Consider the following 127,008-nt stretch of genomic DNA (forward strand, 5'->3'; position numbering starts at 1 on the left):
AAGCTCATTTGGCGCAAAGCTATATGGGATTGTTTACAGTATAAAAATTAAAATAATAATAAACTTACCACTGCAAACAAAAGATAATAAAACAAAACACAACAACAAAGAAATATTTTTATAAATTATATATTTAATATATATATTTGAATTTTAGCAAACCAAACTAAAAAGGAAAAATTACATTGAAAATCTAATTACAACACTAATACCAAATGTAAATGAAATACTTTGATTTGGAACATAAAAAACAAACAAAACAAAAATTTGGATTGTTTTTTTACTTTTAAAAATAACAAACAGCAATTTTGCAATTTTGTAACAAAGCCAAAATAAGTCAGTACATCAAATAACCTAATTTTGGAGTTGTTTAGGTGTGGTATATAAAGTACGTTATTAAATAATATAATTAAATTATATTTAATACATAAAGCATACATATGTATTGTAATTCGTGTGTATGTGTATATTTCATTAAAATTAAAAAAAAAATAGTTTATAAAAATAAATATTGGCAATTGAATATATTTGTATGTATGTATAATTCTGGCTGGTGATAGAGAGAAGAAAAACTAAAGAAAGGATTTCAAAGCGTAGCTACTACAGTTCTTTTTTTTCATTTGTATGAATTTTTCTTCAAGAATATCCCTAATACGATTTTTTTTAGTTTTTTAATATTAAGACCCCTTTGCAGTTGCAGGCCAGATTTGAGCAAAATTTTGTCTTTTTTTTCGATTCCAGATTGTTAATTTTTTTTTATTTACTTTTTTTATATCTACAACTAAAAAAAATATAACAACAATAGTCTGAGGGAGGTTGCCGGAATGAGAGTTATTTCTATTTATGGGCTTTCTTGCGCCTGGCATCCGTTATAGCACCCCAGAGTTCAATGATGAAATCGTCGGTAAAACCAAAAGATTCCAAATCGGAGTTATCAATGGCCTCGGCAAAGTCCATGGAATTTGTTTTGTCCACACCCAAATCCCAGATTTGTGTGGCCAATTCGGCATCGTTGATGCCCATAAAGGACTCGAGTAAATTATTTATGGCCTCTATACCCGCTTGGGTGGAATCGTCGAATTTATCCTCAATCTCAACATTGCCGTTCGCCTTGAAGCGCAACGTCTCCTTGCCGCTGCCATAGCCTCCACCACCTCGGCCAGAGGGCAAGCGCGATTGGGAACGTGGTCCTATGCCTTGGAAACCACTGCGCATGGGCTCCACCAAACGCAAAGTGAATGTTCCACCTGTGGGTATTTCCTTGAGCAGGCGGGCCACTTCGTAATGGCGTTTACCCACCATGCTCTCACCATTCAGTTTCTCAATGTGATCGCCCACCAGTATGTGCTCTATGCAATCTATAATGGAGCCCTCCTTGATGCGCTTGATAAAAGCAAACCCAGCCCCATTGTCGGTTATGGTAAGTCCCAGGGCATCTTCGGTTTTCTGAATCTCAATTTCTTTGGGCTGGCCCTTGCGATGGGCAAATATGAAGTCATCCAAACCGATTTGACCACCCAACAGCTTGGACATATCAACTTTGTGGGAATTCAGGGTGCAGAAAAGAATCTCCTCGGCTGGTATATCATAGCATTCGGCAATTTTCTTGTATAGCTCTCGCACACTGGCAAAACCGGTAATCAATCCCGTCGGACTGCCATGGGCCAGTTGACAATGGAATATCAACTGTGGCTTGGTGACATTCGATTCCATTGCTGGCTTTTGTAGGGTGCTGTTGCCATTCTGTTGTGTTGCTGTTTTGCCATTGGGTATGGTGCCATTGTTGTTATCATACAAGGCGGGATCTGTGGTCAATGCGGATTTGGGAACTTTCTTAGCAAAGAGGGGCATTTTGTTAAGCTGCTAATCCAAAGGGTCAGTTTTGTAGCTATCCAGAGGGTCACAATTTTCACTTACAATTTTGTTTGTTTGTTATCTATCAAAAGATGGGAAAAATGGTTTTGTTGTTGTTTTAAACAAGTTTTGTATTTGATTGGTAAAGCAAAGGCATGTTGACATTTTGGTTAATATGTTTTATCTTGCGATGTGAGTTAGTTCATGGGGTGTGTGGTGTTAGGTGAACTGATAAGAATATATTGGACATGAAGCCTACATCAGTGAAATTAATTGGGTGCAAAAACATTTATGATATATACATCCTATGGCGTTCCATGTGTACTGTAAGTAAGTTAATAATAAAACAAGCAAAAGTGTGTTAAGTGCGGACAGGTTGAATATTTTTTTTAGCCTCCACCATGGATCGCATATGACAAGTTCTATAAATTAATTTTTCAACTAAGGTGATTGGTAAATGTCTGTATAGACATGAGCTTTAGGTTAGGTTAGGTTTAAGTGGCAGTCTGCCATCAGTCTCACTTAGACGTTTTCTTCCATTGTGATACCACAGGAACATTAGAAGGAAGATGCCTTCTAGTTCCTACCACTGAACTATCCAGATCACTTTAAAAAGCCCAATTAGACAGTGACCTGTCATGACGTCTGTTCTAGTCAATGATAGCAAAGCAGTAGACCTCTTCAACTCTAGCTTAGGCCACATTATTTTGGAATGCTCACAGCCCCCTCTTTGTGACCATCTATCATTCTATATCGTAGTTCCAATCGGTTCAATATCGTAGTTCCAATCATCAAGAATAGTGGTACAGTACTTTTTATCAAAAAGCAGCTCAGGTTGGGTATAATTCACACTGCCTGGAGCATTGGATATTTTATCAAGGACAACCCAATGTCCGTAGCCGCCACATGACCAGCTAGAAAGCTCCCTTAACCTCACGGCAGTGGTCGCTACAATTTGGGTAGCCACAATGTCCAGATGCACTAGGTGTAGCATTAAATTCAGTGCATCAGATGGTGTCGTTCTCAGTGCGGCTGAGATGAACAAACAAGCCATCTTTTGGATCCGGTTAAGTATCGAGCAATAGGTGGACTTTTGAAACGCCGTCCACCAAACCACAACACCATATATACCATTATAGGTCTGACAACTGCAGTATATACCTAATGCATGACAGGCGGTATAAACCCCAAACTTTTGCCAATGGGTAAGAGTTGCCTTTCTTGCCCTTTCCTAAATGTTGGATTTGAAGTTCAATTTCCTGTCCAGCAAAACACCCAGGTATTTTGCGCTTTCTGTAAATTGAAGATTCTCTCCTCCCAAGGAGACAGGTGCCACTGTAGACATCTGCAGTATATACCCAAAACATGACACGCGGTCTTAATACCCAAATTTTGCCAATGGCTCTCTTGCAGGTGTATAGGGCAAGAGTTGCCTTTCTTGCCCTTTCCAAAATGATGGATTTGAAGTTCAATTTACTGTCCAGCAAAACACCCAGGTATTTTGCGCTTTCTGTAAATGAAACATTCTCTCCACCCAAGGAGACAGGTTCCACTGTAGGCAACTTGTATCTCCTGCTGAAAAGAACTACTTCTGTCTTCCACGGATTTATACCTAGACCACTTTCGGTAGCCCACTTTGCTGTTGCACGTAGAGCTTCCTGAAGTATATCTCTTTGAGTACTGGAAAACTTTCCCCTATCCGCAATTGCCACGCCATCAGCATACGCAACCACTTTTACACCTTTTTCTTCCAGAGATAATAATATATTATCATGGCAATATTCCAAAGTAGAGGAAACAGTTCACATCCTTGAGGTGTTCCTCTGCTGATCCATCCTTTTAGATCCACAGATCCCAAGTCAGCCGTAATGCATCTCTTAGTAGATAAGTTATTAATAAACTTTCGTACGGTAGAGTTGATGCCTAGAAACTCCAACTCCTTCCTGATTGAAGTCGGTTTTACATTATTGAAAGCACATTCAATGTCAAGAAATGCTACCATTGTACATTCCTTGACAGCGAGAGAAACCTTTATATAGCCGACTAGGCCGTGAAGGGCTGTTTCTGTGGATTTGCCTGTTTCAGGCCAGGGATCTTTGCCTTAAGATATGTTTCTATCAACCTCTCCAGAGTCTTCAGCATAAAGGATAACACATTAGAATGACCAAAATCTTTCGCCTTCGTGTGGAAGGGTTTTCCCGCTTTCGGAATGAAAATTACCTTTGTATCCCTTCTTCCCACAGGTATATATGACATTCTGATACAAGCAGAGTATATCTCCCTAAGCCAGGGAACCAGTCTATCAGACACAGCTTGTAATTCAACCGGTGATACATCATCAGGGCCTGGCAATTTAAAAGAGTCGAAACTTCTTATCGCGGATTTTCGGCTCAGACACAATTTCCCTAATGGTCTCCGACGAATGCATATCAGTGACAACCTTCTCTGGCGCCACGTTGTCCATTGGAGAAATTCCTGGGAAATGTGTATCAACGAGTAGTTCTAGTGCTTCCTCACTAGACATTGTCCATATATTCTCTGACTTCTGAATATACCCCATCGTAATAGGTCTCGAGGACAGAATCTTCCTTAGCCTAGAGGCCTCAGATGTATGCTCCACGTAGCTGCAGCATTCTACCCAGGATTTAGTCTGAGTCTCTCTCAGATCACCCTTATATTTTCTTAACTCAGCCTTATATATGTCCCGATCGTGTGGTGCTCTTGTGGCTTTTGCTCTGTTAAAGAGTATTCTGCAGTCCTTTTTTAGACAAACTAGCTCTGAGGTCCGCCATGGTGGTCGCTGTTTACCCCTTGGCGTGGCACTAGGGCATGCTGACACAAGCAAGTCATTCAAGGCCTTCGTGATCCGCTTTACCACTATGTCTATATCCTCCGTAGTTTCCACTTCCTTTTCTAGCTAGAGGGTATAGACGTGCAGAATTTGTGCCGACATTTATCCCAATCCGCCTTTCTTCTGTTTAGCCGAAGGACCACTTCTGCAGTATTTTCTCCAAGGCTAAAACTAATATAACGATGATCAGAGAAGCTGTGGTCATCCAATACATCTCAGTCGCATGTTTTTCCACTTACATCTTCCGAAACAAAGGTAATATCTAGTATCTCCTGTCTGTTCCTGGTAATAAAGGTCGGTTTATACCCTTTATTACAAATTGCCAGATTGCAACTTATAATATTTGCGATAAGCAGCTTACCCCCTTTTGTTGACATCCGAACTTCCCCATATCTGGTGACGTGCATTAGCATCACTTCGTACAATGAGACTCTTCTTCCCTACAGAAGCGGCCTCAACCAGCGACTTAAGGTTTGAAGGCGGCATCTCTGAATCGTGTGCCATATATAGAGAAGCCAGCCAGTAATGAGACTTGTTTATTTCAAGGCGAGCTACTTCTTAATATTCAGTGCTTAGCGACAGAAGAAGAAAAACATTTAGACTCTTTGCAAGAATACTGGCTCTGTGTTTCCCATTCTCCGTACCCTTGAGAAGTTTTAATCCGGGAATTCTTAGTCCACGGGGACAAATTCGGCTCAAATGTGGATATCGATTTCGTGCTCTACTCCCAAATACCTTTGTTTTGAGTTCTATATTGTCAATGTCGGTAAATATGTCCGAAGGTGTTTTGGCGGGGGGTTAGGTGGGCAGTCCATGGCACATGGTTCATCAATTGGATATCAAATTCATTTTATATTCTCAAAAAACTTTAATTTGAGTCCCATATTGTCATGATGGGTCATATATTAATTGAAGTATTTTTAGGAGGTAAAAACCCAGCAAGCGAAATCTGTACGAACTTCGGATGATGCTTCCGACTTCGGATCCGAAATTGTAACGAAATCTTTACGAAAGATATATGGAGTGGTCGACATGATTTCGGAACGAAACGTCGAAGTTTCGGAGATAAATCGGAAAGAATTCGTTCCGGTTATGGTTTTTGAAATCTGAAAATATAACCTTGGGAAATACAGAAAGGGAAATTTCTGAACGATTTCGGCAGTAATTTCGTATAGAAATCGGATGTTCCTTTCGAAACTTTGTAAAGAATTCTGAACGATTTCGGAAATAATTTCGTATAGAATTCCGGATGTTCCTTCCGAAACTTTGTGAAGAATTCTGAACGATTTCGGAAGTAATTTCGTATAGAAATTGGATGTTCCTTCCGAAACTTCGTAAAGAATCCTGAACGATTTTGGAAGTAATTTCATATTGAAATCGGATGTACCTTCCGAAACGTTGTTAAGATTTCTGAACGATTTCTGAAGTAATGTCGTATTGAAATCGGATATACCTTCCGAAACTTCGTACAGAGATCAATCAACAAACTGATTTGATTATGGTAAATAAAAAAAGATATGTAATCATTGAGCAGTACTACCTATTAAGTAAAAATTTTCAAGTCTTTCAGAAATAGTCTCAAAATGGACTTCAATGATCCAACAGCTGCGGTGATGATATCGGAAAAATTAAAAAACATTCTACAAGATGTTCAGAATGCATTCAGAACCGTCGGAACAAAAATTCCTTTAGACAAACAATCCAAAAATCCTTCCGAGCTGTCGAAAGAAAAATCCAAAAAAACCCCATACGAAAAGTCGGTCAGAAATCGTTCAGAATTCTTTCAGTACTGTCGGAACAAAAATTCCTGCCGACAAACAGTGCAGAATTCGTTTAGAATTCCTTCCGAACTGTCGGAAGAATAATTTAAAAAACCCGAAAAGGCGGTCAGAATTCTTTCAGAACTGTCGGAACAAAAATTCCCTCAGAATGACGAACAGAATTCGGTAAGATCTTGGGGAAGTCTTTAGAATTTGTTCAGATTTGTCTGACAGCAGACATTGGTTTGTTGGGAAGCCTTCGCAATCTTCTCCCTTCGTTTGATACCTATGTTTTTTCTAATCGCTCCACTATTTTTAGGAGGTAAAAACCCAGCAAGCGAAATCTGTACGAACTTCGGATGATGCTTCCGACTTCGGATCCGAAATTGTAACGAAATCTTTACGAAAGATATATGGAGTGGTCGACATGATTTCGGAACGAAACGTCGAAGTTTCGGAGATAAATCGGAAAGAATTCGTTCCGGTTATGGTTTTTGAAATCTGAAAATATAACCTTGGGAAATACAGAAAGGGAAATTTCTGAACGATTTCGGCAGTAATTTCGTATAGAAATCGGATGTTCCTTTCGAAACTTTGTAAAGAATTCTGAACGATTTCGGAAATAATTTCGTATAGAATTCCGGATGTTCCTTCCGAAACTTTGTGAAGAATTCTGAACGATTTCGGAAGTAATTTCGTATAGAAATTGGATGTTCCTTCCGAAACTTCGTAAAGAATCCTGAACGATTTTGGAAGTAATTTCATATTGAAATCGGATGTACCTTCCGAAACGTTGTTAAGATTTCTGAACGATTTCTGAAGTAATGTCGTATTGAAATCGGATATACCTTCCGAAACTTCGTACAGAGATCAATCAACAAACTGATTTGATTATGGTAAATAAAAAAAGATATGTAATCATTGAGCAGTACTACCTATTAAGTAAAAATTTTCAAGTCTTTCAGAAATAGTCTCAAAATGGACTTCAATGATCCAACAGCTGCGGTGATGATATCGGAAAAATTAAAAAACATTCTACAAGATGTTCAGAATGCATTCAGAACCGTCGGAACAAAAATTCCTTTAGACAAACAATCCAAAAATCCTTCCGAGCTGTCGAAAGAAAAATCCAAAAAAACCCCATACGAAAAGTCGGTCAGAAATCGTTCAGAATTCTTTCAGTACTGTCGGAACAAAAATTCCTGCCGACAAACAGTGCAGAATTCGTTTAGAATTCCTTCCGAACTGTCGGAAGAATAATTTAAAAAACCCGAAAAGGCGGTCAGAATTCTTTCAGAACTGTCGGAACAAAAATTCCCTCAGAATGACGAACAGAATTCGGTAAGATCTTGGGGAAGTCTTTAGAATTTGTTCAGATTTGTCTGACAGCAGACATTGGTTTGTTGGGAAGCCTTCGCAATCTTCTCCCTTCGTTTGATACCTATGTTTTTTCTAATCGCTCCACTTTTGATTTTCGGTGGTTATTTTGGGGTAAGTTTGGTCTAAAAGACCAACCTACCTAAATTGTGAAAATTTAAAGAAATGGGGTATATCAGTTTTTGAATCTATACGAAACAAACACAAATTAAATTTCATATATAAGAAGATGTGGTGTGGTTTGGTGGACGGCGCGGTCTGATCGTAAAACATGATGATAGACTGAAGGTTGCAAGTAACGTCTTCTGCAAAAGCTGTGAGGATGTAAAAGAAGAGGGGACTATAGAACATCTGCTGTGTGTGCCCTGCACTGTCCAGCAGAAGAAGTTCCACTTTAGGATCTTCTTTTTTTGAGGACTAGTCGAAATTTTCGGATGTGAACTTTCGTTAGTTGTTGGGCTTTTTAAATTTCAACGATAGGAACTATTGGTTGCCCAAAAAGTAATTGCGAATTTTTTAAAAGAAAGTAAATGCATTTTTAATAAAACTTAGAATGAACTTTAATCAAATATACTTTTTTACACTTTTTTTCTAAAGCAAGCTAAAAGTAACAGCTGATAACTGACAGAAGAAAGAATGCAATTACAGAGTCACAAGCTGTGAAAAAATTTGTCAACGCCGACTATATGAAAAATTCGCAATTACTTTTTGGGCAACCCAAGAGAAGGCATCTTCCTATTCCAATGGGATCACAATGGACGAAAAGTCTAAGTGAGTCTGAGTGCAGATTGCCACTGAAACCAAACCTTGCCTATTCTCGGTGTCGGGCCACAGAGACATTCCGGCAAATTGTATAGCAGGAACAGCCTCATATATATCAGGGAAACTGGAATCTGAGGGTATACCTCTAGCACATACTATCTTAATCTTCAAGATACAATAATACCCGAAAGGTATTGGTTAACAGGTGATTACAAGTGTGGGGTTTGTGAACGCTTCAAAATTATATAGTCCAATTTATTTTACAATGTTTTTAAGTTATTTTTTATAATATTTTTCTTAAAAGGCCACATTCTGCTGCGGTTTTCTTTATAATAATCAAATTTACTATTTAGTTACTTCGTTAACAACCTTTTCAACTTGTAAGTTGTGTTGTTGTTTGTTTATTTACAATTGGTAGAGTCTAGATAGCACTTAGTACCAAGAATAAATTTCAAATGTTTGGGTTAATTTTTATGATTTTATCGGCAAACGAAGAATACGAAAGGGCTGTGTTAGCGGTAACAGCAACAACACGACAGCGACTACGATAATGAGTGAGCTGTCGTAACAACACCACACAAAATTTGTTTTCAAAACAATTGCTGATAAGATTTCCACAAAAAAAAAAGAAATCAAAATATATACCAAAGTAAAAGAAAACACTTCAAGTGTTCCCAGCAAATAGGGAAAGGCTGAAGAGGGGCGAAGGCGACCACACAACATCGTACACAAATAGATGGACTTGTACAAAATGGAATAGAATAGAAATGCATGTTAGATATAAGATACATACACTTGACAGAAAAACTATTCGTGCACATGGATATTTATTTTTGTGACCTGAGAATGTTTTTTTATTGGGTTGCTCAAAAAGTAATTGCGGATTTAAAAAAAAAAAATTAAATGAATTTTTAATAAAACTTAGAATGAACTTTAATCAAATATATAATTGCCATTTTGTTCGATAACCTTTTGCCATCTTCCTGGCAAATTTAGTATTCCACGCTCATAGAACTTCTGGCCTTTATCTGCAAAAAACTGAACCAAGTGCGATTTTATAGCCTCATCATTGCCGAAAGTTTTACCATTTAAGGAGTTAAGGAGCTCAAAATATACACCCTTCCAATCCCACCAAACAGACAGCATAACCTTCTATTGGTGGATGTCAGCCTTTGAAGTGGTTTGAGCTGGTTCACCATGCTTGGACCATGATCGTTTTCGACGAACGTTGTTGTAAACAATCCATTTTTCATCTCCAGTTATGATTCGTTTTAAAAACGGATCGAATTCATTGCGTTTAAGGTGCATATCACAAGCGTTGATTCGGTTTGTTAAATGAATTTCTTTCAATACATGTGGTACCCATATTAAAATTGACGCCAAACAAACAAATGTAAACAAAATTTCGAGCACTTTTTTTCTAAAGAAAGGTTAAAGTAACAGCTGATAACTGACAGAAGAAAGAATGCAATTACAGAGTCACAAGCCGTTGAAAAAATTTGTCAACACCGACTATATTACTACTATATTACCGACAATTACTTTTTGGGCAACCCAATATTTACCCATTAAGTACGTTCCACTGATTTGTCATACAATTTACATAATTTTCAACATGCATCCCGAACTTTGTATCTATAATACTTTTATTACAACGCTGACATTGTAACTACTGTTAAATCGAATTCATTTACTGAACTTAACTCTAATTAGTTATAAGTCATATAGAATTAAATATAGATTTTAACGAAATATTTCATTCAGGTAGTGAGTTGAGAATTGAATTAAATATATATCGTTAAAAACTAGATTTTATTCTATATGCGTTATAAGGAATTAATCAATGCCAAGTTTTTCTTCAAAATATTCAAATTTTTGTGGTGTAACTGACTTAGTGAAAACATCAGCAACCATTTCTTTAAGGAAATTTCGCGATAGTCAATTTTCTCTTTGATAAATTTAATATTTAATATTTATTGTTTGAAGCCACTTGTATAGTTCCTTTATTATCGCAGTACAAAATCATGTTGACATTACAATTTCGATTAAGTTCTCGTTCGAGACGTTTAAGCCAAACTGACTCTTGAATAGCATGTGTGATAGCCATAAACTGTGCTTCAGTAGGAGATAGTGCCAGTTTTTGCCTTTTTGTGGTCCAAGAAATTGCTGCAGATTGAAAGATAAAAACCTAGCCCGTTGTAGAATGGCGATCATTCAGATTTCCTACCCAATCCGCATCGCAGTATCCGCTTATATCTTCATCTTCGTGTTTATTGTATATCAGCCCTTTTCCATGATTCCTTTCAGATATCTCTTTACTTTACTTTAATTGGCTATGACAGAATATTTGTTCCACTAGCCGAACGTAGAATAGCGTTCCAAGCGCCTCGATCTTCTGGACTCATTCTAAAATCTCTGACACCAAGTTTCGAGGTGTCTCCTGCCACTCGATCTTTCCATCGGGCTTTTGGTCTTCCCGGTTTGTGTGTATCACCGTGTTTGTCTTCAAAAGACTTCTTTGCTGGAGCTTCTTCATCCATTCTAACAACATGACCTAGCCAACGCAGCCGTTGTATTTTGATGCGTGTAACTATGCTATCGTCGTCATACAGCTCATATAGCTCATGGTTCATACGTCGCCTATATTCTCCGTTAACGCAAACTGGTCCATATATTTTACTAAGAATCTTTCTCTCAAATACTCCAAGCACTGCCTCATCTGCTTTCACAAGTACCCATGCTTCAGAACCACATAACAGCACGGGTACTATCAGTGTCTTGTATAATGTAATCTTCGTCTGTCGAGAGGTGACCTTGTTTCTAAACTGCTTAATTAGTTCAAAGTAGCATCTGTTTGCCAGTATTATTCTTCGCTTAATCTCAAAACTGATGTCATTGGTTTAGGTTACGGCGGAGGCGAGTTACTGACTGTCTCAAAGTTGTGATTCCCAACTTTCTCCATTTCTTTATCTGCTCGGTTGTGCAAGGCTTCTTGGGAGTTGAAACCATCCATTTCGTTTTATCTCCATTTACTGCCAGACCCATTTTTACTGACTCTCTTTCGATTCTTTCAAAGGCTGCAGTTACTAGTTCTGGTGACCGACCTATGATATCGATGTCGTCGGCATAGGTGAGTACGATGTGTTCTCTTGTGAGTACTGTGCCATATCTATTCACATTTGCATCTCGTATCATCTTCTCCAACATATATTAAAGAGATCACACGATGCTGTCACCTTGTCTAAAACCTCGTTTGGTATTAAATGGTTCGGAGAGATTCTTTCCTATTCTTACTGAGGAACGCGTATCAGCAAGTGTCATCCTGCAGAGTCTTATTAATTTTGCAGAGATACCAAACTCAGACATGGCTTGAAATACCTTTGAACGTAAAGGATTATCGAAGGCGGCTTTGTATTCAACAAAGATATGGTAGGTGTTAATTTGTCCTTCTCGGGTCTTTTCCAGGATTTGGTGCAGTGTGAATATCTGGTCTTGGGTGGATTTTCCAGGTCTAAAGCCGCATTGATAGGGCCCAATTATCTCATTGACTTTAGGTTTTAATCTTTCACACAGTACGCTCGAGAGTATCTTGTATGCGATGAGGGGTGAGACTTATTCCTCTGTAGTTGGCACATTCCATCTTGTCTCCTTTCTTGTGTACGGGACATAGTATGCTGGGGTTCCAATCATAGGGTATGCGTTCTTCTAGCCTGATTGCGCAGATAAGCTGATGCATACGCTTTATCAGCGTTTCGCCTCCGGTCTTAAATAGTTTAGCGAGCAACCCGTCGGCTCCTACTGCTTTGTTGTTCTTTAGTCGGGTCACTGCTACTTGGATCTCATTCTGACTAGGAGGTAAACATTCTATACCATCATCAGGGATTGTTCTGCGGTATGCTCTTCGCCGCCAACAGATATCTCATTATCTGCTTTACTGCTTCCCAGTGTGCTCTACCTGGATTTGTACTGTAGCGGCTCTGAACATTCACAGAGTAGTATATGTCGGGACGTGATACCTGCGCGGCAAACAATAAGCAACCAATTGCTTCAATGTATGGAATTTTCAACATCTTCTGGAGCAGTGATACTGTCGACGGAAGTGATGTTTTTTGGAAATCTAGGCAATTTCAAATAAATCAAGTGCTAACATCTGAAAATATTCGACGGTCAGAAAGAATTGCAAATAGAAATATTTCATCAACTGCATTTTCTGTTCATATCAGTTCTAACTGATATGGGTTTTGTACGAGGGGATGTTGATCAATGCGTTTACTCGAAGGTATTAGAAGACAAGAAAATTTATATTGCGATATTCGTAGATGATGTTCTCATATTTTCCAATGACGTAAACGAGATTAAGTCAGTCAAAAACGTTCTTTCAAATAATTTTAAAATGAAAGATGTGGGAGAAGTTTCAAATGTGCTTGGCATAAGAATATCTTGGAGCGAATTGATTGTTATCTTGGAATGAATGATTGTAATCCTTCATTAACTCCCATGGACTACAATAAGAAATTAAGTGACGTAAAAAGAGCAAATACAGGTACAAAGTTCAAAAAACGAAATCAATTTAACAACTATCTCCATATTGCTAGCAGAAAAAGTATTCGTGCAAGCTTATTTCGGGGAATGCCCCATGAACTGCAGCTCATAAAAGTGTGTAAAAACCAAAATATAATTGAAATAAGAAAAATGTGTTTATAAAAATAGTTTTTTTAAAGGGTTATGTCCTATAAAGACAAAATTAGCGATAAGTCCGAATGTAAAGGAAATCGGCCTTGATGAAAGAGAAATTATATTAAAATTGCATAAAGAGAGGAAAACTCAGCGTGAAATTGCAAATATCACTGGTAGATGTCGTTCATAGGTCCAGTATGTGATCAAAAACTTAAAATCTACCGGATCTATACTGTCACAGCCTCGTAGCGGACGATCCTCAATATTAACAGAGTGAGAAAAACGAAATATTTTGGCGTCTGTTAAACAAAATCCCAGAATACTTGCTTTCAAAATTAAAGAAAAGGAATCGTATGACAAAGATAATCATGAAGAGACAATTCGAAATTTTTTGAAAAAGACCTATTATTATGGTCGTGTGGCTCGAAGGAAGCCTTACATATCGGAAGCCAATCGAAAGAAACGAATGAAATTCGCAAAAAAGTTTATATACTTTATAGTGGCTACAGTATTTTGGGAACGAGTCTTCTTTCCAGGCGAAAGTAAGTTTTGTGCATTTGGAATAACGGAAAACAATTAGTCTGGTGGAAAGATGGAACAGCATTAAATAAAGAAAACCTTGTTCCCACAATTAAACACGGAGGAGATGGCGTCATGGTATTGAAGGTGCATGTCTGCTAAAGGTGTTGGAAACCTAACTTTTATAGAGTCAACTATAGTTCAAAACTGCTGTAAAAATATTTTAAAGCCAGTGCTGAGCAACTTGAAATTGGAGATAACTTTTGGTTCCAGCTAGACAACGACCCAAAGCGCATGACACTATATGAAAAGTTGTGGTTGTTATATAATACAAAATATCCACTATCCCTGGAATATGTAGGGTAGTTCATTGTCTCACAAGCTCGTCCGCTTTACAATTCCCTGGAATATCTCTGTGGCCCTGCACCCAGAACAGGTGAATTTTGAACTGTTCAACCATCTTGTTGAGAGATCTGCGACAGTCGAGGGTGGTTTTTGTGTTCAGAAATACCTTCTCTAGGGATTTAATGGCTGCCTGGCTGTCTGAGAAGATTTTGATGCCAATCGTCGTAATGACATTATATTTTAGCCATTCCATCACTTCCGTAATTGCTACGATCTCCGCTTGATAAAGACTGCAATGGTCGGGTAACCTTTTCGATATGACCAGTTCTAAATCTTTAGAGTACAACCCAAAGCCCACCTGGTCGTTAAGTTTGGAACCTTCCGTATAGAAGTCTATGTAACTTCTGTTATCAGGGATATCGTAGTTTCCATCAATTCTATCAGGAATAGTGGTACAGTAATTTTTATCAAAAAGCAGCTCAGGTAGGATGTAATCCACACTGCCTGGGATATCAGGCATTGTATCAAGGATAACACAGTGTCCGTAGCCACCACATGATCAAAGAGAAAGCTCCCTTAACCTCACGGCAGCGGTCGCAGCAATTTGTCTAGCCACAATGTCCTGAGGTATAGGATGTAGCTTTAAATTCAGTGCATCAGATGGTGTCGTCCTCAGTGCGGCTGTGATGCACAAGCAAGCCATCCTTTGGATCCGGTTAAGTATTGAGCAGTAGGTGGATTTTTGAAGCGCCGTCCACTAGACCACAACACCATATAGCATTATAGGTCTGACAATGCATGACACGCGGTCTTAACCCCCAAATTTTGCCAATGGCTTTCTTGCAGGTGTATAAATTTCAAATTTGTTTTTCTTGCCCTTTCCAAAATGTTGGATTTGCAATTCCATTTCCTGTCCAGCGAAACACCCAGGTATTTTGCTCTCTCTGTAAATGGAAAATTCTCTCCACCGAAGGAGACAGGTTCCACTGTAGGCAACTTTTATCTCCTGCTGAAAAGAACTACTTCTGTCTTCCACGGATTTATACCCAGACCACTTTCGGTAGCCCACTTTGATGTTGAACGAAGAGCTTTCTGAAGTATATCTCTTAGAGTGCTGGGAAACTTTCCCCTAACCGCAATAGCCACGTCATCAGCATACGCGACCACTTTCATGCCCTTTTTTCTTCCAGAGGCAATAATATATTGTTAATGGCTATCTTCCAAAGTAGAGGAGACAGTACACCACCTTGAGAAGTTCCTCTGCTGACCCATTTTTTTAAATCCACAGATCCCAAGCCTGCCGTAATGCATCTCTTAGTAGGTAAGTTATTAATAAACTTTCTTACGGCAGAGTTGATGCCTAGAAACTCCAACTTCTTCATGATTGACGTCGGTTTTACATTCTTATATATCTAAATCTTAACCTATTCTATCTATGTAAGATCAATAGCTGTCGTACTTCGACAAAAAATAGAGGAATACTAAAAGTTTCTAAAAATCGAGCAGATTTGCCCACAGATAGAGGGAGAAACGAACAGAAGGACAGACAGAGACGAACATGGCCTAATTGATTCAGAAAATAATTCTAAGCCTATCGGTATGCTTAACAATGCCTCTGTCAGTTCCGCTTTTTGACATTACAATGCACTACATAATAATATCATGTACCACAGTAGTGGTGTAGGGTATAATATTGTTAGAAAACAGGGCAAAGAATTCCCATTGCGTATATGACGCGAGGCCAGGGTTCACAAAGGTGATAAGCGATTCTCTTTCATTTTGTTATGTATTCATGTGATAACGAAAGCACAAACCACCAACCAAGAGCCAGGTAGTTTGAGTGTTAATTTTGTCAAGTTATAAATAAACCAAAAGGTTTGTATTATATTTTGCACGTCTTCCTTCACTCACTAATTTCGCGCCCGTTGAAGGAAGATATCTGAGACACGTTCACGTTCTTCTTCATTCACCGCTAATATAAGACTAAAGTGTAAAAAATTGGAAGGTACAATAGCCAACAATCGCTCCTTCTTCTCCTCCTTCTCCCACACCTCAAGTGCTTTCTCTGTTGCAGAGCTCATATGGCCAAAATAAAAAAACATCCATGGCAGCAGCCAACTAACCAGCCAGCCAGCCAGTCATCCAGCCAGCTAGGCATATTGCAACATGGAAATTCCATCTTTTGCTCTATTTTTATTCCAAACAGATTTGAATGGATATTAAAAATAGACAGATGCCGTTGCCCCACATTCTTTTCAAGAGGGTCGTTATTCTAATTCAATTATAGAAAAAAAAAAAAACACCAAAACAAATATTCGGAATTATGATTAGATGTCGAATTAAATCTACGCAAGCAGATTGATGGCATTCGGAATGTCCGAAAATTTGGGAACGGAAATGCATTCAAGGAATTTGTTTTGATCTTTCGTTGGTTTAAGCATTTCCAAAAAAAACGGAAAAGACAAAAAACTGAAGTCCTACTGAAGTTCAAGAGAAGTCCTTTTAGCCTAATAGAAGTCTTTATAGCTTAAGAGAAGTCCTTATAGCTCCAGAGAAATTTGGACACTTTCATCGGAGATTCAATATCCTTCCTTGATGAAGGCTTCTGGCACTCAAGTTTTATGCCATCTTTCAAACCTTCCCAATCGGTTTGAACGCAACAAGAAGCGGAAGGCAAAGCATTTTGAATAGAGATGGGCGATGGGTAAATATCTAAAAGGGAAATTTGGTACATACCCGGGTATTTACCCAGTTATACCCAAAAGCTGGGTATTTATAATTTTGCAATTATCTTGGGTATAAAAACATTTTGCAAACAATTTTTGATGATTTCGTATTCTTTGTATATAAACCTGATCTTCTGATCTCATAAATCGGATTTTAGTTATATATAGCCGCTATATAGACCAATCTCTAGACTTAAAGTCTTGAGGCAATCAATTGGTCATATTTCATCCGATTTCCATGAAATTTGGCACAGTGAGTTCTGGTAGACCCCTACCTACTTCTGTGAAGTGTGGTTCAGATTGGACTATATTTGGGTGTAGCTGCCCTATAGACCGACCGCCCGATCTCCCGATATAGGGTATTGAGGCCATAAAAGATCCATTAATTACCCGATTTAGTTGAAATTTGAAATTTGACACAGTGTGTTCTGGTAGACCCCTACCCATTGCTGTAAAATTTGGTCTAGATCGGACTATATTCGGATATATATATATACCGATCTTCCGATTTAGGTTTAGGGGCCATAAATAGCCCAATTTTTACCCAATGTCGCTGAAATTCGGCACAATGCGTTGCGTGAGGCCTCTCGACACTCGTACCAAATATGGTAAAGATCGGACTAAATTTGTGTATAGCCATAAAAAGCACATTTGTTATCCGACTTCGCTCAGATTGGCACAACGTGTTGCGTTAGGTTCCTCGACATTCGTACCGATTAAGACTAAGGTAGGGCTATAATTAGATATAGCTGCCATATATACCGATCTCCCGGTATAAGGTTTGGGTCACAAATGGCACATTTATTTTCCGATTTCACTGAAATTTGGTTATAGCTGCCTAATGGGCCGATCTCCCGATTGAAGGACTTGGGTCCATAAAATGAGCATTTATTATCCGATTTCTATGAAATTTGACAAAGTCAGCTTTGTTAAGCTTTTCGACATAGCAGTGCTATATGGTTGCCATATGTACCTATCTCCTGGTTTTAGTCCTTGGGCCCATAAAATCAGCGTTTTTTATACAATTTCGTTGAAATTTGGCACAGAAAGCTGTGTTAGGCCCTTCGACATTCGCGTTCAATATGACCCTCATTGGTCTATACTTGGATATATCTGCCATATATACTTATCTCCCGGTTTAAGGTCTTGGGTCCACAACAGGCGCATTTACTATCCGATTTCGCTGGAATTTGGCACAATCATTTGTATTAGGCTACTCGATGGTCGCCCCGAGTATGGCCAAGATTGCGCTATATTTGGATATAGCTTTCATATATACCGATCTCCAGATTGAAGTTGTTGGACACATAAAAGGCGGATTTATTACCCGATTTCGAACAGTGAGCTATGTTAAGTTCTTCGATATCTGCGTTTTATATGGCCCCGATCTTTCCCTATTCGGACATAGCTGTCATATAGACCGATCTCCCGACTTAAGGCATTGAGACCATAAAAGGCGCATTTATTATCCGATTTCGCTGAAATTTGGCATAATGACCTATATTAGGTCGACACCCGTGCCGTATATGGTTCCAATCGGTTTATTTTTGGATATAACTGCTATATATACCGATCTCCCGATTTAATCCTTGGACTCCTTAAAGCAGCGTTAATTACCCGATTTGATACAACTTAACACAGTGAGTTGTGTTCGACATCAACGTTCAACATGTTCCCCTTCGGCTGATCTCCCGATTTTAATCCTTGGGCCTCTAAAAGCAGAGTTTAATACACGATTTTGCTCAAATTTGGCACAGTGAATTGTGCTAGGCCCTCCGACATCCACGTTCAATATGTCCTCCATCAGTCCATATTTGGATATTGCTGCCATAGAGACCGAGATCCCGATTTAAGGCCTTGGGACCACAAAAGGCGATTTCGCTGAAATTTGGCATAGTGACCTATGTTAGGCTTTTCCACATCTGTGCCACATATGCTTCGGATCAATTTATATTTGGATAAAGCTGCCATAAAGGCCAATATTCTGTTTTACAATCTTGGACAGTGAATTGTATTTATTCAGAACGTATTTCGATTAGTTCATAAAATTGATGGCACTTTTCACCTGAACATGACGAAAGGTGGTTAACACAAATACCCGAGATGGTGGGTATCCAAAGTTCGGTCCTGTCGACCTTAATGAGTTTTTGGTTGCTTTTTATACCCACCACCATATGGAGGGGGTATACTAATCTAGTCATTACGTTTGTAACACCTCGAAATATTGATCTAGGACCCCATAAAGTATACATATTCTTGATAGTCGCGACATTCTAAGTTGAACTATCTATGTACGTCCGTCCGTCTGTCGAAATCACGATAGTGGTCGAACGCGTTAAGCTAGCTGCTTAAAATTTTGCAGAGATACTTTATATTGATGTAGGTCATTGGGGATTGCAAATGGGCCATATCTGTTTAGATTTGGATATAGCTCCCATATAAATCGATTTCCCGATTGACTTCTTGAGCCCCAGAAAGCCACAATTTTAACCGATTTGGCTGAGACTTTGCATAAAGTGTTCCCTTATGACTTCCAATTATTGTGCCAAGTACGGTTCAAATCGGTCTATAACCTGATATAGCCCCCACATAAACCGATCTCCCGATTTGACTTCTTGAGCCACTGGAAGCCACAATTTTTCTCCGATTAGACTGAAATTTTGCATATGGTGTTCCGTTATGACTGTGATAAGTACGGTCCAAATCGGTAACGAACCTGATATAGCTCTCATATAAACCGATCTCTTCTTGAGCGCCTGGATTTGACTTCTTGAGCGCCTGGAAGCCCCAATTTTTTCCGATTTGGCTGAAATTTTGCACATACTTTTCCGCTATGACTTCCAAGAACTGTGACAAGTTCGGTCCAAATCGGTCCATAACCTGATATAGCTCCGAAATAAACCGATCTCCCGATTTGACTTCTTGAGCCCCTGAAAGGCGCAATTTTTTTGCGATTTGACTGAAATTTTGCATGTAATATTCTGTTTTGACTTCCAACAACTGTGCCGAGTACGGTCTAAATCGGTAAAGAATCTGATATAGCTCCCATATAAACCGATTTCCCGATTTGACTTCTTGAGCCCCTGGGAGCCTCAATTTTCATTTGATTTGGCTGACATTTTGTGCATGGTGTTTTGTTATGACTTTCAACAACCGTTTAAAGTAGGGTTCAAATCGGTCAAGAACATGATATAGCTCCCATATAAACCGATCTCCCGATTGGGACTTTTTAAGCCCTTACAAGCCTCAATTTTTATCCGATTTTGCTGAAATTTTGCGTTTAGTGTTCTGTTATGACTCTCAACAACTGCGCATAGTACTGTCCAATACAGTCTATAACCAGATATAGCTCCCATATTTTAGGAGTATCCATGGTGGTGGGTTTCCATGATTCGGTCCGGCCGAACTTACAACGCTTTTACTTGTTTTGTTAAATTTAAAAAAATATAAACGCTTCTTTATTAACAGATCTCCAATTTAAAAGCCTATTTAGAGATTGTTTGCCTCAATTCATCTATAAGTTCATATTTAAGAACTTTTTCAATGGTACAAAATCCTCCAAACTACTGAACTTGACTATTTGCAAACAAAACAAAAGAAGAGAAAAAAATAACTGACCCTCACAGATATTTAACTGCAAAAAAGTTTGTTGCTCTCCCCTACAAATTGGAAAAGCAAATAAATTTAAAAATGTGTTGGGTACGGACGGACGGATGGACGGACGGACGGACGAACTGGTATGTGGTACCCGTGCACGCACGCGGCAATAAAACTATGAATACACATTTGAGCAGTTAATGAAAGTCCACTTCAACTTTGTTAATTTATGATAATAACATAAAGACACAATAAATAAATAAACGAAGCAAAACAAAAATAAAAGATCACAAACCGGTAAAGAAACCGGCAGAACAAATATCGTGCAAAAACAGCAATCAGTTAGACTTGATATGAAAGTGCACAAAATTGGCTGAACAGACATTGTACATAGGCTGAACAGTACAACTATTTTGAATAGAGAAATTATATGGTTGATTTTGAAAGTAATTTAGTAATTTGATAATTTAGAAAAGACAATTTGTCAGAGAAGTTCAGGAATAACCAGTAAGGAGAGGCAAAAGTCGGGTGGGGCCGACTATATAATACCCTACACCTCCCCTCCAATAATAAATTCGGCCAATATATAAATATATATGTATATGAGAGCTATATCTAAATCTGAAACGACTATTAAACAGATCGTTTGAAAATTTTTGTTACTACAGCCATATAAGTGCAAATCTGGCGATAAATGGGTGTATGGGTGCTACATCCAAATCTGAACCGATTTTGATGAAATCTTGCTCATATGTGGAGATGAGTAACAAAACAATCCGTGCCAAATTTTGTGCAGATCGGTTACGAATTGTGTTTTTTACAGCCTTATACGTGTAAATCGGACGATATATATATATTGGAGCTATATCCAAATCTGAAGCGATTTTGATGAAATCTAGCAGATATGTTAAGATCAGTTGCAAAACAATCTGTGCCCAATTTTGTGTAGATCGGTTGAAAATTGTATCTATTAGGACCATTTAAGTGAAAATCGGGCGATACATATATATGGGAGCTATATCTAAAACTGAACCGATTCTGATGAAATTTTGCAGATATATTAAAATCAGTAATAAAACAGTCCACGCCAAATTTTGTGCAGATCGGTTGAAAATTGTATCTATTAGGGCCATTTAAGTGCAAATCGGGCGATACATATATATGGGAGCTATATCTAAATCTGATGCGATTTCGATGAAATCTAGCAGATATGTTAAGATCAGTAACAAAACAATCCGTGCCCAATTTTGTGTAGAACGGTTAAAAATTTTAGCTACTACGGCCATTTAAGTGCAAATCGGGCGATACATATATATGGGAGCTATATGTAAATCTGAACCGATTCCGATGAAATTTTGCAAATATGTTAAAATCATTAATAAAACAGTCCATGCCATATTTTGTGCAGATCGGTTGAAAATTGTATCTATTAGGGCCATTTAAGTGCAAATCGGACAATACATATATATGGGAGCTATATCTAAATCTGAAGCGATTTCGATGAAATCTAGCAGATATGTTAAGATCAGTAGCAAAATAATCTGTGCCCAATTTTGTGCAGATAGAATGAATAGATAGAAAATTGTAATTATTAGGGCCATTTAAGTGCAAATCGGGCAATACATATATATGGGAGCTATATCTAAATCTGTACCGATTTTGATGAAACTTTGCAAATATGTTAAAATCTACAAATTCTATGCCAAATTTTGTATAGATCGGTTGAAAATTTTAGCTACTACGGCCATTTATGTGCAAATCGGGCGATACATATATATGGGAGCTATATCTAAATCTGAACCGATTTGGATGGAAATTTGCAGATATGTTAAAATTTACAAATTCTATGCCAAATCTATGCCAAATTTTGTGCAGATCGGTTGAAAATTTTAGCTACTACGGCCATTTATGTGCAAATCGGGCGATACATATATATGGGAGCTATATGTAAATCTGAACCGATTTTTTTCAAAATCAATAGCGTTCGTCCTTGGGCCAAAAAAAGTGATACGTGCAAAATTTTGTGATGATTGGACAACAAACACGACCTGCACTTTGATTACAATAATACATGGACTCACAGACGGACATGGCTAAATCGAATCAGAAAGTGATTCTGAGTCGATCGGTATACTTATTAATCTAAAATCTTATTAGTCTAACTTATCTCCGCCTTAGCGTTGCAAACAAATGAACAAATCTATAATACCCTGTACCACAGTGGTGGTGTAGGGTACAAAAACATCATGCAAAATTGTATAAAGATCGGACCAAAATCTGTATGGAAGATATATATGGAAGCTATATCTAATTCTGATCCGATTTTGATGAAATATTGCACATATATTGGGACGTCAAAAAAAGCAATTCATGGCAAATTTGGTAAAGATCAGACCAAAATTGTGGTTTCTACAGCCTTAATATTTCAAATCGGATGAAAGATATATATGGCAGCTATATCTAAATCTGATCCGAATCTGATGAAATATTGCACATATATTGGGATGTCAAAAACAGCAATTCGTGTCGAATTTGTTGAAGATCAGACAAAAATTGTGGCTTCTACAGCCTTAATAGGTCAAATCGAATGAAAGATATATATGGCAGCTATATCTAAATCTCATCCGAATCTGATGAAATTTTGCACATATATTGGGACGTCACAAAAACAACTGGAATGCCACAAAAACCAGTTCATGCCAAAATTGGTAAAGATCAGACCAAAATTGTGGCTTCTACAGTCTTAATAGGTCAAATCGGATGAGAGATATATAAGGCAGCTATATCTAAATCTGAACCGATTTTAATGAAATTTTACACACATATTGAGGCGTCAAAAAAAACACTTTTTGGCAAATTTTATAATGATCAGACCAAAATTGTGGCTTCTACAGCCTTAATAGGTCAAATCGGATGAAAAATATATATGGCAGCTATATCTAAATCTGAACCAATTATTTTCAAAATAGCGTTCTTGGACCAAAGAAGAGACATGGCAAATTTTGTGAAAATCGGACAACAAATGCGACCTGTAAGATGTACCTTGGACAGACGGATATAGCTTAATCGAATCAGGAAATGATTCTAAGCAGATCGGTATACTTATCGATGGGTCTAGCTCTTCTCCTTCTTAGCGTTGCAAATAAATGCTTAAAGTTATAATACCCTGTGCCACAGTGGTGGTGTAGGGTATAAAAATTAAGGTATAAGGTATAAAAATTTTATAGCCCCAAGCAATTCATATCCAATCACACGACCCCAGCACTGGTTACTCAAGCTCGCTACAAAACCAGTTACCGGGGTGCTCACACAGTAAACGAACATCAATTTTTTGCTGGAGCTTTTTCTTCGAATATCAAATACTGGACTTTTTTAATGAAATTTTGGAAATGATCGGACAGAAATATTTTTCATTAAGAACTGATTTTTGAAAATTTATTTGGCAAATCTATTCTTTCACTAGGTTTATTATATTTATTTCACTATATATTTTTTAGAAATGTGTGTTTGTACCACTTTTTCCTATACAGGTACACCTTGCAATGGCCAAAGCATTCTCTCTGTCGAAATTCTGAAAATTATATAGAAACCCCTAAAAAATAATAATAATAAAAAAATACTATCCATGGCATATAAACACATAAATTAAGTTTTCCGTCCATCACAACGCGTTTTTGTCTTGTCGCTATAAAATTTAATTAAAAAAAAAATAAAGAAAAGACAACAAAAACGGCCACTACTCAGTGCACACAAACTTAAATGTTCAGCTCAGCTGTAGCCGGTCGTTGGCAAAAAAAGAAACACACACACACACAAAAATAAAAGAAGCAAAGGCAGCATGCTAATAAAATATTTGCAAAATAACAACTAAAATATGCAAAATAAATTGCGTTCTAATGATCACAATGAGAACATTTCCGTGCCTCTCTCACACACATAGTGAATAGTGGAATTTACCCATGTGTATAAATACGCGTATTTACCCTACACACATTTATTTACCCCACAAACATTTTTATGCCCTACACCAATACTGGGTGTTTGTAACACCCAAAAGGAAGAAAGATAGACCCATTGATAAGTATACCGATCGACTCAGAATCACTTTCTGTTTCGATTAAGCTATGTCCGTCTGTCCATGTTAATTTGTGTACAAAGTACAAGTCGCAGTTTTCATCCGATCGTATTAAAATTAAAAAAAAAATAAAATTTGGTACAGGCATGTTTTTCAGCCAAGAGACAAAGCCTATTAAAATTGGAACAAGTAAGAGTGTGCTAAGTTCGACCGGGCCGAATCTTATAAAAAACACCACGTGCAAAATTACAGCCAAATCGGATAGGAATTGCGCCTTCTAAAAGCTCAAGAAGTCAAGACCCAAGATCGGTTTATGTAGCAGCTATATCAGATTATGTACCGATGTGAACCATACTTCGTACAGCTGTTGGAAGTGATATCAAAACACTATGTGCAAAATTTCAGTCAGATTGGATGAGAATTGCGCCCTCTACAGGATCAAGAAGTCGAGACCCAAGATCGGTTTATATGACAGCTATATCAGGTTATGGACCGATTTGGACCAAAACTTCGCACAGTTGTTGAATGTGCAAAATTTCAGTCAAATCGGATTAGAATTTCGCCTTCTAAAAGCTCAAGAAGTCAAGACCCATCCTATGGTTGAGGGTATAAAAAAATCGGTTGAGATTTGGATATAGCTCCCATATATATGTTCGCCCGATTTTCAGTAATAATGCAATAAAATGGTCATTTGTGAACCGATTCCCTCGAAATTTGGCAGGAAGGATTTTTTATGACACTCGACATTACTGGTGAATTCCAAGGAAATCGGTTCAGATTTAGATATAGCTCCCATATGTATATATATATATATATATATATATATATATCGCGCGATTTTCACTAATAGAGCAAACGCATTTTTTGACACACCTTCCCAAAATTCTGTACAAAGCTTTCCTCGACGACTGCCACAGTATCTGAAAAGTTTGCTCGAAATCGGTTCAGATTTAGGTAAAGCTCCATATATATGTTCGTCCGATTTTGAGAAATATTGCAAGAAAGTGCTCAGTTTTAAATGGATTCTTTCGAAATTTTGCAGGAAGGATTTTCTTATAATTCTCGATATAACTGGTGAATTTTATGGAAATCGGCTCAGTTTCAGATATCCTGTCATAAATGTACAATATATCGATAGATTTTCACCCCAAGAGCTACTGCAAGCGCATTGTTTGACCAATCTTGCCAAAATTTTGCACAACGCTTTCCCCGACTACCACATTATCTGATGATTTTGCTCGAAATCGGTTTAGAATTAGATATAGCTACTATATACATATATTTGTTTGCCAGATTTTGGGCAATTTGCAATTAATTTTGTCATTTGTCAACCGTAGTTATTACAGTTTGAACTTATTTGCTCGCCGAGATCCATCAAAATTGGTTCAGAATTGGATATAGCTCCCACATTGTACTTGTAGGGTATTATACAGTCGGCACCGCCCGACTTTTGTCCTTCCCTACTGGTTTCCCTACAAACATAATTTTGGAAGAGTATTCGTCCCCGCGATGAAAAAAACAATCTTCTTTCGTATGAGTCGCGAAACACTCTTCTACGATATCGTTAGACAATTCATTGCGTGTGTGAAAGTTTTAACACCTCTCCGCAACGATTCTCTTACAACCCATTGCGTTATAATCTTCCGGATAACTCGTGAAACACTCTTCTGGATTACCATTAGGCAATCCTTTGGATGTGCGGAAGTTTTAGCAACCCGTTATAATCATCCATATGACTTGTGAAACACTCTTCTACGATATCAATGGACGATTTCCATTGCGTGTGCGGAAGTTTTAGCAACTCTTCGCGACGATTATTACGCAACCCATTGCGTTATACTCGTCCAGAATATTTGTTTATTAATCACCTGAGTTACCTTTTAGCGATTGTTTTTATTTTCAAGCCTGGTGCGTTTAGCACTTGTATTGAGTTATGTTATTCGATGTTTTGTTTTGATTGGCTTATATGATGATTGATACTTATATGATGAGTAATACAAACCATTTTTTCGTGAGTTTTTTCGCAGTTGTTACTTTTTTGATGAACAACTAATCTCCATATGCGTTTTTGGATCTTCTTAGCGAATAACGCGAAACCCTTTTAGACCAACCTTTAATCAATCCCATGGCAGCCGTTTGTACGTACCGGATTGATCCGATGGAATTCTTCTTCGGCTGTCGCCTCGGTGTACATCACACTGCTGCAACAACAACAACCAATATTTAATAAAGATTCCAAAACTCTTACTTGTTGCTCGTCCACGCGAATAATGCGCAACTTTTCTAGAAGAGTTGCAACAATCTTCCAAAACACTCATTTGTTACTCGTCCACACGATTCTTGCGCTATTCTAAAATCTTCTAAGACTCTTCTAACTCACTCTTTAGCAACTCATATGGAAGATTCGCGGAACACTCTTTCAGTTCGTCTTGATGACCCAACCCCTCACGACGAAGGAAACGTCTACGACTTTTAGACGAGCTGGTCCGCGATCGTAACCTTCTTCTAGAAGATTCGCGGAAGATTTTATGGCGATCAAAAACGTTTGCAGGGTATGTTTGTCTCAGAACATATACATACCTATATAACAATAAATATTTGCATATATTGAATAAACCAAGTCATAACTGTAGTATCCCCAGGGATAATGGTTCTATATACCATAAAAATTTTTAATGATGATCACATTTCTAGGGCATAAACTCTGGATATTATGAGATCGGATTGTAGAATTTAGGGTCATTGCTAGATATATAATATAGATAGAATTGGGGCTAAAGGAAATTGTACGATGTTTAGCACAGCTTAGTTGGTGTGATTACCACATAAAATAATACATGGTCGCAGAGTCACTGATGATGCACCATATAAAGAATGTTCAAATCAGCCGGAAAAGAAACAAAAAACACTCAAGTTTAGTTTAGGAAGTCAGCTCGGAAGACTTTTTGTATAGGGTTTTATTAAATTTCGTTCGCAATTGCAAATATGCTCATGAAAATTCATTTCGGGAACAAGGGAAAACTTCTCACTTATCAATGGGTAATGTCCGATTCAAGTCTAAGATCGATGATAAGGGCCATCCTTTTTATACTAAACGAGTCGGAACGACGGGCCGCAGTGCGAAACCTCTTTGGGAAGAAGTTTTCACAAATTTCGCCAGCATTAAGAGGGGATGGCCACCGCTGAAAAAATTGTATGATGTTCTCGCCAGGCGGACATGGTAATCTCTGCGTTACGGTGGCCTTCATTTGAATTGGATTATTGAAAAAACTGTCTCCATTCCTTGTTTGAAACCGTATTTTATCAATTGGAGATAATTTTATTCAGATTATTATTTTTATACCCATCACCATGGGATAGGGGGTATATTCATATAGACATTCCGTTTGCAATACATCGAAGTATGCATTTCCGACCCAACAAAGTATATATACTTCGGATCGTCGTAAAATTCTAAGGCGATTTAACGATGTCCGATGTCTGTCCGTTTGTCGGTTGTAATCACTCTACAGCCTTCAAAAATTGTGATATTGAGCTGAAATTTGGTACAGATTCGTCTCTTTGCTGCTCGCAGGTGAAGTTTTTGAAAGGGCCAAATTATGACCTTATATAATGGGAATTTTTTTACTAGTTTCATTCGTCCACTTTATGTCAATCCAAATTTCATTAGCCTCTTCCCTAACTCGGGGTAAAATTTTTCTACGACAGTTCTATTCTTGGGTATTCTTTTGTCCATTCGCCATTAATGGGTTAAATCAGTTTACCCATATTCGCCCATCCGTTCAACAGATAGCCAACATCACGATAGCGTTCGAACGAATGAGGCTTGCCGCAGAAAATTTTTTTTAATTCAAAAAAAATTTTGAATAAAATTTTTTTTGTTTGTTTATCTTTCGAGACGAGCCCAATGATCGGAGATTTTCCCTGCAAATGGAAAAGGAAAGCCAGAGATAGCAACACACCAACCACTATGGGACGCATTTCGTCTTTGGTTAGAAGACTTTTCAACCATATTAGGTATGACGGCACCAAAGGTGAAAACGCCTCTATGATTCAATTACCATATTAACCACACTCGACAACCCTGTCTATTAGCTGTACCTTTTCCCGATGCATATGTTTTCGTGTAATGACAGACAATTACCATACTCCCGTGGTGTACATGATTCTGTGCATCCATTGGAATGTATTGATGGCTTTGAACGCTAAGCAACGGCAACGGCTCTCGTTGTTGCTCCGTGTGTCCAGGTTCAAATCCCGGCCGGGTTCCGCCGAGTTTTTTAATTTCCAAGCCATTTGCCTGTTTGGGCAAAGATCATTAAATTTCACAATTTTTGTTTGTTTTTTTTTTTGAGACGAGCTCAATGATCGGAATCATTTTTTTTTTTTTTGAAACATTTTTTAATACCTTGTCCGGAGTCAAGATAATTTTCTCGACTCCGACTCCGGGCAATATCGATCATCTCCGCAGCCCTGGTTCATACATTATTGTATTAAATGCCTACCGTTTTCGCGCAACTCGATTATGGTTGTGTAATATGATCTACTGTACTCGTTATGCTATAAATAAAACAAACAATGGTTGTTGTTGTTTTCGCACATACAAATGCCTACTTTATGATAGTTGTTTCTTTATCGCGTAAATGTTACCAAACAATGTATGTGCTTTAGAAATGCATGTACCTGACAGCCATTGGTGTGATGCTCCAATGATCTTTAAAATTTTTCACTTTCCGAGTTTACCACACGCATTCATCCGGGCTGCTCAATATACTGACTGCTCTTTGCTCAGCCAAAACAATAAAGGAAACAATGTTGTGTGTGTGTGAATGTGTCTATACCGATGACGAGCACACAATTGCAATGATTTGCAAGCCTATGGGTCTGCTTGGGAATATTTACAAAGTAATGAGCAATAGAGTGAGTATTTTCGCAAACCACTGGTCTATACGCTCAATACTTACCATTTCTCTCTAGTAGGAGATACACAAGGAGGCCACCGTAGCGCAGAGGTTAGCATGTCCGCCTATGACGCTAAACGCCTGGGTTCGAATTCTGGCGAAACCATCAGAAAATTTTTTTTTACGTGCAGATATAGCTGTCATACCGGATTGACCCGATGGAGTCTTTCACCGACAAGGGCTGTATTTTTGTACCCACCAACGAAGGATGGATTGTCATTCCGAAATATCCATTTCCGACATAATAAAGTGTGTATATTCTTGATCGTTGTAAAAATCTAAGACGATCTTGCCAAGTCAGTCCATCCGTCTGTCAATTGAAATCGTGCTTCAAGCTTTAAAAATGGAGATACTTGGCTGAAAATTTGCACAGATCTTTTTTATCATAGCCAGGTTAAGTTCGAAGATGGACTATATCTTAATAAAGCCCCCATATAAACCGATTTGCTGATTTAGGGACTTAGGCCCATTAAAGCCACGTTTATTATCCTATTTCGCTAAAATTGGTAACAATGAAGCAACACATAGGCTCCTCGACATTCGTACCGAGTATGGTCAAGGTCGGTCTTAACTTGGCTATAGTTGCCATACATACCGATCTCCCGATTTAAGGTCATTAACCCATAAAAGGCGCATTTATTATCCATTTTCACTGAAATTGGACACAGTGACCTATGCCAGCCTTTTCGGCATCCGCGCACTATATGGTTCAGTATGTATTTGGATATAGCAGCCATATAGAACGATCTCACGATTTTAGCCCTTGGGCCCATTAAAGAAGTGTTTATTACGTGATTTCGCATAATTTAGCACGAGAGCTGCGTTAAGCCCTTCGACATCCGCGTTCAACATGACGCTCATTGGTCTATGCTTGGATACAGCTGCCATATAGACCGATCTCCCGATTTATTTATCGGATTTCGCTGAAATTTGACACAGTGACCTATGTTAGACTTTTCCACATCCGTGCTCTATATGATTCAGATGGGTCTATGTTTGGATATAGGTGCCATATAAACCGATCACCCCATTTAAGGTCTTGGGCCCATAAAAGGCGCATTAATTATCTGATTTCGATGAAATTTGATCTATGTTAGGCTGCTCGACATCAGTGCTCTATATGGTTTCGATCGGTTTATATTTAGATTTAGCTGCCATATATACCGATCTCCCGATTTTAGTCCTTAGGCCCACAACAGCAGCTTTTATTACCCGATTTCCCTGAAATTTGACACAGTGAGCTGTGTTAGGCACTTCGAAATCCGTGCTCAATATGAGCCTCATTGGTCTATATTTGGGTATAGCTGCCATGTAGACCGATCTCCCTATTTAAGGTCTTGGGCGCATTTTTATCTAATTTTGCTGAAATTTGGCATAATTACTTATGTTGGGCTTTTCGACATTCGTGCTATATATACTTCAGATCGGTCTATATTTGGATATGGCTGCCATATAGACCCGTATTCTGTTTTACCAACTTGCCGAGTCCGTTCCGAGTTTAGTACAAATAGGAACATATTTCGATATAGCTATTATAGGTTCATAAATAATGCATTTTTCACCGGAATGTGGCGGAATGTGGTGAACATATATACCCAAGATGGTGGGTACCCAAAGTTTGCTCCGACCGAACTTAATGTCCTTTTACTTGTTTTCTTCCTTATACTATTTGTAAAGGTGGTGTGACCATTTCTATTAAAATTTCCTTTCCAATTTATTAATAGCCCTTCGTAAACCTTATCGCTTTGAAATTGTCAAAAAATTTTGCGATAGTTTTTTGCATTGGTCACACGTTTGCGAGGCGATAACATTTTTGTTTTTTCTTTTTATTGTACAGAGCGCGAAAGAGGCAGCAAACTATTCTCACTCACTCTAGTTTTAATAATTGTGCAAATATATGTAGGTATGTATGTACGTGTATGGCGTTAGTGATGTCGTTAAATTTATGAATACTTTTAGCGACCTTGAAAATTGTTTGAATTCTTCAAGCGATCGTAGGATTATTTTTTTTTTCTTCATTTACTTTTTTATTATTGTTATTGTCAGTGTCTTTTTTTATTTTTACTGATATTATAGACAAAAATAAATATAAGTTTGTAAAAAGTAGGCGCCGAATCGTATATACCCTACACCATGGTACTTAGAATTTGACTGAATATAGGGGAAAACCCCAACATTATGTAACACTGTAGTGAGAGTTTTTGAAACAGAATCAGTTGAAAACATAGATACTACAATAAAAGTTTTGTAGAGACAGACGGACAGGGATCCGGTGGTAATCGATCCAACCACCTCTGCACTTGTAATCTGAGTGTGTTACCAAATTAGGTATTACAAAGGGCTAAAACCCAACTAAGAAACATCGATTAAGGATAACGACATAAAGAATTCGAGAAAACAAGTTGAAATGGAATTGCTTCCCACATACATGCTATTAAGGAAAAGCTGGGGAGACTTTTTCATAGCATTCAACGCTACTTTGAGCTCAATGATACGGGACGTACCTTCTAGGGACGAGTCTGAATTGCGTGCTTAGATCTGAGGCAACTCTTCGTAAAGAAGTTTTTTATAGCTGATGAACACATAGATCAGATTAGTCAATGAATGAAACTGGGCCATCACATTCAACAGCAGAATGGTTGTCTTCAAGATTAGTTGGAATTGGAGCTAAACATATATATAATGATTGAACCGATTGATTAATGTATCGAGATGAGGAAAACGCTGTTTTGGAGCAGGACACATACAGTGGAAATGCAAGGCATCTGATCGGAATGAGAGCGAGAGTGCACATAAGCTAAAATAGTGCAGTAAAGTCCCTAAGCATTGCACGTGCTCAAATGGAAATGATCCAACAGATCACCCATCGAGCTCAAGAAGTTGTATCCTTCCAACAAATTGTAAAGAAACCACACAGCAGACATATTAACAATATAACAGACCCACAGGCACATGAACTCCTATTACAAATGGTTGTAGAACAGCTTACGGACATTATAAGCTTAAGGAATAAATCAACGGGTTTGATTTGAGGATCCCTCGAAAACTCCGCGCAAGCCACAATGGCATGTCACCGATAAACAATTCAATGGCAGCCGGTTTTACGTACCGGATTGACACGATGGAGTAATTCATCGGCAAGGGTTGCCGCCTTAGTGTACAACACACTGCTACAACAACAACAATCGATAAACAGCTCTAAGTTTAATGGAGACACCTGAATGCAATGAATTAACTTTAGGTTATTCAGCTGCTATCCAGTGACAGTGCCATTGAAAAAAAAACTCGTCGATATTGAAGATGCAGTATGAGAATTAGCCGCCACTATATGGTGCCTGGAAATTACACACACGAGCGACTGAATGGAATATAGAAAGACCAATCCAAAAGTTAGAAGAGTTCTAGATGTGGCCGTGAGTACTGGATGGTTGTAAATAGTGGAAATGAATCCAGCATTTCACAACGGTATATCTAACATACAAAATGATGATATATTGGGTTTATAGCCACCATGTGAACCCAGCTTCAAGTGCCCTAGATGCAATAGCTCTATATTAGATATCACCATCGGAATACATCATCGCAAAGGTCATATAGCGGGAAGTTCACGTTGGAAGAAATCCAGGCAATGATAGAACGAGTGCAAGTACACGTATGTGGATTGTTAACGTTCTTTTCCGTGTAATGTATTGTACTCCTTCTCCTACTGATACAAGACACCGTCAATCTTCTTTCAAAAATTTATAGTCAAATTCTGTCAGCAGTGGAACGATTGATAGGCGTGATGGTGGAGTGATGATGAGGGCGTGGTATGATTATGAAAATGGTGGCAATGAATCTATGCCAAGAATCATTTGGCATCAGATTAAGAAATTCATGAGAATCCTCAGCCCGCAAGAGAGTTTCAGAGAAAAACACACTTTAATACAAGGAGCCAAAATAGATAGTTGCTGCTGCAATAGAAAGAAGCAAGAAATAAAAGTGGAATGAATTAAGATACGATTTTAACCAAAACTTTTATGGCGTCGGATACAAGATTGTAATTGAAGAACCCGGTAAAGAATCTCAAGGACGAAGCCCATTTCCAAGCAAAATTTTTTACCAAAAATGAAGTAAGAAATTGGGTTCGTAGCGCTCTCAATTTGTTTGGCATAAATATCTTCTCAGACAGCCAGGCAGCCATTAAATCCCTGGAGAATGTATTTCTGAACACAAAAACCGCTCCCGACTGTCGCAGATCTCTTAACGAGATGGCTGAACAGTTCAAAATTCAACTGTTCTGGATGCCGCGCCACAGATATATCCCAGGTAATTGTAAAGCGGAAGAGCTTGCGAGACTAGGAACAACCCTACACATTCCAGGGATACTGGATCTGAGGGTAAACTTCTAGCGACATATAAGCTAAGTTTTCAGGACAAGCTTCGAAGGACAACGAAAAAAAAAATAATTTTGGGGAAAAGCGGTAGATCCCAAACTTTTATATAAGTTTTGTATTCTACTCTCAAGTATCTTTCGTTTGAATCCCATACTATCCCGATCGGCCTAAATGTCCGTTTGGGATCTTCCCCTTGGGAATTGTCCCCAATGTTTATGTAAGATTCGTATTCTACTTCCATTTACCTTTCATTCGATACCTATATTGCCCAATCGGTTAACATGTAATTTTTGGGCGATTTTCAATGGATGGGGGCTCCCCTAACAGTGAGATTGAACTATTATATCAATTTCGTACACAATTCTTAAACACCTTTCGTTTGATACCCATATTGTTCCAATCGGAAAACTTATCCGTTTGGGTGGATTTTGGATTAGGGCGCCTCCCACGGTTGTTTGACCCCAAAGTTTTGTGGCAATTTCGTGTTTTAAGATTACTATATAGGTGGCACACACATTTTCGCTTAAATCGATGCATCCATCCTGAGATCTGGCGTTTTTGAAAAATTGTATTTGAAGGGAGGTTCCACCCCCCTTCGCGGATATCACAAAATGGAGTACCCTATTTTCACCAGTGGGTTAAACTATACCATCCGTGAAAATTTCATGAAAATCGGCTAAGCCGTGTTTGTGTCTATTCGGAACAAACAAAGAGCAACACTTTCATTTTATAAAATAAAAAAAATTATTCGAACAGTGACAAGTTAAAAATCAAAATAATTATACTCGAATTCTATAGTGGAGACATAAAAAATGAAACTGAAGGGGTTTGATAATCTTTCATAATTATTATTGAATCAATTTTTCACAAATATGTGATTTAAAAATAAATATTATCTCTAAGAGGAATCACAAGTTCTGAAGAAATATATTAGTTATACTTTTTAGTGAATATAATGATGATAATAATTATAATTAAAATAGAAAATATACACTTGAAAAAAAAAATGAATAGGTCGAAAAAAATCGATGAAATCACGAAGATATGCCAATTGTCTTAGATTTGTCAAACGATATGATATTTGTAATGAATATCAAGCGATGATCTTTATATTTAAGAAAGCACTGAGTGCTTCGAGAAATTATACTAGGAACAATTATATACTATATATATTAACCTATCATCCGATTTTACAATTAATTAATATAAATGGCTGAACTCTCCCAAGAAACTTGTTCCTATACTTGTTTGCTGCAATTGCAAAATATTATAAAAAATCCAAATACTCAAAATCGACTTTAAAGGGTGATTTTGTTTCTCTGACTGTATTTCGGAGAACGTTTACAACTATAGAGGCAAAATGATTAAATTAGCGATTTACATTAAAAACTGATAAAGCGATCATCTGATCATGTGCTACCTGGCACGGCTAAGAAGCACGTGTTCTTGGTTCTTTTTTTGTAGAAACAAGTTGTCAATCGAGCAAAAGTGTAAATCAGCAACTCGAAAGAAATTGACCTAGCCCTGACTTTATTTACAAAATATTCCTAAGGCAGCTCTTATCAATATTCAAACCTTTGCCATTACGCCTATAGACAAACTATGGATTTGAATTTTTATACCAAATGAATGATTTAGCAAATATTACCATTACAGAAAAGTAATTAATCGACTCAGTTGAATGAATCAACAAGTTGATAGCATGTAAATGCTATACAATTGATAATAGAGTTGTGCTGAAAGAAGGAAAGAGATACGAATCCAAATGTAAAGCAACACAAGAAACTAGCGGGGAAAAATTAAATCATAAAATCTAATCAGACTGCACTCAATGATATGAGAGAAATATCTCTCATGAGAGATATTTCTCTCATGTCACTCAATCTCCTGTTCCTCCCGGCACTTGATACCTGTGTGCAACACACAAGCATGAACTTTGAGGTCCGATCTTTGTGATGTTCTTTGCTGTCACGAGAAGCTTAGCTGCGAGCTCCCGGGGCGTCCACAGGTTGCGGATAGTGGAATGCTCCATACGGAGTAGCTGCAACGGCAGTCGCGGACAATCAGCGGTATCGAGCGGAGAGTCTCAATGAGAAGTAGGGTGGCACCGGCTCTTGCACAAATACTGAATACCTATGATGCTCGATATGACAAGGCGAGTTATTCGCACCTTTGAATAACCAATGGCCAATCTGTTCCCGCGGCGATCGGTGCTTTGAACCGGAACGAGCTTACTCACCTACAGCAGCTTGACGAGGATCGCCATCTTCACATGAAAATGTGGTTACAACATCTCCCGTTCCTTAATGGAATGTTCATGGGAAAATTTGTATTTAGTAGTTCATTTCAAGTATTTTAATGAGTTTAAAAGTTTTGAAAGGGTAAAGATGTGTTTGCGAAATTTCAAAAAATTGTAATTGAGGTGTTATTATATAATTGTTAGCGAGGTGCTACAAAATTTGAATTTGGGTGGGGAAATGCTCATTAGTGCATCGATATTCAAAATTGTGTGATAGCGATGGAAAAATCCTATCTTAGGCTGGATCTGAGAAGACTAAGATAAGCAAAGATCCTAAAACATCAGGCATTGCAGGGACAGGAGACTCAATACAACCTAACAAACATAACGGGACACATATCACTTATGCAAAGTCGGTGGGGCAGGTGGTAGGTTGTGTAGGACATGTGGGGAAGATGATGAGATGTTGGAGCATTTCCTATGTCATTGCCCGGCATTCGCGGCTAACAGACTCCGGCTGCAAGGTGGGAACGCAATACTAGACATGGTAATGAAAACAATTACGAATTTTGCTGCCATATATACCGATCTTGGGTCTTGACTTCTTGAGCCTCTAAAGGGCGCAATTCCTATCCGACTTAAATTCGGCACATGGTGTTTTGGTATTACTTCCAATAACTGTGCTAAGTATGGCGCAAATCTGTACATAACGTTATAATACTGCCATATAAACCGATCTTGGATATTGACATCTTGAACCGTTGGAGGACGCAAGTCCCGAATGAACTGAAATGTTACACAATGACTTCTAAAATGTTCAGCATTTAATTCATTTATGGTCCGAATGGGACTATAACTTGATATAGCTCCAATAGCAAAACAGTTCATATCCATTATTCTTTGTTTGCCTAAAAAGAGATACCGCAAAGAACTCGACAAATGCGATCCATGGTGGAGGGTAAATAAGATTCGGCCCGGCCCAACTTAGCACGCTCTTACTTGTTCTTTTTCACCTCAATAAAATACGAAATATTATGCCGATAGGTTAACGATAACGCGTTGTCGACACAACATCCAAAGTTGGATGTATTGCTTTCTAAGGAACCCAGTTGACTGTTTAAGGTTAGGTTAGGTTTAAGTGGCAGTCTGCCATCAGACTCACTTAGACGTTTTCGTCCATTGTGATACCACAGGAATAGAAGAAGGAAGATGCCTTCCAGTTCCTACCGTTGAACCATCCAGATCGCATTAAAAACCCAATAACTTGCGAATGATCACATCCGCTAAATCAGACAGGTTCTCAAAGAAAAGAGAACCTGAAGTGAAACTCCTTCTGACTGCTAGTGCGGGACACACACACAGAAGGTGTTCTGTAGTCTCTTTCTCCTCGATGTCCTCGCAGCTTCTGCAAAAGTCGTTGCCGGCAACCTTCTGTCTGTCCGCTTAGACAGTGCGGACACAATGACTGAAACATCTGTTCTAGCCAGTGACAGGAAAGCGGTAGGCCTCTTCAAGTCTAGATTAGGCCACATAGTTTTGGAATGCATGGTCTTTGTGACCATCTATCATTCGTTGTCCTTCGGGTCTGATCCTGATAACTTAGCTTACATGTTACTAGAGGCATACCCACAGATTCCAGTATCCCTGGAATGTGTAGAGTAGTTTCTAGTCCCGCAAGCTCGTCCGCTTTACAATTCCCTCAGATATCTCTGAGGCCTGGCACCCAGATCAGGTGAATTTTGAACTGTTCAGCCAACTCGTTGAGAGATCTGCGACATTTGAGGGCGGCTTTTGTGTTCAGAAATACGTTCCCCAGGGATTTAATGCCTGCCTGGCTGCATGAGAAGATTTTTATGCTAATCACTCGTACTGTAGCTGTGATAAAATGTATGGTTCGACTCAGAAATTCCCCCTGATTCGGTTTAGCCATTCATGTCTGTCTGCCCACATATCGTCTATGTGCTGTGGTCAGTCGTCGTTTTTTGTAATCAATGTGGAGATCGAATTTGTTACCCAATCATCACGAAATTTTCCGCACATCAGTTTTTTAGTTTAAAGACAAGCGCTTTAAATTTTTGTAAAAATCGGTTCTGATTTGACATAGCTCCCATTTATTTTGGGAGTGGATATTTGTCTAATTTTGGGGGACATAGTATTTGAAATCTGTGGACAAATCGCTGAAAAATACCGGCCGCATCGGCCTTGGGTGTATGTCCGAAAAAGTATGGGGCGTATTGATATCCACAACCTCTTTTCAACCTAACCTAACTTAGGCTGAGCTGCTATTTTGTAATTTGCTAATGCATATGTGAATCGTCTGAACCACCCATAAACTATTATAACTCGAAACTGGTTCCAACAAGTATAGAAGCTCAGTTTTTTTGAAAAAAGTATTTTCAATTAACATTTAACCCTGTTGCCTACACTGCAAACAAAAAATGCCAATCAGTTCAAGATGAGACAATTTAAATATTATACATAATTCAAAGTTTATGACAAAAGGATGTACCTACGCATAAATAAAAACCGTTATGCAATTGCGTCAATGTTCTTTGCATGATATGCTATGGTAGATTATTTTACTTTTCATTCGTTTTTAAAGGGTGATTTTTTTGAGGTTAGGATTTTCATGCATTAGTATTTGACAGATCACGTGGGATTTCAGACATGGTGTCAAAGAGAAAGATGCTCAGTATGCTTTGACATTTCATCATGAATAGACTTACTAACGAGCAACGCTTGCAAATCATTGAATTTTATTACCAAAATCAGTGTTCGGTTCGAAATGTGTTCATTCACCGTAACGTTGCGTCCAACAGCATCTTTGAAAAAATACGGTCCAATGATTCCACCAGCGTACAAACCACACCAAACAGTGCATTTTTCGGGATGCAGGGGCAGTTCTTGAACGGCTTCTGGTTGCTCTTCACTCCAAATGCGGCAATTTTGCTTATTTACGTAGCCATTCAACCAGAAATGAGCCTCATCGCTGAACGGTGAATGAACACATTTCGAACCGAACACTGATTTTGGTAATAAAATTCAATGATTTGCAAGCGTTGCTCGTTAGTAAGTCTATTCATGATGAAATGTCAAAGCATACTGAGCATCTTTCTCTTTGACACCATGTCTGAAATCCCACGTGATCTGTCAAATACTAATGCATGAAAATCCTAACCTCAAAAAAATCACCCTTTATATGATCTTATATGCGATGATCATGTGATTGAAATTGCTTGAGCTGATCGTATGATCATTGACGTTCATATGTATGCATAGCCAAGATGAGAATCTCCTAAAATATGCATGAAGGATTGTGACGCAATTTTAGCCTAGATTTGAATACCAACACAATGCCTTATCTATGATGGACGATCATTAGCATATACAGAACAGAATAAAGATGCCCAAACCGACACTTGAACGCGTTTACGAATGTTTAACGGTGCACGTTGAATGTCATTAGCATTTGGCAGCAAGTAGTACACATAGGCGTGGAATTTCTTCTAGCTGAGTCAGAGTAATTAGTTTCTCAATATAGCAAAAAATGTGTTAAAAAAGGAACACAGAGGAAGGGAAATAAACGCATAATTGTGTATAGCAAACATTTCCACTCTGTTGTACACCTCAAAGCCCACCTGGGTTTCTAGAACTGGTCATATCCAAGAGGTTACCCGACCACTGCAGTGTGTATCAAGCAGAGATGGTGGAATGGCTAAGATATAATGTAATTACGACGATTGGCATAATTATCTTCTCAGGCAGCCATCAAATCCCTGGAGAACGTATATCTGAACACAAAAACCGTCCTCGACTGTCGCAGATTTCCCAGCGAGATGTCTGAACAGTTCAAAATTCACCTGTTTTGGGTGCGGGGCCACAGAGATCCCCTAGCGAATTGTAAAGCGGATGAGCTTGAGAGGCTAGGAACTACCCTAAACATATTAGGGATACTGGAATATGAGTGTATACCTCTAGCGAAATTTAAGCTAATTTTTCAGGACCAGGCCCGAAGGACAACGAATGATAGATGGTCACAAAGAGGGGGCTATGAGCATTCCAAAACTATGTGGCCTTATCTAGACTTGAAGAGGTCTACTGCTTTGCTGTCATTGGCTAGAACAGACGTCTCAATCATTGCGTCCGTCATGACAGGTCACTGTCTAATCGGAAAACATGCTGACAGACTGAAGGTTGCCAGCAACTATTTTTGCAGAAGCTGTCGGGACATCGAGGAAGAAGAGACTATAGAACACCTTCTGTGTGTGTGTCCCGCACTAGCAGTTAGAAAGAGTTCCACTTTAGGTTCTCATTTCTTTGAGAACCTCTCTGATTTAGGGGATGTGAATATTCGCAAGTTATCGGGCTATTTAAAGCGATCTGGATGGTCCAACGGTAGGAACTAGAAGGCATCTTCCTTCTTCTGTTCCTGTGGATGGCAGACTACCACTTAAACCTAACCTAACCTTCTCATTTGAAAGTAAGTTACTCTGGCGCCCCCTGTATAACCGCCGCATTTACTTGTTTATCTTAGATCTACTCTATGATTAAAGGTTTCAAAGTATAAATTATTTGTTTTTCTTCGTAGTTACTTTTGTTTAGTCTGGAAATTGCTCAGAACAGTTATTAAATAATCGCTGCATATTTACAAAGTAAACAATACAGCAGAAAACACAAAAACCCCACATTACTTCATTACGTTTGGAGTATTTACGTGCCAGAGTGCGATAAACAAATATTTATCTACTACGTTACGGCGCAGTACTGATCGTACGTACGACATCTTATCCGGCGACGTAGCAAGTTGCTAATTTTTTTCTTTTTTGCCTTTCTTTAATATTTGCGATTACAAAACATTTCCGCGTACGAAACATAGCGCCATGATTGGCTGGCGCATAGTGGGCTCGTCGCTTTTTTCTGGTCTGTTGGTATGCGATCTTGTTTTGGCTTATGATCGTTGGCTTTTGCCGGCTAATGTGCGTTGTTGTTATTTTACAACAACACACCAATGAATATGGGTGTTTTTTTTTCTCAAAGTTCTCACCGCCAAAGTTGTTAGCATCTCTCCGCCATCTGTCGGAGATAGTGACTGTGGCGACAGACATCTGACGCGTTGGCGTCAGTTATGAATGCATGTGTAAGGTGTGACGTTTTATTGCAAAATTTTCATAATGTAAACAAATATATCAAATACCTACACTTAAATTTAATTTATTTTTGTAGTGCAATCAAGACCGCAGCACACAAACCGCATAAACACAATCAAAGACCATAACGCGCGTTCTATTATTTACGAATTGAGTTCAAGGTTATCCTACACGTTTTGAGTACAACTAACCTAAAATTGAATAAAATTATAATAAATAATTAGACAAATAAACCACAGAACTATTAAACGTCATCAATTTTAAATAGAAAATTTGCATATGATATGTATATACATAGAAATAAAATTGATGACATTCACTAAATCTATTAACTGAATAACAAATTGCTCTAAACGATACAAATAATTATTTAAATAGCCTAAAACACATTCAATAACGCAAGCTTACACAAACAAGCTCCTGCGGAAGTTGTCAATCTCCTACCGGGTGCGTGCCTAGGTGACAGATAGGAGACGGAGTGAGCGAGCCCCTGTGACTTATCCTAGGCTTGTCTTAACGGTGAAGTGGCGCGCTTAGCTATTTAGGGAATCTTGTACTCTTAGTGGATCAAAATTGAACATGGAAAGTAAGCAAGAAGAAGAAAAGCTTCTGGTGTAAGGAGTAATAATCCCAAGTCGTCTATAGGCAACAATCGCGAAACCACTCCTGCAGAGGTGGCTGAATTGGTAACTGCACTCGAGAGTAATGCTTCAAGCGCACAACAATTCGTCAGGCTAAGAAATGTCAAGGTCAACAGTACGATTGCAGAAGTTAGCGAGAAAGGGTAATAAAATCCGTCCTCAAGAGAAGGAAAATAAAATAACCCTTCTGCAAGAGTAATAAAATTATCCTTCTACGGGGGAAAGAGTGAAAAAAATATCCTTACCCGAGGGAAATAGGTGAAAAAATTACCCTTCCATGAGGGAAAGGTGGAAAAAATTACCCTCCCACGAGGGAAAGGTCGCTCTTCTTTTCGTGAGAGATAGTTAAATTACCGTTCTTCAATCGAAAGGGTAATGAAATCAATGGAAAGGGCTATAAAATTACCTTTCCCCAAGGGAAAGGGTAATAAAATCACCCTTCCCCAAAACATAGTAAGCTAAAGCTATATTTCCCCAAGGAAAACATAATTGAACTGTGCATTTACTCAGATGTAAGCCTAAAAAAATACGCTTCTCTTAAGGAAAAGGATAAAACTGCACATTCCTAAGGAAAAGGCAGATAAAATTACCCACTCCCGAGGAAAAAGGTGATAAAATTGCCCACTCCAAAGGAAAGGGTGATAACATTACCAATTCCCAAGGGAAAGGATGATAAAATTAACCATTCGCAAGGGAAATGCAAAATTTGCCCATGAACATTCCAATAAGGAACAGGGGCAAACTTCTCACATATCAATGAGTGCAGTCCGATTCAAGTTTAAACTCAGTGATAAGTGGCCTCCTTTTATAGCCGAGTCCGAACGACGTGCTACAGTGCGACACCTCGTTGGAGAGAAGTTTTATATGGCATAGAACCTCACAAATGTTGCCAGCATTAGGAGGGGAAAACCACCGCTGAAATTTTTTTCTGATGGTCTCGCCAGAATTCGAACACAGACGTTCAGCGTAATAGGCGGACATGCTAACCTCTGCGCTACGGTGGCCTCCAAGGCGCTACGGTGGCCTCCTTCCCAAGGAAAAGGGTGATAAAATTCCCAAAAGTATCTGTGATAAAAATACCCATTCCATCGGAAAAGGGTGATAAGAGTACCCATTCAAAATGAAAATCGTGATAAAAGTAGGCATTATCAAATGGTGGTAAAATTATAATAAAAATGGCGATGAAAGTAGCCATCCCAAGGGAAAGGGTGATAATAGTACCCATTTCCAAGGGAAATTGTGATAAAAGTAGCCATTCCCGAGGGAAAAATAGCATTACCCATTCCCAAGGACAAAGTTTTTAAAGGGTGAAAAAACTTCCCATTCCCAAGGGAAAGGGTGATCAAATTACCAATTCTCAAGAAAAAGAGTGATAAAATGACCCATTCCCAAGGGAAAGCATTATAAAATTATACTTTCCCAAAGGAAAATGTGATAAAACAAAGGATAAGGAATATAGAACTATCCTTTCCAAAGGAAAAGGGTTAAAAATTAACCTTCCCAAAGGAAAGGGGTAAAATTTAACCTCCAAACAAAAATAAAAAAATTACCCTTCCACAAAGAAATTGATAATAAAACTACTCTTCCCAAAGGGAAACGGTTAAAAATTACCCTTTCCAAAGGAAAGGGGTAAAAAATAATACTCTCCAAAGGAAAAGGGTAAAAAATTACCGTCTCCAAAGAGAAGTGTAAAAAAATTACCTTTTCCAAAGGAAAAGTATAGAAAATTACCCTTTCCAAAGGAAACGGGTAAAAAATTACTCTTTCCAAAGGAAAAGGATAAAAAATTATGCTTCACAAAGGGAAAGGAAAAAAAATTACTCTTTTTAAAGGAAAAGGGTAAAAAATTACCATTCCTAAAGTGAAAGGGTTTAAAAAAATTTCGCTTCCCAAAGGCAAAGGGTAAAACAATTACCCATCTAAAAGGAAGAGCGTAAAAAATACCCTTTCCAAAAGAAAAGGGAAAACAATTTACCCTTTTCAAAGGAAAGGGGTAAAACAATTTATCCTTTTCAAAGGAAAGGGGTAAAAAAACTACCCTTTCCACAGGAAAAACGTAACAAATGTTCCCTTTCCAAAGGAAAAATTTAAAAAATTGCCCTTTCCAGAGGAAAAGGGTAAAAAATAACCCTTTCTAAAGGAAAAGCGTAAAAAATTACACTTTCCAATGGAAAAGGGCAAAAAATCAACCTTTCCAAAAAGAAAGAGTGATAAAACTACATTTCCCGAAATGAAAAGAATTATAAAACTGCCCTTTCCTAAAAGAAAGGGTGATAATACTACCCTTTCCCAAAGGAAAGTGTGATAAAATTACCCTTTCCCAAAGTAAAGGGTGATAAAACTACCCTTCCTCAAAGGAAATGATAATAAAAATATGTTTCCCCGAAGAAAATGGTGGTAAACTATTATTTTCCATAGGAAAGGGTGATAAAACTACCCTTTCCCAAGGAAAGGGTGATAAAACTACGCTTCCCCAAAGTAAAGAGATGTAAAGCTAACCTTCCACAAAGGAAAGGGTAATAACACTACCCTTCCTCAAAAGAAAGGGTGATAAAACTACCCTTCCCCAAAAGGAAGGGTGATAAAATTACTCCTCCTCAAAGGAAAGGGTGATTAGACTACCCTTCCATAAAGGAAATTGTGATAAAACTACCCTTCTGCAACGAAAGGGCGATAAAAGTACCTTTTCCTGAATGAAGGGGTGATAAACCTACCCTTTTTCAAACGAAAGGGTGATAAAACTACCCTTTTCCAAACGAAATAGTGATATAACTACCCTTCCCCAAAGGATAAAACAACCCTTCCACATCTTCGAAAGAAAATGCGATAAAACTAACCTTCACCAAAGGAAAAGGTGATGAAACTACCCTTCCCTAAAGGAATTTGTGATACACCTACCCTTTCCTTTCCACAAGGGAAAGTGTTATAAAATTACCTTTCCCAAAGGAAAGGGTAATAATATTATCTTTCACCAAGGAAAGATGTAATAAAAGACAGCAGCACCCAACGGAGACGAGCTGATGTATACAGTAAACTACGTCACCAGTGCATCCGGTAAGATTCCACCAGACAATCAATTCAAAGTGTGGAAGCTTCCTAGGCGCAGAGGCTACCATATCCGCCTATGACGCCATGCCTGTGTTCAAATCCCGGCGTAAACATCAGGAAAAAGTTTACAGTGGTGGTTATTTCCTAAAAAAAACGTCGCCAGCCATGATAAAAGTTCTCTAAAAAGTGGAGTTCCTTTGGGGCACGCCGTTCAGAATCGGCATAAAAAGGAGGCCCCATATCATTGAGTAAAAACTTGAATAGAACTGTACTCATGTTAGAAGATTGCCCCTGTTTCTTAATGGAATGTTCATGAGCAAATTAGCAATTTGCAAATCAGTCTCAAGCATAGGATCTGGTTAATGAGTAGATTTTGGAACAGGTGTTGAAGTCTGGAGATGGTTTCCCCGTGCATATTATGAGCTGTGAGTGCAATTGGGACAACTCGCTCACTTGCCACAGTAAGTGGCATGATACTTTAAGTAGGACGTATCTCCTTTTCCCAGAAAAGGTATCTTGATGTTCGGTGAAGGCCGTTTCCCGGCTCCCAAAGGGTGGTCTTCATCAAAGAATGGGACGACAGGTTTGCGACGGGACGCATTCTGGAAGTCTGAGGCAAAACCAACCAAGGCTTGGAAATGAAGAAGTGGGAGGCCTTCAACAAAGAGATGAAAGGCATAGAAACTCTTGTTGGGGTGGTCTTACGTTTGGGACATCCCCCATGCGATGTTAATCAAGGGATGGCACTGCCGGATATCTAAGGAGTGCATGCTAGAAGTCTTAGGCAAAAAAAACCAAGGCTTGGTTGAAAAGATATGAGAGGTCTTCCACAGGAAGAAGGATGAGGGAACTCTTTGGTCTAGATCTCTGGGCTTTGATCAAGTCTCCGCGACAAGTTTGGCTAAGACTAAAGGCAAGGTTTGTACTTGTCCAAGGCTATATTTTTTAAGACTACATTGCAATGACAGAAAAATTCCGCAGATAAGTGAAGAAGGAGCCGTAGACGACAATATCACCGACTCCCAAGAAGCCCGTTTACTTGACTGGAGTTGTCCAGAATAATAAGCTCCACTGGAGCGAGACACAAGATTTGATTTATTCCATTTACTATAGGAACTGAAAAATAATTCTCCCCAGAGAGGTATCGTACTGTGACACGCCGTTCCAACTAGGCTATAAAAAAGAGGTCCCTCATCATTGGGCTTAAACTTGTATCGTACAGCATTCATTGGTATGTATGAAGCTTGCCCCTGTTCTTAAATGGAATATTCATGGTCAAATTTGCATAGGAGCCGACATAAGGATACAATGTTGGAAGTCGGAAAACAAGTCTTTGTACCGAATAGGATGAAAACTGAGGATTCTAGATGTTCAAGAAGCTAAGTCCGGGTATCGCTAAGTCTTTGCGCCAAATTTCAGCCAAATCAGGTGAATATTGAGGGCTCTAGGGATCCGTTTGTATGGGGGCTATATCTGTTTATAGACCGATTCGAATCATACTTGGCACAGATAATCGGAGTTAGAACAGAAGTCCAGGACTTCTGTTGCCAAAATTCAACTAGGGGCTCAAGAAGTCACAACTGAATCAAATTTCAGCTAAACCGAATAAAAATTGAGGCTTCTAGGAGCTCAAGAAGTCACAACTGAGAATCCGTTTATTTGTGGTCTATATCAGTTTATAAACCGGCTCGGATCATACTTAGCACAGATGTTATGACCCATAATAGAAGTCCTGGTGTCAATCGAATGAAAATTGATGCTTCTCGGGGCTCAAGAAGTTAAAACTTGGATGGGGGTTATCTCAAAATCTGAACCGATATGGCCCATTTGCAGTTCCCAACGACCTAGATGAATAAAAAGTAACTGTGCAAAATTTCGAGCAGCTAGCTTTACGCGTTCAACCGCTATCTCGATTTTGACTGATGGAGGGACGGACCGACGCACATGGCTTGATCAATTCAAAATGTCGAGGCGATCAAGAATATACTTAATGGGGTCGCAGATCAATATTTCGAGGTATTACAAAAGGAATGACGAGATTAGTAAACATCCATCCTATTGTAGTGGGTATAAAAATTGGTTGGTTTTATATTTTAATAGGTGTTGAAACTGAATGATCCGTTTGGTCATTGTCGACCAATAAAAGCAGCATTCCAAAATTTCAAATTTTCAGTTGTTTTAATGAAGTTTTTAAAATTTTGGAATTTTTGGTCGACTATTACCGATCAGACCATCCAGTTTCATCAGCAATTAAAATATAAAACCAATCAATTTTTATACCCACCACCATAGGATGGGGGTATACTAATCTAGTCATTCGGTTTGTAACACCTTGACACATGGAGCTGCGACCCCATAATGTATATTCTTGATCGTCTCGGCATTCGATCAAGCCATGTACGTCAGTCCGCTCCTCTGTCTATCGAAATCACGATAGCGATCGAACGAAATCACGATAGCGATCTGTTGCACAGAAATTCCTGTTTGTGATGAACAAAAAATCCAAACGGGCTCAGTTTACTTGTAACCATTCTTTTTAATGCAGTTAAATACTTCTCTTTTCCTATGATTAAAATGCCAGACATTTATAAACAAGAAAAACATCTCCTCAATATGGACGTTAAAAGAGCTTTTCGTGTATTCAATGAACCGAAAACCAGTAATTCTTTTTTTATTTTTTGGTCCCACAATGAAATACATGATAATGGTAGTGTCTACAAAAAACACATAAAAGATAGCAAATGAACCACAAATATCACTTTTATTATACGCCACAAAAGCTGCAGATATTAAAAATAGTTTAAAGTGCCCAAGGCCAAGTAGTTAAACAAATATCGTTAGCACAGCCTTTGTACCATGAACGATAATGAGAATCTTGAAGCTTCAACAAATAATAACCAAAACATTTTGGTTCACTTAGGTCTATTTGGCAATTTGGTACCAGATAAGTGATTCCATAGCAATGAAAGAAGGAAGCATGCCTTAACTAGTTCTTCCCGACGATTTAGTCATTCATCAATGCGTAAGTGTTGAACAACCCTGTAATCAGTAGCAACGCGCCAGATGAAGGAGAGGTATCGGGAGAAAAGGAGAGAGGAGAAACGTCTATTCCGCAGAAAGAAAAAGGAAATGGAAAGACGTGAGTGAGAGTCAGATTGAAGTCCGGAAATTCTACCAAAGAATTCAACATCAAACCGATGGTTTTGATGCAGGCACATCCTCCTGCAGAGACAAAGAAGGAAATCTGGTAATTGACACTGAAGATATGGAAAGAACATTTTACCCTACTGCTAGTGTCCGACATTGGCGGCGAAGAGGATACTGCAGAACCAATCAATGATGATGGTATAGAATGTTTACCTCCTACTCAGAATGAGGTAAAAATAGCAGTGACCCGACAAAGGAACAACAAGGCAGCAGGAGCCGACGGGTTACCCGCTGAACTATTTAAGACCGGAGGCGACACTCAGAATGAGGTAAAAGTAGCAGTGACCTGACAAAGGAACAACAAGGCAGCAGGAGCCGACGGGTTACCCGCTGAACTATTTAAGACCGGAGGCGACACTCAGAATGAGGTAAAAGTAGCAGTGACCCGACAAAGGAACAACAAGGCAGCAGGAGCCGACGGGTTGCCCGCTGAACTATTTAAGACCGGAGGTGACACTCAGAATGAGGTAAAAGTAGCAGTGACCCGACAAAGGAACAACAAGGCAGCAGGAGCCGACGGGTTATCCGCTGAACTATTTAAGACCGGCTACTCAGAATGAGGTAAAAGTAGCAGTGACCCGACAAAAGAACAACAAGGCAGCAGAAGCCGACGGGTTACCCGCTGAACTATTTAAGATAGGAGGCGACACCCATCGGTTTTAAATAGTATGCATCAGCTTATCTGAGCAATCTGGCCAGAAGAACGCATACCCGATGAGTGGAACCTCAGCATACTATGTCCCGTACACAAGAAAGGAGACAAGACGGAATGTGCCAACTACAGAGGAATAAGTCTTCTCCCCATCGCATAGAAGATACTCTCGAGCGTACTGGGTGAAAGATTAATACCTAAAGTCAATGAGATAATTGGGCCCATCAATGCGGCTTTAGACCTGGTAAATCCACCCTGGACCAGGTATTCACACTGCACCAAATCCTGGAAAATACCCGAGAAGGACAAATCAACACCTACCATCTCATTGTTGACTACAAAGCCGCTTCCGATACCCCTTTACGTTCAAAGGTATTTCAAGTCATGTCTGAGTTTGGTATCCCTGCAAAATTAATAAGACTCTGCAGGATGACACTTGCTGAAACACGTTCCTCAGTAAGAATAGGAATGAATCTCTGCGAACCATTCAATTCCAAACGAGGTTTCAGACAAGGAAACATCCTATCGTCTGATCTCGTAATATCCAGCTGGAGAAGATTACACAAGATGCAGATGTGGATAAATATGGTCCCTTATCATTGAGTTTAAACTTAAATCGGACTGCACTCATTGATATGTGAGAAGTTTGCTCTGTTCCTTAGTGGAATATTCATGGGCAAAACTTGCATTTACTCACAAGACAACAAATGCTACTCGCCCATGCTGAAGACATCGATATCATAGGTCGGTCACCGGAAGTAGTAACTGCAGCCTTTAAAAGAATTGAAAGAGAGTCAGGTGCAAATGGGTCTGGCAGTAAATGGAGATAAGACGAAATGAATGGTTACAACTTTTAAAACGCCTTGTACAACCGAGCAGATAAAGAAAATGTAGAAAGTTGGGAAATACAACTTTGAGACAGTCAGTAACTTTATCTACCTCGGCACCGCCGCAACGAAAACGAACGACACCAGTTTTGAGATAAAGCGAAGAATAATACTGGCAAACAGATGCTACTTTGGACTAAGTAAGCAGTTTAGACACAACACCACCTATCGACAGACAAAGATTACCCTATACAAGACACTGATACTACCCATGCTGTTATATGGTTCTGAGGCATGGGTACTTGTGAAAGCAGATGAGGCAGTGCTTGGAGTATTTGAGAGAAATATTCTTCGTAGAATATATGGACCAGTTTGCGATAATGGAGAATAAAGGCGACGTATGAACCACTAACTGTATGACGACGATAGCATAGTTACACGCTTCAAAATACAACGGCTGCGTTGGCTAGGTCGTGTTGTCAGAATGGATGAAGAAGCTCCGGCAAAGAAGTCTTTTGAAGGCAAACACGGTGGTACACGCAAACCGGGAAGACCAAAAGTCCGATTGAAAGATCAAGTGGTGGGAGACACCTCAAAACTTGGTGTCAGAGATTTTAGAATGAGCCCAAAAGATCGAGGAGCTTGGAACGTTATACTACGTTCGGCTAGTGGAACAAATGTTCTGTCATAGCCAATTAAAGTAAGTAAGTGGTGAGATGAATACATGACAAATAGCCAACCAGGCAGCCATAAAATTTCTGGGGATATATTTCTTGATCCAAAAACCACCCTAAACTGTCACAGATCTCTCAAAGAGATGACTGAATAGTTTAATATCCAACTTTTTTGAGAGATATACCATATACTCAGCAACGTTTTCTGCAGAAGCTGTAGAGGCAAGTAGAAGTAGTTCAACTTTAGGTTCTTAATTCTATCAAGGCTTGTCCGAATTAGCGGATGTGAAAATTCACAAGTTATTAGGCATTTTATAGCAATCTGTCTGCTTCAACGTTAGAGGGTGTCTTTCTTCTTCTGTGGTTTTATAATGGACTTAAATGTCTAAGGGAGTTTGCTTGTAGACTGTCACAGAAACCTAATCTAACCTAAAAGAAAACCATAGAGTAATTCCAACAACACTTTCATGCATATGAATTTACCCTTAAAGTATGCAACAATGTATAAAAACGAATAGAAACCCGTTAGAGCACTGAACTTTGATCGCAAGTCGGAAGAAAAAATAATTTTTTTTTCAAAAAAAATCCATTTTATGGTCTTTAATGAGTTATAACAACAAAATTATTGTATTGTTTAGATTTAATATTTTATACCTACAGCCCATTTGCATTTCTAAGAATTTCTTATTTATGAAAGGAAAACAACAATAACACTGATGTGAGCAGAATAGAAATCTACGGGAAAAACAAGACGATAAGGCGAAAAACAACACAAACAACAACCATTTAAAAAATACATTAATAACAATTTATCTGTGCAAATACGAATGGGCAACTTCGCTGCTGCCGTTTACACAGCCGGTTGGGAGAATGAAGGGAAACTGCAAGATTTGTAACAATTTTGCAATAAACAATTATTACACAATAACATTGTTATTATCATGACGAATACTACGACATCGAAGACAACAACTACACAACAGCATGCACCGCTGGGAACTCAAAACAGGAAAATGGAAATGAATGAACGGTACGTGAACGAACAGCGCACGGCGTAGTAGAGGAAAATGGGTTTTTGATGTTTTTGCTCGCGTGAATTATCGAGGTGTCTGTCTTTGTCTAGCTCTTTCCGTTTTCGCTGTTGTCGTTGCCCAGTCTCAGTATGGTGCCCGTCCATATCAGCTGGTTTCCCCTGATTAAGCGGTAACCCCTTCAACACCACAGGCAGTCATGTTTTGAAGCAGCTGACTGTGTGAATGCGAGCATTTCAAAACTTTTGATAATGCTTTTCAAAAGCTTAAACGTAACATGTTTCTATTAATCCGGTTATTTGTTATTCTCTTAAATTCATAAATGTTCTCTTAAAAAAATAAAAAGAGTACTTGCACAAAGCTTTTACTAAAGCTTTCGTGTTTTATGCCGAGTTGTCCAAAATATTTTGAAAAGGTGTGCCACATAGAAAACAAGAGATTAATGTATGAGTTTTGTCCAGAGAAGTTGCAGGAAGTATTGAATGAAGTATTGATACATGGATGCAAGGATGCATTAGTACAAAGGTTTACATTATAGCCTTACAGCATGTGGGAGAGGCATTACTACAACACCGAAAGGTGAAGAGTTGCACTATAGCTGTCATGATATGAGACATGAGTTTGGCTCTGGATGTCAGGTTAGTCGGAGACTGAAACGCCTTGTCAACAGATTTACTTCGGTCGACTAGCCACGACTAGCTTAAAAGACATATTTTACATCAATTGGTGCCACTGTGCTCCGATGATGACAACACCATCAAGAGAGCTAAGGGGCATGGGTTGGCTAAAGTTAGTGCTGATTAAACTGCACCAATCAGATGCAACCACGCATGAACTGCTGATAACTATGGGATGAGAAGTCACTGATGTGGCCCTCGTTCAGGAATCGAAGTATCGAGGTTACAAGGCTCATGGATCACGTAATCTAAATTTCATCTTCCCCCCCACAGAAGGTCAAATTAGAAGCTGTATCGTAGCCATCAGGGATTTGAACCTTACTTTGATTTCTGGTTTCGGCTATGAATACTTAACGGTAGTGACTTTGGAGACACCGCGCACAAGCTAAAAGACATATTTTACATGAGTTTATGTCCCGAAATATGCCCCTGTCCTCCGATGATGACAACGCCACCCAGATAGCTAGGGGCATAGGTTGCCTGAAGTTAGTGCTGATTAAACTGCACAAACTAGAAGCAACCACGGATGAGCTGCTGATAACTATGGGATGAGATGGCACTGATGTGGCCCTTGTTCAGGAATCGTCGTAAAGAGGTAACAAGGCTCATGGATCAAGTAATCTAAATTTCATCTTCCCATCAACAGAAGGTCAAATTAGAAGCTGTATCGTAGCCATCAGGGATTTGAACTTTACTTTGATTTCTGGTTTCGGCTGTATCGTAGCCATCAGGGATTTGAACCTTACTTTGATTTCTGGTTTCGGCTATGAATACTTAACGGTAGTGGCTTTGAAGACACCGCGCACTAGCTACGACTAGCTTAAAAGACATCTTTTACATCAGATTATGTCCCGGCATATGCCCCTGCCCTCCGATAATGACAACACCACCCAAAGAGCTAAGGGGCATGGGTAGGCTGAAGTTAGTGCTGATTAAACGGTACAAACCAGAAGCAACCACGGATGAGCTGCTGCTAACTATGGAATAAGATGGCACTGATATGGCCCTCGTTCAGGAATAGTGGTAACGAGGTAACAAGGCTAGTGGACTCAGATCAAATTGCAAATTTGCCCATGAATATTCCTTTAAGGACAGGGGCAAACTTCTCACATATCAATGAGTGCTGCCCGATTCAAGTTTAAGCTCAATGATAAGGGGCCTACTTTTTATTGCCGAGTCCGAATAGCGTGCCGCAATGCGACACCTTTTTGTGGAGAAGTTTTTACATGGCTTCCATACCAAGTGGTACAGTACTTCCCATATGTCGCCAGCATTAGGAGGGGATAACCACCGCTGAAAATTTTCATGATGTTCTCGTCAGGATTCGAACCCAGGCATTCAGCTTCAAATGCGGACATGCCTATGCGCTACGGTGGCCTCCACTTAATTTCAATTTCATCTTCCCTCAACAGAAGGTAAAATTAGAAGCTGTATCGTAGCCAGTAGGGATATGAACCTAACTTTGATGTCTGGTTTTGGGGATTAATACTTAACGGTAGTGGTTTTGGAGAGACCGCGCACCATAACTGGTACTGGCCTACATGTTCCTACCAAACGATGAAGACAACCCCCTTACAGACAGTCCGGGCCCTGGTCAGCTGATGCGAGGACAAGAGGCATGACCTTGTGCTAGGGGGCGACGCCAATGCGCACCACAGTCTATGGAGAAGCACAGATACCAACAAGAGAGGTGAATCACTTGGCTGTCTTGAGTGCACGCAATATGACCGGATCAGGGAACAGGTGGTAGCTAGAACGCTTATGACAAACAGTGCCTCCGCGAAAGTCTTGGACTGGAACGTCTCTACCCAGAGCTCTTTTTCGGATCACTGTAGGATATAAAGGGTGATTTTTTTGAGGTTAGGATTTTCATGCATTAGTATTTGACAGATCACGTGGGATTTCAGACATGGTGTCAAAGAGAAAGATGCTCAGTATGCTTTGACATTTCATCATGAATAGACTTACTAACGAGCAACGCTTGCAAATCATTGAATTTTATTACCAAAATCAGTGTTCGGTTCGCAATGTGTTCAAATTTTGACAAATTTTGTTCAGCGATGAGGCTCATTTCTGGTTGAATGGCTACGTAAATAAGCAAAATTGCCGCATTTGGAGTGAAGAGCAACCAGAAGCCGTTCAAGAACTGCCCATGCATCCCGAAAAATGCACTGTTTGGTGTGGTTTGTACGCTGGTGGAATCATTGGACCGTATTTTTTCAAAGATGCTGTTGGACGCAACGTTACGGTGAATGAACACATTTCGAACCGAACACTGATTTTGGTAATAAAATTCAATGATTTGCAAGCGTTGCTCGTTAGTAAGTCTATTCATGATGAAATGTCAAAGCATACTGAGCATCTTTCTCTTTGACACCATGTCTGAAATCCCACGTGATCTGTCAAATACTAATGCATGAAAATCCTAACCTCAAAAAAATCACCCTTTATTTTCAGGTCGAGCATGAGATGGGGAAGAGGAGACAATATTGAAACCCGAAAAGGACCAACTGGGACAAGTTCAGGGACAGAAGCAGAAGCTGGGCCCTTAGGGGACCTCTGGAGGACGTTAGGGGACTGGAGGCCGCAGTGAATTTTGCCACGGGATGCCTTAACAAGGCCTATTTGAGGCATGTACCGAACAAGTACCGCTGCGTTAAACCAGTCAGTCATGATAGTCACCAGAACTAAAGGTACTTAGGAGGGAGAGCAGGAGACTTTTTAAAAAGGCCAAGAGAAAGAACACGTAAGAGAGCTGGGATGAATATCATGAGTCACTTGGCAGGTTCAAGACGAGAAAGGTTAAAATGTGTTAGGTTATGTTAGGTTGAAAAGAGGGTGCGAATATTAATCCGCCCCATGCCACTATGAGTATACACCTAAGCCATTAAACGGCTCATTGTGCGCTCTAAATAGTAAAAAGTAACCTCGAAAAAGAAAATAAAATTCAAAATTCCGAGCTATGCCCCTTAGTTGGTTTAATGTCTGGTATTGTAGGTGTTTCTGGGCGAAATTCTGTGGAGAATTGGAAAGCACTAGTGATTCATCTAGGTTGCGCAAAGTACTCTCGAAGGATCAGTAGTCCCTGATCCCTGAGGAGGGAGGTCGGGACTTACACCGAGAGTGGTCAGGAGACGGTGGAACTTCTGTATGGCACGCATTTTCCGGGCGGCCAGGAAGAGGTCAGAGATCAATACATCGTAATACCTATATACACGGTCTTGGCGGATGACCCCATCAGGGCCATCATTGACGAGGAGAAGATAGTGTGGGCAGTCCGCTCTTTCTGGCCGAACCTGGCGGAATTATACAAACACTGCTGCAGGAGTCTCTTGGAGTCACCCTGCCCTGGCTAGAGCTGCTTTTCCTTGCGAGCCTAGGATGGTCCTACATACCAAGGGCATGGAGGGTGGTCTTTATCTCCAAAGCGGGACAAAATAAACCACAGTAGGACGAAAGATTATAGATTATAGAACTTCAGTGGGGCACAACACGCATACCTCAAATGCAGGTCGATGAAGGTGGCCCTTCACAAAGTGGTACGAGAGGTCGCGTCGTCACCGGCAGGAGCACACTATAGCAGCCTTTTAGGATATTGAGTGGAGTTAGGATCAATAGTCACATTCACCCCATTACCTCCCAGTGGACTAATAATATGCTTTGGGGCAGGATCATTAATACGAACCTAGTAGATAGTGTGGTCAGAAGGCGGGTGACAAGAGGAACGCCCCAGGGAGAGGTGTTTCCCGCAGATTCTGTGGAACGTTGTGATAAATGAAATTCTGTTCTGTCAGCGAGATCATAAATGCGTCACTGAGGTAATTGTGGCGATGGGTTACCAGAAATGTGTTGAGGACCAGCCCAAGGAAAACGGAGCTGGTGCTCTTTACTCGCAGATACAAGATACCGGAGTTCAGAATCCCGTTGTTTGATGCGATCACCCTGCAGCTGTCGAAGGAGGCGACTCAAAGCTGTTCCGTAAGAGGATGGCATTGTGCGCTTTTTACTTCTGAAGGAGGATGTTGGGTAGAAATGGAGGGTTAACCCCAAGATGATTAATTGGATGTATACCGCCATTGTGAACCAAGTACTGACCTATGGGGTACTGGAATGTAGGAGGGCCATTGATAAAACGACTTGTAAGAGGGAATTCAAGAAGGTTCAAAAATTGACCTGTGTCGGAGTCACAGGGGCACTGAGATCCTCACCTCAGGCAGCTCTGGAAGCGATGCCGGATATGCAACCCATTGGGACCCATATTCAGAACTGCGCTGTCAAGGTCGCGCTTAGGCTGAGAGAGCTCGGCATGCTGAAGGAGAACAACGTGGGGCCACAGTTCCATTCTGGATCTGAAGAGAATATTAGACTATCTGTCACCGGTACCGATTAGGATTAGGACATTCAGGATACGTTTTTCCGAGAACGATAAATGGAGAGCTGTGTTTGAGGGAGATGAGACCTAGATTGGGGGTCTACCCAGATGATGGCTGCAATATGGAGTCAGGGACTTGATTGGGGGTCTACTTCAACGCACTCAATACCAGTATTTCTCTGAGATTGTGGGACGAATGTGTGTTAATACAGTAGCCGCAAGAGAAATTATGGTAAGGATTTACAGCCCTCAACTGAACTGAAGACAGTATGGCAGCGTTCAGGGCCTTGGGTTCGAGGACAGTGAGGTCGAATGGTGTGGTAGATTGTTTGAAATCCCTGGATAGGCTTCGACTCCATGATGGGAGGCTAACATGGATGCCGGACATAAAGGGATTCGAGGAAATGAGGGAGAGGACGAATGCGCCAGTAGGGGTTCGTCTGGGACGGGCATCTGCAAAGGCATACTGCGCTCGACTAACACAATTGTTTTGAAGAAAGCATTTTTTGTTGCGAAGATATAGCAGCGCAAAGGCAAAACAATGTTCACTCTATGGACAAATTCCGCGAAATTAGTCCTTAGGCGAAGAGGAGACTATTGAGCACTTACTATGTTCTTGTCCGGGTCTGCAGGGCGTAGGCTTTCCATTTCTGGGGAGCCGTTTCTTCTGTGATCTGGGTAAACTAAGATTTGTTGAAGGAACAGGATGATTCCGACGGGGGGCGAGGCACCTTCGGAGACAAAGTGTGGCTTACACACAAATCGTGGGTAAAGCTGTGCTCGTCGTGGAATTGCATTTTCAACCGGGTGCCTTGACCCATAGATGGGAAATACTTTTATATAACGCTCCGCTCCTAACCAAGGAGTTGAACACCCCTCATTCATTTTCAAGCTCCTGCATATTGAGGCGTTGGTAGACGCATTGTATTCACACTTGGGCTTCGCAGGTTTGGGCCGTCATGGCAGGTTTCTGCGCTAAAGATGATATTCGTGGTTCAACGTTGAAAGCCAAGAATTTAACATGCATACCAACGCTGCAACGCGCCAGAAGAAGGGATGGTTTAGGGAGAAGAGAAGAAGACAGAAGAAATGCATATTCCACAGGAAGAAAAGAGAAATGTAATGAGTGAATGCGACCGAATTAAGATATTCAGAGGTAAGAAGAAAGCCCTTAAAAATTTCTATAGATTAATTGTCAAACCGATGGCTCTGGTTTAGTGAAATTCTCCTGCAGTGACAGAGAAGAAACTCTGCAAGAAGTTAGTGAGCTTACGTTAGGATATGGAAAAAAAAATTCCCAGCTGCTGGTATCCGATATTGGCGGCGATATAATACCACAGAATCAATGCCTGATGAAACCTAGTCGGAATGAGGTCTTCGTAATCGTAACTCTGCTAAAGGACAACAAGACATCAGTTGAACAAGATCGATGGAGATTGTCGATTAATCAAAATTACATATTTAGGGATATTTTTTGAGATCTTATACTTCAAATTTCTGTTTTCGTGTATTCTTTAAGAGTGTAGAAAAAAACCCATGTATGTCGAGGGACCAAATACTGTTACGAGGGTTGCCTTTTATATTTCGGGATTAGAGAACACAAACAATCATCGAAAATAGCTTTATTGTTTATATTTCCCATTAAGATTTATACACTTTTGCATGCGCTTAAACCAATTGTCGAAGCACTTTTGCCACTCTGATTCAGGTTTATCCAAAACATGAAAGCATCAACCGTTTCTGCAGGTGTCGAAAAACGTTGACCTCTTATGTTATTTTTTACGTACGGGAATAAAAGGAAGTCATTCGGGGCCAAGTCAGGAAATCGCACGAAAATATTCACGATTTAATTCCATTTTTTGGGCGAGATGAATCTTTTAAGTTACTGTAAACAACGCAAATAACGCTCGTATGTGAAAACGTTCTGAGTACGTATAACCTCAAATATGTTAAGCTTTATGATAGAGCTGTCAATTGGTGGATTACAACACAAGGGGTTTTCAATCCCGAAATATATAAGGCAACTCTAGTACCAGGGTTATCACTGCTTCAAATTTCAGGATAAAGGGCATAGGGCATAAAGGGCAAAATATGTTTTTGCTGCATAGACATAACAGATAGACGCTGAACGCCTGGTATCGAATCCTGGAGAGAAAATGATTAAAAAAAATTTTTCAGCGGTATTTATCCACTCCTAATGCTGGCTGTGAGATACTGAGCCATGTAAAAACTTCTCCCCATATAGGTGTCGCACTGCGGCACGCCACCCGTAATCGGCTATAAAATGGAGGTCGTTTAAACTTGAATCGGACAGCACTCATAGATATGTTAGAAGTTTGCCTCTGTTCCTTAATGGAATGGAATACCCTACTTATAACAGACATCTCTTACAACTTTGCTATGCTACTGTTATACAAGCATTCAGTTTATACCACTTTACAAGACTTAATTGATTTGACTGGGTCAACAATTTACAATGCATACAAAAAAAAAAAGAAAAACTAAAAATAAAACCAATTCCAAACACTCAAGCAAACAAAGAGAATGTGGTAAACTGGAAATGGTATTCAACTGTTTTACATTTAAATTGCCGGGACGCTGACCACTGCGGCATGACGTATAGTTCAGTTCACTGAGCCCACTATCAGTACCTATGAACGAGTATGTATGTGTGTTATATTATTTAATTTGTTAAATAAAAACAAGGCTCTCACATGATAAAACATGAGGGGGTAATAAACATTTTCATTCACTTACTCATAGAATACTTGTAGTGACTGTTGGAGTACCTTAGACCCAGTCATCATAGGGAAGTATTAAAAAAAACTCATAAATTTAACACATAACTTGACTTTTAGACGAATTTCTATGTCGAATTTTAAGAGGTTGTTAAAAATGCACCCCTTTAAGGTATACACAAAGAAAAATTATCAACCACGGCGTTGTCGACGCAAACCCATTGATTCATTAGAGTGAATCGACGTGTAGATGTTATCAGATTGCCACAAATGTTCATAAACGAACAACCCTTTTTGGTGAACGAAGCGACGTGAACGAATCACGACAATATTTTACTATTACTTTCAAGAGGGCAAAAAGTTATGTCCCAGTTTCTAATCCTTGGCGCGACAACTTTTTAAATTTTTAATATAAAAAATCGGTTTGAAAAAATTAATAAGTTTTCTTTAACAAAAATTAGATATTGTCAGCTATTTTCTTGATTTTCATACGTTTACATTAGCAATGTCTACCTGAACTATTAATTTTTTCTTAACTTAACTTTTTTTTCTTAACTTCACATCCTGAAAAGTAAACTTTCTTGCACCTCTTGGTAACTCGGATCACTGCATTGTTTCAGCATCTTTTTCGTATTCAGACAAGAACTTCGTGTGCCAGGGTACTTAGACGCGAGAAATTTCTGGAGGCCACCGTAGCGCAGAGGTCAGCAAGTCCGCCTATGACGCTGAACGCCTGGCTTCGAACCCTGGAGAGACCATTAGAAAAAATTTTCAGCGGTGGTTTTCCCCTCCTAATGCTGGCAACATTTGTGAGGTAATTTGCCATGAAAAACTTCTCTCCGAAGAGGTGTCGCATTGCGGCACGCCGTTCGGACTCGACTATAAAAAGAAGGCCCATTATCATTGAACTTAAAATTGAATCGGACTACACTCATTGATGTGTGAGAAGTTTGCCCCTGTTCATGGGCAAATTTGCAGCGTCTACGTGCCAGAGTTATTGCTTCCCCAAGGGGAAACAAGAGCTTTTGGTCATTTGTAAAAAGAGTTAGGGGCAACTCATCGGCTATCCCGTCTCTCTTCGAAGATGACCAAATATTCTCTGATCCGGTTGAAAAGCTAATCTACTGGCTGATATGTTCGCTGGGAATTCTTCCTTGCCGGAAAGCGATCAACCACTCCCGACGATTGAGAGCGTAACGCGTTCGATGCCTCAGATTTTTTTTTTCGAACATGTGAAGTCAAAAGGGTTCTTACGAACCTCAACGTAAATAAATCCTGGGGCCCGATGGTACACTTGTTTTGTTCAAGTGTGCTTCGAAGCTTGCTCGTCCAGTACGCAACCTTTTCAATCTTGCTTATCGTGCGGGAGACTTCCCAACTTGTTGCAAGGTTGCGAACGTTGAGCCGATAACTAAAAAGCGTGAGGCGAACAATCCTCCGAACTATCGGCCAATCACGATATGCTCCTCACTTTCCAAGGTTATGGAGAGCATGGCCAACCACCATCTTATGATGTATTTAGAGTCCAATGGCCTTCTAAGTGACCGACAATATGGATTCTGCAGAAATCGCTCCACGGAACGCGACTTAAAGACGTTTCTTTCGGAACGATGGAGTCGATCGTTACACCAGTTGGATGAGGGTAAGGCCGTGGCACTGGATTCTCCTGGATGACTCCTATCGAAGCTTGTGGCATTAGGTGTCGGTAATTACATCGCCCGATTTATATCGAGCTTTCCAGAGAATCGTACTATTCGAGTTGTTCACCCTAGCCGCGAAGATTGGCCTGCGGGTGTACAAGTTACCGGTATCCCGAATGGTATAAAAAGGGCAAGGCCAGCTTGAGAAGGGACAGTCAAGGGCAACAGTGACAGTATCCAGTTAAGTGGAGTGAGAAACTTTAGTGTGCTGACTTTGAGTGTCAGAGCCTTTAAATCAACATCGGGCATAGAAGCCGCTGAGCCAGTGAACACGCGACCCGACACCCCGTGATTTAGAGCGGACCCACGCCGTGAGAGAACAACGTCTCCGAGACTAATGTAGCCAGCACCTCGTCTTTGTCCTTCAGACATCAAAGCCGCTGAGCCCGCGCACACACACACGTCCTATCTGTCGACGACCATCACCATTCACGCCATGAGTGCACCACGTCCAACAAACAACGTAGCCAGCACCTCGCCTTTGTCCTTCAGACAGAAGAGCCGCTGAGCCCACGAATACACCCACTTGTCATCCGTCCACGACCATCACCCTGTGATTTAGTTCCGTATCCACGCCGTGAGTGAACCACGTCTCCGAGACCAACATATCCAGCACCTCGCCTTTGTCCTTCAGACATAAGATCGGCTGAACCCGCGAATACACTTACGTGCCGTATCCACGCCGTGAGTGAACCATGCCTTCGAGACAAACGTAGCCAGCAGCGCGAACACCCATTCGTGTCTAGAGTCTACGACCACCACCCTGTGAATTGCGTTACAAAGATCCACTTAGCTAGCACCTTGCCTTCTTCCTTCCGACACATGAGCCCCTGATCCCGCGAACACACCCTCGAGACATTTATCTACGACCGCTACCCGGTGACTGAGGGACGCATCCGCGCCGTGAGCGAATCACGTCTCCATGGTACCCGTAGCCAGCACCCCGCCTTTGTCCTTCAGACATAAGAGTCGCTGAACCCTCCAACGCACACTCGTGCCATCGGCCTGCAACCGCCACACAGTGACTTGGTGTCATATCCACGACGTGAATGAAACATTGCAATCATTCATCATATCCGCCAGTTGTATATGTTCACAAATAATTAGTTTGGTGTTAACGATAACGCAACGATCGAGATCAATCATATGCAATACGTTCTGAATCGCTTTATAACCAGTCCATATAAACCTATCTCCCGAATTTACTTCTTGAGTCCCTTTAGGGCGCAATTCTTATCGGATTTGGCTGAAATGACTTCTACTATGATCTCCATCCATGTATGGCCCGTATCGGTTCATAACCTGATATAGCTCCAATAGCATGGCAATTCTTATTCATTATGATTTGTTTCCCTATAAAGAGATACCTGGTATAGAACTTGACAAACGCGATCCATGGTGGAGAATATATAATATTCGACCCGGCCGAACATAACATGCTTTTGCTTTCTTTTTCATTTGTAAAGAGGGTATATTGTAGATACGTGCTCTATGTATTGTACTTCCAAATAGGCAAATTTGATCAAAAAACTGAAAAATCCACTCGAGTTTAAAAAAAAACACAAAGCACGCGTTTACTTGTTTGGATTTAATCCCTTACACATAGTGACCGAGCACTGTAAGCCTCGATCGTAATCCTCTGAATGTGGCAATTTCAGTTTAGTTTTTGAGAAAGGATAATAGCTATGACAATAATAGATTCTAGCCCGATTCATGACAGATTTCGCAAAACTTTATCCCTCTTGTGTAATTTTTAGACATTTAGAGCAAACAATTTTTACTTCAAATTCGTTTTTCTAGCAACAAACTAAAGACGGTGGTGTGGTTTACCTCAATCCACAAATTTTCCTAGTAAATATGCAACTTTGTGCTAAAATTTGTTGGCGTTGAGTTCGTTGGTCGTTTTGCTGTGGCTTGTTACCGCTGTCGTTACTGTTTTGTTGTTGCTGTTTTTGCAGCCATAAGGTTCAGCGAAGTGAAACGTTTAAATGTCAATAATATGTAAATGCCAAATTTGCCAGCTATGTGTGTATGCATGTGTTTCGGTGTTTTGAAGAGAACTACAAAACAGCCAAATCCGTTTCTCCAAAAAAGAGTTATGCCTTTGTGTTTAGCGATCAACAACACAAAAACCATGAAAAAGCCATGAAATTCAAAGAAAATTTGGGCACTGCCTTGGGGCTTGGTGTCTGATGTTTTGGGTTGGTAACAAAATACAAAGAAAATCGCTTAAGATTATTGTCTTTTCTTCAAAAAAACAAACAAGAAGAAGACAAAGTAAAAAGTGAAAAACATGCATGCCACTCAAGCCAGCAACATCAAACAAAATAGAGAGAAAATTTGTTAGCTGCGTTGTTTTTTTATTTTGTGTTTGAGCTGCAACATGATCTTTGTTTAACCGTGAGTAATAATATCCATGTAAGTAGTTACAACGAAGCACACATACACGACACAAGATATTCATTTGTACGTGTGTATGTGTAAGTGTGTACTATGTATGCATTGCTGTTTATGTCCAAAACATATTTAATCTCATTGGCCCACTTTTTTCATCTTCGCCTTACGGTCTTTTTTTGGTCTCCTCCGAATTTTGTTGCGGTATTTCGTATGACGAAGCAAATCTGCACAGTGGGGTAAATTGTTATACAAGGAAGAACTTACTTGGAGGCCACCATGGCGCAGGGGTTTGCATGTCCGCCTATGGCGCTGATCGCCAAGGTATCTAATATCCGGACCAGAACATATCGCTCGACGGCAAGATCTTTGGACACGTCTCCCTTATCATTGAGCCAATAGTTGAAACGCACCGCACCCCATCTGCTCATAGACTATAATAGCTGAATTATTTAAAGGGTATCGCACGCGAATGGCTGTTAACAGTTGGCCAGATTTGATGGTACTTGAGTTGCGTTGAAAAATGCAACTCTACAAAAAAAAAACCCTCAAAAGCAACACACTTCCATTTTCCACTTTGATGACGAAATTAAGCGTCATTCTGTGTTGCCATACGCAAGTAGTGTTTGACGACGAAATTGAGCGTCACTCTGTGTTGCTATACGCCAAGTAGTGTTTTTAGGCGTCAAAGTTTAACTTTTGCTCGTTGTTTTTGTGAGATTTATTTGCAGAGTTGCGTTTTTCAGCGCAACGCTCAAAAACAATGTTGAACGCTCTCATTCTGTTTTAGCCTTTAAGATGTCAGATTATTGTCTGCATTGTCTTGTTCCCGCATATTCTCTTCTTTTTTCTCGCATATTCCCTACTCACGCCAGAAATCTCTTCGAGACGTCGAGAAGTCCATTTTTTCAGGCAGTGAAATCCACCGAATAAATGGGGTCGATCTTTTACTGTCGCCAAAAGCAAAACGAGCTCTTCTATCATACAATATTACATCTGAACGCATCGTGAAGGCAAGATAAAATTCAAAAATCCGCAAAATTCAATTCCCAACTCGACTCAGTGACACGCTCTCTGCCAAAAGAAGACATTACAATTTTTCTGGGAGATATAAACGCCAGGATTGACAATGGCGAGGAGGTACAAAATTTCCCCACAAAAGTATACACAAATATACTTGGGAATCACCAGATGGAAACACCTGTAATCAAATCGACCAAGTATTTATCAGCAAACTCTTTCCGGGTTCGCTGATGGATGTAAAAACTAGACGAGGAGCCGACATCGATAGTGGCCACTCTACGTCTTCGCCTAGCCGTCGTAAAAAGGACTCAAACAAAGTTCAACCTCCTAAACCTAAAAGACCCACAATAGCGCGCGCAGACATAATTAACGGAGAAGCTGCAGAATATGACCCTCACATGGGCAGGCAGCATGTGCGGAGACGGCCACGTCTATCACAGACATTGATCAACGATCCCAAAAACCGTGGATAAGCAACGAAACTAAAGAGGAAATAAAATACCGGAAACGTCTACGCTATGCTCTGCTACGGGCAAAATCAAATGTAATTAAAATCGCCGCCAGGACGGAATATCGCGCCTCCGCCTCGCTAGTCAAGTACCTAGTTCGTAGAGATAAACGAATATATTTTAATATACAGACATAGCAAGCCGAAAATGTAGGTAATATTGGAAACGTGCGTGGTGTCTACGAGTCAGTAAAATAAATGAGCGGCAACAATAAAAGGCCAATAATAAAATATGAGGACGGATCGGAATTAACAACACCCGAACACCAATTAGAGCGATGGCGCGGTTCCCTCAGCTCCGAAGGACCAGCATCCGAGAACGCAAGCTTCGAACATCCTAATCCCCCTGTGCGCCGAAACTCACGTAGGGATATATCCACAGCCCGAACCACCTGCGGAGAAATTGAGGCCGTTCTGATCTCACTCAAAAACGGCAAATCAGCCGACCCTTATAATATACCTGCTGAACTGTTGAAGTGTAACGATCGTTACATGCATTCATCATTATCATTACCACAGATACTCATGAACCAATAGCATGTTCTATTCTTCGAGTGATCATCACCACTTCAGTTGGGCTTGGACGGCCACTGCAAGTATGCGACAACTTCGGTGACAGCCACAATAACGCAGCCTAACTCGACTCAAGTGCTGGTGTACAGGGTATCTATTGGTGTGATACAGCCATAGTACCCAGACACTCGTAGGCAATGGGATGCGACTGATTTCCAACGGCCATACATCCCAGGTGTACAGAGAATCTACTGGTATGATACAGCCATAGATCCCAGACATTTGAATTACACTAACTCATCCACAATTTCCCATCAAAGATCATCACCTTGGAACCCAATAAGCTTACTGAGGCCAAGATTATTATAGCGGTATGAGGCATACCCCCTAGCTCAAGCGATCACCCCAATAATCAGTGTGGCCTGGGATACAACGCTGTCTCCAGGGAATGGAAAAAGGGGATCATGAGCACAATCCCAAAGAAGGGTGACCTCACCCAGTGTGAGAGCTGGAGGGGGATTACATTGCTAAACTAAACTGAGGGTGCCTCAGCATTTGTTGCTGTTTGGTATACGCTGTGGCATAAACGACTTCCTTGAAGACGTTGACAACTTCTCCTATCTTCACAACAAAGGACGAAGGATCGGAAGATCGGAAGCAGACATACGAGTACAAGTACGTATCAACAAGGCTAAAAGCGTACGTATCAACAAAGCTTTGAGATGCAGCGACAATTCACATAATACAAAAGACTGAATCTTCAACAACAGTGTGAAATATATATTTTTATATGGCTGTACAACTTGGAGCTTGACACACCCGCAAAATTCAAGTTTTCATAAATCGCTGCCTGCGACAAATACTTCGAATTTTCTGGCCAAATCGTATTTCGAATGAAGAATTGCAAATAAGGACAAACACTTTCCCTGTCGATATAGAAATCCAGAAGAGAAAATGGAAAGCGAAGGAGGGGATGCCCGAAAAACACATGAATCCGCTGCACGAAAACAGAGTTGGAATCAACCCATTTATCGTGGAATCAGGCTAAGGTTTTGGCCAACGATAAAGCTAGATGGAGAGAACTTGTTGATTAATATATATTTTCTCTACGCATGCACGCATTTATAAATACACTAGCACACAAATTTCTCTGAGTGTGTTGGCAAAATCTCGATCGGCTTGATGATAAGATGTAAAAATGAGACCCTTTAAATAATTCAGTCATGATAGAGTATGCTAAAATACTACTAAGGGGTACAAATCCAATTCAGCTATGCAGAAAGTCAAATGGGTCTTGGGGATGTCATAAGACGAGGGCGACACCTGGCGACAAAATATTTTATCGTTTTGTCGCCAGGTGTCGTATAGAGAAGTAGTTGTTTCGTTCAGGGCGACGTCTTTAGAACTTCTTGTACTTTGATCAAAATATCTCCCACTGTAACAGACACTATGAAGCGTTACCTTTTTTGTGGACCAATTTCATTGTAAACCTCTTTGCTTTAATGGTGTCGACGTTTTCAATTTTCTTTTAAGTGGTTTTGTTTTTATTTTTAAGATTTTGTATATTGAAAGTTGCATTTTGCATTTTTAACGTTCAATGAACTCTGAGAGCGTGCATAAGATTTTCCAATACCAAAAACAAAAATCATGATTTCTTTTCATATTTTTCTTATTTGGAAATTTTTAATTATTTGTGCGATCCAAAAACGGTATGGCCGGCTACTCTAGCATTTATGTGATGCATTGTTTGAATAAATATTGTCTACTAGGCTTAATAATATTGACGTGTGATGATGAGGTGCATTGTTATAAAATAACGGCAATATTTCTCTCCATATGTGTTAACGATTTGACCATGCTAATGAAACGATCATGGCTCAGATGTGGACGAGATGTGAATGGACAATTTTTGTTGTTGTCGAACAAAGCACAACAGTTCAGCTGATGAGTAAGAGGGAAAAACAACACAAAATCGGGGTTAAAAAAGCCATCGTTGAAAAGAAAAAATTAATTTAAATTACAGCTCTTGGGTGAGTCCTATTATTATTATTTATAACCTGGTTCATATTATAATTCTGCTTAAATATGCATGTCCAAAAACTAGCCAATCATTGTTTCCAAACTCCCTCTCATGCAGTCATAGGCGTGGGGAAAAAAGGTGTTGGACCACTGTAGTATTTTACAACCTTCAAGAGGACTGTGCCCCAAACTAAACTTTAAGAGGTTTTCTGCTTTACTGTCGTTGGCTAGAACAGAAAACTACAGACCGATCTCTCTTCTCCCATCAATAGCAAAGACGCTTGAGAGAATTTCCATTCGCCGGGCATCAGCATGGACTTCGTAGACTGCACAGCACAACAACTGCTTTGAATGCCATAACCGCACACATTTGGCGTGGCTTCAATCAGCACAGGCCATGTGATAGGACGGTCCCGTTGGTACTGGACCTATCGAAGGCATTCCACACGTTCAGCCATGGCAAACTATTTGAGGACATCGGCAACACGTCCCAGCCAGACAGGGTCGTGAATTATCTGTGTGATCGCCAGTCATCTACGGATTTTAGGGATAAGAAGTGGAAACACCAGGGAGTTTCCCAAGCTGGGGTGATATCTTTGACACTGTTTAACCTCTACCGAACTAGAGATCATATCATATGCGGATGATTGTGGTATCAGGCCCCCACCCAATGTTGACATCTGCGATAGGTTAAACGTCAACCTCAATGAACATGACGCTTATTTAGCCGCAAGAGATTTGAAGATATCTACCACCAAATCTTCAGCCACATTGTTCACTACAAAGTCGATGGAGTATGGATTCCGACCATTAAGTTGCCAAAAATGCTTAGTGTCACATTTGACAGCTCTTACAAAAGAAAAAGTTGTAAAAGTGGTCGCGTATGCTGATGACGTGGCAATTGTGGATAGGGGAAAGTTTTCCAGCACTCTAAGAGATATACTTCAGAAAGCTCTACGTGCAACAGCATTCTCTCCTTGGGAGGAGAGAATGTTCCATTTACAGAAAGCGCAAAATACCTGGGTGTTTTGTTGGACAGGAAATTGAACTTAAAATCCAACATTTTGGAAAGGCCAAGAAAGGCAACTCTTGCCCTATACACCTGCAAGAGAGCCATTGGGAAAAGTTGGGGGTTTAGACCGTGTGTCATCCATTGGGTATATACTGCAGTTGTCAGACCTATAATGATATATGCTATGTTGTGGTCTGGTGGACGGCACTTCAAAAGTCCACCTATTGCTAAATACTTAACCGGATCCAAAGGATGGCTTGTTTGTGCATCACAGCCGCACTGAGGACGGCACTATCTGATGCACTGAATTTAATGCTACATTTTGTGCCTCTGGACATTGTGGCTAGACAAATTGCAGCGACCACTGCCGTGAGGTTGCAGAAGCTGTAAGGACATCGAAGAAGAAGAGACTATAGAACACCGCGTGTGTGTGTCCCGCACTAGCAGTCAGAAGGGGCTCCATTTTAGGTTCTCATTTCTTTGAGAACCTGTCTGATTTAGCGGATGTGAACATTCGCAAGTTATTGGGCTTTTTAAAGCGATCTGGATGGCATCTTTCATCTTCAGTTCCTGTGTTATCACAATGGACGAAAACGTCTAAGTGAGTCTGATGGCAGACTGCCACTTAAACTTAACCTAACCTACACATTCTTCTCACATGCCATTGCAATTTGCCATAGGATCAGAAATAGAAATAAGGTCCTCAAGTCACTTGCCAACAGCAAAGAAACCTTGTTGATCACGTACAAAGCAATTGGCCGTCAGCTTTGTGACACGCAGTGGAATATATTCACATGTGTCAGAATGCCACTCTTCGAACTTCAACGGGCTTTCTCCTCAGTTTTCATGTGGACTACCTCCATCAGGAGACAATAATCCTATACGTGCGAAGACTTAACTACATCCAAGCAATGCCTTCTGGGCTGTTATGGAAGGGACATCCAAATCATCATTTTGTAGATAACTATTCACCGTCCAGAAGCCTTATGGTGGATCTATATGATCTTCAGCGCTACAAGAGAGGATCTCTAGATCAAGCACCATATCAAGCGGATCTAGACAATATTCATGCAGAAACTGACTTCCCACGGCAAACTCATACAGAACAAGGATTATTGTCAACGTGCAGGATGTGTATCTCGATTATGATCTGGGACCCACACGCCACCTGTTTCACTGCCCAGCCAGACCCACTCGACTCAGACCCAGATCCCTCTGGCCGCACCCCAACTAAGTCGCAGAATTCCTTGATCTGAATATTCAACGGAACCAAGCAGACGAAAGTTAAAAGACAACACACTGCTACAACAACAAACGATAGAATAATAATTCCAAGTAACGATTTTTGAGAAACTGTAGAACAACTACTGTTTGTTTGTCTCGAAATGATACATTCGGTTCTTATTTCTATGAAGAACTAGAAGGTATCTCCTTTCTTCTGTGTCTATGGTATCACATTGGATTTAGATGACTAGGTGAGTCTAATTACAGACTGTCACTTATAGCTCACTAGGTTCCCATTTCTTTGAAGACTCGTAAACCACTTTTCTAAAATTTTTGTACATACCACCACAGGATGGGTGGTATGTACATCTATCTAGTTATTACGTTTGTAACACCTCGAAATATTGACCCGTGACCCCACTAAGAATATATATTCTTGATAGTCTCGGCATTCTGAGACGATCTAGCCATGTCCGTCCGTCAGTCCGTCTGTCGAAATCACGATAGCGGTCGAACGCGTAAAGCTAGCTGCTTGAAATTTTGCACAGATGCTTTTTCTCACCGTAGCGCAGAGGTTAGCATGTCCGCCTATGACGCTGAACGCCTGGGTTCGAATCTTGGCGAGACCATCAGAAATAATTTTCAGTGGTGGTTTTCCCCTCCGGACTCGGCTATAAAAAGGAGGCCCCTTATCATTGAGCTTAGACTTGAATCGGACAGCACTCAATAATATGTGAGAAGTTTGGCCCTGTGCCCTTGTGGAATGTTCATGGGCAAAATTTGCAATTTTGCTTTTTATTGATGTAGGTCGTTGAGGATTGCAAATGGCCTATATCGGTTCAAATTTGGATATAGCTCCCATATAACGGATCTTCAGATTTGACTTCTTGAGGTCTTAGAAGACGCAATTTTTGATTTGGTTGAAATTTTACGTATATCGTTCTGCTGCAACTTCCAACTACTGTGTCAATAGCTCCCAGTGATATACCTCCCATATAAACCAATCTCCCGATTTGACATCTTGAGCCCCTTGAAGCCGCAAATTTTGTCCGCTTTGAATGAAATTTTGCACATAGTGTTCTGTTGTAGCTCCCATATAAACCGATCTGTCGATTATTCTTGTTCGGTTCCTAGAAGCTTTAATTTTTGTTAGGTTTGGCAGAAATTTGGTATGTAGAGTAAAATAATGCCCTTCAACTAAATTTATTTTGTGTATGTTTGTAGCAGAATCCATTGTGGTGGTTTCCCAATAATCGGCCCGGGCGAAAATTTTTACTTGGTTCAACTACGCCACTGCTCTTAGAAAAACAGTTTATGGCAAAGTATTTAAGAAAAGTACGATAATTATCATTGTGCACACAATATGTTCAAATCAACAACAACAACTTGACACGACTCCAACCTGCTACTATCAATCAATGTGTTTTTTTCTCCATTCCATATTCAACGTTGCTGTTTCACCATATTCGTAATATGATTTTTTTTTGTATTTCAAGTTAAACATAAAATCTTTCTTTAGCCATGATTGTCACGCGAAGCACATTAACATAAAATGAACTCTTGTTGTCACTGTCATTGGCGGAACGAACGCAACGGTGGCAACATTGACGGCGGCTTAGTGTCATTTGTTTTTGTTCTGAATTCTGTTTTTTTTTTTCTCTTTTAACTTCCGTTTCCCTTTTTTGCTGCCACACTGATGACGGCACTGTTGTGTTAAAATCCCATAATTATGCACCATCAGTAAAAGCGAATTTTTGTGATACAATAAAACGAAAATGTGACGCCAAGAATAAAAATGGCCACATGGAACAAACAACGTCATCTACGATACACATGTTATTATGCTTTGCCTCTATTCTGGTTATGGATTCTATTATGTATACTCGCACTTGCATGGAATTTTTTTAAACATTTCTCCATGTCCAGCGAGCGACTGCGTATGCACATTTGTAATATGACCAAAAAATGACAAGTGGTCAGACGGGGTTCTACACTTATTAGAATGAAATGCAGAGAGAAGTCAAAAACGTGTATTTAAACGCTTCCCTAATTGCATACAATATTTTAAAATCCATTCTGTTGGGAATAAATGCGGATTTTTATAGAGTACTAGCCGAACCGAGCCCGCTCCGCTGCGCCTTCTTTAACTCTCTAAAATCTTTTTAGGGTGGGGACACTTTGCCCCGAATGCGGATATCGAATTCGTGTCATTGTAGCCTTTGACGCTGAACTCGTTCGAATCCTGGCCAGACCATCCGACAATGTAGGCGACATTTGCGAGGTGCAATGCCATGCACGGACCCTTTTTTATAGCCATTCGGACTCGGCTATAAAAAAGGTCCCTTATTATTGTTAAACTTGAATCGCAAAAGCCCTCATTGATGTGTGAGAATGTTCTCATAAGGGGAGGGATGGCACCTCAGACTATTCGACTCAAATATAGATATCAAATTCGTGCTGCACTTCCAAATCCTTTTAATTTGAGCCCCATATTGTCATGGCCGGTAAATATGAACCGTTTGGAGGGTGTTTTGGGGTTGGAACGGCCACAGGCACTTTGCACTGAAATTAGATATCAAATTCGTTCTTTATTCTCAACGTAAATGAAGTTCAGGGGGGTGCTTTAGGGCGTACCCCAAAGCACTTGACTCCAAAATTGGATATCTAACTAGTTTTCTACTCTCAAATACCTTTCATTTGAGTCCCATATTGTCATAATGGGTTAAATAACCCATATGCCGTATCTTTAGGAGGAAAAGCGCTTGAACGCAAATTTTAATGCCATATTCGTAATCTACTCCTTAATACCTTTCATTTGAGTCCCATATAGCCATGGTCGGCTAATATGCCCATTTGGAGGTATTTGGGAGTGGGCGACCTCCCATTACTTAGACCTAAGGTTTTATGTCATATTTGTAATCTACTGCCTAATATTTTTCATTTGAGTCCCATATTGACATGAACTTCGAATATAACTGTTTAGAGGAGTTTAAGGATTGGGGGGGGGGGGGCGCCCGCTGGGTACTTGTACCCAAATTTTAATACCATATTCGTTTTCTGGTCTCCAATACCTTTCATTTGACACCACTTTCGGATATGGTTGGCGTTTTTTGGGTAAGCAGGAGGGTCCGCTTCCACGCGATATCTATAAATTATATAGCCTATGTTTCCTTCCAGACAAACGTACACAATCTATGAAAATTTGAAGAAAATCGGTTCAGCCAAGTATCATCATCAGTCATAAGGGGCCCAATGGCGTTTTTGATTTGATTTTGTATGCCAGTTTCGAAATCTACTCCCGAATACCTTTCATTTGAAAACCATATTGAAATGAACGTCCAATATGTCTGTTTGGGGGAGTTTTGGGGCTGGGGCGGCCCGATGGGTATTTAGACTCCAATTTTAATACCATATTCGTATTATTCCCCAATTCTATTCTCCAATACCTTTCATTTGATACCTATATTGTCCCGATCGGCTCACCTTTAATTTTGGTTGGTATGTTTGGCATAAGGGGGAGGGTCCGTCCCCCTTCTGATACCGAAAAACTATATAGCTTATGTTTCCTTCCAGATCAACCTACACAATATGCGAAAATTTCGAGAAAATGGGTTCTGCCGTTTTTCATTCTACACGGAACAAACAAACCGAGTCCCATTCATCCGTGATTGGCTAATGTGCCCATTTTAGGAGTTTTTGTTGGGGTGGTGAAACCGCCTATACTTCACATGAATTTGTTTGCCAGATACGTTATCTACTTCCGCATAATTTTCACTTGATACCCATATTGTACTTATCGATCCACTTTTGATTTTGGGTAGTGTTTTTGGGGTAACGGTGAAGGGTCCGCCAGTTCCGTTCTCAATTAATTATAAAGCCTATTCCTACTTCCTGACCATATTCGTAATCTACTCCCGAATACTTTTCATTTGAGTCCCATATTGTCATGATCGTCAAATAAACCTATTTTAAGCGGTTTTGGGGCTGGGGTGTCCCCCAAGTACATGGACCTAACTTTTATTATGAAACTCGTACTCTACTTCCTTTGAATTTGGGTAGTAATTTTAGGGTAAGGGGAAGGGTCCGCCCCCTCCCGATATTAAAAAACTATATAGCCTATGTTTCCTTCCAGATGGTTTCAAACAGTCATATCAGAAGATTGGTTCCTACAATACTTAAGATCTAAATGACTTAGCAGTCCACCTAACAAGTTTGGTACAGAGGTTAGTTTGATCGCATGTAACTCAAGTAATAAAGTTAAATTATACCAATTATAAACATTTAATAATCCCCTAAGCTAAAAGATATTTCAATACAACCTAATGGTCAGTGTATATGATACATACATTAAATCTTTTAACTATACTTATAATAATAATATATAATAATTTCTTTATTCACCAACATATTTCTTTACATTACAATAGATTGCTGATCTGTAATTACAGTTTGGTAAAAAAAGAAAGTAAGGTATTAATAGACAATGGCTCTGTTATAAGCCGTCTGTCATATATATAACTTTTCATGCCTTCTATACGGAGTTGTACTCATTTACTAGAAATTTCCTGTAGGATAAACAAGTTTTTAAGTATGAAATTAGCTGTCGCCAATTGTCAGGTTCACGGCCGTCTAAGATGTTGATCATGGTTTCCTCAGATAGCACAGCAGATTGGAATATTGTAATTCTAAATTCTCTCAAAACAGGACACTCTCCAAGAAAGTGCAGTAATGTTTCATCTCGATTAAGGTTGCACATAGAACATTTTCTTTCCTCGTTTTCTGCATTAAATCTGTTGGCATTCAGGTTGATCAATCCACATCTTGCCTTAAAGACCCAGGAAATTTGATCGCTAGAGTAAGAATCAGTAAAGTACATTTCTCCCATTCTATAATCTAAATGTTTGTATATTCTAGATTGGCTTTGATATTTTAACTTCAAGTTTTCATAAAAGATATAATGTCGTTCACTATTAACCAAGCATGTGCTGAATAAATTCCACTCATATTCATTCGTGGTATTTGGCCATTGTACGTTTAATCGTTGTGCAGTTCTTTTAATATCTGATACCCAAAATCCTTCTTCTTGCAGTAATAAATTAGTTAGCTTTCTTGGTAAACGAGTTTCTTGATATTTGTGCATTATTTGGTGTATGTATTGTAGATGTAGATTTAGTGTATATAAATGGCAACTTTCAACCGCGGTCTCGAGCATGAGTGCGTAGTTAGGAGCAAAACAGGGCACCTTCAGTATTTTCTTCAAAAAATAACGTTGTAGTTTATCAACCTCGTCAAAGTGAGCAAATCCCCATACTTGAGCAGAATATGTTTGTATTGCCCTGCAAACGGCCTGGTAGATTTTCCATTTCATGGGAATATTGACATCTTTTTTTCCCAGAAAGTTAGTCCATGTGGTATTTATTGCCATCTTTGACTGGTTTGTGCGATTTTCTACATGCTTTAAAAATGATAGCTTTGGTGTAAATGTGACGCCTAGATATTTATACTCGTTTACAATTCTAATCTCATTTCCATTATACATCCATTTCTCTCTTGCGCTAAGCCTTCCTCCCTTTCTGAATATGAGTATTTCAGACTTGCTCATATTGACTTGTAAGTTCCACATTCTGCAGTAGTTTTCGAGGTTTAAGATCATGGTTTGCAGTATATGTATATCATCTGCTAGGATAACAATGTCGTCTGCATATAGCAAAAGTCTTATGTTCAAATTTTTGATGTATATTCCACCTTCTAAGTGTTCATGTAGATCATTTATATATAGAGAGAATAGCATTGGCGATAATAGGCATCCCTGTTTAACACCCGAATCAGTTCCAAAATATTCCGAAAGTTCCTCTCCTGTCCAAACCGCATATTCTGTGTTGTCATATATATTCTGAATCAGTTTTACGAACTTGTTTGATACACCAAGTTGAGCCAGTTTGTATAAAAGTGATTTTCTGTGAACATTATCAAAAGCCGCTTTGAAGTCCACAAAAAATGCGTATACTTTTTTATTTTCCTTGATTTTAAGGCTCACAATAGATGCTAGATTATAGATGTTATCAACAGTGGAATAACCTTTTCTGAATCCGGCCTGATATTCACATAACACCTGATGATGATTTACCCATTTACATAGTCTTTCGTTTAGGATACCCATCATTATTTTTGCCAAGCAGTTCATAAACGCAATTCCTCTGTAATTTGAAGGTTCTGACATATTTCCTTTTTTATGTATCGGGAATATTATAGTCTTATTAAATGCATTATCAATATCTCCAGTATTTAGAATTTTGTTGTATCTAACTACTAATTGCTTATGGAAATCTTCTGTTGCATATACAATGTGTTCATATGGGATTCGATCCTCTCCTGGCGCTTTATTCATCTTCAACTTTCTAAGAACACTTTTTAGCTCTACCAAACTGATTTCACTATCTAAAATCAGATCAGTGTTAAAATTTAGGGCGTAAGATATTTGCAATGCATTCTGTTGAGGGTTTAAAAGCTCTTGAAAGTGATTTTTGAAACATTCTGATGATATTGTTGGACTTATTTGAAATGTTTGGTTCCTTATCACTTTGACTGCTCTCCACCACTGCTTAGAGTCGCTTACATTGTTTATTGTATTCAATAAATATCTGTTATGGTTCTGTTTACTGATTAAGCATATATATCTGTATTTTTTGGCAGATTCTAAATATTGTGTTTTGGACTCAAGTGAGTTGTCTTTTTTGTAAGTTTTTAACAGAGAGAACATACTATTTCTTGCATTGTGACATTTAAAGTCATACCAAGGTTGTTTTGGTGTAAATCCTCTTTGGTGTACCTCAAGTTTTACTGACGCTTTTATTGTGTTTCCAAGATCGGCCAATGTAAGGTCATTTGATCTGCTTATAAACTTATTTAGATTTTCTTGGAGATCTACATGGTACCTGCTGATTTTATTTTTATTCCATAAAAGTTTAGGAAGTAAATTAAGGCCTTTGTTAGTAGTGTTTTCTGTAGGTAACTTGAGTTGAATTTTTATTGGCAAGTGGTCTGACCACGTTTTATTTTCTACTACAAATTCCTCTACCAGATTTAGTATTTCTTGTGATACTGCGCAAATATCATTTACGGATGCTCCAGTTCCACTTATAAAGGTAAGATTTCCTTCCTCGTCTCCGCGTGTTCTACCATTTAGAATGAGCATATTATTATTTGTACATAGTTCTACAAGTAGATTTCCCTTTCTATTAACTTGTTTATCTCGAGATTTTCGTGTGTTCATTCCAGCTGAGAATAATTCCCTGTATACTTCGTTTACTTCTTGTGATATTTCTCCTATCCTTGAGTTAAGGTCCCCAATTAAAATTGGATTAAATACATCTTTTTCTTCGAAAAGTTTACGGATTTTATTATAGTCATATGACCATTGTGCGGGTCTCCAATATTGAGGTATGATTGTAAATATTGGTCCCTGTTGGGAATAAAACAGATAGCAGTTTATATTTTCATGTTTTATTACTCGATGGTTTATACCCATTCTTGAAACAGTGTTATTTACTGCAAATATGATACCACCAATTCCACGACCGTGCGTGTGTACTTTTATTGCCGGAACATTATACAATTCAAATCCAGGGAAATATTTCTTAACGTTTTCAAATTTATTTTCAAGTAGATGTGTTTCTGTTAATACAAGTATATCATTTTTATTTAAGAAATTGAAGAATGATGGATATAAATATTTGTTTTCCATTCCATTGACGTTATACGATAAGGCAGTAAGGTTTCGGTAAGTTGTATTTGGGGTTGTAGTTAGTTTTTTGACTGAGTTTCACATAGCAAATACTCGTAATTGGTGTCCAAAGTTTCAATAATATCACCGTAGATCTTATGTAGTTCATCCTTGGCATCGTTTTTTCCGGCAACTAGTTTTCGGTCCTTATTCCATGTAAACCATATATTTTTTATTTTGATTTTGTCTTCTCTCACAGTAATATTATGCTCCTTAGATATTTTCATTATTTTTGACTTCAGACATAGAGAGATCTTTTTCAACTGTTGCTTCGAAGGGATGAGATCACGCTCTATATATATGTTCGAACCAGCTAACTTTCTACCATTTCGAATGACATCCTCAGATTCTTGGCTTGATGTGAACTCTGTCACAACAGTCATTCTACCATTTCTTTCGTGTATCTTCCGAACGGATCTAGCCATCACTTTGAGTTCTAATTTATTGGTTAATATGTTGTTCACCTCATTTACAGGTTCACTTGAACTATTTAGCCCTCTGATAAAAATCTTGTTGCTTTTGATATGTTCGTGCATCCACATTAAGTCCTTCTTGTTTTCTTCGCATTCTCGTCGTACATATCTAAGTTCCTCTTTTAATTTCTGATTTTCAGTTCTCAATTGGTTTATTTCCGAACTTATAGAGTTGATTTCTACTTTGACTTCTTCTATGTCTTCTTTTGTGGACAAAGTTTTTAGCTTTTCATCCAAATTTGAATTGATTGTGCTGCTAATAAGCTCTATGAGTTCGATTTGTGAAAGACCAGTCGGAGTTACTGCCCTTTCTGTTTCAATATTTGGGGATAATTCGTTTCTGTTTCGTTTCGCAGATTGAACATTAATTGTTTGCTGGGTAGCAGTGGAGTTAGCTGGAGGAGTACGTTGCATCTTCAAAGTTGAAACCAGAAATATTTTAACGGAAATTTGCTGTGGTTGGCAACTATACTTATTAAGAAGCTTACTACTTCAGGCTAGCCAAAACTTCCTATTATAGAAGAAGACATCACGCAATTTGGTTGAAGAAATTTACATCTTTCGGTCATGGTCATCATAGATTATGTCTGTGGCTGCCTACGTTTTTAAATACTGATGCGTGTTTAAAAAATATAATTTCATTGGGTGATTTCTCATTAGTCTGCCAACTAAGCAGCAGCTTAACTTTCTTTTTCACTCTCGATTATACATATGCGAGAACTAAGCTATTGAGACAAATTACTACTACCACTGCCGTGAGGATAAGGGAGCTTTCTCTTTTGTCATGTGTTATCCTTGATACAATATCCCATGTTCCAGGCAGTTTGGATTACACCCTTCCAGAGACGCTTTTTGATAAAAAAAAAGTACTGTACCACTAATCCTGATAGAACCGATTGGAACTACGATATCCCTGGTAATAAAGTTACAAAGACTTCTCTACGGATGGTTCCAAACTAGACGACCAGGTGGGCTTTCGGGTGTTCTCTAAAGATCTAGAACTAGTCATATCGAAAAGGACCACTGCAGAGTTTATTAAGCGGAGATCCTTGCAATTAAGGAAGTGGTGGTATGGCTAAGATGTAATGCCATAATGACGATTGCCGTAAGTATCTTCTCAGACAGCCAGGCAGCCTTTAAATCTCTGGAGAACGTATTTCTGAATTTAGAAGCCAAACAGTTCAAAATTCATCTCTTCCCAGGGAATAGTAGAGCGGACGAGCTTGTGAGACTACCTCACACATTCCAGGGGGTCTGTAACGTCGGGCTGAGTTCAAGGAGGCTATCGAGTACTTGTTGTAATATTGCGTCGCAATTGCGAGGAGAAGACTAATGATAATGGTTGAACACATCTTTCAGAAGCTGGATTCCCTATAGGCCTACTTAGCCCTTTAGTCATTCTGGAATTTTGTAGAGCCCTTAATTGGCTGACTGGACCATACTTTTGACGGTGAGTTGTTTTTGTCTTATGTGTTTTTTTCGTTTGTGTGCAGTGTGTATCAAGCGGAGATCCTTGCAATTAAGTGGTGGAATGGCTAAGATAAAATGTCATAACGACGATTGGCATATATATCTTTTCAGACAGCCATTAAATTCCTGGAGAACGTATTTCTGAACACAAAAAACGCCCTCGACTGTCGCAGATCTCCCAACGAGATAGCTGAACAGTTCAAAATTTACCTGTTCAGGTTGCCGGGCCACAGAGATATCCCAGAGAATTGTAAAACGGACGAACTTGCGATACTAGGTACTACCCTAAATATTCTTTGGAAACTGGAATCTGTGGGTATGCCTCTAGCGACATGTAAGCTAATTTTCAGGACCAGGCCCGAAGAACCACGAATGATAGATGGTCACAAAGAGGTGGTTGTGAGCATTCCAAAACTATTTGCCCTTTCCTGGCCTTGAAGAGGTAAACCGCTATGCTGTCACTGGCTACAACAGACGTCTCAGTTCTTGTGTCCGTCATGACAGGTCACTGTCTAATCGGAAAACATGCTGACAGACTGAAGGTTGCCAGCAACGACTTTTGCAGCAGCTGTGAGGACATCGAAGAAGAATAGGCTATAGAACACCTTCTATGTATGTGTCTCGCACCAGCAGTCAGAATCTGTTCCACTTAAGTTTTTCGTTTCTTTGAGAACCTGTCTGATTTAGTGGATGTGAACATTCGCAAGTTGTTAGGATTTTTAAACCGATCTAAATGGTTCAACAGTAGGAACTAGAGGGCATATTCCTTCTTCTGTTCCTGTGGTATCACAATGGACGAAACGTCTGAGTGAGTCTGATGTCAGACTGCCATTTAAACCTTACCTAAACTAACCTAACCTAGCTATTGGTGGGAAAAGCCGCGAATCCTATTGATAAGTCAAAGTAGTTATAGCTACATTCAACCAAGAAAATATGTCATTATTTTTGGACAACTTGTATGCTTTGACATAAGTGCTTATTTTTAAACTATTGGTATGCTTTTGAGGAAGCACTTCCCTCTTAGAACATCGACATGTTAAAATTATTAGGAGCGACGCCTAGGAATAAGTAGTTATTGGATTTTGAATAAGCTTACCAAACAAATTATTTTGTAATGAGTGTTTTTGCTGGGTTCTTCTTCATTGGGGATTAATTCAATTTGAATAAGCTTACCAAACAAATTATTTTGTAATGAGTGTTTTTGCTGGTTTCTTCTTCATTTGGGATTAATTCAATTAAAATTTTAGAAAAACTCTTAAATAAAAGATTCTTATTTGCCTATTTTTATTTAAAAACAAAAACACAGGAATGTGTGCCAACTTTAAACTTATTTCCATCATTTTATAATTTGAAAACATCTGCCCTTGATACCGATATGCAAAATGATTCATTCACTAATCTGCAAATGTTCGTATGTTGAAGCTAGCTACCATCCATATACGAATAATTGCTGCTTTGGCAAAAATGTAGAGAGGAAAATGGAGGCGGTGACGGCGGCTAACGTTGTGAAGCAGCAATTAAAAACTTCTATTGTTTATTATGGCATTGTCTAGCAATTTTTGTTTAATCCGCTGCAACAAAGATAATTATTTTATAAATAAAGTTTCAATGGCAAATATTTTGCAATTTGAAGAATTAGAATTGTTTTGACAATAGGGGAGAAATTTTTTTAAAAATGCAGACATTCAAGAGCTAATTTTCAAACTTTGAATGGTATTGAAAATGCTGGTATCGCATTTATTCTGATCTGAGAATAAGTTCAGAAAATTTTATTCTGAGCAAGAATATAATCTTAATAAAGGCAGTGGAAAGCGATCAGATGACATACATTTCTTCAATTTGAAATTATATTCGCCAATAACTCTTATCCGTCTGTCACCCAGGTATGGATTTCAATGGTAAAACCACTACTGCCGTATTGCTACTGACATAAAACATGCACCCTGCCGTTAAATCTTGCAGTCAATAGTAACACTTAGCATAATGGAGAGACATAGGGCGAAGAGATAAGATAAAAAGGTGTGAGAATCCAAAAGTTTGCTAATAAAATATCAGACTTATTCCTTTTAGTAGAGGTAAATTCCTTCTTTTGTGTTGAAAGTGATATTCTGGTAGTTGTTGTTCTAGCAGTGTGTTGTTGTTCTGCAAGTCGAACTCTTGAAATCGAGTGCGAGGCACTGCTGCCATCGGCACAGTCTGGGATTGACGGAACCCTAGTATTACCAACTGGAAGATCATGTTACACGGATGGATCAAAGCTAGAGGACATAGTGGGCCTGGAGGCTTGCATTGAGAACCCAGAGACTGAGATCTGTTTTAGACTGCCTGATCATAATACGGTCCTGCAGGCGGAGATCCGGGCGATCACGGAATGCGTGAAGTGGTGTGGTGCTAACGCGCGGACGTCGAGTGTGAGCATCTTTACCGACAGTACAATTGCCATAAGGGCAATAACAACCAGGATGGTAGGGTCACAAACAGTCTTGCAGTGTAAGAAGGAGATTAACGCCTTCTCTGAGGATGGGAAAATCCGTATCGTTTGGGTGCCGGGCCATAACGGAGTAAGGGGAAATGAAAGGGCGGACGATTTGGCGGTGAAGGTCAGAGGGAGGATCCAGATCGTAAGAAAACGAGAATATTACTGAAAGGAAGAAAGAAGGAGGTCAGTATAGCTATTGGTATCATAACGGGACACAAAAGACTACCAGCTCACTTATGTAAAATCGGTGCGGCAAGTGATAGCATGTGTAAGGCATGCGGAGAAGATGATGAGACGTTGGAGCATTTCCTTTGTCATTGACCGGCTTTCGCGTCGAACAGATACCGGTGGAGACACAATATCAGACATGAACCAACTTAGGGGAGTGATATTGATAACAAATAAGGATTTTGTAAGTAGCACGGAATTCCGATTACTGGCTTAGGTGTATGTCCATAGTGGCATGGGGCGGATTAATATCTGCACCCTCTTTTCAACCTAACCTAACCTGTTGTTCTGCAGGTTGTTTTGTTGAAAATGATTTTTCCGATAACCCAATTAACGCCTGACCCTCGATTCCCATCTCCGATTTTGGTGAAATTTCATATATTCATTATTTAGAGCATTTCTATTGACGTAGTAATTTTGTCTGTTTTTAACAAAATAAAACAAATCTTTTTATTTTCTAAGGCAATATGTTTTTACAACAAACAAATTATTTTCTTAATATTTTATGGCCATTTAGCGAAGAAAAGTGGATTTTAATGACTTTGACATATATCGCACCTACTGTCAAAAGTAGTTAGCTTATCGCCACCATGAATGGGGGCATACTAGACTAGACATTCCGTTTGTGACACCTCGAAATATTCGTCTCGACGCTCTTAGTCGATCTAACCATGTCCGTCTGTCGAAATCACGATAGTGGAATGTTTCTTAGTGAACATTCCACTAAGGAACAGGGGCAAACTTTTCACATATCAATGAGTGCAGTCGGATTCAAGTTTAGGCTCAATGATAAGGGGCCTCCTTTCCGAGTCCGAACGGCGTGCCGCAGTGCCACACCTCTTTGGAGAAAAGTTTTACATGGCATAGTACCTCACAAATGTTGCCAGCATTAGAAGGGGAAAATCACCATTCAAAACTTTTTTCTAATGGTCTCGACGAACCTCTTCGAACCCAGGCGTTTAGCGTCATCAGCGGATATGCTAACCTCTAGGCTACGGTGGCCTCCAAGAAGAAATTTTGCACAAATACTTAATATTGATGTAGGTCGTTGGGGATTGCAAATGGGCCATATCGGTTCAGATTTCGATTTAGCTCCAATATAAAGCAATCATCCGATTTGACCTATTGAGCCCTTGGAAGCTGCAACTTCGGTCCGATTTGGCTGAAATTTTGCTTGGGATGTTATGCCAAGTACGGTCCAAATCGGTCTATAACCTGATATAGCTCCCATATAAACCGAACTCCCGATTTGACTACTTGAGCCCTTACAAGCCGAAATTTTTGTCTGATTTAGCTGAAATTTTTCACGTGATGTTCCATTACGACCTTCAACAATTGTGCCAAGTACGGACCAAATTGGTCAATAGCCTGATATAGCCCCTAATAAACCGATCTCCCAATTTGATTTCTTGAGCGCTTGCAAGCCGCAATTTTTGTCCGATTTGGCTGAAATTTTGCACGTTGCGTTCGTTATGGCTTCCAACTATTGTGCCAAGTACGGCCATTCAACTAAATTTATTTTGTATAAATTTTTAGCAGAATCCATAGTGGTGGGTTCCCAATATTCGGCTCGTCCGAACTTAGCACGCTTCATCCAAACATCCAGCAGTACTGCTGCATAAGACTTTGCGAAAGGGTTCTTGAACTAGCTTAATTACTATAACTTTGTGACACTCTCTTGCGAACTCAAGCACTTCAAAGTGTACAAAACGTTTGTGTGTCGTACCAAAATCAGTATAATGATAAAGGTAGCATTGCCCAAAAAAAACTGCAACAACACTTGAGTAGGAAGCTTAAATTCAATGAAATGCATGCCTAAAGATCGGAAAATATCCTGTGAAAGGATGCAATATATATTGAAAACCAAGCTCGTACCGAAGTACGATATTACTCCAAAGCTAAGAAAACTTCGTAAACACGTGATTTCTTAATCGAACGCACGAACGAGGATTTGAGCCAACGAACGGCCATCCAAAGTAATTATCCACCTCAAGTGATGGTATGAGCATCTGTGACAGCCAATGGCCGCTCGCCTACCGTTTTCATTGAGCTTGGCATCAATGTAAATGCAACTTATAATCGGGATAATATTTTGGCAGCTGCTTTAGAGGCTTGGATGTACTCATGACACTCTATACCGTCACATATAGCTAAAAAATCATGTTCTGCTCTTCATTTCCTCCACACGATGGCTGTCCAATTTGCCAAATGCCAATCCAATGGGCTTTTCTATTTGGGCCATTTTTGAGAGCAGGTAAGTATTAAAAAATATGCAAGAATAGATGCGCTGACGAAAGCCAAGGTACGAGAATGAGTCAAAATACCGGCAGATTACAGTCTCGCAGTTTGCAACTCATTTATTACCGACGCTGAGCAATAGTCAAGGCAAAAAATGGTCATATCGAGCAAAGGTAAAGATTGCTTCCACCCATTTTTGTCATTGGAACCCATAAAAAATATTTTCACACTTCGTTTAAGCTACCCCGTATATAAATATCATAAAAATATAAATTTAAATAAAACAATTAAAATTGTATAATAGCAAACATCTGATTGGTTTGTAACTAACCATATGATTGTCCCTATTTCCTACCCCAACTTTTTCTCTCATTTCATGTTAGCACTCTCAATTTTTCTTTGTTTTATTTTGCGAGTAGTTTTAGGTGTTGGCTATTTGTCGTCATCATCGTATTTGATTTCCTTTTAGTTCTCTTTCTCGAGCTCTCTTACTCTTTCCGTCTGTCATCCTTTTAGGTCCTTTTTTCTTAAAACGTATAGGGGTTGTTTTAATTTTTTTTTACCTATTTTTCCCCTATTAGGGTGTGGATTTGCCAAATGCTTTTGTGTTATTTTGTATCAGTTGCTATTGGAGTCCTTTAGAAAAAAGTACTCTTTTTGCCGACTACTAGTACTTCTTGTTTCTTGGTGTGACCTCTCCTCATTTGCCGGCTATCGGGTAGTTTTTTCTTTTTTTTTGCTCAAAAGGACACTGATTCCTTTTTCTAGTTTAGCCATGACTCAACAATTTTCAATGTGACCCCCACTACATATTGAATTAGTTGCCATGTCGTTGTGGTAAATGGGAGCAGTTATGCAAAAAAATGAATCAGCTGATATGGAAAGAACGTGGCAGTGAATGTTTGTAAATTCTTTTACGATAAAGGAAGCAAATTTCCTGTTTAAAAAAAGGTGTTATAAATAAAGCAAAAATGCACCTATAAACTAATCTACACAAAAGGCATTGTGGCAGATAAGTTTATATGAGGGCTTAATCAAGTTATAAACTTATATGTATCGACAAAAGTGTAATTTGCTAGAAAAAACTAAAAACAGGTTTATCGTATACCCCTTAAAATGAATACAAGTATGATGTAATGGGGACTTGGACTCGACGTACCCTCAAGGCCTTGTTAATCTCAGATATCTTAAAAAGTAACTCAACTTCCGCAACTTATTTTCAACCTAACCTTACAAAGAACCTCCCGATATGTAAGAATTTCTGTAAAAATCGATTGGACAGTTTTTGAGTCAATATTAGATACAACTTAAATACTTTTTTTGCCTACCATAAGATATACGGTAGTAGTAGTAGTAGTTGTTGTAGCCACATTTGCGTGTGGAGGTGGCGATCTTCGTCAAGGTCCTATAGGTGAGAAAGTTCGTTCCGTCCCATAATACCCATCGCTAGGGCAACGTTACACCCATTTGTTATTTAAAGTCGCCAATACTCGCCTTGTCATATCGAACATCATAGCCATTCAATGCTTAAGAAAGAGCTAGTGCCGCCCGGTCTCTCACTTAAACTCTCCAATCGATACCGCTGATTGTCCGCCAAAGCAATTACATGTACTCCGTACGGAGCATTCCACTATCCGCAAACTGTGGACGCGCCCTGTAGCTCCCAGATGAGGTTCTCGCGATAACGATGAACACCACACAGATCGGTGCACAAAGATTCAGCCCGTGTGTTGATTATGGTTATGCCGTGATAACCCATGTAGTGATTACGTATGAAACACATAGAAATATCGATACATTGCCCACATTCCAGGACGATCTAACCATGCCCGTCCGCATACCAAAATCACCTTCACCATAATACTATAATTCTTGTTGATGTTGGTCACTCGTCTAGCAAATGGGCCATATAGGACCATACTATCACACATATAATCGATCCCGCGATTTAAATTTTGAAGGTACTGAGGAGGCCACCGTAGCGCAGAGGTTAGCATGTCCGTCTATAACGCTGAACGCCCGCATTCGAATCCTGTAGATAATATCAGAAAAAAGTTTCAGCGGTGACTTTCACCTCCTTATGCTGGCAACATTTGTGAGATACTATGCCATATAAAACTTCTCTCTATAGAGGTGTCGCTCTGCGGCACGCCGTTCAGACTCGGCTATAAAAAGGAGGTCCCTTATCATTGAGCTTAAACTTGAATCGGACTGCACTCATTGATATGTGAGAAGTTTGCCTCTGTTCATTAATGGAATGTTCATGGGCAAAAATTTGCATTTGCAGGTACTGAAAACCTAACCGGTCAAAATAGGTTCATAAATAGATAAAGGCTCAAGTAATTCGATTTTCCAATTACCTCAAGAAGGCCGTATTAGCACAATTGGTAGGAATTAGGTACAGAAAGTGCACATTTGTAAAAATTACCAAATTTTGCCAAAATGGTCCATATCTTTGTTTCAGCGCACTATTTCCCAGCTGGCCATTCACTGTGAAAATATGGCATAATAAGGAAAAATTACCAAATTTTGTCAAAAATTGGCAATATCGTGGTCCATATTATATTTCCTATTTCGGTTTTAGCCCACTATTTCCCAGTTGGTCATTTTCTCTGAAAAATGGGGCATCATGAGGAAAAATTACCAAATTTTGGCAAAAATTGGCAATTCCATGGTTTCTTTAATACTTTAGGCTCCAAATCGATTAGATTCGGAATGAGCGTGGTCCATATTATATTACCCATAAACGGTTTTAGCAAACTATTTCCCAGTTGGTCATTTACACTGAAAAATGGAAAAGGAAAAAATTACCAATTTTTGCCAAAATGGCCAATAGCTTGGTTTTTACTCTGAAAATGGGCCATTATAAGGAAAAATTACAAAATTTTGCCTAAAATGGTCAATTTCATGGCTTCTTAAATACTTGGGGCTCCAAATTGGATAGATTTGGAAAGAGCGTTGTCTATATTATATTTTCCGTAAACGGGTTTAGCCTACTATTTGCCAGTTGGCCACAGTGGGCACTTTACTCTGAAAAATGGGGCACCATAGGGAAAAACTACCAAATTTTGCCAAAATGGCCAATATCTGGGTTTGTTTAACACTTAGGTCTCCAAATTGGATGTGGACCGTGATCCATATTATCTTTCCTGTTAACGGTTTTAGCTCACTATTTCCCAGTTGGCCACAGTGGGCCATTTACTCTGAAAACTGGGTTATTATAAGGAAAAATTACAAAATTTTGCCAAAAATGGCCAATATCATGGCTTCTTTGATACTTGGGGCTCCAAATTGGATAGATTTGGAAAGAGCGTGGTTTATATTTTCCCTAAACGGTTTAAGCCCACTATTTCGATGTTGGCCACAGTGGACCATTTACTGTCAAAAATTGGGCATTTAAAGGAAAAATTACCAAGTTTCGCCAAAAATGGTCAATATCTTGGTTGTTTTAATACTTAGGGCTACAAATTGGATAGAATCGGAATGAGCGTGTTCCATATTAATTTTAGTGTAAACGATTTCAGACCCCTATTACCCAGTTGACCACTATGGACCTATTTCTTCTGTTGTGTGTTGAATTAAAATCGACTTATCCATATTTCTTTTACCAGTTCTATTTTTATACCCACTACCATAGGATGGGGGTATACTAATCTAGTCATTCCGTTTGTAACACCTCGAAATATTCGTTTAAGACCTCATATACTATTGTATATATATTCTTGATCGTCATGACATTTTAAGTCGATCTAGCCCTGCCAGTCCGTCTGTGTGTCGAAAACACGCTAACTTTTGAAGGAGTAAAGCTAGCCGCTTGAAATTTTGCACAAATATTAGTGTAGGTCAGTTGGGATTGTAAATGGGTCATATCGGTCCATGTTTTGATGTAGCTGCCATATAAACTGATCTTAGATCTTGACTTCTTGCGCCACTATAGGACGCAATTGTTATCCAATTTGGCTGAAATTTTGTATGAGGTTTTTGTTGTAATTTCCTACAACTGTGCTAAGTATGGTTGAAATTGGTCCATGACTTGATATAGCTGTCATATAAACCGATCTGGAGTCGTGACTTCTTGAGCCTCTAGGGGGCGCTATTCCTATCCGATTTGGCTGAAATGTTGCATGACGTGTTTAGTTTTGGCTTCCAAAAACTGTACTAAGTATGGTTGAAATAGGTCCATAATCTGATATAGCTACTATATAAACTAATCTTGAATCTTAACTTCTTGAGCCACTAACCGATATGACTGACATTTGGCATGACGTGTATTGTTATGATATGGCTATCATATAAACCGATCTGGGATCTTGACTTCTTAAGCTTCTAGAGGGCGAAATTATGGTCCGATTGGGCTGAAATTTTGTACAACGTCTTCTCTCATTACCTTCAACATACGTGTCATATATGATCTAATCGGCCTATAAACTGATACAGCTCTTCTATAAACCGATCTACCTATTTTACTTCTTGAGCCCCTAAAGTGCGAAGTTCTTAATCGATTTGGCTGAAATTTTACATACTTAGTACAATGATTTCTACTATGGTATCCAACATCTAGCCATTTCCGTCCGTTTCTTTTGTCAGTTTTACGATAGCGGTCGACCGCGTAAAGCTAGCTGATTGAAATATTGCACAGATACTTAGCTTTGATGTAGGTCATTGGGAAGATTTGGCTGAAATTTTGCATGTAGTGTTCCGTTATGACTTCCAACAATTGTATCAAGTACGGTCCAAACCGGTCCATAACCCGATACAGCTCCCATATAAACCGATCTCTTGATTTGAATTCTTGAGGTCTTACAAGCCGCAATTTTTGACCGATTTGGCTGAAATTTTGCAAGTAGTGTTCTGTTATGACTTCCAACAAATGTGCTTAGTACGCTCCAAATAGGTCCATAACCTTATATAGCTCCCATATAAACCGATCTCCCTATTTGACTTCTTGAGCCCTTACAAGCCGCAAATTTTTCCGATTTGGCTGAAATTTCGCAGGTAGTGTTCTGTTATGACTTTCAACAGTTGTGCCTAGTACGAGTCAAATCGGTGTACAACCTGACATAGCTCCCATATAAATCGATCTCCCGATTTGATTTTTTTAGCCGCAATTTTTGTCCGATTTGGCTGACATTTTGCATGTGGTATTCCGTTATAACTTCCAACAACTGTGCTAAGTACGATTCAAATCGGTCTATTAGCTGATACAGCTCCCATATAGACCGATGTTTCGATTAGACTTCTTGAGCCCTTACAAGCCGCATTTTGTGTCCGATTTGACTGCTTCATCATGACATACCAAACGGCTTTCAGGCGAACACTTCAAATTTCGTTTTGTTTCAGTTTTTCAAACGCAATAGTTAAACTGGATACACCGTTGCTCAAAGGTTAACATGTCTATGCTTATGTCGATGAACGCCTGGATTTGTCGAGAACATCTGACAAACTTCAGCGGTTGTTATCCCCTCCTAAAACTGGCGACTTTTTAGATATAGCACCCATGGAAAAACTTCTACCCAAAGAGGCATCTCACTACGTCATGCCGTTCGGACTCGGCTATAAAAAGAAGGTCCCTTATCATTAAGCATAAACTTGTATGAGAAGTTTGCCCCTATTACGTGGGAAAACTTGCAAATTTGCAATCGTTGTTGTTGTTGTTATACACTGAGGCGGCAGCATACGCAGATACGCACAACAGGATGGCATGTGTCTCTGCTCCCGGATACTAGAGGTAAACACGGATAATCGAGTTAATCGAAAAAAGACAAAAATATCGTTTTCATCCCGGATAACAGAGATTTCCCTATAATCGATTCCCAGATACTCGAGGTCCAACTGTATTATAATATATTTTCACACACATTAATTATTAACATAAATAATCGAAATAAAATAAGATTCAAATTATATTCAATGGTTTTCATTTTGCTTAGGGGGTGGAATATTCAATAAGGGTTTGTTACTAAAACCAATAACGATTTGGTGCTAAAGCCAGTAACAGATTGGTATTAAATCCAACGCCAATTTTTGACGTAAATTGAAATTAGGCTCCATTAAACTAAAATCCATAATTGGATAGCTACTTTACTACAAATTAGTTTGGCCCTTTAAAAGTCGTCTTGCTTACAGTCGCCTAGTAATATCATATCCCTTTTTATACCACAGTGGCGACCAACTTAGGTTCTGGCAACACCAACAAGGGTTTGAGACGAATATAATTTCATATGACAACTAAAAACCAAACTGGAAAGCCTTAAAAAGTCGTCTTGCTAATAGTTGCCTATTAAAATTTCAGACAACTACCAGGCCATATGCAATAATTTGCGGCATTTTACAATTTCCTTTAAAAACTCTTTTTGCCCGTTTTTTTATACCACAGTGACGACAACCTAAAGTTCTGGCAACACCAACAACGGTTTAAGACGAAAATAATTTCATATGATAATAAAAACCATAGTTGGATAGCTATAGGACTACAAATTAGTTTGACTAATTATTTGAGACAACTGCAAGGCCATCTGCAATAATTTGCGGTACTTTACAATTTCCTTTAAAAACACTTTTTGCTCGGTTTTTTTTTTTATACCACAGTGGCGACAAACTAAAGTTCTGGCAACATCAACAAGGGTTTAAGACGAACATAATTTCATATGATAACACAAATTTGCCGGTTTCAAACCGGATGGCCAGCTTTAGTATTTACCGTTAAATTGCAAAGTAAACAAAAAAACGTCTTGTTTGCGATTTCATTTTTTGTTTACTATGCAGATTAAGATGATATGTGAAATGAAGGGGGTATTTAAACAGGAATACATACATATACGCATACTACAATAGCACAAGAACAACTACAACTTTATAGAAACTAAAATATTACAAAAGGAAAGAGATGGATGTAGAAGCCAAGAATAAATCAAGTTAAAAATATGTTTAAATAAAAAATAAAAAAGGGGCTTATAAAGGGATAAAATCAAAAGAAATGCTTCAGATGAAGAAGAGACAATATCCCCCCACAAAAAACGCCGCATTCAGACAGACTACTGTTACCGAAGAAGTCAGTTAAACAAAAGATTTGTTGTTTGGTGAAAACCTTTCACTACTCATTGTGCAAAATACACATTCAATTCAAAATACCATTAGTAAGTGAGTGTGTGTGATTCAATGCAGAGGTCGGTCGTTTTTTTTTTGTTATTGTGATGGGTTAAGATGGAAGGAAAAAGCGGCAAGAGCCGGCCACCACCTCAGGTTTCAAATGAAATGGAAATAAAAATAACAACAACAACTTACCTTGGATACTTTTGCCGCATGAGAAAGATGTGTGCTGAGACTGTCTGACTGTGGCTGTTGCCGCTATTGCTGTCAATGAAAAATCTCGTATCTCGTTTGTTGAAGCCAAGAAATCAATTGATGATTCGTTCGTGTGTGCTTTTTTTCTTGTTTCAGTTGTCTCCGTTCGGAGGAGAAATTAAGAAATTGGAAATTGTTTGCAGGTGTTTTATTTTGTGCGTATGATTGCTGTGTACTGAAGCACTGCAGAGAGAGAGAGGGGATTTTTTTCTTATTGAACACCACTAGCACTCTTGTTGTTGTCGCCTTTTGTTTTTGTTCACACTTAACGAAAAGAAGCCGTTTGATTAATTAATTTTCTCGCCTGATATCAAATTTGCAATCAGGTTTGCAATAAAAGAAATTGGTTGGTTATTTTTGTTGTTGTGCTCTTCTTTTTTTTTTGGTTGTTATTGAATTACTCTGCTGTTTCACTTTTTAATGCAAAAGTATGGACAAACTTGAAAACTGGATTCAATGCAATGATGAACAATCTCACTTTGTTATATAGGTATGTATGTAGGTATAGATATGGGTAGGTATATTTTTTTGTATTATGTACTTTAAATTTTTTCCTTATCAGAGCATCACATCACTAAAATTATTTGGTTGGTGGTTTTGTTTTATCAATTGTTATCTTATTTCGCTCATATACACTTGTATTTGCCCTCACAAACAGGCAGACCTTAGAAAAAACATCAATTTATGAAGAACAATATTCGTTCTGTATTTTTGCTTGCAATAATTATCTTTTTTTTTTTTTTGTATGACTTTTTTATTTCACTTTTCAACGTTGCTTTCCGGTGTTGCGACAAGCATTGGAAGTTGGTTGGGTGGTGTCGCCTATAGTAAAGAAATATTTTTGCTTTTTTAAATATAGAATAGTTATTTAAAGCAAATACTAGCCAAACTTGTGTATCTTTTTCTTATTTGGTTTATACTTTACTTTTTATACTCAATTAAATAATTAAATTATAAACGACAACGAATTTTCACGTTTCCCCGTTTCCGATGATGTGGAGCAAATGGTTGTACACCAATGATTGCCAACCTCGATGTTAGGCATCTGCCAGTGCCGAGTAGAGAGCGAGAGAGTGAAGTATTCATTTGTTGTTGTTATTATGGTAAATGTCAAATGCACAAAACAAAAGTTAAAACAGAGTTACCTCACTCACCGCATATTAAACGATTCACATGATACAGCTAACAGCTGATCTCAAAAACAGGGGTGGTAGAGATTTTTGTTTTTAAACATACTCGTGGGTATTTTATGGAATTTTTAAAAAAATTGGCAAATATAAGTGTTTTTTCTGTAGATTTTTTACAAAACGACCTAAACAAGTAAAAGGTTGCTAAATTTGGCCAGCCCGAATCTTATCGGGAGATCAGTTTATTTGGGACCTATATCAGGTCTTGGGGCGATTCAGACAATACTTGGCAGCTCTCTTGGTATATATTAGGTTAGAGTGATATTCTATTTTTTAAACAGACTCACTTTAACAATTTTAGTCAATTGTGATTCCACAGTAGCGACAAACCAGGCGTCTAGTTTGAATCAAACCCACGACACAGCACTGAAAATCTGAGCACGCTCCAACTCGGCGCGACCTTGGCACATCTGTAAAAAGTCAAAGAAAACATAGTAAAAAATGTCAGCAAAATCGGAAGAGAATTGCGCTCTAAAAGCTCAAGATGTATAGTCGGGAGATCGCTATATCAAAAAATAGTTGAACTGCACTCATTGACATGAGAAATTTCGTATTACTTACTTAAATTGGCGACGACAGAACATTTATCCCATTAGCAGAACGTAGAAGAGCGTTCCACGAGTCTCGATCTTCTAGGCTCTTTCTAAAATCGCTGACGTCAAGTTTTGAGATGTCTCCCACCACTTGATCTCCTAGTGGGGCTCTTTCGGTTTGCGTGTACCATCGTGATCGCCATCAAAAATCTGCTTTGCTGAGGCTTCTTCATCCATTCTGATAATATGTCCTGGCCAACGCAACCGTTGAATTTTGATGCGTTTAACTATACTATGGTCATCATAGAGGAAATTAAGTATTAGTATATCAAAACATGAACCGATATGGTCCATTTCTAAAACCAACCGGCCTGCCTTAATAATAATTATTTGAGGTTTACTCATTCGAAAGTTAGCGAGCTTTCGACAGACCGACAGTTAGACGGATACCACTAAATTGACTAAAAATGTCATGACGATCAAGCATATTCATGCTTTATGGTGTCTAAGATCAATATTTCGATGTGTAACAAACGGTATGATGAGGTTAGTATGCCCTCATCCTAGAGTGGAGGCTATAAAAATTGCCTCAAACATTCCATTAACAGCAGAACGAAAATAGCATGTCCGCCTATGACGCTGAACGCCTGGGTTCGAATCCTGGCGAGAAGATCAGAATTTATTGAGCTAAAACTTGAGTCGGACAGGACTCAATGATATGTGAGAAGTCTGCGATAGTTCTTCAATGAAATGTTCATGGGTAAATTTGAATTTACATAACTATTACATACCTATCCACAGGTTGCGGATAGTGGAATACTCTATACGGAGTAGCTGGAATGGCAATTGCGGACAATCAGCGGTGTCGAGCCGAAAGTCTAAGTGAGAGGCCGGGCTGCACCGGGTATTGAACAAATACTGAGTGCCTATGATGCTCGATACAAGGCGAGATATGGGCGCATTTAAAAAACCAATTGCCATTATGTTCCCGCGGCGATCGGCCATACAGACCGGAATGAGCTTTCTCATACGCACATGAAAATGTGGCTACAACAACAACTTTGAGTGCTGGCCAAAAAACTTGTTTTTACTTCATACAAACTATGCCAGAGGGTGTGTGAAATCGGCCCAGGAGATACTGCAAAGACAATAAGAAATTCCGGCACGGGATAACTATGACCATCACACAGGCTGGAACTGTGGTGTTTTTCGTTATTACGAGAAGCTTAGCTGGGAGCTACAGGGCGCGTCCACAGGTAGCGAATAGTGGAATGCTCCACACGGAGTACCTGCAACTGCAGTCGTGGACAATCAGCGGTTTGGAGTGGAGAGTCTTAGTGAGACGCCGTGTAGAAATGGCTCTTGCTTAAATACTGAGTGCCTATGATACTCGATACGAGACGCCGTGTAGAAATGGCTCTTGCTTAAATACTGAGTGCCTATGATATTCGATACGAGAGCGCGAGATATGGGCGCATACTGCCGTTCGCTCTGCCACAATAGTCCTACATAGTTCACTACAGATCAGAAAATTGTTTGTCAGCACCCTAAGTGCTGCTGGCACAGAATTGAGGTCTTAGTAGAATCATCAACGTGAGGGCGAGCCTAAAGTCATGAATGGAAATTTGTCGTCATTTTATACGATCTCCATACGGAGGGTATTAAATAGGAGATGGTATTGTAGAATTTAAACAGTGGCGGAGATATCATCCCATCTTGGGAAACTCTGTATTTTACTTTTCGGGATTTCGCATTAGCCCTAAATTTCATTTACGATTGACAGTCATTATACTATGCAATTTACCAAATCCATGCTGATGCTCAGCACGTGGAAATTGTGGTTATAAGTTGTGCCAAAAGCGTCTTAGCTACATACCATAAACCAAGATCCACGAGGAATGTCTTATGACAATCAAAAGCCACGAGGAATGTCCTATGACAGCGTCGTACTATGCAATTTACAAAATCCAAATTGACAAAGTCCGCTAGAGTGTACATAGTCAATTTCTTATTATAATTGTAACTCAGGAATACCGCCATGTAGATCAAGACCATCATTTGGACTTCCTTTAACGGCCCTACATTTTGGCCATGGGCTGCCACCGGATTAAGGTGCCATAGATTTGTCTTCCTGAGTTATAAGAAAAAAAAATATTGACCAATTTATTTAAAAAGGGCCATAGATTTGACTCGCTGAGTCCATAGACCAGATATGACATACATTTCTGTCGTATAATACAAAAATACAAAATACAAAAAATTTAGTTTTTCACATAATTGAAAAATAATTAGGAAATCGTAAAATTTAAATGCATGAATATGGCAACACTGGCTCATAGGTTAGAACATGCTCCTATAACAGAAAACCACTTCCAATCCTGGCGAGAACATCAAATTTTTTTTTTTTTACTGTTATTCTTCTTTCCTAACTACTAAATATTGGCGGCATTTGTGAATATCATAACGTGGTCAAACAGCTGCTTGGAGTGGAGACCACCGAGGCGCAGAGGTTAGAATGTCCGCCTATGATGCCGAACGCCTGGGTTCAAATCAAATGTTCACGCCAGACATAAGAATGATTTTCAGCCGTAATGCTGTCTACATTTGTGAGGTATCCTGCCATGTTAAAATTTCTCTACCAAGTGGTGACGCTATACGGCACGCCGTCGGACTCGTCATAAAAAAGGAGGCCCCTTATCATTGAGCTCAAAACTTTAATCGGACTGCATTCATTCATATGTGATAAGTAACTCCTGTTCCTTAGAGGAATATTCTTGAGAAATTTAGTAGTCAAACTGCTCCTGAAGGCAGAGCGCTGAAAATAAATAGATTCAAAATTAAAACTTGTTTTATCAAGTTTAAAATTTTGAAAAATTATATGGGTGCTATTACAACAACAACAACAAGTCTAAAACAATTATGTGTTGTCGAAACTTAACAACAAACGAAGAAATTTTGCTTTTATACAAGTATATGGCGTTTCCGACGTTTACAACTTTTGGACAGGCGAAAACCCAAAAAACCAACAGGCAGATCATCTTTGCCCTAGACCACAAGTGTTGTCCAATTTACCGAAAACTTTACTCAAATACGACTCAGGGGAACACATTTTAATCAATCTCGGATTTGAGTTCTTGATTGTTCAGAAGTTTTATTCATGCGCTCATTTGACTACTTCTAATAATCGTAATTTTTTAGTCCATTATTAAGTTAGGAGAACATTAGTAAAAAAAGTAATTTAATTTTTATTAAAATATATTTATTTACGTATGTATGTATATACTATATAAACTTATGGGTACAATCAAATATATACTTTTTTCCATTTCATATCAAGATTTGTTGCTTTTATTTGTTTTTTTTCTGTATGCAATAAATCTGAAGTGCCCGAATTATAAGGTTTAATAATAGTTATTGATTTATTTTTATTATTTATATATATATGTGTAAACATATTAAGCCGGTATAAAATGTCATCTAATGGTAGTAACATAACTATCTTGTAAAGAGTTTCGTTATTATTGTTGTTTATTATAAACGGTTCGGTTGTTGGCTAATATTTAAGCTAAGTAAGAAACAAAACAAATATTTCATATAATTTTTGTTCATTCTTTAGTAACTTTTAAAGTTGTCTTTAATGCAATTATTACAAAATTGGTATTAAATTTAAGAGATATATGTATGTAGGCATATGAATGCGTGTGTGAGTGTGTGTGTGTATGAGTCATTTAAAAGAATACAAAAATTTATTACAAATTAGTATAAACACATTACAGAGTAAATATGGCAAATAAAAAGTATATAAGCATATTAACCAAAATAAAATTGAAAAAAAAACAAAAAAAAAATATTTAAAAGTATAGCTTTATAGGAATAATTTTCAGGAAGGTTTTATACAAACATTGCTGTTTTCTTGTTTTTTTTTAGCAAAAATAAGTGATTAACAATAAAAGGCACAAAAACAGATAAAATTAACAAAACATAAGCAAGTGTACACCAATTTAGGTTTTAATTATAAACTTTTTTTTGTGGAAAAATGCCAATTGCCAGGCTTAGAGTAAAGCAATCATTTGTGGTAATTTTGATAAAGGGGAAGAGCGAATAAAAGTAGAGTCACAAACATAAACAGTTTTTTTTTTTCATTTTTCATCGCTCTAAATTAGACTATTTTCCCTGTCCGACTGTTCACCAGATTCTCATCGTCATCATCCATGTTCTCATCGTCGGAATCTTCAACGCCATTCATAAGATACTCTTGACGCTCATCGACTGTGGGAAGCTTTTGGGATTTCATGCGCAATTCAAAAACTTCACTTATGGCATCACGGAAACACAAGAAATTGTAGTCGATAACACCCTGCCGATTGAAATTCTCCTCGCGCAATATACAAACCAATGCCAGGAATTTATTAACTTCTCGTAGGTATAGAATTGTATTATTATTGAGTTTGATAAGACTAGAACTTTGATTGTCGAAAGCATCCTCTTCGGAGCTGAAAAAGAAAACGAAAAAAAAAACCATAAATATAAAATCATAAAATGTCACGGCAGACTAAGATTCGAAAAAATAATAGCTTTCTCAGTAATCAATGAAATCTTTCAATTTCTGGTGATATTCATTCTCATGGTCATTAGCTCGACTCACCTCCCTTTTGGGAGAAATAAAAATATTCACTAAGAAGTTGTTGGTACATCTTCAGTTGAAAAACTCCAAATTAAATATAACTGGTTGAAACGCATCTCAATGTTGATGTTTGTGAACCAAAGACAATTGAAACTGGGAGAAAGCCAGCCATTTGAAACAATGAAATCACTCAGACAAAAATAGAAGCGAAATTGATCCCACGGCTACAGGAATAAGGTATTAGCTAATATGCCATTTGGATCTAAGTTTGGTGCTGCAAATTATCAGTCTATGAACTGTTGGCCCGGCAGTCGCGGACAATAAACGGTATCTAGCGGAGAATCTCGGTGAGAGGCCGGGCGGCACCGGTTCTTGCACAAATACTGAGTGCCTATAATGCTCGATATGACAAGGCGAGTTATTGGAGTTATTGGATGACGAGGATCGCTACCTCCACATAAAATAACAACAACAACGGCGATGATTTCTGTGATAGGTTAAATGAATGTCTATCGTACAACTGATCCATTCGTTTTTGCATTGAAAGAAATTGGAAGAAGTTTTGCCACTGTTCACTACATGAATAGTGGAGCAAGCGGATGATTGTGAGACTCGATTACCACCAACTATCCCATAATACTTTGCATCGGATTTGAGAGCCTTTACAGATCCTCTCCATATGCTACTTTAATTTGTGACAAAGACAAAGTAGAAACAAGAACCTCACGCTACTTGCAGACATCACTTGGGGCACGGGATAGCTGTGAGCATCACACAGGCTGAAGCATTGAGGTCCAATCTGTGTGGTGTTCATTGCTGTAACGAGAAGCTTAGTTGCGAGTTACCGGGCGCGTCCACAGGTTGCGGATAGTGGTATGCTCTATACGGTGTAGCTGCAACGGCAGTCACGGACAATCAGCAGTATCGAGCGGAGAGTCTCAGTGAGAGGCCGAGCTGCACCGGATCTTGAACAAATACTGAGTGCTTATGATGCTCGATATGATAAGGCGAGCTCTTTGGCGCCTTTGAATAACCAATCGCCACCCTGTTCTTTCGAGGATCGGACCGCAACGAGCTTGCTCACCCATAGGAGCATGATGAGGATCGCCACCTCCAGATGAAAATGTGGCTACAACAACAACAACCATGGAGGAAATTACGAACGCAATCACAAAGGCCGATGCTGAAGAATCTGGATGAACCGTGAATAAGTATATGAGCAAGGTCCTCAACCTGTTTCTGGACTATCTTATGTTGTTGTTTCTGTAGTAGCAGTGTGTTGTACACTGAGGTGGCAACCCTTGCCGATGAACGACTCCACCGGGCCTAACTTCTTATGGGGCTAAAACCTTAAATCGAAAGATATGTCTTTATGGCAGCTACATCCAAATCTGGACCGATCTGGGCCAAATTGAAGAAGGATGTCGAAGGACCTTACACAACTCACTGTCCCAAATTTTGGAAAATCCGACAATAAATGCGCGTTTTATGGGCGATAAACCTGAAATCGAGAGATCGGACTATATGGCAGCTATATTCAAATCTGGATCGATCCGCGCTAAATTAAAGAAGTATGTCGTAGGGCCTAACAACTCACTGTCCCAAATTTCAGCAAAATCGGATAATAAATGTGGCTTTTATGGGCCTAAAAACCCAAAAAAAATCGGCGGATCGATCTATGTGGGGGGCTATATCAAGATATAGTCCGAGAAACTTAGCTGCGAGCTACCGGGCGCGTCCACAGGTTGCGGATAGTGGCATGCTCTATACGGAGTAGCTGCAACGGCAGTCGCGGACAATCAGCAGTATCGAGCGGAGAGTCTCAGTGAGAGGCCGAGCTGCACCGGCTATTGAACAAATACTGAGTGATTATGATGCTCGATATGATAAGGCGAGCTTTTTGACGCCTTTGAATAACCAATCGCCACCCTGTTCTTTCGAGGATCGGTCCTTTGGACCGAAACGAGCTTGCTCACCCACAGGAGCATGATGAGGATCGCCACATCCAGATGAAAATGTGGTTACAACAACAACAACAACCATGGAGGAAATTACGAACGCAATCACAAAGCCTGATGCTGAAGAATCTGGATGAACCGTGAATAAGTATATGAGCAAGGTCCTCAACCTGTTTCTGGACTATCTTATGTTGTTGTTGTTGTTTCTGTAGTAGCAGTGTGTTGTATACTGAGGTGGCAACCCTTGCCGATGACTCCACCGGGTCAATCCAGATTAGGACTACTTTTTATTTCCTGCTATCTAGAAAATGAGCAAAGTGATCTCGCTATACAACGTCATTTTTTAAACCCTAAATATACCCTCTATTATACGATCATGGCTTCAGGCTCCCACGTTGATGACTTCTGTGATAGGTTGAATGAATGGCTACCGCACAGATCCACTCGTTTTTTTCAGTGCGAGAAAATGGAAGATATTTTGCCACTAATTCTTCATTAACACTGTTCACTTCATGAATAGTGGAGTAATCGGATGATTGTGAGATCCGATAACTACCAACTATTCCATAATACTTTGAATCTGTTTTGAGAGCCTTTATAGGTTGTCTGCACATGATACTGCAGTTTGTGACAAAGACAAAAGTTGAAACAAGAACCTCACGCCACTTGCCGACATTGGGGCACGGGATATCTGTGAGCTCCACACAGGCTGGAACATTGAGGTCCGATCTATGTGGGGTTCATTGCTGTCACGAGTATCTTAGCTGTGAGCGTGCACAGGTTGTGGATAGTGAAATACTCCATACGGAGTAGCTGCAACGGCAGTCGCGGACAATCAGCGCTATCGAGCGAAGAGACTCAGTGGGACATTCTCATGTGGCTACAACACGAATTTTTTTGAATTCATAGAAAATAGTGGCTCAAGATCCAGACCTGCCAAAATGCTTTTGTACCAAATGTCACCAACACGTACACGGGTGAATGTAGACCTTGGAGAACGACCGTCTCCCATTGCACCTGAAGAAATTGACCTCCCCCGGCAAACCAGATTAGTTCTGGCTCAATTACGTTCCGGCAGATGCAGCCGCCTCAACTCCTTCAGAGCAAGGATTGATGCCGACGTGCAAGATGTAAGTCCCGATTGCAACCAGGGACCGCACGGTACATGTCACCTGTTTAACTGCCCAGCCAGACCCACTCGACTCAGATCCCTATGGACGAACCCCATCTTAGTCGCAGAGTTCCTGGGTCTTGACACCCAACAGAATCAAGCACACGAATTTTAGAACACAACAAACTGCTACAACAACAACAACCAAATGTCACCTCAGTTCTTAAATGGAAAACCTTCATCAAGAGGCAAATAGCCTTTCAATTCGAAGACACAATTATATGTGGTGTAAGCAGTATCTAATATGCTGTAAATGCAGCAGCTATACAAATTATCATCTTGTGGTTAGACCAGCACCGTCCAGAGTAGACTGGATCTTTATAATCTAGTGCGAGAGGTTAAACGCTACAAAAGCGAACCTTTACATCTAGCAGCGTATCAGACGGGTCTACATATATAGCATTCCCAAGGATATGATAGCGGAAGTGGTGAAACACTTGCGACTGAATGCCTTCCTTGGAGTAAATCCGCTTCCCATAGCACCTGAAAAAATTCACTTCCCCCCAAACCACATTAGGTTAGGCTCAACTGGCAGATGCAGCTGTCTAAATTCCTCTTTGGCTAGGATTGATACCAACGTGCTAAATGTATGTGCAGCTTGTAACCAGGAACCATATGACACAGGTCTCCTGTTTATCTGCCCAGTCAATCCAAAACACTCTGAACGTAGGCAAGAGCCGGCTTTTCACTAAGACTCTTCACTCGATATCGCTGCTTGCCAGAGACTGAAATTGGAGCTAATCATCCCACTATCCGCAACTTCAGGACGCGTGGGGTAGCTTCTAGCTGAGCATCTCATTGTGGAGATGAACACCACAAAAATTTGAGCTCAGAGTGGTGCTCATAGCCCTCCCGTGCCGGGAAATAGATTGTTGCACAGACTCTTTAAGGTTTTCTCCCTTTTTCTATTACTTTACTTACCTATATATACTCGACAAATCAATGACAACATCAATCATATCACAACATAGCTCATAACTTTGCATATCCACCGGTGAACAATCTGTCGCTATGTATATCTTCGATACCACATCGAATAGAAATGCTTTCTCAATGCCAGAATTCTTGAAAGATTGAAAAAGAATGTTAAATGAATTAAAATTTTGCTATACTTTCTGTTTTGAATATGATTTTACCGATATAAAGATGTTGAGCAAGTTTTCCAATGTCGGTAATTGGGGTATTAGTTTTTGTACCACTTTCGAGAATGCCTCAAATATTGAGTGATCATAAATGGAAGTCAAATGAAAACTTAAGTGAATTTGTGTGAGTCCAGCATCGGCTAGATCATCGGAGGCCCTTTGATGTATATCACGTTGTGATTCCATTTTTGTATCATCACTGATGCCGTCAACCTGAAACAAAAATGCATGAAGAAAAATCTTTAATCTGTATACAATAGCCGTGAGTTGCACAAAACAAAGAGATTGCAAATAGTTAGTCATGTGCACGAGGCAATATTCCATCATTAACTGGAATGTTGAAGCATTTCAATAAAGATAAAATTGATTTTAATCTTAGACTCTATCTCGCTTTTTTACAACCTATCTCGCTTTTTTATCCCGGCACAGGATAACTATGAAGACCGCACAGGCTGGAACTTTGAGCTCCGATCTGTGTAGTCGTCGTCGTTGTAGCCACACTTTCATGTGGAGGTGGCGATCCTCATCAAGCTGGGATCTGTGAGCAAGCTCGTTCTGGTCCAAAGGACCGATCGCCGCGGGAACAACGTGGCCATTGGTTAATTAAAGGCGCCAATAACTCGACTTGTCATATCGAGCATCATAGGCAATCAGTATTTGTTCAAGAGCCACCCGGCCTCTCTCTGAGACACCCCGCTCGATACCGCTGATTAGCATCCACAATCCGCAACCAGCGGATGCGCCCGGTAACTCGCAGCCAAACTTCTCGTGACAGCAATGAACACCACGCAGATCGGCCTGTGTGGTGCTTGCAGCTATCTGCGTGGTATTCATATGTAGTTAATACGACAAGCTCAGCTGAGAGCTACCGGACGCGTCCCTAGGTTGCGGACAGTGGGATGCTTTGTACATGGAGTAGATGCAACTGAGCTTGACGAGTATAGCTACATCCTATACGCGAGGCTACAACAACAATAACAAGGTAGACGTACTTGTCATAAATTTGGGGCCCTGAGACCATAATCATACAATCGTCTGACCGTCTGATACGATTTTGAAAACATCTGAAAAGTGTGGAATAGAGGACAGCTAAAGATTGAACCACGCCAAAGATATAACCCCCTTGTTTCACCAACGTTCTAAGACTGAGCGGAGGGACTTGGAGGTCTCCCCCTATGACAATACACAGTGGTTATCACCTTCATAATGTTGCCTACATTATTGAGGTATTCAACGGTGCAAAACTTATCATCAAGTTGTAGCCACATTTTCATATGTGGAGGTAGCGATTCTCGTCATACTTCAAGGACAGCAAGCTTGTTCCGGTCCATGGGACCGATCACCACGGAAACGTCATGGCCATTGGTTACTTAAAGGCGCCAATACTCCAATACCTCCACTCGATATCGTCGATTGCCCGCTTTTGCAACTAGTCCGTATACGAAGCGTCCCACCATCCACAACTTGTTGACGCGCCCGATAGGTCCCAGCTGAGCTTTGCGTTATGACGACGAACACCAACACCACACAAGTCGGAGCTCAAAGTTCCAACCCGTGTGGTGTTCATAGCCATACCGTATCAGGTCTTCTAGATAATGCCGGATTCAGCATTAAAAAGGAGATTCCTTTTGTCTATTCATTAGTATGAGGGAATTATACCTGTTGTTGTTGTTGTTGCAGCAGTTTGTGCTGTGTTCTATCTTTCGTCTGCTTGATTCGATTGAGTGTCCAGATCCAGGAACTCTGCGACTAAGATGCGTTGCGTCCAGAGGTACCCGGGTCTGAGTCGAGTAGGTCTGGCTGGGCAGTTTAACAGGTGGCATGTATCGTGTGGTTCCTGGTCACAATCGGGACATACATCTTGCACGTCGTCATCAATCCTTTCTCTGTAGAAGTTGAGGCGGCTGCATCTGCCGGAATGTAATTGAGCCAGAACTACTCTGGTTTGCAGGGGAAGGCCGCTTTCTTCAGGTGCAATGTGAGGCGGTCGTTCTGCAAGGACTACATTCATTCGGTAGCTATTTGCCGCATCTGCTACCGCTTCTGAATGAATGTTATCTAGACCCGCTTGATATGCCACGTGTTCTAGAGGTTCTCTTGTAGGGCTGAACTTCACGCTCTAGGTAGAGGGTAGAGGTTAAACAGTGCCGGAGATATCACCCTACCTTGGAGAACTCCCTGTTTCACTCTACGTTGCTTCGACTTCTTATCCCTAAATTCCACAAATGACTGGCGACCACACAGATAATTCGGGACCCAAGAGTTTAGGCCTGGCTGGAGGGACGTGATGGCGATGTCCTCAAATAGTTTGGAATGGTTGACCGTGCCGCACGCCTTCGATAGGTCCAGTGCCACAAGGACTGACCTATCACATGGCCTGGGCTGATTGAAGCCATGGCAAATGTGTGCGGTTATGGCATGCAAAGCAGTTGTTGTACCATGCAGTCTTCGAAATCTATGCTGATGCTCGGCGAATAGAAATTCTCCTACGAGGCTCGGGAGGAGTAATTCCTCAAGCGTCTTTGCTACAACTGAGAGAAGGGAGATCGGTCTGTACGACTCCCCCAAACTCGGGTCCTTTCCAGGCTTCAGCAGCGGGATCACTCTGCCCATCTTCCAGACATCGGAAACTATAAGAGCGTTCGAAGAAAGGTTGAGGACAGTAGTAAGGTACTCAACTCCAGGAAGATCCACATTCTTCAGCATCAGTGTAGAGATACCGTCGGGGCCCAACGCCTTGGATGATTTGGCGCCACGGATAACATTCGTAACTTCGCCCACGGTAAATTGTGATGGCTGTCTATTGGCTCGAAGACCACGAACACGGCGAATGGCTCTCCTCCTTGCCCTGCCACTCTCGGGATGCACAATAAATTGACGGTAGAACAACCTGTGGCATCTCTTTGGATCAGTCACAGTTACGTCGTCAAAAGTAACTGAGGTCCTGTCATCCCGTCTACCGGGGTTCGTGAGTGACTTAACAGTGGACCACAACCTGCCTACAACGGTGCCTTAGTATCATTGCTCCAAGTGTTCCAACCACAAATTCCGCTTATGTTCGTTGTCTACCCTGTTTATTTCCAGATTCAGCATGTTGATTCTGTGGTTAGTGGGGTCCCTACCACGAATCCCATCGCGCTCGTCTGCGAGTACCACTGCCTGCGCCGGGTCGCACTTGGGCTATTCGACCGGCTGGTATAAACCGAGCGGCTGCTGCGTTAATGATGTCTCGGAATTTCCTCTCGGCCACTAGCACATACGAGGAGGGGTGGCAGTTCACTGAAGCGGCGCATCACGGCCATGTGGTGTGATGCGCATTAAAGTCCCCTGAAACCAGAAGATTGTGGCCAGATAGTGACCCACTTATGTCGGGTTTGTAAGCTTGGCCATTAATCAGGACACAGCTACCAACTGGCAGTATTTACACTTTATAAAGCTCCATCTCGGCAGTACCGGACCTGACTGCTATTCCCATGCACTCCATGTAGGGGTCACTAGCGACAGGCGCAGGCGAGATTGGTCTATATTGCACGGAATGGTGTACCACAAAGGCCAATCCCCCACCTCCATTTCTTGAGCGATCCTTACGTAACACATTGCATTCGTGACAGCTGTGCAAGTTGCAGGTGTTGGTCAGCTTTGTCTCCTGGATCGCTGCGATCAATATATCTTTCCGACTTATGAAATCTACAATCTCATCGATCTTGCCACGGAGACCGTTGCAGTTATTTGCACAAATTATATATTTTCCGGCACTGGCCTGGCAATATTTGGGCTGGGATGCTGCGTTGTGTATATTGCCATGCGGGAGAAGTAGGGGCGGTCACATAGTCCGACGACGAGGACGCATAAGACGACAAAGACGACGCTTGCGACCCACTTCTGGCTATGTTCGCACAGCACCTTGCGCCATATCCACTATGACTATACTCCCGTAGTGAAGTGAGGCCAGAGCATGATCGGAAATGTACCCACTCCATGCACCGGTTACACCTCACCGACCGATGATGGAGGTGGTTCCGGCAAACTGAACAGAACCAAGGTCCGGGGTTCTTTTTAATCTCGGCACGGACCAAAAGCGTGCGGAGAAGGCACACCCGGGACGAACACTTACATTGAGTCGGCAGCCCTTGCCGATGAGAGTTTTATCGGGTCAATCCGGTGCGTACAATCGGTTGCCATAATGGCATGGGGCGGTTTAATATCAGCACCCTCTTTTAAACCTAACTTAACCTAGTCTAATCATTGTCTACTCATTGGTACGAGAGAATTAATTATCCCTGCTATAACTTAGTTGAAGGTTTGAGGGCGAATTTGCAAAATTTGCATTTGGAGGGACGAGTTGATGATGTCCCCAAAAAGCTTGGTATGCCGTATCAAATGTCTTCGATAGATCAAAAACCAAGTGACCGTTGTTTGGCAGGACTTTGTCCTGTATGTTGTTGGTTCGATTGTCATCTTAGTCTTGGACTATAGTAAGCTATAGACCACAATTGGTTACAAATTCTCCAAAACTAACTAACTTTCTACCTTATGCCAATGATCCAATAAAATCGAAGAAAACATATCACATCAAGCTTTAAGTGTGTGTGTGTGTATTTATGTGCGTATATAAGCAGCCAACCAAGTGCTAATGTTCACATGAAGTAACTGACATGATTTTCGCTCTTATCGACACAAAGCGATTTATTTGTTTTCTTCGTATTACACAGTTGAACACTGATATACATAAATATGTTTATGAATAAATAAAAGTTTATGACTAAAGCAGCTCCGTACCTTTGTATGAAATGTGGCTAAATGCATTTCAAGATTTTAAGTAAGGGAAACATACTCTTCAACATTCGACAAACATTTTGGGTGACGTAAATTTCAATTAAAAACAAATAAATAAATAATGATATAAATAACCTAAATATAATAGATTTTTATCCACCACATTGGGATGGCGGTATATAAATTCAAACATTCTATTTATGACGACTCGTAATATCGATAAGCGATTCTATATCTTGACATTTTAAGTCGATCTACATTACTCTCGAACGTATGAAACCATCCGCTTGCAATGTCATATAGGCAATTTTTTATTAATATAGGTCGTTGGGTCGAGCATATTGGTAGAGGACATAATTTCCGTATAAACTGTTCCTCCAATTCAAACTTTTTGAGACTCAAGAGGGCCAAAATTTTATACAACTTTTTAATGATTTTTCTCCAACACCGTTCTGATAGGTCCATAAATAACACACCCTCGGATTTTGTTTCTACTAAATTGTTATTCAAATCGGTACTTATGGCGTGGTTATGCCTACCAACACTTAGACCAAATGCTGCCCAAATATGTCTATTAATAGATAACGCCCCCGTTCTAATGAGCCTAATTGGTCCAGGTTTAGCCATAGCTTCCCTCGAGGGCATAATACTTATCACATTTGGCGGAAATTTTGCATATGATGTTCCAAACTTTCATGCAACATAGCAACACATGGTCGGATGAGGTCCGTAGCCTGATTGATATGTCATATACACCAATCACCCGAATTAGCTTACTGAGCACTCAAAGGCAAATTGTGTTATCTGTTGTTGTTGTTGTGCTAGGAGTGTGTTGTACACTGAGGCGGCAGCCTTTACCGTTGAAAAACTCTATCGGGCCAATCCGGTACGTACAACCGGCTGCCATGGGATTGTTTTGTTGTTCTATAGCAGTGAGTTGTACACTGAGGCGGCAGCCCTTGCCCTTGAAAAACTCCATCGGGCCAATCCGGTACGTACAACCGGCTGCAATGGGATTGTTATGCCTTTGCTAAGCCTGTTTTTAATATCTTGAGCCGCATTATGCCTCAATTTTTTAATAAGTTGAACTTTGATAAAGTAGCACGCATGCTTCTTAACACTCACACCTATGCCTATTAGAACTCCCTAATAAAACTCAACCTTTTGTTTGTCTTCTTTTTTCAAAAACCGTACCTTAAAATTTTGGTAGCACACTAACTTTTTTTATCAGTAAGAAAAATCTTTACTTCAAATCTTTTACTGTTAAAACGCCCGTCCACCTCATCAGTAATAAATAATAAATAAAAGAAAATACTGTCTTATCATCTCCTTACCTTATGTATAAAAACTTCAAATTTAATACGAGGATTAACTTTGTACGCCTTAATGACTGTGTTCTTGAATTTTGTCAAAGCTTCATTATAATCGTCCTTTGCATCGATGACAAAGACCAGCGATCCACAATTGCCAAATATCATGTCCGAGTCAAAGGTGGGATCTATGAAATCGATTTGGCCGGGAAAATCCCAAATGGAGAATTGAACAAAACTGGAGTTGTTTATATCGTCTTTGACTATTTTGCTGGTGGATTCTAAGAACAGTGTTTCATTGGGCGACATCTTATGGAAGACCACTTTTTGTATGGAGCTTTTGCCGGACCGTCTTAGACCCATCAAAAGAATGCGCGGTTTCGAATCTGAATCAGAACACATGCCTGTGGAGTCGAGACCATCCTGATCGAATGCGCCATAACCATACTCTTTGGGAAATGTATCCACATGATAGTCATCGTCTTCGTAGCTCTGCAAACAAAGTGTAATGCGTAGCAAAAAAGGTGGAAAGATGGGTGTAGTTTTTTATGGCTTTCGTCATTGCCTAAACCTACCATGTTGGCTTTGCACAGTTGTTACTTCTTTTACTCTGTAGACATCTAGAATAATTCCAGTAAATAGCAAATAAATTGCAACAGTAGCAGTGCCAATTTTTTGTTGTTTATTTTTAAGAAAATTTGTTAATTTATAAACTGTCTTATATTTTCATTCACTGCCTAAACAGCTGATAGCCAAATGTACTCGCATTGTTTGACAACCGTCAAACGGAACGTTTTTCAATTAGGTTAACGCAATTAGCGACATGAACGTAATGTGAACAAAGCGTCCAATGTGGTTGGGGATGTATTGGCTTTGGTAACAAGCCTAACCAAGCCAACCCCAAACAGGGGCTGCATTTGCTGGAATGTAAATGAGCCGGAAGTACTCTGGCTTGCCGGGGGAGGTCAACTTCATCATCAAACTGCTGTTTACCGCTTCCGCTTCTCTACCCACGTGAACGCTTTTTAAACCTCGGAAACGCTTGATCTAGGGCAAATACGCAAACACGCTACTGCACAATATTTTACACGTACAGAAGATGCCAGCGGCCACAGTAGCTCAAAGATTAAGATTGAGTTACATACCACGCGCAGCATTTATGCGTACGTAAGCAATCAAATGCGACCTAGTGAGTTCTTTGGGTTGAGTTACATACCTTGCGCCTTTTGCTACATACGAACTTCTAAAAATCACCTTACTTATATTATTTTCAACGTTAATTTCAATAGAAATTGTCAATAATATTAGGTTAGGTTAAAGTGGCATGCTGCCATCAGACTCACTTAAACGTTTTCGTCCATTGTGATACCACAAGAACAGAAGAAGGAGATGCCTTCTATTTCCTACCGTTGAACCATCCAGATCGCTTTAAAAAGGCCAAACACTTGCGAATGTTCACATCCGCTAAATCAGACAAGCTTTCAAAGAAATGAGAACCTAAAGTGGAACTGATTCTGACTGCCAGTGCGGGACATACACACAGAAGGTGTTTTATAAAGGGTGATTTTTTTGAGGTTAGGATTTTCATGCATTAGTATTTGACAGATCACGTGGGATTTCAGACATGGTGTCAAAGAGAAAGATGCTCAGTATGCTTTGACATTTCATCATGAATAGACTTACTAACGAGCAACGCTTGCAAATCATTGAATTTTATTACCAAAATCAGTGTTCGGTTCGAAATGTGTTGATTCACCGTAACGTGGCTCTCTTCCAGGTATATAGGGCAAAAGCTGCCTTTCTTGCCCTTTCCAAAATGTTGGATTTGAAGTCCAATTTCCTGTCCAGCGAAACACTCAGTAAAGGAAACATTCTCTCCTCCCAAGGAGATAGGTGCCACTGTAGGCAACTTGTATCTCCTGCTGAAAAGAATTACTTCTGTATTGCGGATCATGCCATCCTCAGAGAAAACTTTAATATCCTTCCGATGCTCAAAGACTGATGGCCAGTTTACTGTTCGTAAAGATGTCCACACTCGACGTCCTTACGTTAACACCACACCTCCTCACGCATTCCGTGATCGCCCGTATCACCGACTACAGAACCGTATTATGGAAATTTAAAACTAGATCTCAATCACTGGGTTCTCAATATAGACCACCACGCCCAATGTGTCCTCTAGCTTTGATCTATTTGTGTAGCATGCAATTCCTGTGACTGTAGACTGTGCCGCTGGTACCAGCATATGATTTTTACAGCCTCCAACGACCCTGTCCACCGCGCCCATATTGTATGTAACACCACCTTTGGCTTTTCCGCCTATGAATTGGAACGCCTGAGTTCAAATCCCGATGAGAATATTAGATAAAGTGTGGAGGTTTCCCCTCCCAGTACTTGTACGCTGTTTAACTAAGGTTGTAACCACATTTTCGTATGCGGAGAAACTGATCATCGTCAGGCTACATAGGTGAGCTCGTTCAGATTCTTAGGTCCGGTCGCTACGGAAACGTCATGGCTATTGGTTAATTAAAGACGCCAAAAAAACGTATCATTTCGAGTATCATAGGGCCTCAGTATTAAAGCAAGAGCCAATGACGTCCGGCCTCTCATATGGGTTGCAATCCTCAAGCTCCTGTAGGCGAGCAAGCTCATTGCGGTCCAAAGGACCGATCGCCGCGGGAACAGGGTGGCCATTGGTTATTTAAAGGCACCAATAACTCTCCTCGTCATATCGAGCATCATAGGCATTCAGTATTTGTGCAAGAGCCGGTGCCGCTTGGACTCTCATTCAGACTTTCCGCTCGATACAGCTGATTGTCCGCAACTACTGCTGCATCTTCTCCGTATGAAGCATTCCGCAACCTATAGACGCGCCCGGTAGCTCGAAGCTAAGCTTCTCGTGACAGCAATGAACACCATACAGATCGGACCTCAATGTTCCAGCAGAGCAGTCGTTGTGCTATGCAGTTCACCGAATCCATGCAGGTACTCAGCAAATGGAAATTCCCCATCTTGGCGGGGGAGGAGTAGTGCCCCAAGCTTCTTGGCAACTGGGAAGAGAAGTGAAATCAGGCTTCAGTAGCGGGATTGAACTGCCTATTTTCCAGACTTCGGGAACTATGAAAGTGTTAGAGAGAGTTTGAGAAACTGCTTAATGAACTTGAACGCGATATATCAAATTTCTTCAACATCAGTGTAGTGATTCTGTCTCGGCCCAGCGTCAAATTAGACGTGTCCCTCAAGGCGGACTTAAAAAGGTGGTCTCACGCGAACAGCTATTAATAGCCGCCCAGGTTTGACGGTATGAAGATGTCCGTTTTTTTGTTTTCATTCTCTTTGTTGTTATTTTCTTTCTCGCATATTCTTTGCTCTATACACGCACAAATTTCTTTGTGTGTGTTGGTAAAACGTCGATCTGTTTGATGACCAGATGGCGGATTGCACTATATAATTAGTGGTTGTTGTACAAATAAGACCTTTAATTGTACCCTATGGTATATTGTTTTACAACTTATCTTCTTCAAATGTGATTTATTTTTGTATTTTCATCATTACAACACTATTTTGTGGCTTATGATCAAATAGAACATCCCCTCGAGATTTTAGAAAAAAATCACAGCTGTGTTATTAAGCCTTTGACATTTAGATTCACTGCATAATCAAAACAAAAATAAAAAAAAAATTACTCAGCTGTTCGCATGACCTCACCTTATAACTATATCCTTGGGTTGACGCAACTTTAAACGAAAAAAAATATAGAGCGGACAGGATTATTTTTACAAAAGAAAAAATTATAAAAATGTGCGATACCGTTATCAAATGAGAAGCTGCACTATATGTAACTATTTATATCATGCGATGAAAAATACTTAGTACAAGGTAAATTAAAAGCAGGTAGTGTCACTTGTACAATAACTTAAGCAAACTCGATAATGCCGTGCAGGTTATGATAATGCAGGCTCCCAATAGACTTGGTGCAAAGTTGTAATTGTTGTAGCCAAATTATTGAATGTGATGGTAGCGATACTTGGAAAGCTCCCTTTGGGGAACAAAGTCATTCCCTATCATAGATCTGGTCGTTGGGGGAAAATTTTGTGCATGGTTGTACTGGATAGTTATCGACAACTATCCATTGCAAAAGCAAGTAAGTACAAAAGTAAAACAGACCTATCCTTAAAGGAAAAGCTAACCTGTTGCACTATTTAGCACCAATGAGATTGTGGAGATCTTTAATTTGTATAAGCTTCTCCATAAGCAATTAAAAGGCTTATGAAGAAGCTAAATGAAGAAAATCGTAGATATGGAATTAAGATAACAAAAAAAATGTATTCATCTTGCGCTCACGCATTCATTCGCAGCCGCTCTTCCCTTATCAGAGATCAAAGGTCAAAACTGGTTTATCGTTGACGGAGCAGCAATAGCATGGAATGATTTAGTGTAAACAACAAAGCAAACAATGAAGGTTCTTCGCCAAATTTTCAATAATCTGCCCATACGACCAATTAAACAAAATTGGCGATGTTTATCATCTTTGCCAGTCATTGATGTAAAGGTGGATAAGAAAGGAATAGCCACTTTGAACATGAATAAACCTCCGGTAAATGTCCTTAGTACGGACATGTTGCTTATGTTAAAATCAGAAATTAAAGAGCTGGAGAAAAACAAATGCCGTGGCTTGATTTTGACATCTGTAAGTATCTGAATTGAATGCAAGAGAATTGAATTTAGGCAACAATTTGTGTTTTTTTTATTTTAAACTAGGCAAACAAATCTGTTTTTTCGGCAGGATTGGACCTTAAAGAGTTGTATAGACCTGATGAGCAGCGTTTGAGGGAGTACTATGCTCTATTCCAGGAGACATGGTTAGCATGGTACGGAGCAGAAATGCCAACAGCGGCATTGATAAATGTGAGTTCATATATTGGCCTCGGAAAGAGTTGCTGGGCGGCACCGGTTCTTGCCTAAATTCACACAACTTATTGCAGCTTTAAGGTATATTTGTCAGATTTGCTTTATAGAATTGTCAATAAGTTTTGTGAGTGTGGGAATTTACCTTGTCATATCGAGTATATTCGTCACTTAATATACTCGATATGACAAGGTAAATTATTGGCGCCTTTATACAACCAATGGTCATAATGTTCCCGCGGCGATCTGTGCTATGGACCGGAAGTAGCTTGCTAACCTATGCAGCTTGATGAGGATCGCTACCTCCACGTACACTGATGCGTGTAGGCCACTGAGGCATTCAGGTAAGCTGTGGTCTTAAGTCACTCTCGAACTCCGGTAGACGGGATGACAGGACCTCAGTAACTTTTGGCGAACAACAACCGACAATTTAGTGTGCATCCCGGGAGTGACAGTGCTACGAGGAGAGCCATTCGTCGTTTCCGTGTCCTCCAAGCCGATAAAAAGTCATCACAATTTACCGTGGGTGAAGTTACGAATGTCATCCGTGGCGCCAAATCTTCTAAGGCGTTGGGCACCGACGGAATCTCTACATTGATGTTGAAGAATCTGGATTCACCTGGAGTTGAGTACCTTACTACTGTCCTCTGAACCTGTCTTTGAAGACCCTTATAGTTTCCGATGTCTGGAAAATGGGCAGAGTGATCCCGCTACTGAAGCCTGGAAAGGACCCGAGTTTGGGGGAGTCGTACAGACCGATCTCCCTTCTCTCACCAGTAGCAAAGACACTTGAGGCATTACTCCTCTCGAGCCTCGTAGGAGAATTTCCATTCGCCGAGCATTAACATGGATTTCGAAGACTGCATAGCACAACAAAAGCTTTGCATGCCATCACCGCACACCTTTGCCGTGGCTTCAATCAGCCTAGGCCATGTGATAGGACGATCCTTGTGGCACTGGACCTATCGATGGCATTCGATACGGTCAACCATGCCAAACTATTTGAGGACATCGCCAACACGACCCTCCAGCCAGGCCTGAAACGCTGGGTTGCGAATTATCTGTGTGTTCGCCAGTCATTTGTGGAATTTAGGGATAAGAAGTCGAAGCACCGTAGAGTAAAAAAGGGAGTTCCCCAAGGTGGGGTGATATCTACGGCACTGTTAAACCTTTACTTATCCTCCATTCCACCCCCTCCAGACGGCATAGAGATCGTATCATATGCGGACGATTGTACGATCATGGCATCAGGCCTCCACCCATTTTTGAAATCTGCGATAGGTTGAACATCTACCTCAACAAGCTTGCCTCATATTTCGCTGCAAGAAATCTGAAGATATCTGCCACCAAACCTTCAGTCACATTGTTCACTACAAAAACGCGTGAGGTGAATACTCAGCTGACTGTGATGGTCGATGGAGAAATGATCCCAACCATCAAGTGTCCCAAAATACTTGGCGTCATATTTGACATCTCTTACACATTCTCCCCACATGCCACAGCAATTTGCGATAAAGTCAAAAGTAGAAACAAGGTCCTCAAGTCACTTGTTGACAGCACTTGGGGTGCAGACAAAGAAACCTTGTTGACCACGTATAAAGTAATTGGCCGGTCTGTGGTAAGTTGTGCAGCGCCAGTGTGGTCTCGTCAACTTTGTGACACGCAGTGGAATAAAATTCAGATCTGTTAGAATGTCGCCCCATGAACTGCGACGGGCTGTCTCTTCAATTCTCATGTGGACCACCTCCATCAGGAGACAAAGATCCTACCAGTGCGAAGACACAACATTTATCCGCAATTACTTTCTGCGCAACCCAATACATGCTGTCAAGCAATACCTTTTGGGCTGTTATCGCATAAACCATCCAAATCATCATCTTTTGGATAGATATCCACCGCCCAGAAGCGTTTAGGTAGATCTACATGTTCAAGAGCATAAGGTTAAGCCCTACAAGAGAGAACCTCTAGATCAAGCGGCATATCAAGCAGGCCTAGACAACATTTATGCAGACGCGGTAGCAGATGCGGTAATTGGTTACCGGGTGAATGTAGTCCTTGGAGAACAATCGCCTCCCATTGCACCTGAAGCAATCGACCTCCCCCGGCAAATCAGAGTAGTTTTGGCTCAATTAGGTTCCGGCAGATGCAGCTGCCTCAACTCCTACAGAGCAAGGATTGATGCCGACATGCAAGATATATGTCCCGATTGTAACCAGGGACCGCACGATACACGTCACCTGTTTAACTGCCCGGCCAGACCCCCTCGACTCAGACCCAGATCCCTGTGGACCCACCCCATCTTAATCGCAGAGTTCTTAGGTCTTGACACTCAACGGAATCAAGCAGACGAAAGATAGAACACAACAAACAAATATGTGGCCGGGTACGGGATAGCTGTGAGCACCACACAGGCTGGAACATTGAGGTCCGATCTGTGTGGTATTAATTGCTGTCACGAGAAGCTTAGCTGCGAGCTACCGGGCGCGTCCACATGTTGCGCATAGTGGAAAGCTCCAAAGGAATAGCTGCAACGGATGTCGTGGACAATCAGTGGTATCGAGCGGAGAGTCTCAGTGAGAGACCGGGCGGCACCGACTCTTGCTCAAATACTCAGTGCCTAGGATGCTCGAGGCGGGTTATTGGCGCCTTTTATCAACCAACAGCCACACTAATCCTGCGGCGATCGGTTCTTTGGACCGGAGTGAGCTTTCTCACCTACAGGAGCTTGAGGAGGATCTTCACCTCCACATGGAAATTATAGCCACATTTCCATGTGGAGGTGAAGATCCTCGTCAAGCTCCTGTATGTGAGCAAGCTCGTTTCGGTCCAAAGGACAACCATCCGTAACCTGTAGACGCGCCCGGTAGCTCTTAGCTGAGTGTCTAATGATAATGATGAACACCAGTAAGTTCCGGTGTAGTGCTCATAGTTATCTCGTGCCGGTATTCTTACCTATTGATATTTCCAGATTCTGGTGAATAAGTTCGGGTATTATAACCTGGAATGTTAAAAAGACTTTTTGCTTGTTGTACTATAACCTTAAAACGCCAAGTATCAAACTGAAAAGTAAACATCCGGCTGTAAGTGGTTAGCACCTATGAAGGACTTAGCAATCCAGATATCGTCAGATATAATTTTTGTTACTATACACTAGTGAAACAGATCTATTTTAACTTTTTTTTTAACTCTTTTTTTATGTCATTTCATTGATTCCTTTAGGGTCATGCTCCTGCCGGTGGCTGCGTAATTTCTACTTGCTGTGATTATCGTGTTATGCTGCCCAACTTTACGATTGGCGTTAATGAAGTTCAATTTGGCGTAATCATTCCAATATATGTACAAGCATCAGTCAGTAGTGTCTTACCCAAACGAATTGCAGAGATTGCATTGACCCAAGGAAAATTGTATACATCCGCTGAAGCCTACCAAGTGGGGTTTGTCGACGAACTGGCCGATACCAAGCAACAAGGACTTGACAAGTGTTTAAAATATTTGGCAGCTTTTGAAAAAGTTACTCCCAAAGCGGCTACACTAACAAAGCTACAGTTTCGTGCTGGAGATTTGGAAGAATTTCACAGAGAAAGAAAACGTGACTTGGATAAATTTGTGAAAAACGTAACAGATGAAGAAACACAACAGGTAATAGGCGAGTATGTAGAAAGTTTGCATAATAAACAGAAAAAATAAAATTGGCTTTGCATTCGTTGGAAATTCGAGGAACCTATGCTTCCCATTATGGATTTCTAGAACTTTTGTATCCCTCTATGAAAATATCAAATATAACATTTAAGATTGAATGAACCATAGATTGTATGGAGAAGTCTCTGTGCTTAGAAGGCCAAAATCGTATTCTCTTTCATTCCCTCTTCCACCGCGTTGGGTGCAGAGCCACATCGGGGAAAAGGAAAATGAATGAGCAGACGATTTGGCAGTGAAGGCCAGAGGACTGTCGTCAATAAACTTGGTTAAAGCGCATGTACCACTGTGGAAAGGCGAAACGATTCCTTACCGGGAGATCCGGATCGTGAGTAGACGAGGCTATTGTTGAAAGAAAGTAAGTAGGAGGTCAGTGTAGCTTTCGGTATCATAACGGGGCACATAGGACAACTAGCTTACTTATGCAAAAAATTAAGTAGCCTTCTATAGGTGAACAAGCTCGTTCCAGTCCATATGACCGATCGCCGCGGGAACGTAATGGCCATTTGTTGTTTAACGGCGCCAATAACTCGCTCTGACATATCGATTATCATAGGCATTCAGTATTTAAGCAAGATCCGGTGCCCAGCTTCTCGCTGAGACTCTACTATCGCTACTCCGTACAGAGAATTCCACAATCTACAACGTGTGGACGCGCCCGGTAGTAAAGTTATCCCGTGCCGGCTCGGGAGCACCTTACTGGTTGGATCTCTGGGCGCTTAAGCTGTCAGAATGTCGCCCTTCGAACTGCCAGGTGCTCTCTCCTCAGTTCTCATGTGAACCACTTGATCCCATGGCAGCCGGTTGTACGTACCGGATTGACCGGATGGAGTCCTTCATTGGCAAGAGGTGCCGCTTCAGTATACAACATACCGATACAACAACAACAACATGTGGACCATCTCTATCAGGAGACAAAAATCCTACGCGTGTGAAGACATAACTACATGCTGTCTTAGCAAAACCTTTTGGGCTGTTATCACATAAACCATCCAAATCATCATCTTGTGGATGATGATTTGGATGGAAGCCCAGAAGCCTTAAGGTAGATCTACATGATCTAGAGCCCTAGGTTCAGCGCTACAGGAGACAACCTCTAGAACAAGCGGTTCTAAACAACATTCATGCAGACACGGTAGCAGATGTGGTAAATAGCTACCGGGTCTTTGGACAACGACCGCCTCCCATTGCACCTGAAGAAATTGACCTCTCCCGGTGTAACCAGAGTAGTTCTGGTAGTTATGATCCGGCAGATGCATTCGCCTCAACTCATACAGAGCAAGAACTGATGCCGACGTACAGGATGTATATCCCGACTATGATCATAGACCACATCACACACGTCATCTGTTTCAATCCCATGGAAGCCGGTTGTACCCACCGGATTGATGTCAACGTACAGGATGTATGTCCCGATTGTGACCAGAGACCACACGACACACGTCACCTGTTTCAATCCCATGGCAGCCGGTTGTACGCATCGGATTGACCCGATGGTACCCTTCATCGGCAAAGGCTGCCGCCTTAGTGTACGTTTTCGTCTTTTTTCGTCATGGGAGAGGCTCATCCCGGAGTGCCTTCTCCGCATGATTTTGGTCCGTGCCTGGATTGAAGAGACCCGTCGGATTATGTGCCCCCCGACCTCTCCCGTGTGGCAAAATATACGCAACAGCAGCATCCCAGCCCTAATATTGCCAGGCCATCGCCGGGAAATGTATCATTTTTGCAACTAAACTGCAACGGACTCCGTGGCAAGATCGATGAGATTGTGGATTTTATGAGTCGGGAGAACATATTGGTCGCTGCGATCCAGAACACAAAACTGATCAACATCTGTAGCTTGCACAATTGTCACGGATACAATGTGCTACGTAAGGACCGCTCAAGGAATGCAGGTGGGGAGTTGGCCTTCGTGATACACCATTCCGTGCAATATAGACCCATCTCGCCTGCGCCTGGCGCTAGTGACCCCTACATGGAGTGCATGGGGATAGCAGTAAGGTCCGGTACTACCGAGATAGAGCTGCGTCTCAATTAATGGCCAAGCTTACAACCCCCACATAAGTGGGTACTATCTGGCCATAATTGTCTGGTTCTAGGGGACTTTAATGCGCATTACATTTCATGGCATTCTCCACTAGGTAACAACCAGCGTGGTAGTTACTGGTGGTTCTGGCTCAATTACGTTCCAGCAGATGCAGCCACCTCAACTCCTACAGAGCAAGGATTGATGCTTGCGTGCAAGATGTTGCCCCGATTGTGACCCGGGGACTGCACCTATTTATCCTGTTTAACTGCCCAGCCAGACCCACTCGACTCGGACCCAGATCCTTGTGGACGCACCCAATCTTAGTCGCAGAGTTACTGGGTCTTGACACTCAACAGAATCAAGCAGACAAAACACAATAAACTGCTACAAAAACAACAACATAAACGAAAAGCTTAGCTTAGAGGTTGCAGGGTGCAGATATTGCCATGCTTTGTATACAGAATAGCTTGAAGTCGTGAACACTCAGTGGTATCGAGGGGAGAGTCTCAGTGAGGTCCCGGCGGTACCGGTTCTTGCTTAAACATTGAGTGCCTGTGATACTTGATACGACATGGCGAGTCGTTGGCTTCTTTAAATAACCAATGGTTATCACGGTCCCAAATCGATCGATTCTATGGACCAGAAAAAGCTAGCTCACCTACAGGAACTTGACGAGTATCGCTTCCTACACACACAAATATGTGGCTTAAACAACATCTTAAAGTTTAGATTGGGCCACGTAATCATGGAGCGTTCCCAGCCCCTAATTTGTGACCATCCGTTATGCGTTTCCTTTCAGGCTTTATCTTGGGGTATTATTCCCTACACTAAGCACTTTATCTCTTATTCTTTATAATTTGGTTTTATTAACACTATAAACATAATTGGGATTTAATAAACTTTAACACACAACTTTACACAGCAAAAGGCTGATCCTTGCCATCCTCGTGGTATTTAATGTACGTTTCGCCGTGTGTGAAATCTTTACTGCCTTCCAAGCGACCACGCGGCGGTGCTTTGCTATAATCGAAAGCCTTCTCAGATTTGCCAAACAAACGATTGGCTTCTTCGATTTGGTCACGGTATTTGCCCACGACCACAGATTTGCCGGTAATTGGATCGGTTATGTCACCCAGGGGATATACAACTTTTTCCACTTTATGCGTTATCAGACGTGTTAAACGCTCTGGCAATTCCCGTATTAGAACAATATCACCGGTTTTGCACATTTTCTCTGGATCATGGGCAAAGAAGAATTCGTCTTTTTTGAAGTACTATAAAATGGAAAACATGTTTCATAGTTAATTTGTTTTTGAGTTTTGTTTTCCAGTTCCAACTTACCATATTCAAATTCTTGTCCAATTCCATGCGACGTATACGTATTTTGGAAGCATTTTGTTTCACGCAAGGCACACATTGTCCCATAAGAATTAGATTACGCAAAGACATGTTTTTTTATAGATGATTTTAATTATTTTGGTTAAAAAAATGCTGGGATTTTCTGATTTGCAGGAATAACATAACACAATTGTATCAGCTGATGGGATTTACCTACCTATACAAAAGCTGCGAATATGTAACAGTGTTGCATATGAAGTGTTTTGCAACAGCGAATGGGGTTCATGTCTGTACTGTAACGGTTAATATCGTTTGAAGGTTTAGCATCAAACTTTTTTTAAGCAAGAACTGGGAACTATGCCAATTTCAAAGCGAACCAACAGTGCAAAGGAAATATTGGGAATTATGTAGGCAAGTGTTTTGTCTACGAAACACCGACAAAACCCACTTGTGTGCAATAAAAAGGTGGTTTTGATGAAAAATCTTTGGATTTTGTATAGTTATGTGTGAATTTACTTTTACTGTAAGTTGTGAGGATGTGCCTACGCCAAAGATATCGGTTTGATTATGACTCTTGTACATTTTAATTCGCTCACACTCACGTCTTTCCTTTTTCGTTTTTCTTTCTGTAGAATAGACGTTTCTCCTCTCTTCTTTTCTCCCGATACCTCTCCTTCATCTGGCGTTTCAGTAGTATTTCTTGGTTATGTAGCATTTCGACACTCCTGGTCGTATCATGGGTTTCTTGGGGTTTGCTTCAGGTACCCAAGTACGGATTACGCTGTGTTTTGGGTCAAACTGAGGGTGTTACCTTTCAAAATGAAAAGAGGGAACATTTTCTGTTTAAATCAAGCGACAAGCAAAAATTCCAGGTAAACAAATATGAAAAAAGACAGAATCAACGATTAACAATTCTCATAAATGTACCGTTATGCACAGTGGTTCTTATGCACCATGTTAAAACGTACTTTGAACATTCTCCCCTTCCAAGAGCCGAAATGATCTCTTACCTCTAGTTCCGGTTAGGTGTCGGCGATATTACGGGGCCCACAAATACGTATCCCCAATCCGTCTCTTGGGCGAAAATAGCTCCAAATACGGGTTGGGCAATACCACTCCTCCGAAGGTGGGCGTAGGCGTCGGCCCCTACCTCCACATCGAGTGGGTCGTTGCCTCTAGGATCTGCGTCTGCCAACGGAAGGGATCTTAGTTTGCCTGTAGGCCTCGGGACACTACTGCCCGGATGGTATACACAGTCCTCCTTGAAGTATGCCTTGACCGTAATCTACTTGTTGCCTGCCGGATCAGTCGAGTGGAGTATGCCGTTGCCATCAGTTGTATTTGCAGCTTTTCAACGTCCAGCTTCTGTGCAGTGCATGCGAACACTTGCCGCAACGAGGTAATGATCCGAATCTATGTTGCTCCACGAATCGATCGTACATCTAACACGCTGGATGAATGCCTTCCATCTATCACAACGTGATCAATTTGGTTTCTCGTGTGACATCCATATGGCTTTGTGAATATTTTTATGTTGAAACCTGGTCTTTTTTTAATATCATGGGCGGGGTAGCGGTCATATTCTCTCTCTCTAGGCGCTCATAGAAAATATCTTTGGTCTGCTCGTCGTTGTCTTCCGTTGGGGTTGGTACAAATAAGGCTGATGTTGAAAATTTGGCTTTTATGCGGAATGCGGCTAGCTTCTCATCCGCCGGAGTAAAACTGGAGACAAAGTGTTTCAGTTTTCGACTGACAAAAATCCGCATGTAAATTCATGCCTCTTGTCATGGAAGCTATAGTATACTTCCTCATCGTTCGACGTTGTTGCGAAGCCTTTCCTGATCCATTGCATTTCCTGTAAGGTGGTATTCTCTATCTTGTACTTCTCCAATACGTCCGCCAGTGTGTATACTGTACCTTCTCTATAAAAGAGTCCTAATTTTCCAAGTGTAGATCGCAGATCTGAAGGAGTGGAGAAACCGGGCGGGGTTGAGGAAACGCCCGTCTCCATGCAAGCACGGATCTACCTATGCAGGAGCTTGTGGCACACCCGTCGAAACCATCTTGTTCCCTCAACAAACGTCAGAGACCTACCAGAGGAACGTTCGCAAGTTCACCCAGATCACAGAAGAAACGGTTCCCCAGAAAGGAGAGCCTACGTCTCTGCAGACCCGGACAGGAACACAGCAAGTGCTCAATAGTCTCCTCATCATACTCACCGAGGCACTGCTACAGAAGTCATTGTGCGGTATCCCCATGCGCGCCGCCATGCGGCCTATAGCTCAGTGTCAGGTTATGACCCCTGTCAAGGTACTCATCGACCACTTATCGAACGCCAGCAACTCCCTCGTCCTCCTCTGGCTAATGACTGGCCATAGCGCCTTCGCAGTCCGGCAACCAACCACCGAGTCCCACCTCGCCATCGACGCCGCCCTCGCCATCCCATTTGCTGTGTTCAGTAGCTCGACAAATGGCAAGTAGGCAAAACCGATGACTGGTCCGTCCGGCGAAGACGAACTCTTCCGCCCTCTCATTTCCTGGAATTCCCTCATGCCCGTGGGCCCGGTGCCTATCCAGCGATTCCAAAGAATACGCCACGCATCTCGACCTCACCATCCTCGACCCTTAGGCCATGAGCGCCGCCATACTGTTCACATAAATTCTGAGTTTCGAGGGCGGTAAGTCCCTTACCAGAATTTCTCTTTCGGCCACTGCAACGGCACAGACCTGTGCTTGAAAGACCGTACACTCGTCCGCCAGTCTCAGAGACATACTGATATTGAGTGCATCAGACTAGACGCCCAATTCCGTACCTGAATCCACCTTGGAGCCATCTGTGTAGTCCGAGATCTCATCCTCCTCAAATACACCATTCGCCCTTCATACGTCTCTCTCAGGAAATCGAATCTCGAATGCTTCACTCCAGTCGGCACTGGTGCCAGGTAGTCGGAGATCCTCCTCAACCTACCCTCCGCATCCATAACATCCAGAGAATCGACTGTGGCCGTAGTTGTCTTCCTTCAGCATGCCGAGCTCCCTCAGCCTAGTTCAAATATAGGCTGCATATCCAGAATCGCTTCCAGACCTGCCAGCGGTGCGGATCTCAGTGCCCCTGTGATCCCGACGCAGGCTAGTCTCTGGACCTTCTCGGACTCTCTCGCACGCGTCCACTCCCCACGGCTTTCCACCATATCAGTGCTCCATAGGCCAGTACTGGTCTCACGATGGCCGTATACATCCAATAAATCATCTTGGGAGTCAACCCCACTTCCTACCGAACATTCTCCTGCAAGAGTAAAAAGCGCACAGTGCCTTATTGCTTCTTTCCTCGGTGTTCCTCTTCCAGGACAGTTTCGAATCGAGGACCATATCTAGATACTTCGCCTCTTTCGATAGCCGCAGGGTGACGCGTCCAAGGACGGGAGTCTGATCTTCCGTATCTTATATCTACGTGTGAAGAGCACCAGCTCCGTCTTCCCTGTGTTGGTTCTCAACCCATTTCTGGTAGTCCATCGCGACAACCTTTTCAGTGACCCTTCCATGTTCTCACTGATCGTCGACAGAAACTTGCCTCGGACCAGCAGCACGACGTCGTCGCATAAGCGATAATCCTCGTGCCGTCCCCACAGAGATCCATCAGGATTTCATTAATCACGAGGTTCCATAGAATCGGTGAGAACACCCCTCCTTGGGGCGTTCCTTTGGTCACCCGCCCCACACTATCTCCCAGGTTCGCATTAATAATCCGGCCATAAAGCATATTATTGGTCCACTGGGAGATTAAGGGGTGAATTCCCGTGCTGTCCAGTGCGGCGACTATCGCCCCTATCTCCACATTATTGAAGGCCACCTGAATATCCAAAAAGGCCGCCAAAGTGTAATCCTCCTTTCGGAGAGACGTCTCGACCTCCTGTACCACCTCGCGAAAAGCCGTCCACTGAAGTTTCCCGGCGTCAGTCCCCCTCTCACCTTCAGGTCAATCAGTATTTCCAGTGTTTTCAGAAAAAAACTAAGACAGACTAATAGACGATGTTATAATACTTCTAATGGGTAAGGATCCGAACGAGCTATGCAGAAGGGCATATGGCATATGACTGGATCAGACCCAGAGGTCTCAATGTTAACCCAGAGAAGACTGAAATATGCCTGTTCACGAGGAAGACGAAGGTGGGCCAATTTAACGCACCACGTTTCGTCAATAAGATGATTTCGATATCTGACAAGGTCAAATACTTAGGTGTGACCTTGTCCGATCGGATACCTGAGATGAACCTTGAAGTCGAGTGCGAGACACTGCTGCTATCGGCAAAGTCTTGGATTGACGGAACCCTAGTATTGCCATCTGAAAGATCTTGTTACGCGGATAGAACAAAGCTAGAGGACAGAGTGGGTCTGTGGGTCTACATTGTGAACCCAGGGACTAAGATCTGTTTTAGACTGCCTGACCAATATACGGTCCTACAGGCGGAGTCTGGCCGATCACTGAATGGGTGAAGTGTTGTGATGCTAACGCAAGGACGTCGAGTGTGAACATCTTTACCGACAGTAAAATTCCCATAAGGTCAATAACAACCAGGACAGCAAGGTCACGAACAGTCTGGCAGTGTAAGAGGAGATTAACGCCTTTTCTGAGGATGGCAAAATCCGCATTGTTTGGGTGCCGGGCCATAACGGAGTAAGGGGAAATGAAAGGGCAGACGAGTTGGCCGTGGAGGGGAGAGCACTGCCGTCAATAAACTTGTTTAACCCGAAGCCTTTCGGGTCGACGCAGTCCGAGCTAAGCGAAACGGTCGGTAGGACGGTTAAAACCCTATGGGGGAATCCAGATTGTGAGAAGACGAGGTTTTTACTCAAAGGAAGTAAGAAGGAGGTCACTATAGCTATTGGTATCATAACGGGACACATAGGAGTGATAGCATATTTAGGGCATGCGGGAAAAATGATGAGACGTTGGAGCATTTCCTTTGGCATTGCCCGGCTTTCGCGTCTAACAGATACCGGCACTTAGGTGAAGACAAATTACCAGACATGAACCAACTTAGGGGAGTGGTATTGAAAACAACTAAGGATTTTGTAAGAAGCACGGAATTGCTGACTAAAAATTTTCTTTTCAGAGGTTATTTTATAGTTCTTAGAGCGACACCAAGCCGCTTACTGGCTTAGGTGTATGTCCATAGTAGCATGGGGCGGATTAATATCTGCACTCTCTTTTCAACCTAACCTAATAGGCGTACAATCCTTTGTCGTACTGTTGTTTATTCTTCCCGGCTTGGGGATAAAGACCACCTTGACTTTCCCCCATACCCTCGGTATGTAGGACCATGCCAGACTTGCTCGAAAGAGCCGGTCAAGCCATGGCAGGGTGACTCCAAGGGACTCTTGCAGCAGTGCCGGGATAATTCCGTCAGTTCAGGCCGTCTTTAATGGCCGAAAAGTGCGGACCGCCCATGCTATCTTCTCCTCGTCAACGATAACGATGTCCCTGATGAGGTCATCCGTTAAGGCCACGTGTGTAGGTATTGCGATGTCCTACTCGCCGACCTCTTCCTGGCCACCTGCGAAATGAGCCTCCATCAAAATTTCCAACGTCTGCTGCCCACTTTCAGTGTAAGTACCGCCCTCCCTCCTCAGGGAGCTAGTCGTGATGGGATCCTTCGAGAGCACTTTGCGCAACCTAGATGCCTCACTAGTGCTTTCCAATTCCTCACAAAATTCCGCCAAGGAACTCTTCTTCGCCTTTCTTGTCTCCTTTGGCGTCACGGTTCTCGTTCCAGCTCGTGCCCCAGAGGCCCCTTTGCGTGCCCCAGAGGCCTCCTTGCGTGCCGTAGAGGCCCCCTTGCGTGCCCCAGAGGCCCCTTTGCTTGGCCCAGAGGCTCCCTTGCGTGCCCCAGAGGACCCCTTGCGTACTCCAGAGGCACCCTTGCGTGCCCCAGATGCCCCCTTGCGTGCCCCAGATGCCCCCCTGCGTGCCCAAAAGGCCCCTTGAGTGCCCAAAAGGCCCCTTGAGTGCCCCAGAGGCCCCCTTGAGTGCCCCAGAGGCCCCCTTGAGTGCCCCAGAGGCTCCCTTGCGTGCCCCAGAGGACCCCTTGCGTACTCCAGAGGCACCCTTGCGTGCCCCAGATGCCCCCTTGCGTGCCCCAGATGCCCCCCTGCGTGCCCAAAAGGCCCCTTGAGTGCCCAAAAGGCCCCTTGAGTGCCCCAGAGGCCCCCTTGAGTGCCCCAGAGGCCCCCTTGAGTGCCCCAGAGGCCCCCTTGCGTGCCCCAGATGCCCCCCTGCGTGCCCAAAAGGCCCCTTGAGTGCCCCAGAGGCCCCCTTGCGTGATCCAGAGGCCCCCTTGCGTGACCCAGAGGCCCCCTTGGGAGGCCTAATTTCTGCAAGGAGGCTTAGTAAGATTTCTTACTTATTTGTGATAAAAGTTCTTCTGCGAAACCCCAACCTCCAATTAAAACACGTTTTGAAGATATTATATTTGAAAATTTTCTAAATATTTTTTTTAATAAATATTTAATAATTTCATCCTCTCACACTTGTATCCATCGTAATTTTTGTATTATTATATTTTAAAATTAACGTTGTTATTATTATTGTTTCATTTATATATATTGTATTTTGTTTTGATAATCAATCTATGTTCTACAGCAGTGAAAAATTTATGCTATTTGTTCATATTGGGAGTTCTTCTTCTATGTAGCACGACATTTGTGATCCTTTAAGGATGGGGCGGAGGAAGAAGTGGAGAAAATTATAAGAAAAAGCAATATTAATTAATAATAAAATAATTGTCCATATGATTA

At 40.5% G+C, this 127,008-nt stretch overlaps 4 protein-coding genes across 7 annotated transcripts; 1 reads left to right on the forward strand and 3 right to left on the reverse strand.

Annotated features, from left to right (window-relative positions):
• Positions 1-523: 523 nt before the first annotated feature.
• On the reverse strand, positions 524-92,546 carry LOC106085318 (PDZ domain-containing protein GIPC3). Of its 3 annotated transcripts, none has more exons than XM_013249524.2 (2): positions 91,482-92,546; positions 524-1,936 (listed from the first exon to the last, which is right to left on the reverse strand). In XM_013249524.2, exon 2 carries the CDS (start codon positions 1,849-1,851, stop codon positions 838-840), a length of 1,014 nt encoding a protein of 337 aa, XP_013104978.1. In that variant the 5' UTR covers positions 1,852-1,936; positions 91,482-92,546; the 3' UTR covers positions 524-837. The 3 variants fall into 3 exon arrangements, with proteins under 3 accessions (XP_013104978.1, XP_013104979.1, XP_013104982.1); XM_013249525.2 differs by lacking the exon at positions 91,482-92,546 and adding an exon at positions 16,057-16,076; XM_013249528.2 differs by lacking the exon at positions 91,482-92,546 and adding an exon at positions 8,974-9,105.
• Positions 92,547-97,171: 4,625 nt separating this feature from the next.
• Positions 97,172-109,005, reverse strand: LOC106085307 (ras-related GTP-binding protein C). The gene is made up of 5 exons (XM_013249509.2): positions 108,818-109,005; positions 108,267-108,734; positions 102,151-102,369; positions 101,936-102,078; positions 97,172-97,754 (listed from the first exon to the last, which is right to left on the reverse strand). Exons 1-5 carry the CDS (start codon positions 108,818-108,820, stop codon positions 97,421-97,423), a joined length of 1,167 nt encoding a protein of 388 aa, XP_013104963.2. The 5' UTR covers positions 108,821-109,005; the 3' UTR covers positions 97,172-97,420.
• Positions 109,006-112,220: 3,215 nt separating this feature from the next.
• Positions 112,221-116,888, forward strand: LOC106085313 (enoyl-CoA delta isomerase 1, mitochondrial). Of its 2 annotated transcripts, none has more exons than XM_013249516.2 (4): positions 112,221-112,386; positions 112,449-112,932; positions 113,004-113,150; positions 116,370-116,888. In XM_013249516.2, the coding sequence occupies exons 2-4, from the start codon at positions 112,699-112,701 to the stop codon at positions 116,835-116,837; spliced, it is 849 nt and encodes a 282-aa protein (XP_013104970.2). In that variant the 5' UTR covers positions 112,221-112,386; positions 112,449-112,698; the 3' UTR covers positions 116,838-116,888. The 2 variants fall into 2 exon arrangements, with proteins under 2 accessions (XP_013104970.2, XP_013104971.2); XM_013249517.2 differs by having other exon boundaries at positions 112,601-112,932.
• A 2,830-nt stretch (positions 116,889-119,718) lies between these two features.
• On the reverse strand, positions 119,719-120,419 carry LOC106085315 (small ribosomal subunit protein uS17m). Its single transcript, XM_013249519.2, has 2 exons — positions 120,217-120,419; positions 119,719-120,149 (listed from the first exon to the last, which is right to left on the reverse strand). The coding sequence occupies exons 1-2, from the start codon at positions 120,322-120,324 to the stop codon at positions 119,790-119,792; spliced, it is 468 nt and encodes a 155-aa protein (XP_013104973.2). The 5' UTR covers positions 120,325-120,419; the 3' UTR covers positions 119,719-119,789.
• Between the last annotated feature and the right edge of the window lie 6,589 nt (positions 120,420-127,008).

The sequence above is a fragment of the Stomoxys calcitrans genome, chromosome 5, assembly GCF_963082655.1.
Source record: "Stomoxys calcitrans chromosome 5, idStoCalc2.1, whole genome shotgun sequence".
Classification (NCBI taxonomy): Eukaryota; Metazoa; Arthropoda; class Insecta; order Diptera; family Muscidae; genus Stomoxys; species Stomoxys calcitrans.

Coding starts and splice junctions, on each gene's coding strand:
- LOC106085318 (XM_013249524.2), bottom strand. CDS start 1,851: ATGCCCCTCTTTGCTAAGAAAGTTCCCAAATCCGCATTGACCACAGAT.
- LOC106085313 (XM_013249516.2), top strand. CDS start 112,699: ATGAAGGTTCTTCGCCAAATTTTCAATAATCTGCCCATACGACCAATT. Junction 112,933..113,003: donor GTGGCTTGATTTTGACATCT/GTAAGTATCTGA, acceptor ATTTTAAACTAG/GCAAACAAATCTGTTTTTTC. Junction 113,151..116,369: donor CAACAGCGGCATTGATAAAT/GTGAGTTCATAT, acceptor TGATTCCTTTAG/GGTCATGCTCCTGCCGGTGG.
- LOC106085315 (XM_013249519.2), bottom strand. CDS start 120,324: ATGTCTTTGCGTAATCTAATTCTTATGGGACAATGTGTGCCTTGCGTG. Junction 120,150..120,216: donor TGGACAAGAATTTGAATATG/GTAAGTTGGAAC, acceptor TCCATTTTATAG/TACTTCAAAAAAGACGAATT.
- LOC106085307 (XM_013249509.2), bottom strand. Junction 102,079..102,150: donor TGCTCAACATCTTTATATCG/GTAAAATCATAT, acceptor CAATCTTTCAAG/AATTCTGGCATTGAGAAAGC. Junction 97,755..101,935: donor GATTTGTCGAGTATATATAG/GTAAGTAAAGTA, acceptor TTTCTTTTTCAG/CTCCGAAGAGGATGCTTTCG.